Here is a 124,711-nt window from a genome sequence, read left to right on the forward strand (position 1 = left end):
AACCTCCCCTAAACACACTTATGGAAAAAGAAAATTATAGTTGTAACTGCAGCTACAGACCCATATGAGATGCTTTTGACCACCAAATACAACTGAATTCCAGGGCCTTTTCTGGAATGTATTTTAAGTCTATAAGCTTTTAATCAAAGTTATGAAGAAATATATCTCTCCAGGCTCTCCTGTCCCAAATTGTAAACCCAGCTCCAGACTTAATTCTGGTACAGTCTGTACTGTCAGAGATGCACAATCTCAGACTAGCCACAAATACTCCCCACAAAAATTATGGCTCTGTTTCCACAAAGTGTCTTATCAAGAGGAAAAGACAAGAATACAACAAAATATTAAACCAGCTCATACTTTACCTTTTCTTTAAGGTCCTGAGATGGTATTGCCATTATGGTCACCAAAACTTTCATTAGCTGCAAGCTAATTTCTCTGCAGTCTTCCTGGCACACTTCAATCAATGCTTGTACACAAGAAAGCAGCTGCTCCATATAAAAGACCTGTTTATTAATAAAAGCACATATTTATTAAGTTTTCTAGAAAATACAAGGTTTTCTTTAAAGGAGAGATATGGGAAATGACAGTAATAAAATCTGAGCACTGTATAATCCCTTACATTGGTAACATATTGGTAATTTTTTGTTAGTTCTTCTAATTACCTATATCCTACTTTTTATAGAATACAATATAATCTTCCTCCCACACTGTTTGTGTTTACCTTGTCCTGTTAACAAATTAAATGACCCTGCTCTTAATCACACAATGGTTCCAGTGGTGAATGGTGAATAAAAACATCAAAGCATTTTGGAGTGCTTACTAAATAGTACTTTCTCTGTCTGAAGTGCAATTTGTTAATTAATAACATATTTGCTGCAACTCTTTGAAATATTATTCCATGTTTGACTGTTTTGGATGAACAATGACAGCTAAATACATAAACCAAAAAAACCTGAGCCTTTGCTTTTATCTCAGCCAATTTATCTCATTTGATGCCATATAATTCATGTTATCTTGATCCAACTGATACCAGTTCAAGTCAATACTGTTGTTAGCTAGTTTGCCATGACTTCTATGATAAAGTGCATCAGATATCCATGAAGCTGTCAGGGAACAGAAGGGCCATTGTTACAAATTTACTCCCCAAAAATAAATCAAGTCTAGGAATAGGTTAACCATAAGTGTTATTAATCTCATGGACATGGTCAATCCTTAGCTAAACAGTGTCTGTGCAGCATTTGCTGGCTAAAATAGAGAGAGATTGTTTTCCAAGACTAAAGGCTGGAACAATTCTGCCAAACTTTCAGCTGCAGATGGATCTGACTCCTGGAGCCAATGCCAAATGGAAGTGGTAAGCTTAAACCTCACAGCAATTTTGCAGCTATACCTCAGGGAATTGTCATTTGAACAATCAGGTTATAGTCCTTCCACTTATATGAGCTCCTAATCATCACAGGCTTCATGGAGATTAAGGTTAATTCCTGCATCACTGGTACATATTCCATTAGGGAAGAAACCTAATGAGGGAAGAACTTGAAATGTATTTCTTACATTGGCTCAAAAAGACAATTAGGCCAGATTCAGTCTGCACACATGAATAACTGTTTAAGGGAAGCCTACACCTGACATGAAGTCAGAGTTCCTCAAGGCACAGCACTGGCCCTTTTTTGGTCATCTTAACAGCAAAGGTCTAACAAACTTCTGGTGGAATGAAAGACACGATTTAATTTGTGGGGAAACTACAGGGATTCCTCTTGTGCATCTCTAACAGATCTATTTCTACATTTGAACAGGGGAAGGAAAAAAAATCCTGCAGGTTAAAAAATATCCATTCTGTGTTTAAGAGAATCTCTTCTCTCCTTATATAGCAATGGATGGATATTCTTCAAATGCTAAAATAAAAATGGTCTTTGGGTTCAGCTATTACCTAAGAATACACTTGGAAGTAAATTTCTAATTGATAAAGGTCTTCCTTCTAGACTTTCACTTAAAGAGAAGTAAGCAAGCCCAAAAGTTTACAAAACATGCTCCTAAATATACACATAAAGTACTGGTACCTGCCTTTTAAAATGAAAAAGAAGAATGCAAAACAAAAATCAGATAACATTAAGAGGGCATCTTGAGAAACTTAAAATGCCAATTACAATAGACTATAAAAATTTTTCAGTAATTTTTACTGATGAGGATTGAAATGCATGATCTTGTCTGGATTGTGAACACAAGGAATTTCAAAACATGGGTTAAACTCTGCCTCAGGACCAGCCAGGGTAGTCCTTTGTTAGTACAACACTTAATAAACAGCTGCTTCTCTCCCTGCCTTGCCTCTTCATTTTCTTCCATTATATGAAGTCTTCTACAGCAGTTCTCAAACCTGGACCTACATGTGCTGAGGGGCTGGACTGTTGGTAAGTTTTTGAAAGCAGCAGATTTGCCCAGGTGAGCACAACACGGCCCAGGAAGAATGGGAAGGTCCTGTTTTGTCTCAGACACATGTCCACAACTACAGCCTCAGACAGGTGTGCAAAGGAGGGATAGGAAAGGGAGCGTTTAGGGAGAATAAGTGAAAAAGCAGTTTGGTCAAAGCCTGTATCCTGCTGTGTGTTCTGCAGCTTTCCTCACCTCCTCAGACCGCTGACAGACTCCAGCCTGTGACAGTGTGTTGCCAAGCTGGGCCACATGAGGCTGTAGGATTTCTTTTGGGCTACCTCGAATCACTGCAGCCAGAACCATCACACAGGATGCTTTGGGGGTCTGCTCAAAGGCTGGGGTGATCAATTTCAAAGACACCTTAGGGCTGACAAACGTTCCAATCAATTCTGCCGCTTTCACACTCTGAAAAAAGAACAGGAATAACTTGAGGATTTCCCTGAAAACACAAAGACCGTTCAACATATCATGGCCTTTTTCTTTTTATGATTCCAGCTGTTATTTTAAATGCTTCAGCAGTTGCCTTGTAGGCCTTTTCCACTCACTCAGTAATGATTATATGCATGAAGAAATTTTCTTGACATGTTCAGTAGGCACATAATAAGGCATTGCAAGCAGCCTTCCCCACATCAGACAAACTTCCATGAGAAAGCAGTGCCCAGAAACAAAGTGTACAACTTCCCTGTAATAAAGTTTCCAATTTAGAGTAACCAGATGTTGCACATTTAGTGGTTTAGCACTTTGTCCCTCAAATGCTGTTGTGAGGCTTGCCCTTAATACATCACTCCCTGTTTATTAAAAGCTGTAGCTCTAAAAACCTGAAGGAGGAATTTTTTGTTATTGTACTGTACCTTGAAGCTGACATTACAGATCCAGGTAAGTGTGGAAGCAATGCCATGGGGGAACTGCCCACTGCTTTCCATCTTACCACTTTAACTGAAAGGCTTAAATTACTGTGTATTCCCTGTGACAGGGACACCCTTTGCTCCCATTCCTGCAGACGTATCAGGATGTTGTATTCCACATGAAATACACCACACCAGGGCTGACTGCCTGACTGATGCCCAATGGTTACAATCATGTGCATGAATAAAGGAACAATCAACTACTGCAGCACTACCTGTGCAACAGGAACACTTTTTCCTATCCCATGGATTTAATGGTTGCCTCACTTCCCCAAAGATGAAAGCTTATCTCCCTTTCTCTATCATTTATAGTCTAGTGATTTAGCTATGAATTTTTTTTGCACCTAATTAATACTTGAATCATGCTAGTCTCAGGCTCTTCTCTAGGTTCCTGCATCCAGCAAGCAGAACACATTCTTCACATTTCCATTACATTCACATTCCATTTACAATGGAATTTGTAACTTGTAAGAGTAAGTTAAGTAGATATGTTTGTGTTATACATATGTTCTCTTCCTTGTGTAGAAACAGGAACAGAAGATTTTATCTCAAAATTGTAAAAGCATTTGTACCACCTGTCCTTCTTTTGCTAAATTTATCTCATGTCTTCAACTGCATCTGTTTTACTGGTTTGTTGATCAAAGTGTTGAAAGAATCTACTGTTAGTAAAAATCTAATTATTCCTCACAACCCTCCCACCCTGCATTTTCCAAGCATTACGTCAAGGATTCAAACACTGAATATGGGTATCACATGGAATAAACATCCCTCAATATATGGTTGGATTATGGAGCAGGGGGAGGTAAGTGAAATTAACTTGAAAGGGCATGACCTGCACATTTTTTTACATTGAATTTGTTGCCCCAAGGATTTTACACTTTAATCCACTGCTTATAATTTTCAGAGAGATTATTATCAATGCTTCATGGGCTTGGCATATAAACTAAACTGTATTTGAGTAACTCTACTATTGGTCCTCATACCAATAATAGAGGAATACATTTATTTTAACAGATCAGTGAAGTATAATGTGCACATGTTTTTAACATCCATATAAACCTGAGCCTGACCCTTCAGTCATGGCTAATTTCCAGTGACCTAAGGTAAAGCAAACCTTCAGAAGACAGACTGAAGACTATAAGGTCTTTATTCAGTGTACAACAGCTACTTTAACAGATCAAACTTACATTTTTAACCACTTCACTTTCTTCATCTGAGCACGCTTGGTACAAAGTCCTCAGCAGTAGCTCCATGTGCTGGGTGATGTGATCCTCTGCATGCAGCAATAACGTGTACAGCAGCTGGGAGGCTTTGACCCTTGTGCTTTCAACCCAGTCTGTCAGATCATGACAGAGACCTGGCAGGATTTTGGAGAGGTTTCTCGACACAAGTTCCCGACAACCCAGTCCTGGTCGAGTCTCTAGAAGAAACAAAAACAACCCAAAAAGAAATATCAAAGGAGAAGCCAATGCATAACAATCCTCAGAAAAGTTTAAAAGCTGCAAGGTAAGAGCTCTGGTTGTCTGCTTCAGCACAGAACAAAATATTCCAAATGCTGCTGAGAAATTTACCTGTGCAAGTGGCATCTCTTTAATATATACTGCATGCAGAATTAAAACTCCACACAGCTCTTTCAATTTCTGTATTTATTACTGGATGGTGATTTAGATTTCATATTTTAAAATGTTTACAGAAGGAGAAGAGAAAGAGAATTGAAATGAATGTGCGTCTTTACCCACTTTGGAAAACACAGCTTAATAATTCATTTTCATTTTGATAGAAACACAAATCCCATGAAAAATAAACTGAAACACACAGAGATAAACAGAAGAAAGACTTTTGCATGCAAATGCTGAGTCAAATATAATTTGGATGAGGAAAGAAAGTAGAAGGCACAAATAGTAGAGAAGACATGAGCTGCAGTAAAACAGACAATGTCAATTGTGCCCTCTAAAGGAAAAGGTTAAAAGTGTATCTGGCAGATACACAAACTGAAGGCAGAAAGGGCACAGAACTGTGGCTTGTACAGACACTGTGTAGTAGATCAGGCCAACAAACTGATTGTGTTTTAAAAATCACAGCTATTATCTCCTTTCTAATGCTTTTCCAGGAAAAGCAGCTTACTGAAGTGTCTCTTCAGTGTCTCAAAAATTGAATAATACATTTAAAATTATGATAAAAGAGTTGGGGGGATATATTTTTCTTTTCTTAAAATTGAATTGAATTTGTAACTACTTGTGGAAAGGGAGTTTTTGTGGTTATCTTCTGATTTCATACAGAACCCAAAAGTTGCAAATATATATTCCCTCTTTCAACAAAGGATGCAGATTTCTGGAGAACTAATAAACTTACCTTTCCCAACAAATGCCTACTGTACTGTCTCTGTAATCATCAAATTTACCTGTTAGTTAATTTATAAATCACTGAGATTCAGAAGAGCAACTTGACCAATATCACAAACATCTAACAAACATCCTGTTCTGGGCTTTACAGATAAAGCTGTGACAGCCCTTTCCGAAAAGTAGCAATAAGCTTTTTCGGGGATTTTTTTTCCTACAGTCTCCTTTTTTTTTTCTTAACACTGTATATGTTTATACGAACAAAATCTGAAAAGTTGTTCTTTGACAAGCACGATTTCATAATTGCCACTCACAATGCTCACATGCTGTTTTAAAAAAGAGACATCATTCATTATGAGGTGAGGTGTCAAAATACACCAAATATGTGAGTGCATTTTTTATTTCTGATACAGAGCTCTCCTGTAAATGCTCAGGAAGAAAATGACTGAGCTGTCTCAGGATATTTTCCTGCACTGGCCTGTGTAACTACAAATGCTAAAAGGAAAACTGACTAAAGTAAATGGTCTGAGAATAAAAGGCTTAGAAATACCTATGAAATACCTAACTAGGGAAAAAATAAAATTCAGGCATCAGGACATGAATTGCTGTTTCTTTTGTCAATGGAGGAAACATTTTGGATTATGAAAGCTGACAATGAGTAGCAAAAGGTCAAATAAAGAAATCAACTTGAGACAGCAAATACAGACTGGCATCCTATTCCACCCGAGGCAGAATTTTGTTTGAAGAATTTGGACCATTCTTTATCAGCAATTCCTTCATTTCAGATGTTCAAATGCAGGCATTTATCCCTGTAGCTACTCCTGTCAAAGACTTCCCTGCTATAAACTGTCTGCACCTGTATCCTGAGGCAATGAGTGCTGGGGCTCAGTGAGAGCTGTGCATTGCCTGGATGACACCAGGGCTCCCCCTGGTCCCCTGTGACCTGCAGGATCTGTCACTGGGAGATCAAAGCAGGGGCTCCTGTGGCAGGTCCATTAGTCTGACAGCTGGACAAAGCTACTTAAGTAAAGACTCACAGTTGGAAAAAAAATATTCCAGTACACTAAAGTCACAAGAAATGGCAACAAGGTACTAAAATACACCATTATCATATTAAAAAAAAACGACCAGTACAAACCCCTCTCACAAAAAACCCAAATGAACCAAATGCTCGAGGACAGCAAACAGAAAGGACACATATAATAACAATCATCCATCCACAGTCTGTGGTAGGATACCACAAAAGGTATATTAGTGTCTCTGATAAAGTTTTTTATCTGTATAATTAAACAGCCAATTATTCTTTCCTCTGATTTTTCTTCCATTTGTCATATCAAGCCTGACTATTAATAAGACAGACAACTCAGAAGTGAAGATAAACAGCAAGAAATGACACCTAAAAGTCACCATTAACTTGGGACTCAAGTCAAAAATTATCAGTCCATTTCTTTAAAATATTCTTTAGCTACATGTGGACATATATAAAAATACACACATACATGTCACATTCAAGCCTTGACTGCATCATTCTACCAAGAAAAATGCATGAAAATTCCATTTAATGTGGGGCTGGAAAGCTGCCCAAATTCATGAAGCATATTTATTGTGCTAAGAAGATTATCTGGGAGATCACATATCATTTATTTATGAAGTAATTGGTAGATGTCACTTTCTAAAAAGCCCCACCAAAACAACTTACACACACAAACCCCAACACACACCTAGACAAAACTGACCAAGGAAACCCCATCAGCTGTACAAATAGTAATCACTGTTCCAAGGACACTGAAATTAAACCTTTTATGACTTCCTTTATATCAAGTTCATGGCAAAATAAGTGACTGGAGCTCAGACACTCAACTTCATCAGTTGATGTCTGTTAAAAGGTTCTCTGACTGCCAGGAGAAGAAATGTTTCTGCCATGACTAGTGGAAGTGAAAGCGTTCCTCAGCATTTCCAAACCCCTGAGGTAAAATTATATATAAAATAAGGAGGAAAGAAGAAAGGTTGGGAAGGATGACAGATCAACTTGCCTGCCTTCAAAGCTAAACAGTTCTGTCAAACCAGTCACCATTATGAAGAGCTTCCCCTTTCATTCAAGCATTACTGAGTAAAACAACTTTAAACAAAAAAAAGAAGTGTAATTTCAAAGAAGAAAGAACTCCGGAACCCACTGTCATGGAAAGGATTTTGCTGCTGGGTATTCTGTGATGTGATTGTCATGTAGGCACAAGTCAAGCATGAACCTGTTCTTTCACACCAAAAGAGTTTTTGTTCAGTTAAATATGAGTATAGAAATCAATAAATGAGCCAGTTAAACTCTCTCTTCCCCCAACTCCCATATGCATATTTTTAAACATTAACTTTGTGAACCCAAGACAGGAAACAAGCTTCAAGCTACTGCAAACACAATGTTTGAAAGCCACCTATAAATCATATGGTATTAAAAAGTAAACTACCCATTCTGCATATCTTGGGTATAATAAAGGAAATTACTCAGTTCCCACATTCTTCATGTACACTGGCAGATTTTAGGTAGCATCCCAGTGTCTCACTGAGAAGTCTGAAATAATTTAATTGTAAATTTTTCTTCCACACCAATTATGTGGATCATTAATGCTGTGACCTGCACTCATTATTCAAGGGCTTAGCTCATGGGTTCTTCCCTCCTGCCTTCCTTTCCAGTCATTTCTGTGCCCGCTGTGCACTGGCTAATGTAGAACTTACTGCTGTTTCTGCACCACTGCTTTAATTTTTTTTCAGCATAGGCAGCCTCATTTACTTTCTTCAAAATGAATTACTGGATTACCAAAAAAAACCCACAAAACCCAGAAAACCCAGAAACAAATAAACAAAAAATTTAAGGTTACTGAACAATCACTTTTTAAAATTTAATTTTAATAGAAATAATTTAAATAATTTTATATATATTTTATACGTGCTACCTCTCCACATTAATATTACATACTGTAATGAATATTACACATCCTGCTCTGCTGTCAGTACTGCACTGCAGCTCTTGGAGATTATTCACAAAGCAAAAACCACTTTCACTGCAACACTTACCTCCTTTGGGATAATGAGATGGTGAAACACTAAAATCCATCTTATCCTTCAAATCGTCCTCATTCTCTTTCTCCCATTGCAAGCCTATCTTTTCCCAGTAGGTCCAAGCCAGTTCCCTAGATATAAAATAAGAGTTTTATACCACCATGCCCTCAGATAAAAACACTTTAAAATGAAACTTCTGGAAAAGCTGACTACTTGAATTCAGCTGGAAGGATGGGAAACATTCCTGCCATTTCACCTGGGTACACTGAGAGTTTATACTTCTTTTGTACTCAATGGACAGAGGCCTCTCCTCCCAAGGGATAATTCTGTCTCTGTCCACCCCTGTCTTTGTCTCTCTCACGCTTAATTGAATGTAGCATAAAAGGACAGTATAACAAAAGTTACTGAAGATAATGCTAACATTTTCAGTCTAAGAAAAAACAAACAAACAAACAAACAAACAGAAGCAGGGGTTTCTAGACATCTGTGAACTTAGGAACATTTTTTTCCATCTATTTAAGAGAGGGGGTTGAAGACAAAATGTTCCACTTACGTATTTTCAGGAATTTCATCAGTAAAGCTGCCAAGTAACAGAGGGATCAGTTTGTGAAAATATGAGTATCTGTCTCGTAGGTGCAACAACCATTCTCCAATGACAGTTGTCACAGCGTGTCGTACCTACAAGGAGACAAAAAAAAAACTATTTTAAAGGTGTCAGGAAAACAACAGAAAAATATTAAAAACAATATTTGCTTTCTGTATATAAGACATGGTGAAGCACGTCAATACTCTCAGAAGAAATTACAAGAACCCAGCATTTCCTCACTTGCAGGAAGCATCTCAAGGAACACACAAGGAATCCCACTCTCATCTTTCACTCTGGCTTAGTCAGTCTTAGACTGTTTGATGCACAAAAGCACAGCTCTGAGAGAAAGACAAGATACAGACCTAACTCAGAAAACTAAATTCTCATGGCTAATTCCTTCCTGAGAACGTAGGAAATGTACATTTCTCTGGAATTTGTAGCTTTTCAAGCATAGCTCCAGAAGAAAAATTTCTCTGTTCACTACAAAGGAAAGATTAATTTTAAAATTACTGGTCAGTTGTATCTTATAAAGGGACCCATACCATCTTTGTTAAGCATCTGAAAAGGCCAGAGAATCAAGGCCCAGAGAGATGTGACAGTGAATTTAAGACAGAATTGAAGGCACCCATTAGAACAAAAAGGCACCTATGGTGCTATTTTTTGGATTTAGTGCAAGAACAATGCTGATGACACACTGATGTTTACTTGTTGCTAAGCAGAGTTTACCCTAAGTCAAGGACTTTTGGGTGTCTCAAGCTCTGCTAGTGAGGAGCTGCACAAACAGCTGAGGGAGCAATGCCAGCACAGGTGACACGAGCTGGGAGGGAGCAAAAGGGGCTGTGTGGGCCTTCATTTCCACCTGGGATTAAACCATGACAGACATATTTACAGACCTCAGCTGAAAATGGGGGAAGCAGGGAGAGAACCACCAAGAGACCCACCCCGTGGGGATGAGTTTTAAACAGATTTAAAATAAATGTCAAGAAAGAAAAAGGACAAAAAGCACACCTTGGGAATCTCATCAAATAATCTCTGGGCCAGATGAGACAGGACATCATCCACGGACTTTCCATTCCCAAACTGTATCACTGCCCCAGTGGCCTGAATCACATCGACACGGACTCTGTAGTGTTGGTGGGAGATTGTCTGCATTAGGGGTTTTATCAGAGACTCTGACTGCATATGGAAGTGCTCTGTTGGGGCAGAAAGACAGAAACACCAACCGTGTGAGTTGCCACAGTGGGCAGGATCCCTGTCTGTGGTAGAGGGCTGGAACTAGATGATCTTTATGGTCCCTCCAATCCCAAAGCACTCTCTGGTTCTGTGTAGCACGGATATCCATGACACCAAACAGCTGTTGGGGCCAGCAGTGCAAGATGATTTTGGATGGATTTGCAGGGGGGCTTAATGCTGTTCAGTAATTCTATTTCTCTCTCTTTGTGGGTGACAGATCTGGAGCAACACGATTTTGTCCCACTATGAAGAGCAGCCTGACTAATGTTGCTGTGTTTATGTAGCAGGCAGCTTTAACTTTATACAGTATCGGAGCTGTTCACTGCCCACATACCCTCCCCTAGCCCCTCCTCCTGCTACTACCCACATATAACAGCTCAGCCCACACTCCTGCCATGGCTCTTCTCCAGCAGATCCTCCAAACCGTGCAGAGCACCCCTGTGAGGGTGTGTGCCCTCTCATCTCTGCGCCGCCCGCATCCCTGTTCCCTCCTAGCGCCCCTTCCTCAGCCCCATCACACACCCAGCGCTGCCCTGGGATGTCCCCATCCCCAGCCCCACCTGGCATGGCCCGGGCACAGGCCGCGGCACAGCGGCAGCTCTCCCGCCGGACCTCGGCATAGTGGTCCAGGAGCGTGGCCTGGAGCAGGCGGGCGATGTCGCCGAGGTATGGGGCCATGGAGGCGCCGCAGCGCTGCACCAGGAGGCTCAGCAGCTGCACCAGGCCCAGCCGCAGCTCCTCGCTGGGCTCGGCGCCCTGCGGCGGGCACAGCCGCTGCGCCAGCGCCGGCAGGAGCACGGGCAGCGCCTCGCAGGGCTTCTGGCCGTGGCCGAGCCCGTGGCGGAGCAGCTCCAGGGCCAGCTCCCGGCACCGCTCCGCCGCGTCCCCGGCCAGGCACCGCGACAGCGGCCGCAGCAGCCGCGCCGCGAACACCTCCTGCAGCACCGCGCCCGGCAGCGCCCGGCCCTGCAGCTGCGCGCGGATGTCCTCCAGCGCCCGCAGCCGCGCCGCCCGGCCGCACTCGGGCTGCTGGAGGAGGCTCAGGGGCCGCGCCAGCGCCTGCGACAGCTCGGCCGCCTCGGCCGCCGCATCCCCGGCCACGGCCCCGGCCGCATCCCCAGCCGCCGCCATGATCCGGCACCGCGCGGGGCCGCGTCGCCAGGGACGCGAGGGGCGTTTGCGACGGCGGGAGCGCTTTACGGCCGTGCCGGCGGTGCGCGGGGACAGCGCAGAGAGAGAGAGAGAGAGCGAGAGAGAGAGAGGGACAGGGACAGGGATAGGGATAGGGATAGGGATAGGGATAGGGATAGGGATGGGGACAGGGATGGGGACAGGTAACGGGGACAGGGAACGGGATAGGGACAGGGATGGGGACAGGTAACGGGGACAGGGAACGGGATCGGGACAGGGACAGGGATAGGGATGGGGACAGGTGACGGGGACAGGGAACGGGATAGGGACGGGGACAGGGATAGGGATAAGGATAGGGATAGGGATAGGGATAGGGATAGAGACGGGACAGAGACAGGGACAGGGAGAGCGAGCAGAATAGGAACAGGGCTAGGGAGCAGAGCCGGAACAGGAAGAGGGACACGGACGGGGACAGGGACAGGGATAGGGACAGGAACGGGACAGCGCAGAGAGCGGGAGAGGGACGGGGCAGGGACAGGGACAGAGACAGGGACAGGCACAGGGAGGGGAACAGAGGCAGGGACAGTGAGTGGGACAGCGACAGGGAACGGGTCAGAGACAGGAAAAGAGACAGGGACAGAGAGAGGGACAGGGACAGAGCGAGGGCACAAGGGACGGTGCTAGTTCAGGTGACAGCGGCCTCGCTGCCCTGCGGGCGGTCTCCGGACACACACTGGGGCTCGGGTCGGTACCGGCAGGAGGGACCCGCGGCCGGGCCGGGCCGGGAACGAGCGGAGCGAACCCGGGAGAGGCCGCGGGGGCTGCGGGGGCCGAGGGGAACGGGACAGCGCCGGGGACTCCGTGCCCGGCCACTGCCACATGTGTCACCTCCCCCTGTGCATTTCTGCGGGGATCACACTGCACGGGCAGGAAGGCGTCAGGTTCTAACAGCGCTGTAAACCTGCTAGAGTTCATTTGTATTAGCTAATGTGTATATACACTGTGTTTATGTTGTACCTATGTGTGCTTTACACAATGCCATGTTTTGTGTTCTTCTCTGATGACTGCAAGGAACAGACATCAAACTAAAAGGATTCTCAGCGTCCTTTTCTTGAGTGATCACACCGAATCTAAAGTGCAATAAAGTATACAACTAATTCAAATAAATTCTTTTAAAATAGCCCTGTGTTTCCCAGCAGAGTTTATTCCCTTGCTGTGCTTCTCCTAGCTTGACTAGGAGATCATTTGGAGTCCTGTTTCACCCTTTATTCTGTGGAAACCATGAATGTGAAGTCCCTGGCAACAGAAGGAAAACAAGCGTGCATTGGGCTATTCCTGACAGCCAGTGCCGGCCCATGGCTGAATCCAGCTGTGACCACACTCCTCATGGCCCTGCACAGAGGTGCTGCTGGCTGTGATGGCTTTGCCCTGAACACCCACGGGCAGAGCCGGTGAGCGGCCCTTCCCAGCCCTTCCCAGCCCTTCCTGGGCTGTGGGTGCTCTGCAGGGCCGGCAGGGCTGTGGCACAGACGGTGCTGAAGGTGCTCTGCCTGCCTTGGCTCAGCAGCGTGTCCTGCAGGGCCAGCTCATCACCCACCACGGGCAGTTCCATGGCCAGCTGTGCTCTGTGCCCCAGCCATCCCTCCTGGCCGGGCCGTGTGTCACCGCCGGGCTGTTACTGTCCCTCACGGCCAGGCCCATCCTCCATGGTCCGGCCACTTCACTCATCCGGCCTGTCCTCCGTGGCCAGGCCTGTTCCTGACGGCCAGGCCACTGTCCACTGTGGCCAACAGGCTCGTCTTCCTTGGCTGGCGTGTCCTCGGGCTGGGGGCGCGGAGCAGCCGGCCCGGGTCCAGCCATCATCCCCTGCGGGTCCGTGCGGGGCAGAGAGGGCAGAGCGGGACCGTGCGGGGCAGAGAGGGCAGAGCGGGACCGTGCGGGGCAGAGAGGGCAGAGCGGGGCAGAGAGGGCAGAGCGGGACCGTGAGGGGCAGAGAGGGCAGAGCGGGACCGTGCGGGGCAGAGAGGGCAGAGCGGGGCAGAGAGGGCAGAGCGGGACCGTGAGGGGCAGAGAGGGCAGAGAGGGGCAGAGAGGGCAGAGAGGGGCAGAGCGGGACAGTGCGGGGCAGAGAGGGGCAGAGCGGGTCGGAACGGAGCGCTCGGTGCCCGTCGGTTCGGTTCGGAGGGAAGCGGTGGGTACCCCTCGGCTCGGAGCGGTCCGGGCTCGGTTCGGGGCAGTCCCGGCCCGGTTCGGAGCGGTCCCCGCTCGGTTCGGAGCGGTCCGGGCCCGGTTCGGAGCGGTCCGGGCCCGGTTCGGAGCGGTCCCCGCTCGGCTCGGAGCGGTCCGGGCCCGGTTCGGAGCGGTCCGGGCCCGGTTCGGAGCGGTCCCCGCTCGGTTCGGAGCGGTCCGGGCCCGGTTCGGAGCGGTCCGGGCCCGGTTCGGAGCGGTCCGGGCCCGGTTCGGAGCAGTCCCCGCTCGGTTCGGGGCAGTCCCGGCCCGGTTCGGGGCAGTCCCGGCCCGGTTCGGAGCGGTCCCCGCTCGGCTCGGAGCGGTCCGGGCCCGGTTCGGAGCGGTCCCCGCTCGGCTCGGAGCGGTCCGGGCCGCCTCTCGGCGGAGGCGGCGGTGGAGGCCGCGCCCGCCGGTGAGTGACGGCGGCGGCACTTCCTGCGGGCGAGCGGCGGCGGCGGGGCCGGAGCCTTTGTGCCGGGCGGGAGGAGGGTCCCCGGCGCCCCGCGGCCCCGGGCGGGCAGCGGCGGAGGCGGCGGGGCTGCAGTGCGGATCGCGGCGGGGGAGCCGCTCCCGCCTCCAGCGCCGGCGAGGACACACAGGAGGCGCCGCCGCTCCGCCGGCTCCGGCCACCAGGTATTTATTTATTTACCGGCCCCGGGCCCGGCCGGGCGCGGAGCCGTGCGGGGGGACAGGGACAGGGGCACGGACAGGGACACGGACAGGGACAGCGACACGGGCACGGGCAGGGACACGGGCAGGGACAGGGAGAGCGGCTGCAGATCCGCCCGGCCGGGCCCGGGGCACTCGGAGCCTCCCGGGCCTGCCCCTCACAGCCCCTCACGGCCCCGGCAGGCACAGATCGGGCAGAGGCCGGGGCTGGGGCCGGGCCAGAGCTGCCCTGGCGGTTTTGGGCTCCGAACAGAGCGGTCATAACCTCGCTGGGGGAAATAAAGAGCGTTTGGGGTTGTTCTCCCCCCCCAGGTCATCAAACTTCCCTTTGGGGAGCTCAGTTCCCTTCGGGGGCTCTGCCCGCTCCTCCCCAGCTCCCCTGGGGCCGCGAAGGGTCCCTGGCCGGGAAAGGGAGAGATGCTAAAATTGCCCGAAAATGTCTGTAGCAAAAAGCTGGGCTCCTGGTGACAGGAGCGAGTCCCCACGGGGAGAGCAAAGCAAGGCTTTATGCCCTCATTTAACAGTGTCTTTGAAACTCCTTGCCTCGTAGGGTCAGTTTCACCGGTTCGTTGATTTGTTTCCAAAGATTGATCACTATCCAGGAGTTAAAACCCTCTTTGTGTACTTGGTGGGATGTTGATGATACAGAGATGACACAGTTCAGCATTTCCACGTACAACCCCAGAACATCAAAACGTTCAAATTCAGTAGGTCCTCAATAGGCAACATTAAAATGTCTTTGCTCTTCAGATCTCTCTGACAAAAGATTTGGGAACTGTCTCATCTCTTTCTTGCACCATTTTCTTACCTAGGTCTTGTTTTCTGTTTACAAGCCTGAAGATGGCTGCTGCTGCTTCCTGCAATGTGGAGGAAGATGAGAGCCTGAAGGGATGTGAGCTCTATGTTCAGAAACACAACATCCAACAGATTTTAAAAGAATGCATTGTAAACCTCTGTATAGCAAAGCCAGACCGACCCATGAAGTTCCTCAGAGAACACTTTGAAAAATTAGAAAAGGTCAGTGATTTTCAGGTGACTTTACATTTTCCATTTATAAAATGAAAAAAAGATTGTTTAAAGATTTCAAATGTTTTGGTACATTTTTTTTTCTTTCATATTTAAAATGATCGCGCAGCTGTGAAAATGTGAACTGTTAAGAGAAAAAAGCCCCAACTCTTCATTTGTGAGTGTCTACTGTAACATTGGCTATAGATTAGATTGTTTCATGCATAACACCAAAATTATAATATCTCATCAAACTGCACTTGTTAAAAATGACCCAGATTGGTTGTGAGGCATGGCATCCTGAACTTTCATCTCTTGCAAGAACCTGCCTGCGGTTGCAAAAGATATTGTTTGTTCCAGAGTCAGGTGGTGGGGTTTTCCCTTTCCCCTAAAACTGACCAAAATCAGGGAACCAGCAAGTTCTCAAACAGTTTGCTATTTAATTCCACTGCTCTCTCCTGTCTGCAGTGCCTATCTCAGGATCCTCTGACAGGGGATGCATTAAGAGAGACCTCACTTACTGTGACTGTCTTCAAAAGCAGTGTAGAGTGGGGCAAACATTTTAGAACATTCCCAGACAAATTCTGTCTGAATCATATGGGTGTCTTTGCAGGAAGAGCACCTTGTGTGAGCAAGTGTTGTTGAAGGCTTGAGAGATAAGGTTTAGTAGTTTCTTCCTTCAGAGGGAATAGTACATAAGGCTGATGTATCACCAGTGATGTAAACCATTTAATACATCTCACTCTCTGCTTTTCAGATACATTTTTCTATAAGTGAGTATATGCCAAATTTGTGTAGTTTTTAAAAAAATGCAAACACTGCATTTTGGTGGCAGCCTGGGACGTCAGAGAGAGGTAGAAAGTACAAGATGGTTTTTAATTGTATTTGGCTGTTATGAAAAAGAAACAGTCTCTAAATTCTGTGTATTCTAAACTTCTGACAGCCAAGACCCATTTTGAGAGAACTAAAATTATTTGATTTCCTTTACTATGTTGTGAATTGTTATCTGTCATAACATGCGGAATTTTGGACTTCTTGAAAAGAAGGATAAACACCATTCTTGGAAAAAAACCCCAAACAATAAAATATGCTGTGGTATTATGGGATATGCTCCATTGCTAGAGGGATTTTTGAGGAGTTGTACTGGGGGAGTTTGGCTTTGTTAACAGCAAAGCACACACGTTAACACAGCACACAGACCTGAGACAGGAGGGCAGCTCCCACCCTCTTCTTTCATGTGATCTCCTGTTATTTCCCAAAGAATAGCAGGAGATACCAGAGTTCTGTAGGACATCAATCAGGATGCCAGCTCAGGAGCTGATGGATATCACTTGTCTCAAAATGGAAGATGATTTAGAAACATCAAGGCATCAACTGCAGGGAATATTGTGCTTGCTGTGGGAGGACACAATCTTGGCACTGCCTCTCTAGAGCAGCCTGGGGGCCCAGCCTGCTGAGCCTGGAGGCTTTAGGCTGCTTCTGGAGGTTTCCAGCACTGCAATTCTTGTTCCTACAGCACTTTGACTCCCTTGTTGCCCAACCATCTCCAAGGACTTCCTTGGGGTGAATTGCACTGTGAAGGATTTTGTGCTGTAGAATAATATTTTGACATAGTTGGTTGCATGAGAACAATTGAAGGAAGACTTCTAAAGATGGAGAAATATTTCAATAAGTTTTATCCTGTTTTTTTTTTTATATACTTGTCATATACAGTTAGTTTGAAGAATCCTAATGGAATTGTGAATTTAGCAATTGTTCATTAGATTTTTGTAGATGTGCAATACTGACATGACACATTTGCTATTAGCTCCTTTAATTTTGGTCCTGTGTAGAGAGAGGAGTGAAAATCTTTAGGTTTAAGCATGATTTTCTAAACAAAGTAATGCGTTTTTCCATCTAAATGTGGTATTTTGGGCTTATTTTCCAAACTCATTAAGATAAACAACACGTTCCACTAAAGAGAGCAGTAGAAGAACAGTTTATCTGTCAAAAAAACCTGTGGGAAGTTTAGAGATAAAGTGTAGGATATTTTTCAAGTGGTTAAAAAATGAGCTTGTGGAAAACAAGTAGAGCTTGATCCACGTCAATGTACTGGAGCTACCTTGGAATTGAACAAAAAAAAAAGAAGAGTGTGTTTAATTTTGCTAATTCTTAACTCCATCTCATGAAATCAACTCATAAGAGCAAGATTTATTAGGGTATGCAAGATCAGAGTGGATCATAAATGCTTTTCACCTTCTGATGACATCAGATTTGGGTCCATTGCCTTCAGTCTGCTGGAAAATGAAAATGGATCGAGGACTAACCCCTGACCCCTCCACACTCATTGGCCCCAAGTGTCATTTTTAGGTCTAACATGTCCAGGAGCAGGTTTGTTTTGGCAGGAGTTGGTGGGAGAGCAGAGCCAGGGAATGAGGTGATGCCCGAGGGGTGTGGACTGTCCTGGGCTGAGTGTTCACCTCTGGGGCTGGGCCACTTCATTCACAGCATGGACATGGCCTGGGAGGGCTCTAAGGGGAGAACATGAATAAATACTTATGGATAAAGTGCTGGAGACTGAGGTTTGATGGTTGGTTCTGAAGGAGTGCCAATGTTAGAACACCCCCCCCCCCCCCCCGTGCCTTTCTAACTGCAGCTTATTTGTGTCCATTACAATGTCAAACCCCATAACTCTGAAAATAATAGTGGGAAAACTTTAATACATATTTTTCTGTTCACTTAATACTGGCAGGACCTGCCTAAGTTGCCAGTAATTGCTGGGAATCAGCCTATGTTTCTATATTCTGAAGTTTGCAAGTCACTTTTATATGCTGTGACCTATAGACTTCAAGATGACATCTACTCTGATCACATTAACAGTTACTTTGTAAAAATCTGTAACATGCCCTTGAGCTCAGAAAATAGTTGAAAACAGTTTAGATACTTTAGATTTTAAAACCCGTGATATTTCCTTTGAACAATTTATTTTACGTTTCCCTGTGACTGTGTAGACTTGGTGGATGGAGTGAGGAAAATCTTTCCCTTAGGGATTGTAATTGGGCATTTTGGAGTGAGGGAATAGATATTAGCTAAGAAACTGTTGCTTTAACAGCTGTAATTGAGTCCTGTTTACTTGAGGATTAAAGGAGGCATAGCAGAAAAAAAACCAGAGAACCCATATTTTGTCTCTGGTTCTTACTTTATGTGAAAAAGTTAATTACTGAGAAATTACTGGCAAAGCTTTGTATTTTTAGCCAAACCGAGACTGCAAAAATTTCATAGTGTCAGGCTGTTTAGTGCCACGATTGTGTGATCAAAGGTGGAGTTGCCTTGCCAGGCTGAGCTCAACTGTTCCGCAGCAAAGAATTAGAATAAAGAGTAGAAGTAATGGAGAAAAGGGCACAAAAGAAGAGGAGGCAGTAGGAAAGTGCAGGATGTGTTTGCTGTGGGGTGTTTGGGAGCAGGGCAGTGCTGGCTGGGCTGGGCTGGGCTGGGCTGGGCTGGGCTGGGCTGGGCTGTGCAGGCTGGGCTGTGCAGGCTGGACTGAGCTGAGCTGGGCTGAGCTGGGCTGGGCTGGGCTGAGCTGGGCTGGGCTGAGCTGAGCTGGGCTGGGCTGAGCTCGGCTGGGCTGGGTTGGGCTGGGCTGGGCTGGGCTGAGATGAGCTGAGCTGGGCTGGGCTGGGCTGAGCTGAGCTGGGCTGGGCTGAGCTCGGCTGGGCTGGGCTGGGCTGGGCTGGGCTGAGATGAGCTGGGCTGGGCTGGGCTGGGCTGGGCTGGGCTGGGCTGGGCTGGGCTGAGATGAGCTGGGCTGGGCTGGGCTGGGCTGAGATGAGCTGGGCTGGGCTGAGATGAGCTGGGCTGGGCTGGGCTGGCACCCTCTGCCCCTGATCTCTCTGCAGGCCCCTCTGCTGCCCTCGGCACACGCAGGAAATACCACTTTGCTCTAATAAAATTACTGCCAGCGGATAGGCAGTGTTCCTGTGCATGCAGGATGTCTCACAGTACCACGGGAAAGAGAATTTTGGGGCAGTTTGGGGCAGTTTGGAGCTGGAGAACCCGCAATCCAGCGAGGTTGCCCCGCGCGGCCCCACCTGGCGGCAGCGGGCGGAACTGCACACGGCGCGGCCCTGCCCCGGGCCGGCGGTGAAGGAAGAAAGGTTTATTATAAACCACAAACGCGTCCTCCGTTAGCAAAATACACTTTATTTACTTACCACAGAAAGTTTCAGAGCCAAGGGTACTCGAGCATCACAATCTGAGCACCAGGCTCTTCTTCTTCCAGTATTCTCTTCCAGTATTTGTATTTTATCATGGAAAGGAGTCCTTCAATCAATAATTTCCACCAGAACCTGTCTAAACCCATGAAATTCGTTCTTAAAAGTACGGGTTATTATTATGCAAGGTATAACTCACTGCTTTCAGATAAGCTGGGGAGAGATTATGGGTTTGAAACAAAATCACACAGAGAAAAAATATAGAAAAAATGCATGAACTAAGCAGTTTCATAAAGCCTGATAATAATATTATTCAAAATTTGCAAAGCAGTTGGGTGGTATCTCCTTGGTAGTCAGAAATGTTGGTAAAACATTCAGGAACACACCTGAGATGCTGGTGGAAGCACAGCAGTGGGAGCAGCAGGGTGGCCTGGCTGTGTGACTGCACTTCTGAGCAGGCTTGGGCAGCCTCTGCTCCTGCCTCTCCTGGTATCAGCACTGGGAAGAGCTGCAGGAAAAACAGCTCAGGTGGGACCTCTGTGGTTGCCAGAGGCTGCCCCAGGCAGTGTTGTGAGAGGTGACAGTTTTCTTGGAAGAGGTAAAGGAAAAGGAGGTGAATTTTTAAAACCCCCTCAGGCAAACTTTCCTACATGCAGGAGGCTTAGGGAAGGGTGGAGGGTGAAGGGAATAAGAGCAGAAAGAGGAAAAAAAGCTTTTTCCCGAAGAAATAAAATTAGTTATAAGCAAACTCATGTTCTTATGAGCTTGTGTGGAACATATTAAAGCTGAGCTCCCTGTTTACTTTGTGTGTCCACGAGTGTGAGTAGCTTCCCCAGTCTCAAAGCCAAAACCTAACAAAAACAGAATGCAGTGATGGAACACGGAGGGAATTCTGCCTGGGAGATGTCTTTGTTTCACATCTTAAGCTCCCCTGTTTTACATTCACTGGGTTACTTAATCCACTTTTATGTGGGCTTGTCTCCTGTTACACAAGCTATGTGTGCATACATTGTTATTTGGCTGGATTTTAAGAATTTTAAGGAGTGTTGGCTACGATTCTCTTTGATTATATAAGCTTTTAAGTCTCAAAAATAGGGTCTGTGTTTTGTAACATAACCTCTCACTTTGCTGTGAGGTGTATGTAGGAAAGTAGGGAAGAGGTGGTGATGGGTTGAGATGCTGAAGACACTGGTGGTGGGGAAGACAAGGAGTGTGAACAAGTGGCAGGAGGTAAAACAATGGCAGTAAAGGGTCTGAGGAAGGTCAGCCATGCAGTTGGAGTGTCATCAGAGTAGGTGGATTTTTGGCAGGAGAATTCTGCCTAGACTGGAATTTGGAAACGAGCTGAGATGCAGAGAGGCAACAGAAGATGATGCAGAAATAGTAATCCAAGTGGAGGATAACTGTGGAGTGGGTAAATACCTTGGTAGGATAGTTGGGAGGACATGTTAAAAATATTTCTTAGAGGTGCTGTAGAAGAAAAGGTAGCATGTACCAGGGGGAAGGCAGCAGAACAATAATTTGGATTGTGTGAATAACAAGGCAGAATGATCATAAAGATTGTCTGCCCTGGCAAAGATAAGACTGGAGAGAACATTGAGATCTCCCAGATTTTTCCTGCTTTTAGTGATGGCATCAGTCAGTCCTGTGCTTCCAGCAAAGCAAAGTGCTTTGCTTTTATTGGTTGTTATAAATCATCAGCCCCAAGGAGTGGTGAGGGGTGTTAGGAACTCTCCTGGATTGAGAGCATCTCTTCTGGGTCAATTCCAGTGCAAAGAGAGATTAGTTACCTGTGCACTAACCTTCCTGCACATTTTCTGTGAATAATCCAGGTCTGTCAGTCAGAAAAGTTTATGAATGTGCTTGAGGAAAAAAATAATCATTTAGAGTGTACTTGGTGGTGTTGTTTTTGAATGCAATGTATACATTGTAGGGAGCAGAGCAGAGGTACTGAGCTTTGATATCAAATGTCTGCCATGCTGTTAGAAGTCTTCTTGGGGTGTTATTGGAAGGCTGCACAGTGATTTGGGGCCTCCTTAGGTTCTTTCCTTCCTTCAGCTCATCTGAGTTTTCAGGTAGTGACAAAGCCTGAAAGGGGAGACTGGGAGAGGAAGGGAATTTCTGTTTAGAAATGCTCCAACTGATACAGAAGAAAGCTTCTGGGTGAGGAAGTGTGTGTGCTCTTAAGCAGTGGTCTGAAAGGAAGGGTAAACCTAAAAACTGTCTCAGCGTTGTGGCTGCTTCACTTGCAGTGCTTAAACTCATTAAAAATTCATGGCAACATTACATGGGGAAGATGCTGAGGACAATATGCTAAATTCCTGTGGTTTATACCTCAGCCTCTTGTAGTTGAAAGTGGACATTCAAGAGATAAGTTGGTTCCTGCAGTTGTATTTATTTTTTCTTCTTTCCATTTGAGGCAATGATCAAAGGCAGTTACACTGTTTCAGTTGTGTTTTCCATGTGTTTTCTCATTTGAAGGTGGACATAATTGGGCAATATGATTATGAATTATCAGTGCTGTCCAAAGAGAGAGAGAGAGATATCACTGGTTGTCATGACAACAAAAGATGATGAGGTGTTTACTTGAAACAGAGTTCTGCACAAGGATTCATATCAAGCCGCATCTGAAGATCGGTGTTTGGAGAACTCATCTTGAGACAGTTCACTCCTCCTTTCAAACATCTGCTGCATTTGTGCAGTTTTACCCCAGGATATATGGAAGACATCTCTCTGAGAGCTCAGCCCAGGACAGAACAAATGCTTTTATTTCCAAAAGGCACGCTCTAGTTCAGGAATGGGGATCCTTCCCAGACTGCAAGAGCGGCGTATGGAGCAGCCAGCCAGTCAACTGCCTGCTGTTTATATAAAAGGAGTTTGTAGTGAAGAGACTTCCTTTTAAAATGAATCACACAGTAACTCACTTTTATAATCCTTTAATATCTTTTTGGCTTCTAAGAGTATTTGAGTTTAAGAGCATGCTTTGTAGTATTAATTTTATCTCACTGAGCTTTCTTGTGTGTATAAATCTGTGCTGGGGCAGGGGAGATATTATTTATTAATTCCTTGGAAGTGGCTTTTATGCAATGTGTACTGAAGAGAGAAGAGTGTATTTTATATTCAAATGTGGCAAACTACTACTCTTCTCTGAGTAAATATGCTGTGTATAAAAAAATTGTGTAAGTGCTGCACACCATTAGTTACCCAACCTCCCTCTTGTTGTACTTGCCTTGTAGTTAAATTTTAACTGCTATTCTTCAGAAAGGTCTTTACTACCTTTCAGTTAAGCCCATGAAGAAGTTGCATTTCATTGTGTTCATTTAATATAATCAGAGACCATTAACACTGTCAGAGATGGGCAGTCAGTAATGTTATTTGAAATTCTTCAGTCATAGGTTTATTTTTAAACACTAGATATTAAATATAATTGTAATGTAGAGCACACATTTGTATTTGAGATATTTTGCTTGACTGTAGTTAAGGAAGAAGTTGATGAGAATGCTGAAATAGAATTTGCAGTTCTTACACTAGAGGAAAATTTAGCTGAGTCATTTTTTACATATCTAGAGCTATTTGTATGTAAAATTAAAGAGTTTCCAGAGGATTTAAGACATCTGAAATTCTGTATTTTTGATTACAGCACTGCAGTCAACTGTATTGTGGCCAGGGAATTTTGGGGTTGTAAGCCAAATTTAAACCCCAACTGATCTCAGAAAGAACTTGGCACTTTTTGAGGCAGGTCAAGATCTTGAAAAGTCAGATCTTTAGCCAGCCCTCTACATTATATATCTGAACTTGTCCCCTAAATATTTCAGTAATGCCTTCTTCAAAACAAGAATTTGTGACTTGTTACTTTGAGTCATGCAGCACGGGAAATACTGTTCAGTTATTTATTTCAAGTAGCAGTAGTGCATCAAAGACTGGTGTCAGAGGTTAATGAGAAGGGCAGTGTCAGTGACAGTGCAGGAATTCACTGGAATAAGACCAGAAAAGACAGGTGGCATGACTGGATTTGATGTAAACATCAATGGCAAAATGTATATTAATCATCCATTTTTCTTGCAAGCTTGAAAGCTGTGAGCTTGTGCCAGTTTTCTGTAGTGTCCTTTTCTGGTGCTATACCTGATGAGCTGTGGATAAATCACTTCCTCTGGCAGTGAGACCAGCTGGTGATGCTGGTGATCTGCCACTCGTGCTGGTGCTCCCAGATGCTCCCTCCTCCACTCACTCCTGTCCTGGCTCTGAATGGAAACCCTCACTGGAAATTTCCTGTAGGACACAGGCCAGGTTCTGGCATCCCTGTTGGAGCAGTGTTGGTTTATGGGCTGTGCAGGGAGCTCAGTGTTGCTGTGTTTTCTTCTGAGTAGCCTGCAGTGCTGCTGAGCTGGATTGTCTGAAAAATACTGGGGTTGTTCAGGGAGTTATGGGCTGTGTGCACATCCCTCCAAATGACACTGGGGCCACCAGTCTGTGGGGTTTGCCTGCACAGAGGAGATGACAGCAGATGAAACATTGGTGCCAGCTTGCCTCCTTCCAGTGCCTGTGTCCCTCCTGTTCATGCCCTCTGGTTTCCTGTACCAGGGAACAGAACATATGGTCCACCCCAGCTCCAGTTCCCTCCTGCATTTGGCAGGATTGGTGAAGACTGGGATGAGCCAGCCCTGAAGGCTCTGGGGAAGCAGCAGGGGCAGGGTGTTGTGGCTGAGCAGTGCCAGGGGGTGAGAAGGAGGGCTGCGTCTGAGGAGAGGCCCCTGTTCCTTTGACTGACAGACATGGATGATGCAAAGGGAATTCTACTCCTTTCTGCTTTCCCTCGAATTCCAGGAAACCGAGGGAGAGAACATGGGGCTCTGGGAAAATACCGTAATTACAGGTAATCTGGTTTGTCTCTATCCTTTGGAAGTCAAATTCAGTGTGTGAATTGACAGTCTTGCAACTTTGACCTCCTTTCTTGGAGGTTTTCTGTACTGTTTTCTACTCTTGTTACTTTCTCTTCAGGGATTCCCCTTCCTATTTTATTCTCTGTTCCACAAGCATGAAATTTGGAGAATAAGCTCCCTATTGGCCAGCTGGTGCTAGGCCAGCCATCATCTTTCACAGTCCTCTAGAGCATACCTTGGATCTTATTTGCTTGGAAGGAGTCCCATTGATTATAAATCAGTTGTATGGCAGAAATTCTGGAGTAGGGAGCATCTTTTTTGTTTGTGGTGATAGTAAACTTGCAAAGCAGAGCAAGATGAAGAAACCTATCTAATATATCAATGTGTGACTTCTGACAATTTGTCTGTACAAGAGACAGCAACATGTACAAGCCAACTGAGCAAATAACAGCTGTGATGTTGGAGAGTGAGGAAAAGAGGCTTGTTTTGCTTTCTGAACCAGGAGTAGCTGCAAAGATACGCCTGAGTTTTGTATACATTGGTTGCCATGATGTGTAAGAAAGAGCTGAACAGGTTAAATGCCTGCACACACACTGCAGTCAATGCTATTCTCATTAAATTTGTAATTTTCTTTCAGCAGCACAAGTTGACACTCACTCAAACACAGAAGTGAAAGGGCTGCTGATAGTCCTAAAAGAAGGGTGAATTGACTATATCCATGGGTAAGAGATGTTTTATTGCCTCTTTTTGCCCTGCAGGAAGAATGCAAGCAGATCCTGGCTCGGCAGAAATCCAGCTCCCAGTCGGATTCTCACGACGACGAGATTTCCCCTCCGCCGCCCAACCCGGTGGTGAAGGCGCGGCGCAGGAGAGGAGGGGTCAGTGCAGAGGTGTACACTGAGGAAGATGCTGTTTCCTACGTCAGAAAGGTAACCTGGGACCTTCTCTCTGCCTCTGAGGTGTACAGGACAATCGAGGGGCTCATGTTTTGTCCCTAATTTGGGCTCCTGGGCCGGCCTGGAGGATGGTGGCCTCATGCTGGCATGAGCAGGGTCTGACCATCTCCACACCCAAGTTCTTTTGCTGTCTCCCTGACTGAGGACTTTCCCCATCAATGGGATTTCAGCATTCCCTGTTCCTTCCTTTTTGAGATGTGCTGCTCATCTGTTTTCCTGTCTAACAGGGTCAGTAACTCAGCCATTTTCTTCATAGTCACTGACTTCAGCATCTTCTGAGTTTGATCAGGACCTCACATTATTGGAAGACAGTTTTTCTATTTCTGCATTTCCTGTTTGTTTTGGTTTTTGTTTCCAAAAGTCGGTTCTGTTTCAAGTTTTCTTTAATCTAAGTAATTTAGGTTTCCTAAACCACTCAGGCACATACTTCCCATGTTGATTAGGTACCACTTAACCCATTGAATTATGGAAGTCTGTTGACCATACTTGGGTGATTTTGTATGACCATTGTCTTTGAAGAAATGCCAATCCCAAATAAGGTAATTTCTTCACTAGGAGCTCTAATTTGGGCTTCTCTCTTTTAAACTGCCTTTTTCACAAAAAATATCTAGCTATGTTCTATCTTTGATATGTCTTAATTACTCTGCTTTTTTTTTTTTTTTTTTTTTTTTTTTTGACACTGGCTAAAGCTGTCAAAGATTATAAAAAGAGAGACATTACAATAGCATATGTCATGTTTGTTTAAGGAGCCAGGCTGAAAATGTATTTCATAAGGTTGACAGATGCTACTAATGTGTTTTTGTGCACGCCTGGAGTAGCTTTAACTCAAAGAGCTTTTTCTTTATGGGAATACATTTTGTCAGTCACTGTTTTTTGGCAGAATGCTTTTTGCCTTTGCAGTCAGATGTGCTTTTGTCATCTGTTTATGATACAAGTTCACTGGCTGCTCTGGGGATTTCTGTCCCAAGAAAAAAAGAATTAGGAGAGCCATTTATCCTAAAAACAAGTGTGTAAGAGTATTCTTGCGGCAGTTAAACAATGTTTGCAAGTGTGTGGTAAATTTTAACAACACTGTGGTCAAGCTATTAATGAATGCCCTGCACTGTTAAAAAACTCATATAATACTTCAAAAGTCATTTTAAAACACTTTTCTTTCTGTGCATTTTGCAATATCCCCCTAAAATCTTCTGTCAAGAGATCCCATTTGTTTCTGCTTATTATGGGTTCCATCTGACTCTTCTGAAAATCAAAGGAAACATCCCTTCCCACCCCCCTGAGTAATTCTTTTATGCTCATAATGGAACCTGAAGTAAACTTTGTTTTCTTCATTTCTCAACAGTGATGTCAGTGAGTCCTGACAGTAGCATGAGTAGGCAAGAACCAGAAGCAGCAATACAGATCATATTCTGGCCCTGTTATGATTTTAATTTCCTAGGAATTGACTGATCTTAAATAATAATAATTTAGGGGATAGTTTCTTGTACGGCTACAGATGCTGGAAGGAATACAGAACTAGCACTGGGTGGATTTGTGTCAGTGCTTTGTCTTCTGCCATGAACAAATGAATCCCATGGTGAATCCCATGAATGCGTGTTTGTGACAGACTTCTAGAATACAGAAATAAAAGGAGACCCTGAAAGGACAATTTATGGAACAAATTTAAAAGAGTGAAAAGCAAGGCAGAGGTTGTGTTAGACTATTGCAAACAGATGGAATTTTAGATAGTAGTCAGGAAGAACCACTGGCTTGAATTCAGGTGTTGGAGAAAAACACATCTGGGTCATAAGCCAGTTTGAAGGATCCCTTGAAGGGGTGAGCTATAGCATGAGTAGTGCTGGAGGCAGTGAAATGAGTTATGTCCCTGGAGAGTAAATCAAAAGATATTTGACTCTGTGATTTGTGCAAGCACAGGGCATGGCTTCATCCTGGGGAAGATCTCTGAGGAGGGTTAGTTCATCTTGGAACTAGAGAGAGCAATATTTGTCAACACATCAGACATAGCACAGTTAACAGCTAACAGAACAGGAATCTTGCTCTAAAGAGGGTTATCAGCTTGAGGAGAACATTCAGTGATTATTTGGAAGAGTGATGTAAGAAATGGCCAAGGGATTCTTACCAGCATTTGGTTTTGGTCAGATGCCTGGTTCCACCTAGAGAATCTCTCCTGCGTCTTGTGTGTCCCTGCCCCAAGAAACCCACAAAGCCTTGTGGCTTTCACAAATTTACCCTTAGAAGGGCTAGTCAGTGCTATTTCATAATCAGACAGAAAGGCTGGAGTTGAATGTCTCAGTGATCTGATTATTGACCGTTTTGGCTCATCAGCAGTAAACTGAGCAGCTCTGTATTCTTAATAGAGCAAGGGTTCAGGCCTGCAATTCAACCCAGTACTCCTCTGATAGGGTAAAAACCAAGAATAAGATACTGGCTGAATTTAACACTGAGAAATTTAAACTTTTTGGTCAATTAGGTTAGGCTTCACTCTGATAAAAACATGCAGTTTGTACATGTATACTTCTCTAGACTTAATTTGAGTAATCTGATGACTGTAGCAGTCAATACAAGAGAGGTCTGAAGCCACTTTAACTTTAGATCTTCACAGTGCAGCGTTTCCCTGTGAAATAAATCTTTGTGATTCCTTGTGGGAATTGATTCTACATCAGTTTTACCCTTTGAGTCACACTTCTTTTGGTTGGATGGGTAGTTCCTTGCCTTTCCAGCATGAGGGAAGGAAAGTGCCTGCACATCAACACAGGTAGTAACTTAACACAGACAGATACACTATTTCTACCAGATACACTATTTCTATCATAAGAAAATGTGAGAGGTAAATGCCCCTTATCAGTCCTTTATTGTGCAGTAATTGAGACTCACAAGCAGATTTTGATTTTCAGATTGGAATAAGGTTTATTTAACACTTAAAACTTCTGCAATGCTTGATTCTGTCCTGTTACAATTAAACTATTAAGGAAAATCACATTATCAAAGCCAATAAATATCTTTGACAGGTCATAATTTTGTTACAAATTTCTTGTGTCTCTCCTAATCTTGGAGTCTCTGACTGGTGGAAGAAGATACTTGGCAAATAGAGAGAGGTACATTATCTACTGAGAACTTACCTAAATGGTTGCCAAAATGGAAAGCTTAGCTTTCCAGTGGAAATACTCCTGAATTTCAACTTTTATTTTGTGCAAATTCATGCACAACAGAACTTTTGACATCTCTCCAGTTAACAAATAAAGACCTCTTAATTTTCAAATGGAAATTCTTCTTGTTTGCCATGAAGCCAAGGCCCAGGATTTTGACTCTAGTGGGTCTGTCAGGAGCTTGGCTCCTTATACCACAGCCAGTACTGACAAATATGATATAATCAGCACATTTTTACCTTTTTTTTTCTAGAGAAATCTTGTTGTTTCCACAGTTAAAAAAGTAGATTGCTACTGATATTGATTGGAGTAAAGAGGAATATAAAATACATTTTCCTCAGTCCAAGAGATTTGAAAGGAGACTACACAGCTGCCAGTACCTCCTAATTATTGTATTTTATGGATATCCTTCTCCCCAGTCATTCCTGATTTTATATTTCCTTTCTGAGTGTCATTTTGAGAACAAAAATTCTTATCCTCACACGATCAAAACTGTAATTTATTACTTTCTTTGTGACTTTATATTATAGCCTAACCCTGTCTCAGTGCCTAAAATGAAATTACATCCATTTTCTTGAATAGTGGAATTTTCTGCAGATTTCACAATTTGTGAAGAAATACCATCAGGGGTGTAATTACCTTTCATTCTTTTCTCTACAGGTTATTCCGAAGGACTATAAAACTATGACTGCTCTGGCTAAGGCCATCTCCAAGAACGTGCTGTTTGCTCATCTTGATGACAATGAACGGAGGTATGAGGGGCTTTATGGCTCAAGGGAATCCATAGCTTGGTGTGAGGACAAGAAATTAGATTAAATTTCATCTCAGGGTTCAGAACTGCTCTCACTGATGAATCTGAGTCACACTAGATGCTCATGGTGTTATGACAGAGGGTAAAATCACCAGGTTAAAAAGGACAAGAACAGGTTAGAGTGTATTCAGACTTATTTAATGTTCTCAGAACAGATGGGCCTGATAAACTTTTTTCTAGATTACTTAATTACCTAAAGCAATCTCAGAAGCATTTGTCTTTGCTTTTGAAACTCAGGGAAGGCAGGTCAAGTGCTGAATGAGTGGGAAAGAAAAAGCATAATGTCTGTAAAGAGATAAAAGGGAATGACAGGTAAATTGTTTTGTTCTTGGAAAAACTGGAACAAACAAATTATGTATAAGCACCTGAAGGAGACCAAGGAGTTCAGCAACAGCCAATGTGACTTTTAAAGACTCAAAAATTACTTTCCAGAACTAATGGCAAGTTTACAGCTGGGGGAGGCTCAAAAGAGGCCAAACAACTCAACTTCTGGTAATGATTTTGACATTAATGTTTATGATGGTTTCATAAAAATAAAACCAAAACAAATCAGGGAAGTGTGTCTTTAATGAAACCAGTGTGGAGTCTGTGCAAACCTGATGGAATTATACCTGATAGCAGGTATCACTGGTCCATCATTCCAATGGAAAGGTGCATTGAGGGGGTTGTTCTGCTTTTCACCATTATTGTCATTTATAGCCTCAGTGGGACAGGCTGAGAGTGTTGAAATTTTAGCTGACATGAAGATGGGTAGGCTGCTTAAACACTGGGAGACAAGGGCAGCATTCAGAATTATGCTGACAGGTTGAAGGAATATTCTTGTTCTAGTAAAAGCAGGATGGATTGATACTGAGCCAAGTGCAGACAAATATTCTTTAGGCAGCAAGAACACCTTTATGAGTATCAGACAGTTTTGCAGTTTTGGTAGTTCCTTGAAAAATTGTGTGGAACTTATTTGGACTCATGATCTGAATAATAGTCACTAATGTCAAGGCTTTTTTTTTTTTTTTTTTGAAAATACTAATGTTTTACTGGGGTAACTAAACAGAACATGCAAGATGTCCCAGTGCTGGAAAGATTTCAGCTGGAACACAGTGTCCAGTTTGGGCACTGCAATTCAAGGAAAAACAGTTGGAGGAAATTCATAGAGGAGTGGTGGGAATGATCACAGACCTGGATACCATCACTTCTGAGGGAAAAATGGGACTGCTTGGCCTGCAGAATAAAAGCTGGGGCAGAGGGATGCAATAATAGCTTGTAGTTGCATGTGAATAATGCCATATGAGTGACAAACTGCTCTGTGGGCCAGAGAGTAAAGAACAACAAATTTTAAGTGGGAGAGAATCCAGTCAGATCCAAGAAGAGATCTCTGATTGCTTGGGTGGGTTGTGGGATCTCCACCACTTGAGGCCATCAAGGGCAGATTGGGCTGTGGTCTGCAGGGATGACAAGCATCAGTCCTGCCTTGCAGCAGATAAGGCTCAGTGAGGTCAGGAGCTCCTCATCAACCCTCCTTTTCTGTGCTTCCATGGTCAGAAAAGACAAAAACTTTCTCCACACTGATGGTTTTAGTTCTGGCAGAACATCAGCAGCACAATCCTTCAGTGGGGCTACTCAAATGCTTGCAGTCAAAGCACATTCCAAGAGTGCAAATTTTGCTCCCTCTTGCAGATGTTTACACAGTTTAATTGCTTTGCAGTCTTAATGATATCGTGTTAACATGCAGATTTCTGGAGTAATTAGAAGAGGATGAACTTTGCACATTTCTTCTAGCTTTTTCACCCACAGAGGAGAATCCTTGTACAGAACTGCTGTAAATCCTGATTATATTGTCAACATGCTGATGTGACAGGCACTGAAAGGATTTGTTTTAGGGCTGGAAAAAGGGGCATTTCAGTAATATGCTATCAAAATAGGAGAGAGACAAAATCTGAAGGACAAGTGTTTTTTCTTGCCCTGTGCTGGTTGCACATCATGATCATGGATTCTCCTGTCTGTTCCCTGTGTCCCATTTTCCTCTGCCCTGTCATGGATGTGTGTTAGGAGTGAAGAGAGCAGCGCAGGCTCCCATGGGTGTGCTGCACGCGCAGTGTGGGCTCTCTGCTTTTGCAAACTATGGCTTGGCCAGGTGCATTCTGCCTCTGCTGTCAAAAGATTCAGGAGCTCCTGGGTTATGCACTGGAGCATGGTCAGGTACAGACCTTTTCCCTGCTCAGGGATATGTCCAGAGGCCTCATTGCAGTCTCATGATGAGCACAGCAGGCTATTGCTGACATCAGGAAAAAGAAAAGGAGCTTGCAGAAGGATGTATATTCTACTCTGCAGACAGGATTGAAATGAAGGAATAAATTGACATGGTGCTCTTACCCTTGTCTGGTTGCATTTGTCAAGTGTGGAGAAGTCAGCAAGTCAGAGCATACCATTGCCATCACTTCCAGTCTGCATCTCCTTAATGTAAATATGCAGTTCAGTAAAGTAAGTGGTGAATTGCTTCATTTGGGCTCTTGGAATGGGAAAGCTAGATAAGGTTATTCCATTTTCTGTGCTGCAGTTGATGGTGTTTATTGGCTTGTGTTTTTTTTCCTCAGTACTTTCTCCACTGAAGATATTATCAGTGTTTTATCTAATTTCACGTTTGACCAAAATGTAGGAGGTGTTCAGGTGGGGGAAGGATGGACTGGCAATTTCTCATTTACAATGGATGACTCTTACATTTTTTCTTTCTTCAAAAAGATATTTGTGTTAGCCTGCTCTGACTTGTGTTGCACTTGCTGCTTGGCAGCTGTGAAACTTAAACCCTTATTTATAAAGGCAGAGTGTATCATATCATCTCTGTATCAGATACTCCATATGAAGGCTTGGTTGCATGGGAAATCACACTGAAGTTAAGGTAAACAAGTATCTTTTTGCACTGGTGTTGGAAATACTTTTCTTCAAGTCTTATTTTAGATCACATCTTTCCCTGTGCCATGCTTCAAACAGGGCTGACATCCATGTCCAACACACGCACATAACTTTACTCTGCTGTAAAATGATACTGGAGAGTGCAATAAAGGGGAAATGCAGCAATACCAAAAGCAGCAGAGCCAGTTATCAGCAACTTTTGCCAAAATGTTCAAGAGTTGCTAACATTGCAAATAACAGTGCAGCTCTGTGAAGTGATGTGCCAGTCCAGTGTTTTTTCATGGGTTAAACTCAGGAGTAAGGTCCTGGTTCTCTCAAAGCCAGTGGCAAAATGCCCATTACCTGAAGTGGGAACGTGGTTTTAGCTGTGAGGAGCTGCTGTTCTTATTTGAATAACCAGGAATGCATGGTCTGTCTTGAGGGGAATCTCCTTGCTGATCTCACCCCTTCTGGTTCTAATGTGATCTCAAGATTCAGGCCCCTTGTGAAGATGATTTAGAGTTGGCATCAACTTCCCCCCTTCCTTTGGTCAGTGCTGCCTGGGAGTTCTGCTTGTGGGCCAGGCTGGTGAGGCCAATGTGGTGCTGCTGCCCCTCTGCTGCTCTGGCTCTGCAGCACTGAAGGATTTCTGTCTATGCACAGATAGAATTACACCCATAACTTGGCAGGGCTCTGTTTCCTCTCCCACTCCTGGACATCCAATGGATTAACGTCCTCTAAGGCCTCCTAGTTGTGAAATGGTGTATAAAGTCAAAACTGGTGACAAGGGGCCAGTCTGACTGACCTTTTCCTAACCCCTTCTGATTAATCTCTTCTAACCCAGCAGTGTAGCTGTGAAGATTTCTCGTTGTTCATCACGTAATGCTGGGATACAAGCACACCCACTTGGCTCTGCCGTGGTGTTGAATAATAAAGGGGAATCAAGAGGAAGAAATTATTCATTTTTCTTCTGTGGATAAAAATAAAAAGTAACTTTTCATCATTTCATTGACAGGATGTTGTGTCTCTGCTGGGCAGGGGCAGGCACTGAGAGGGGGGCAGTGGGGAAGTTCAGAGGTGAACTGCTGTGGGAATGGAGGTTGGACCCAAAGCTGATGATTGCCAAGGAGGAGAAAGAAATATAACAGAAATAACCAGTAGGGGAGAGAGCAGGGCTGAGAGTAGCAGGAGTGTTACTCCTGCTTCCAGGATGTCACCAGTGCCAGTCTGCTCTGCTGAGTCATGAGCCACATCTGTAAGTCCCTGTGCAGAAGCTCGGTGGCCTCCTGACCACATAAAAAAGTGGAAAGGTTAAATGTTCACCATATCTGTGTGTAAATGCTGTGTCTAACTTGCTCATCAAGGGGTAAAGAGAGTAGATCAATGTTTAGCTAATGTAATTTTTGGAAGCATTTATTACTAATGTACAGGCAGCTGTAAGGCTTGAAACAGCTTTCAGAATACTTTTGTGTATTTTATTACTTGCATTATTAATAAATTGGTTTCTTTGACCAGTATAATGGTGAGAAACAAGCTTTGAAAGCAAGAGGCACAAAATGGTATTTAATGTTTTTACTAAAATGTTGCTCTGTTTATTTCAGCAATACACAGTGTTGCATTTACTCTTGTGTGCTCCCTGCATGGCAAAGGTGGGAGGATAAAGAACATTTTTTAAAATATCTGTGCTTATTGTGACCAAGATGTAAAGATGAACATTGGCACTTTGCAGACCAGGTTCCTCCACCTACTTACCATTTTTGTTCTCACCTCTCCCAAATTGCTCCATGTCTTGCTTGTTTCTTTAAATTTTTCACAGCAATGGGGTATTTTTGAGTCCTATTTAGGATGTGGCCACTGTAATCAGAGGTTCCTTTCCTGCAGAAGTGCTACTTTGGCCATGAATCTTCACCACGTATTTATGCTATTGATCGCCCCTCCCCTAATATTCTTAGCTGTTGTATCTTTACTGTAAGCATATCTATTTTCTCAGACTATTTCTTCAATTTGTAATCTTTTTACTTTCTAAAGTTTTTTGAAGTGCTTGCAGCTCCTTTGCAGCAAGATATTGTTTTCAAGTTCAGAAAATTCAGACCCCTTTTCATCTGGGTCAGTAATGACTTGGGGTTTCTTTCAACACAGGCATAACTTATCATTAGAAAAGTGGCTTTCTATGGCTAACAAGTGAGTTTTAGTTGTTGTCCTGTTGATCTCACATTGAAATCTTCTTGAAACTTCTGGTGATTAGTGAATTTCAAGGATATTATTATTGCCATAAGCTTTATTCACTTCTGCATAATACCATGTTTTATTAAAGCATTGGCTGCAGGCCAGCTGGAAAGCCTCATATATGTGCAAGAAACCTAAGACGGCTCCATTCAGGAGCAAGATATTTTAGAAACAGGATGCCACAGCTATGACATATTCATTACACATCCTGTGTTTTCCTTGCATTTGTAACTTAACTCTTTTGTTAAAAAACAAACACAGACTTAGCTTCTGCCTGTGCTTCATACATGCCTACAGTGTGCAGAACAGTGCAAGAAAAATTCCACCTTAGCTAGAAAACTCAGGGTATGGTTTCACCATTGATTTAAGCTGAATTCTGTGCTGGTACCAAAGGATGAAGTACCAGTGAGTGCCAAACCTTGGCTGCATGTTGCTTTCATGGCCAGGTGAGCCAGGGCAGCTCTCTGAAAAGTGATCCTCCCCTGCAGGGTTATTTTCAGTCAGAGCATGTCCTTCCTCCCACCCTGTGCCTGCTGCTTTGGCAAGGGGAAGGAAGGAGTGGGCTGGCAGGATCTCCCCTTATGGCAGCAGCAGGGGCCCAAATCAGACTAAATGGTTGCCAAACTGCACCTTAATTTCCCTTACTGGTCAGTGGACACGGCCAGAGGATGGAAATAGATGTGTGGATACCCCTGTAATCAGCCTTGCCAAGAATGCCCAGGATCTCGAGCCAAACCACTGGGAAGATGAGAGATGAAAAGAAAGAAAAAGAGATGAGAGAGAAATTGCACAGCAAGGCATGGCAGTGGGGGCTGAAAGGCTTTGTTGTTTCATAATGTGCCTTCCTTGAGTTACATTAGGATTTTTTTGGTGACCAGAGTTGGACGGATCCTTCACCCTCCTTTTTGGGGATAGCAGGAGGAGAGGAGATGCAGAGTGATCCCGGTGTTGTGCAGATGCTCCCAAGAGGGTTGTAAAGGCGTGAATGCCCCAGCTGTGCTGGAGCTTCAGGAGATTTTCAGCAGACAGTGGTGACTTGGGGGCAGAGGAGGTGTGAATATGCAAGATTTATTATGTATATGTAACGGGTTTGCTACTGAAGAAACTGGTGCAAAACCTCACTGTGTGGGAGGTTTTTTCCTGATCACCAGTTGTATTGGATGATTAGCCTGTCCTGTGAATTCCAGTTGCAAACAACCAAAAAGAGGAAACTCAGATTTGCCAAGGCACGCTAAACAAAGCTTTTCTTCTTTGGGTAACACCAAGCTATTTTCCAGGTAAACTGCCTGGCAATCCATTCTTTCTTTATGCTTTTTGTGCCTTGTTTATGGCCTTGATTCCTCACGGTGTTTAAAAGTGTGTTGTTTAACTGTGAGTTGTTCCATTGACTTGCTGTGGATGTCAAAGGAACTATTCATGTATTTAAATGGAAGCACATTCAATCTTGCTGAACCGGAGCTTGCCAATGAGGAATAATAGTTAAACTAGAAAAAGTTACGGGTTTTGGAGACAAGAATCATCTGGCAGCAGGGATGGAAATGAAACCAGGTAGAGTTGCCCAGCCGTTTGGAAAATAAATGATCCAATTCTCCGTTGAAGGATTAGCTGTGAATTTAGCACTGACTTTATTTTCCAGTACATCCATCTCATTTGTCCAAGAATTATTGTCTTTAATTACCATTGTGGTCCCTGCAGGCAGCAGCCTTTAAATTAGCCATGCAAAGTTGTGCTCTCAGCAGTCATCAGGAGATTGTATCTGCTTTGGTGTCAATCCCCTTACAACAGGCTGACAGCATCAGCAGACTGTCCTTTTTGTGATGTCAGGATTTGGCCTGGTAGGTAAAACTAAAAGCACACGCATTTGGTATTTATGGATATTTTTATCTCGAGGAACAAATACTGTCAGTTCGTAGCTTTTTAGGGGTTGTGATTCACCCTCAGTGTTTTGTGAGACAGTTTATATTCTTCATCACAAATACTGGCGACGCCATGCCTAATGGGGGTTATTTTTAATTCTGCATAAAGCATTGGTTTACATATGGGCAGTATGTCACCCATTCTGAAAAACAGAGTTAAAGCAGAGAAGTTATTTGCATAAATCCTTTTTAGATCTAGAAAAAATAGCCCGAGGCAAATAGTATTCGTGCGTGCTCGTGAAACAATCTTGAGTCTAAACTTATCTCTCTCTATATAAAACAGAAAAATTATGACTACTGCTGAATTTAACAGGCCTTGTAAAATTTTTCTACCCCAGCAGTACATACGACCGTGCCTTTGTGCACTTCTTTACACAACAATTAGCTGGCAGTGGCTCTGCAAATACATTGCTCAATGCTGAGGCTTTCCAGAATGAAACACAAAGGTTGAATAAAAGAACGTCCACTCTTCCCAGCGAGTCTTTGTCTTCTCCATCGGAGCAGCTGGAAGCAGTAATTTGTCTTTTGTGCTGGGACGAACAAGGGTTTATTTCAACCAAAGCTCTTTAAAATGCTGCTTCCTTCCTTCCAGCCCCCCCCTTGAAGGGTTGTAGGTAACCTGTCAACAGTTTCTGCTGCTCTCGGAGTCTCCAGGAGGTGACTGATCCTGCAGCCTTTGACAGCCTGGTGTCCTCAAGTGGGTGTGACCGGTGCTGGAGGATCAACTGTGACTCGGTTGCTTCCTTAGGCATTTAGAGGAGGATGTTCAAAGAGCTTAAAGGAACTGGATATTCCCACTGATTGATATATAGTGGGAAGTGAATGTTTAACTCCCATACGGTTCTCTTGAAAATCCCCACCTTGCATTCTGGATGGTTAGAGCTGTGCATTTCCATGATGAGGTGGCATCTGCTTAGTAACACACCGTGTTTGGAAAGGAAGAAACTGCCCTTCAAACAAACAAACAAACAAACAAAAAGTCGTATAATACTACAAGATTTAGTGGTGGGATTTTTCTTCTGTATAAAAAGAGAGAATTCAACTCAACAACCAGATGAAATCTCTCTGTCATTCCGGTGCACTTAATGGGAATACCAAGTGAAAGTTATTTGACTGTTAGGCTGCTAACTCTCTTTTAATGAAAAAAAAAACTAACCCTGACAAACCCAAACAATGATTTAGTTCTTGTTCTACAAGTTCCTTACTAAAGACTTTGACCTGCAGTACATTGCGTCTTGTGAGGTAACAGCTGGTCTATCATTGTCTTCGGAAAAAAGTAACAGTTGCTAAGATTTCGAGAAACAAAGATGGTCTTTGAATCAACTGGAACAGCTGTAAGAGACTGACACACCATGCACTGTCAGCTGCTAAATTCAGATATTCAGACTGCCCGAAATGGGATACTTTAACCCTTTGACACCACCAAATTCCTTTTCTCTCTCTTTTTCTTTTCTTAAAAAAAAGGCAGAAAAAGAAATTGGGTTTTCAAGTTGCTTTTTGCTTTCAGAAATTAAAAAGCAAAAGAAAATCCCCCAAACTATCACTTTCTTTGTTGGGATTTTGTCTTTTTTTGTATTTATTCAAATTCTGATTTACAAATCATCCAAAGACATGCTTGTTGACAGCTGAAATTTGCATTAGAAAAGTATAATGTGCTTCTCTGTGTGGTGCATTAAAATGAAAATATAATAGTGCATATCCAAAACCAGCATCAGATGCTATTTTAAGGCACTCAGCATCTTCCCAGTTTTGTATGTGGAGACTGTATTTAATTAATTGAAGGTGAATTTATCATATGTGGGAGGGAAAGGTAAGCGATAGCAACAATCCTTTTAAAAGACACATGTTAGATCCATGTGAGATCCAAAAGCTGGTGGCTGAAGTTTGGGCACCTTCAGACTGGAAAAGTTTAGTTTTTCTTTTTAGAGCAATCAGGGAACTGATCCATAATTTAAATTAGCTTGGGATGTGGCAGATTTTTCCATTGCTTGAAACCTTCAGATCAAACTTGGCTCTCTGCTCTTGCTGGTCCTCACAGAACATTCTCAAGTGCTCCAGAATATTGTGAGGGTTTTTTTTTTCAAAGATGGCAAAATGTGATGCAGCAGCCATCTCTTGTTAACAAAACACTTGTATGACTTTGGTCCTCCAAGCTCTTACAACTTGGAGCCTGACGGATTTTTGGGTGTCTGGAACAGGCACATACTGGGACTCTTGCTGGGCTATTGTTTCAGTTCACTTTCAAAGGATGGGGTTTTATTTGGGAGCCTCTGAGATTTTGTAGCTGGGTTAGATGATGTCAGGGGAGCAGTGCACAGCATGGCTCCTCCTGCTGCTGATGGAGAGGGTGGAGCCCCCAGTGAGGTACCCAGAGCTGCCCTGGTGAGGAGCTCTGCTGCCCAGGCCAGTGCTCAACCCTGAACACAAGTGTCTCAGCACTGAACGCTCTGTTTTCTTGCCCAAACTGCCATACTGGTTCAAGCTTCTTCCCAAGCCATTTTCTTCAGTATTTCCCAGCTTGGCTTCTTAGAAAAACTCTTTTCCTGATCACATCTAACCTATTTCCATGTGTCCTGGACTCCTAAGTCCTGATCCTGCACCATCTAAATAGCTAAAAGATGGGCAGTTATTATCACTGTTTGCAGGACCAAGCTTAGTTTACTGTTTCTTGGTATAATCATGTGAAAAAAGTAGATTTGTACCATGACCCCAGAGGATTTGAAAGTTCTTTGTTCATGTGAGTGAATGTCCTAGAAAAAAGGCTGAGACATGAATCCAATAATTTTTCAGATGTGATAATTGAGGTGAGCAGAATAAACCGCTCAATCTGGAGTTTTAATTCCAACCAATAGGAAAATACTTTTCTGTCCTGGTAGTCTGTTATATATTTACAGTTACTACAAGGTCCACATAAAGGTCCAGCTCCTGACATCCCTCTCTGCATTTGCAGTGAAAGACCAAGTCTGCTGTCATTAAGCCAAATTCCAGCTCTGTTTTCCACATCTTTGTATTTTTCATGTCTGATAGTCTGAGAGATCTATTTGTCATGAAAGTCAGGGAGAAACAAGAGAAACAAAACAACATATTTACATTTATTCTGAATTTATTTTCTTCTTATATTATTCATTGTTGGAAAGATTTTTAAGGAGACTTTGCTGCTACCTTTGAATTGCTTGCTCTTCCGTAACAGGGGCACATCATTATTGTAGGAGGTGAATGGGAATTACTTTTCAGTATCCAGAAATAGACTTTGGCCTTTTGACATTCTAATAATTCCCAGAACAGCCAACTGAACCTTCACCATGATAGACTGGATTTGCTATATTAAAATATTGTAGCAGTGCCCTGATTTCAAGTCCTGACAGTTTAATCACTGCAGTTGACCCATGTTCCTCCTACAGCTGCTTTCTGCAATGTGGTTACAACATCCATGCAGATTTTCCTTTGCTTTTAGAAACTTGGTTTAAAATAGTGAAAATCTGTGTTCCATCCAAGTTTACCTACTGTTCTTGAATGGTATGAAATGTGTCATATTTCTTCTCTTATTTATTAAATCCTGTGCTTTGACTAGAACTTATTTCCAAGAACATTAAATTATTGTTCTATTATTAGAGCACGAGGTTTGATTCCTTGACAGGTTGACAAGAGCTCTGGAACACTTTGCAGGAGCAGCCCTTCCTAATCAAAACTGTCCTCAGCAGCATCACTCAATTTACCCTGGTACCAAAATACAGCTGGAATGAAGCTGCTGAGTTGCTCCAGCAGCGTGTTGTGGAATCTGGGACTTAATGCAGCCCTTTTCTCAGCCACCCCACCCTCTGACACTGACAGTCACATTTGGAGCAGCAGCTCCCAACACCCTGCAGTGCCTGATCCCTGTCCTGATTGAGCTGTTCATACATTCCAACATCTATCAGGTTTCTTGGATGTCATATACCATATTAATATAGACTCATGCTCTTGTGTCTCCTGCCATGAGATTGCATTTTGACTACAAAGACAATAAACCCACTGATTTGGTGCACCTTGGCATCTTCCTTGTATTACAGGGTTTGTTTTTCTTTTCACAGCCTTCTGAGTGCTATCATTTTTACTGTGCTCTTTGGCTCCTTGGCTTCCCTCCTCTTCTGGTTTAGGATATTAACCAAGCACTCAAGATCACATTAACATGCTCAGTTCTTCTCTTTTTAATTACCTGGGCTATGTGTCATTATGTCAGAAGATGCAGATTTCTTTTGCAGCAATTTGCTGTGGAAACAGTCACCTTACAAATACAGTTATTGTGTCTGTGAACTATGTGCTTTTAGAATAGTTTCATTTTCAAAGGATGCTTTTCATGGAAAACAAGGTGAAATTATGTGGGAACAATGGAGATTCTTCAAACAATTCTCACAGGTAGTTCCTTTCTTCCTTCCAAGACTTGGTGTTAGAAGCACCAGATTAGAGCACCAGAGATAGAGGGGGGAAAAGAGAAAATACAGAGTGAAGTTGTACCCAGACTCCAGAACCTTTCATGTTCTGAAAGCCCACGGGTGAGCTGATGAACAATTCATGTGAAGGTTACATAGAGCTCATTTCTGGTGGGTTTCTCCACGTTTCTTGTTTATCTGTTTTATTTGTTTGGTTGCTTTGTCTCAGCGCCGTAGTGACACCCTCTGGCAATGGCAGGATAGTCTCATTGCCATCAGGGAGCTCTTCAGCAGCAACCAGTGAGCAACCTGATAGGAAAGGCATTGCTGTGCCCTGTCCTTCCTTCCCTCAGAGCTGGTTTGGCTCAAGATTAAAATTCACACATGTGAAGTTAAAGTTAGAGTTGTACATGATGGCAAATTGATACAAAATTCAAGTACCGTGTAATAAATAGTGTTGGACATTTTGTTCTGGTCAGTTGGACTTTTCTTCTGGTGAGCAGCTTGAAAAGTTTCCCTTTGTACTTAAATTAATTTTTTTACACTAACTCTAAAGAACACTCCTCTCTTCTGGAGCATAGGCTCTTAGCAAAGCCTTACCAATGCCCTGGCTGTGGTGTGGCTCTCACCAGAACTCAGAAGACTCACTGATCCCTTCCCCTGGGAAATAACACAGATTTTTAAAGATGGAAAAGCTACTGGGAGTTGTCTGCCCATTGTTAATTTTGTACATTGCATTGGTAATGCTTTTATTTGTGCTGTCTTACATGGTAGGTCACAAAATGCAAAATTCCCTCAGCTGACATTTTTCCAGGCAGTAAAAAGAAAAACCAGTGAGCTGTTGAGGCAGCTGGAGCAGCAAAGTGGGGCAGATGAGGCTTGGAGAAAGGCATTAAGGTGCCTAAGTTCTATTGAAATTAAAATGTTGGAAAATACTTTTTTTTTTTTTTTTTTTTTTTTTTTTGTCATGTCTTGGAGTGTGTCTCATTTTGATAAGCAACCTTGTGCATGTCTGCAGAGCAAGGTGGTAATAAATACAGAACTATGAGTTGGGGCAAAGCAACTACCAGGCTGTGCCAGGACCCTCACTGGGCCCCTCAGGAACCTGAATTAGCCCAGATACAGAAGTTTGTGCTGCTGGGCTCAAGCAAAATTAAAGACTAATTAGGGAAATGTCTGTGGATAAACAAGGAGGGGAGGTTCTGAGATGAAAACCTTTTTTGCTCTGTCCCACAAAGACTTGTATGGACCTGCTTGGGATGAGCCTTGTCCAGTCCCATGGCAGCATCTGAGCTGTCCTGGACTGATTCTGGGGACTCTGGATTGGGACACAGGGACTGCTCAGCATCCTGGTGAAATGAAGGTTTGGCTCAGCTTCTGAGAGCAGCCGTGGTTGTCTCTGCCACCTGGGGTCACTGTGATCAAGGTTATTAAAAAGGAGAAGTATGAAGTAACAAAGAAAAGAGAAGCAGTAAAAAGCATACTTCCTAACCCCTGAAGGCTAAAATTGAGATTACCACAAGCATACAAATTAGTTGAAATTTTTATTGTGTGTGAGAAAACGAAGCCCTGTACTTCAGTGTGTAAATAAGTCTGCTTTAGCAGGTCAGGGATGTGTATAAAGCAAGACATGGACTGTCACGAGAAAAGTGTTGCCTCTTGTACACTTTTCTTGTTGCATTTTGTCTCAGCTCTTCTACCTGTTGGCTCCTACAGTGTGTTACAACTGACTTTGAAGGTCCTTGTAGCTGGGTAGTTTTGTGGCTGGGAAATATTCTTCTTGATGCTGATCTGGTTTAATCCTGGAACCGCTTCAAAATCTCGGTGGCTGTTCCTGTTATTTACACATGTGAGATTATAGGGGAGTCTAATAGATATTTTAAATCTGCACCCATCTTACAGAATTTCTTAAGATGCTATTAATGAAACCTTTGTCTCAGCTAACCCCCCATGATGTATTATGTACCAGTAGTACTTCTTAAAAGCACTTTGGCCAAATTTTCAAGCTGGCTAGGCTTAAAGCTGTCAAAATATGTATTTATGTTAAAACTCCGCCAAATGCTGTGTGGATGTAAATCTTTCTGTGGAGGTGCTGCCTTGTGAGAGAGGAAGAAGGGCTGTTTGTGCACTGGCAAAAGAGGAAAATCCAGATGATGCAAATGCAACTTCCAAGCCCATTTCTTGTCAGAGCAGCAGTGCAGTGTGTGAGCTGCTCAAATCTGGGCATCTCTGGTGCTCTCTGAGCTGTCCTAACAAGCTGCAAAGTTGCTGCCTTGTGCTCTGGAAGTCTAAGCTGAAGCAGTAAGACATAGAAACCCTTTTTACACTCTCTTCTGTTCACAAATCCCTTTATAAAGGCCTTTGGGTACCCAGGGAACAGACTTGTACTGCTGTACCTGCAGTGGGTGGCCACCATGGGAGCTGAAGGAGTTGATGCACATCTGTGGACTGCACCTTTTTTGTCCTCTTAGCTCAATATTGTGGAACTTCTAGACAATGGGACCGTACAAGACGTTGCATGGAATTTAGTCTGTTCTTCAGTAGGAAAAAAATCAGTGAATCAGTTCTTTTAACCCTTTTTTGTCCTTACTAAATGAAAAGTGTATCATAGAATCACAGAATGGTTTAGATTGGAAGGGGCCTTAAATACCTTTTCATTCCAACCCCCCTTCCATGGGCAGGGACACCTTCCTCTATCCCAGATTGCTCAAAGCTCCATCCAACCTGGCCTTGGACACTTCCAGGGATGGGGCAGCCACAGCTGCTCTGGGAAACCTGTGCCAGTACCTCAAAACCCTCAAAGAAAAGAATTCCTGTATAATTTCCTTATAATGTGTGTAATTTTCTTAATGCTTTTGTTGACATATCTGTGCATTTGATTAGATAAGAAATACTTCAGTTGCAGGTATAGCTGAAGGACAACAGGGTGGAAAAAACAGTAGTAGTGTTCATAGTAGTGTTCCTTCACTTTACAAGTGGAAAACATCCATTCCTCGCAATACTGGAGGGTTGTATAGTCAGAACTGCCTTACTCCTGTGCCTTTTCAAATGAACTTTGCATCACTGGCATCACCTCTAAATAAAACTACTTAGCATTTTTTGTAGTTACATGAAATTCAAAGCATCTCTCAGAAGCACATTTTAGTCCTATTATAATCAGTGTTCTTTGGCGTAATTAATTATGTATCCCATCACGAGGCCAGAATCAGCACATTATGTTTTCATCTCTTGTAGTGAGATGGCTCCTCGTACAGGCGATCATGCTGCTGTACACATAATTAGCACTATATGAAGAATATAAATTAACATGTTAGTTTTGGTGGGAATGTTGATGAGCTTGGAAAGGCGTCATTAATACGCTCAGTAGTGCCAAATAATACTTCTGATTTTAGCTTCCTTTGCTTTTCCTTTCAACTAGTAAAGCTAAAAATACAGCACAGCTGCTTTCCCTTTACACATGTGGAAATGTGTGGAATGTGAAGTGGGGAAGAGAATTGCAGCCCTTTGGGTGAGAAAGCGCGAGGTTCAGTGCTGAGGCACCAGGCCGTGTCTGGTCAGGGAGCAGGGCAAAAGGAGGGCTGGGGGCACCACTGTGGCTGCAGGAAAGGGTGGTCTGCTCCTCCTGGGGCAGCATCACAGCAGGGTGGGCTCTGTCACTGCCCCGTTGGGTTCCAGATAAATTGCTGACTCCAGATAGATCCTTTCTCTAAGGCCTGAGCAGGTTTAAGCACTGTAGAACTTGAGCAGTCCCTCAGATGTACAAGGTCAGCCCACATTTAATGCTGCTGATGGGTCAGATAGAAGACTGAGGCAGAAGCAGAAGATCCTTATGGATGTGAATCAACACTTATCAATGACATCTAACTGTGTCAGCTCTCAGGGCAGAGGAGAATCCAGCTGTAGGCTCTGATCTGCAGCTTGATAGAAACTCTATGCACCAAAACAGTAAAAACGATGAATGACAGCGAAAAGCAAACCATGAAAAGCTTTGTGAAGTATATTTATTTTAATATTAGTTGGCTCTTAAAAGGTGCTCTTTGTCTGTTGTGCTCTGGGCTTTTTATTAAGAAGGATAAGCAACCATTATCTGTGTTGAACACTTTTTGGATATCCTTTGCTATTGTGGCTGATGAATAAAATTACAAAGTGAGTATCTGATCCCGAAAGTTGATCTCTGCAAACAAGCTTTTATAAACTGGAGGAGCTCCGTGGACGTCAGTGGGAGCTGCTACAGGAAGGAGGATTAATTGGCATTAAATTGGCGGCCAAAGTAAAGGAGCTGTCGACTGGGAGCAAAATAACAGAAAATATTGGTAGGAGAGAATTAAACTGTGCTATTGGATAGCCCTTTTGTGAAGTCAAATGAGAAAATTGATAATTAGTTTTTACAAATTCTGGGAGTTGTTTAAACTTGGCTGCCTTTCATAGTTACTAGAAGTTAGACTACATCTACTAGGCTAAAGTCAAGTAGATTTCTAATGTGATTGAATTAATCTTTTCCCATTACTGGAGGCTTCTTTTTCCTTTCCTTATTTTTATTGATTTAAAATGCAAGAGTATAATATTGCATCAATGCAACCTTGCATAGATTGCAAGTGTATGACTTTAAACCCAGAAATTTTCCTAACAGATATTTTTGAAAATTTCCATCTTTCCTTTTAGTTTTCTTGGTCTTTTTTAGTTCATTGCTCCCAGACTCAGCCTCTTGGTAGTGACCCAGCTTTCCAGTCACAGAGGCATGAAAAATCAGCATAATTAAAAATCATGTATTAAAGCAACTTTATAACAGTTTTCTATTCTGAAATGCAAATGAGAGATAAGAGAAGACTCACCCGTGTTTGCTCTGTGTGTTTCTTGAAAAAAAATCCATCTACTGCACTTGGAGATGTGCTGGTAGGATATTGCAGCTATTTTTATTGAAAATTCAGGGTTTAACTCAGACAACATTTAGTTACTGACTTACAATGCTGATTATAATTTCTGGTCAACTTTTATTCTCTTACTATCTCTATTCCCATGGAATTCACAGTGGTTCCACTCCTCCTTTTTCTCTTAAATCCATTGGGTTTACATTGTGGTAATTTTCCACTTTTCTTCTGCTCCCGGCCCTCGGCGTGCTGCCTCACAGATCTCTTCCACTTTGCAATTTCTGATTTATTTCTGGCATCTGTTCAACTTCAGAAAAAAAAAAATTCTAGCCCATGAGTCTTGAAAGGAAATATAAATTCCATTTTTATCAACATTCGTCAATTAAAATCCGATACTGCAAAGCCTGTTTATAAATAGCTTGACTATTCCAAATTTATGTTGATAATACCTTGCACCATTCATGCCATATATATAACACTTTCATATGGCAGATGAGGAGAGGTGTTTCTGTGAGACTATATAAATTTACAAGTGCAGAAATAAAATCCATTGACTACACCCCAGTGTCACACTTGCTGTGTGTACGTTCACACTCACAGGCTTGTGCATCTAAGTTGCTTTGAAAGATGAACTTGTATGTGATTATCTGGTAAGATATAAAACTGAAGCCTGAAATCCAATCTCTTGAGTTTTGATTCAGGGCCAGATTATGGAAAATGATTTGAGTTCCGATTCAGGAAAAATCCCCTGGATATGTTTTCCTGGCAATATGTTTGAGAACAGCTGATCTTTTCACATTTTTTCCATTTGGGTTAGAAATCTTAAGAGAGTAACCGAGATTGCCACTGAAATACTGATGTTTGCGGCTCACTGCAAGGAAAGTGCAGCCCATATACGTGGAGCCATAATTCTGGCATTTTTCTCTGGTGTGTTTCAAAGCTCTAGATGATAGATAATGACATTAAGGAGAGTGAGTTGAAGTTAATTGCAAAGCATTGCTTATTAGGTTTGAAAGAGATATAATCACAGGGCATTCTAATTCCTTAAGACACTGATTAATATAACAGCTACAGAGAAAAAACTGGCAGGGAATATGTTTCTAGGGAGTTTGCAGGATTGCTGGTTTATGCATTTTCTTTTACAGCCTACACAGTTGGAGATAATTCAGAATCTTACTGTTTAAGAGTAAGCCAAGTATCTAAAATCTTGTGACCATATTTAGGGATGGATGAAATGTTTTTGTTAAAATAGCTCACACTCCCTCACACATGCCCGAATTTCTGTCCGGCCTTCGGGCCGGTGAAAGGAAGAAACAGGAGACCTCAGAGACTTCCTTTGCCTTTCTTGTGATCCATCAGCTGGGTGTTAATGATCTCACACTGCTTATTCCAGTACCCAAACATCTGCCTTCCCTCTGGGCTTGGTTGAATCACTCAGTGCCTTTACCAGTTGCTGTGTTCATCTGCGGCTCTGTTTTGGTTTAATCATCCCATTAGTTGAAGCTGAAGAAACACTTTGTGGCAAGTGGCACTGGTTTGTTCTGAATTTTCAGCCACATTGTGTTGTCTCCCAGCAAGGGTAGAAGAGTAGGGGGAAAATTCAGAAGTTGTGGGAGTGATAGCATTATTTGGGGATGACACTTTTTTTTCTTGCTGTCCCACTGGTACTGATCTTTTCCAATCATCCCCTGTCTATCTAGCATGTTTGTCTGGATAAAGGCTGTCTGTGTCTGTGGTGGAAATGTGCAAAATATGGAGAGGACTAGAGCAGTGTAAAAATAACGTTTATTAGCAGACATTAAAGGCTGAAGGAGGATGTTTGGGGGAACAGCAAGAAAGGCAGTCTCAAGCTACATCTTTAACAATGAAATTCCTTCAGCAGACTCAGACAATCTGTTCCCAGTCTGTACCAGGACACAGAGCATTACCCATGGCTGTGCCAAGAGCCTGAACTCCACACATCTCCTGAGAGTCCCTAACTCTGCTCAGCACACGCACTGAGACAGTTCCTCTGGCTCTGGAATCTAGAGGATGCCTGAAAAAACTCCAAAAGAAGGCAGATTTAGGCAGGCAGTACAGGAGGTGGGTTCTGAAAGCCACCAGTGGCAGAATTGGGAGATTGTTTTTGGAGAAGGAGATGTCTCATTCCTGACCCCGTCACCTCCCGTGCGAGCCAGGGGGAGAGCACTGGTGCCAATGCAATAGGCATGCTCAGCAGATGGCCAAGGCTCTGGTTTATATCCAGTCATACTAAAGGTTGTTTATAAAGGCAAGACGTTATTGTTTTGAGTGTTTGGCACTGCCTCTCATCTTTTAAAAAGTTGAGAGGAACAAATCTGATGAGGTTCCCAGCTATTTTGTCTCGGTTACAGGAATCAGTGTGTTTTCTCTGACAGTGATCCTGCACTTGTTTTACTCTTCGTTGCCCTGCTAGGAAACATCTTTTTGCTTCTCCTCGGAAATACAATCTGAAAGGGTTGAGTCACTGGCTTCAGCCATCTGATAACTGTCTGAGAACCCGGTCATATGATCCCTCATATAACCTAAATGAAGATGTTTTTGTTTTCTCCTGTTTATTGGGCTACAGTTGTTGGAAAGCTGCTGCACACTACTTCTCCCATGGCAAGAGAGCATTTCACTTCCAGCCTAAATGTTTATATGTGTTTTTTCATGGCCTCATTGCCCATCAGTTAAAATAATTTCTTTTCAACTCTGTTGTTCAGCCTAACCCTTGCCTTTCATCCCTATGTACTTATAAATTAAAATTATGTCTGTTCTTTACTTATTTTACTGCAGTAAATGATTAATTCTCTTTTCTTCTTTTATAAAAGATAGACTCTTCATTACCCTTATCATACCAGATTCTTCATTATCCTTATCACTCCAGAATACCTTTTTCTGCATCTTTTTTGAATCAAATGCATCCTGTTTCTGTCTTTTTTTTTGCACGTGGTTGATGAGAATTGTGCCCAGTATTGAAGTGAGATAATTTACAGAAGTGCTTTTTACAATATCATTTACACTTCCTTGCTCACTAGAATGTGTCCCAGTTTGTACTGATGTAGGGTGGGTTTGCCTTCTTCCCAGCCAAGAGTAGAAAGAGTGGCTTGCAGTTACCCAGTGGTTTAATGAATTCAGATTGAAATAGAAATTGTTGCTGTAACTCCAACATGCATGGCCTTTCATGTTAGATTAGTGAATTTCATTCCAGCTTCATTACTTCAGTCATCAAAAGCATCCTCTGTGCAATCCATCTGAACACAGCATCTCCACCTGTCAGGACTGACTGGGCCTTGAAATATCCTTAATAAAATGACCTCTGGGTTTGTTCTTCCACTTCCAATATCAACTGTTGTTAATCTACCTTAAATTATTGCCTTAAAACACATTATGGATCTTCTTCCTAATCAACTTTCCCATTTTAACCAGCAGCTTGCCTCTTAGCACTGAGATTGATTTATTTTCTGTAGAATATCAGTTGTCAAATAAAGGGAGAAAGCAGATATTCCAGTGTGCCTCATTTTCCAATTGCCTCTCTGACTTTCATTATTCCTGACTTAAAAACTTATTTTCAAACCTTGCATGACCAAGGTTGGACTACAGCTGCCCAGGTTACCTTGAGATGGCATCAACCTACAGACATCAAAGATGCTGAACAAAGTGCCTTTTAATGCAGTCTTTTCTGAGTTGATTAAAAAAAGGTCAGACATAAAAAAAAGGTGCTGCAGTCCTGATTTTGCATCAGGAAAAATATACCTTCCTGAGCCTTTCACGATGAGAATTTCAGATTGTGGGATGTCTGACAAATTTAGCTTTCGACTGCATGAAAATTAACAACTAGGCTGTCTCCCCCTCAAAATCTGAGCATTTTTTTAGAAATCTCTATTTCTAATTAAAACAAATGAAACTGAAAGGAGTTTATGCTTTTCCATTTTTGCCCCCAGCAGGTCACTGAGTCACTACTTCTCTTAAAATCTCTTCCAAAACTTTCCTCGTTATTTCCTCATAATTTTTGCATGCTGTGAAATAATTACCATATAAAATGTTTTGGCATATAAATGATTTCACCATATAAAATATATATGGTATTATATTAAGAATTCATAGTTGGATCTTCACAGTAGCTTTTAGAACTCAATTTTTAAGGGAATTTTTTGGCACCACTTCAAAGAGAAAGTGACAGTAAATGTAAATGTTCTGAACATTGTAATTGTTATCACCATTCACTGAAAACCCCTTTTAGAACATCCTCAGAGTGGTAAATAGTTTGCAAGAAACAATATCTCCCTGTTCTGGACATAGATTCTGCTCAAAGGAGACAGCAGTCCTTTTGCTGAACATTTCAAGGTTGTGCTTAACTAATTGAGCCTATTTTGGCATCGTATTTTTCCTGAACAGGACTATTCTGAAATTATCGGTTCTTCTGAAAACCCATAAATGTGGATTTTTGGCTTCTAATTTTAAAAATCTTGGCTATAAGTTTTATATAGTGATTCTGTCTGTCGAGAGAACACTTAGCTCGAGATCTCATCTGGATTTAGAAGACAGAGTACAAAGGCATTTTCTCTTTTGCTTGTCAGTTTATTATTTTTCATGTTCCAATTTTGCTATAGTTGAAAATGGCTTTTCCTTTCTTTGCAAGCTAAGAAATAAATCCTTCTTAAGAGTGTAGCTGTTCTGCCATTCCTTAAATTACTAAGAACATTCATAAAAATCAGTGAAATGCAAAGTTTTCATATTAATGAGAGTTCAGAGGCTTCTAAAATATTCAGGGCAATAATATTTCAGGGATTATGTTGGAGTACTGTCTGCAGAGGTCGGCTGTGATATGATCACTGAAACCTGTGGCTGTGCTGTAGCCTTAGGAAACCTGTGTGAAAATAAACCACATGGCTTTGATGGACCAAAGCAGCCAGCAGGAAATAAGGGCAGAACCATCCACTCACTGCTGAGCACTGATGGCATGAGAGAGGCCATTAAAACAAATGATATAAATGAGCCTGAGCTGGCTATAAGACCTGCAAGGTGATTAATGCCTGTGGTGACAAGTTGGAGGCATAGGAGGAGATTAAAGATTAAGTTAAAGGTAAGAGTGCTAACAGGCCTTTTCCTGCCCAGTGCTTCTAATTGCTCTTCCTTCCTGCAAATCCAGTGCCCAGTGCTGCCTGCACAGCACCACATTCCTCCCTGAGACTTGTCAGGCTGGCAGATAAATGAAATATTTCTTTTCAAACACTTTCTTCTGACTTTTCTTCCTTTTTTTTTTTTTTTTTTTTTTTTCCCTCCTTTACTTCCTTTTTTCTATATTCTTTTTACCCAGCTCTGTCATCCCTTCAGAAGTCTTGTGCAAGCTGTTGCTGTTGTCTTTGGGCAGTGTCCAGTATTGGGAATTTAGGTGTAGGTTGGTCCAGACCAGCCTCCAGCTGCCCAAACTGGTGCAGTGGGCAGAGAAGAGGCCACCAGGCAGCCTGGGCAAGGACTGCAGATTTCTCTCACTTGGCTTCCCAAAACAATTGTTCAAAGAACAAGAAAAACCCCAAGTATCAAAAAGCCCGATCCCCTGACCCGCTGAGGCTCAGTGGTAGTGTGTCTACTGCCTTATTTGCAGGAGGTTTTAACACTTGACCTGAAAAGTCAACAAAAGAATCACCATCTCCCATCTTAATAAATTAAGTTCTATCTTCTCTAATCACTTCCTACAAACACACAAAGTCATCTGTTTCCCTTTGGCTTAGATCTTGTATAATGTTTGGAGGAAGAAGGTCTACTTTTGTCAGCACCCCTGTTAAATTTATTTGCTTTTCTAGTTCAAGGAAAAAGCCTATAACTCTGAAAGTCATCCAATGCTCTCATTTATTTATTTTGCTCAGTTTGATTGATACATCTTTGTTCTGAGCTTATACAAAATTGACCACAACTCCAGTAAAATGCCTCTTGTTAAAGCACTTGCAGAATATCCACGTGTTCCCCTCCTGTGCTTGTCCTGTGTGGGAAGAAACTTGACCTTAGGTGGAGGTACACTGAATTCAGAAGTGCTCCCTCAGAAATCTTTCTGCCTGATAACTCCAGAGCTTGATAATTATTCAGCCTGCTTTGCTGCATGTAACTCTGCTTCTTGAGTGACAAGCAAGGGTTCTCAAGCTAAGATGGAAATAGGGCAGCAGGTTTGACTTCCCTTTGTGACTGAGAAAGCTTTCACCTGGCTCAGTGGGCAGAGGAATCTCTTGGAGAAGCAGAAATGTCACCCTAAGATATCACCACTGCAAACATGCACTAATGCCACTTAGCACTGTTTCATAATTAGTCATTGGTTCTCTCTGGCATAATTAGGAAAACAAATTGTAAAAGATGAAGTTGATGATTGTTTGTGTAAATATCTGTAGATATTCTTGTGTCTATGAATGTATATATACATTCACATATACATATATATTTATTTATTTAATGTTTCATGGGCCACCAAGATTTATTGTCCTTTGTAGTAAATATTGACCTTGGATTTATCTCAGTCAATGTTTACCTCTTAAGCCAATAAATCTTGAGGTTCACCTTAACAGAAGTCAATATCTGCTTAGTGTTCAGCTCCATCATTAATATAAATATTTTAGTGACCTTTGCATGTATTAGTCTATTTATTAAAGTCAACTTAGTGTTACCAATCCTATAGCACATCAGTAGTTTATTTTTTAGTCGCTTATTCTTGCAAGATTTTTATAATAACCTCTGATACTCCTGTTGAGGGGTTGCAGAGGGTGTTTTTTGAGGAGAATCTCAGGAATGTGAGTGCAAGTTGCTGTTTCCAGTGGGGAGGGATGTGGCCCATGGCAGCCATGTATATCTGTGTGGTTCATCACGTATTTACCTACTACCAGGGTCTAAGCACTGCTTTGATTGCTGCTTCTTCCCTGGGAGTTTTTTCAAGACATTCTTTGTATGAGCAAATCTTTCTGAGATCAAGTGTTTGCTTTTCTGTATCTGTCACTGAGTTTAGGGTTAACAGGGACCTTTAGACCACCTAGTCTGACCTTTTTATCTCCTGCCATCTTTATCTCCTCCGTTTAAGAAGCGCTTTTTGCTGCCTTCCACCTCCCCTCTCTTTCGACCCTCACCGAGTGAAATTTCTCTGCAGTGTCCTTATTAAAGCTTTCCTTTTGAATTGCATTTGATTTGGTGTGATAACATCTCAGTCTAGATGCACACTGAAGTGTCCCAGAGGAGTGCTGCTCTCTGGATCTCTCTGGGTTGTCATCCCTCAGCACATGCAGGCATTGCCCCTTTGTGCCTGGGTATTGAGGCAGGAACATTCCATATAAATGTCACCACGAGCCATTCAGGTATGGCTGGGGTCCCTCCTGATGTCCTCCCCCTAACATTGAGGTTCAAAGTGGACTCTAAATGCTTATGACCTCTTCCCACCTCCTCTGGCCACAGGAACAGGTAAAGAAGGCTATGATTTGGTCCATGAGTTGTGAAGTCCTCTCTTTAAAATAAAGCAGTCTGAAGGCTCCAGGGCAGTTACAGTTCAGGCACCAAGATTTTCCTTGTTATTATTATTACTGCACCACAAGGCACACATATAATACTCATGACTACAAACCACTTCACCAGCACAGATAAGAGAGGTGTTCATCCCAGGACATTCTCACTCCAAATCCCTGATTCTACACCCCCTTTTCATTAAATTACTCCTTTTATTCCAACTTAGAGTGCTGACTGTTCACATGGATAAAAGCTTGCAGGGTTAAACCCTTTGTGAGCCTATAGAAAATGGTCTGTGCATGTGGAGAGGTTTCTATTATTCGTTATGAAGGTGCTGCTGCAGTAAATGGTTTAAAAACATTGTGCTATGGAGAATTCTGATCCCTGTCACATGAAACAGCATAAATGTCAGACCAGGGATTTATATGAATATTCCTTGAAGAGAAGCAAAGACAAGGAATTAGTTGTTCTCTTGTCCTATTTATTCCCTTTAATTGGATTTATTTTTAAGTGGGCTTTAGTATAGAAATTTCTGCTTCATTTCTTTATTGTATTTTGGAATTTCATATCAACAGAGATAAAGCCTGCTTGCCCTACATAAAAAAAAAATCTATTTAAACCAGTGGAGGTATGTTCCTTAAACAGCAAAATCTAATTTTTTAAAAAACTATTTTTTAAACCTAACCTAAGTCAGTTCTCAGCTTACAGACAGAGTATTTTAAGGTGCTGGTGTTGGAGCAGTTCACAGCAGCAAACACAGCCAGGATTGAAGATTCAGAGCAATTATAGCTGCTGATACATCAAGTCTTCCAGAGGGATGTGTGTGCTACAGGCCACAGTGTAGCCTGTAATAGAGCAAGTACAGCACTTGGCTGGTTTTTGGTGCATGCCTCCAAGTCAGACTGAGGAGCTGCTCACTGTTGTCAACCTTTGATTCATAGAGTTGTGTAAAGGGGCAAAAAATTCCTTTCTGTCATGCCAGAGGCCAAATTAAACAGAAATCTGTAAACTGGGAGGGTTATTTAGTTGGGAGGAAGCAACACGAGTGGTGTGATAATGTGCTCCTGCAGGTTTGTGGGGTTTTTTTGCAATTTGTTTCAGGGCTGGATTTATCCTGGTTTATTTAATGCCATAAAATATAATTCTTTCTGCTGAGAAATTGCTTCAAAAATTAAAAAAAAAAAATACAGCATGAAAGCAAACATGGAATTAGAAGAGCCAAGAAAAGGTGTTTGAAGGTTTGGACTAAGAGTGACCAAAAAGGTCTGGGTTAATACTGACCCACCAGCCTGCCCAGCAAATTCTTCATGTCCCCTTTCAACCAGGCATTTAAAAAATGCACTGCAGATATGCAGGAAAGCTATACTGCTTTTCCCCCTCTCCCATCCCAGCTATGCTAATGAAAGCCCAGCATAGCTGAGATTTCCAGATCTGCTATCACCGTGGAGAGATAAAGGTAGGCTCGTGCACGTTACATGGCAGAATTGAGCACTGGGCACTTGTGATTTTTGTAATGTTTGTGGCAGAATGCGGAAGGAAGAGGTGAGTGCAGAGTCTGCTGGGCAGGTTTAAAAACACACTGAACTGTTGGGGAACGGGTGCTGGGAGGTTGGAAGGAGCAGGTGTTGCTGCCAGGGATATTGCTGGGACTCTTCAAGATGTCTTTGATGTACATTGCAGTGGTTAGTGAAAGAAAATTAATAAGAAAGATGGAATGAAGCAATGTAACGGCGCCTGAATTTATTTCCATAGGTATGAAGAAAGTGTGCCCTTAGGTCTGTGTTTGTGCATCTACAGATTTAAGCTTTTCATGCTTAAAAAGCTCCTTTTCCTTCGGAGCCCTGGAAACACAGACCACTTAAGAAAACATGCATGTTTTGTCTGATCTAATCAATCTCTATTTTCTCCTTCTTTGAATTATAGTGGAGCTGTAAAAAATGAAACTGCTTAATTGCGATAGTTCACTAAGAACTCCTACAAAAGAAGTATTTGTTGTCTGGGGAAATTTTATCTCCACTTCGTTTTATTGTAGAAGATTCTATCTCAGAAATGCTGTGAATCAGAGATGAAGGGGAGTAATGATGAACTTAAGGGAAACATAAGGAAAATGTGTGGGTGTATGAGTTTGCACATGTCTGTAAGCTATAATAGATATGCAAATAGAAAAGCAAGTGCTTGTGGACATGTGGTTTTGCGTTAGATGTGAATTTTATTCATCAGCTCCTTAACACTAGATTTACACACTTTTAAAAAACCATTCTGACTCATTCCAGAGAACCTTTATCAGCTATTTTATAATGATTTCATTTACCGATCCAATTATAAACTAAATTGAATCCTATCCGCTAACACAGGTTAAAGTGGTTTTATTCTAGGCAGCTGTTTGATATCTGCAGGTGTGGGAGCACACAACAGGGGTGGAAATTAATTAAGCAAGAAGTGGGAGCTGGCTGCAGCCGTGTGCTCTGAGCTTGTCAGCCCGGGGAGACGCGTGTCAAACACTCTGTGATTGCTGCACTGCCCGTTCCTGACTCGCAGCAGGCACTGCTCAGGCACTGGGAGCTGGCACTCTGCAGAGCTTGGCTTTGCTCTCTCCCTGCTCCCCAGCTATTCCATGGCCCCATGCATTGATATGATCAGAATTACCCAAGGAATTTCCTGAAGTACTAAATTATTGCACTGAGCAAACTCCCCCTCACTGCACTTACATTGAGCATCTTTCTTTGCGCTGTGTTATTCTTCAACATCTTAAACATCCTTAACATCCTTGCAGTATTCTGATTTTTATGTTAATGGCAGTGACCACCAGGTGTGGAAGTGTGAAGATTTTAGCCTGATACTTAATGGTTCTTATCTATTTTTGTGCTGATACAGTTGCCAGGCAGAGGTGCTGCCTTGTGGCACTCAAGGTGCACAAGCTATAGTCATAAAAATAGTGTGTAGGAGCAGTGAGTATATGATTTGAAGGAACAATTATAATTATCAAATGCAATTTAATTTTCCTACATTTATAGAAAACTGTTAAAAGTGATTCCTTCACAGCATGGAGAAAAAAAAAATAAATAGATTAAAATCATGTTCATGTTCAAGTTCCACAACCACAACAGTTTGTGTGTAACCATGCTCTGAATAGGAAAATTGGGTGAATTATTAGAATAAAACTTTCTCTGGCAACAATTTTCTAATCATAGTGATGCAAGAAAATGTAGATATATTTTTATATATATATAACTTCATTTTCATGAAAGAATGTCCTCAGTATTAAAGGCAAAACAAAAAAAAGCTATTACTATTGTGGGGGAAGATGTTCCTCTTCACTGCAGATTGTGAACTGTAAGGTAATGTGCATAGTATGGTTTTGTTGATAGTTATGTATGTACATGTGAAATACAATTTGTTACAGTTTCTTATTGAAAATAATGTCCTATATCCCTACACAGGGATATATGTTCTGTGTACCTGTGTTGAAGGACATCTCCACCATCATCTCCTCTAAGAGGTCACATAATAGTGCAATTCCAATTGCAGCCCTCTGGCAGCTCTTGAAATCTCTGTTATATTTTCAGCTGTAGATATCTTCAGCTGTAGGAACCACGAGATTGGGCCACAGTGTTCATCACCTCTCTCAGTGCCACTTGCCAAGGGCTCCCTCAGCTGTTTCACCTGGTTCCTGAAGTAAGGATGAGGAGTGCACAGTGACTCTCCAGCTTCATTGGGATAGTCCAGAAGAGGGAGCTTGAAATTAAAGAGTGAAGGGATTTAAAAGTACCATAAGGAAATAAATTGTTCAAATATGGGGACTTTGTTGTGGTTGCCCTTTATCACTGGTGGAATTTGCTTCATATTAGCAACAACAGAGCCTTGTTTTGGGGATGATGATTATTTTGGTGGTGGTGTGTTTCAGTCCAACCAGCAGCGAATTTCTTTCAGTTACTAAGTTAAAACCCTTATTCCTTCAAGTATTAAGTTTAAATACTTATGTTTTCAGCATGATACCCTCCATTGCTTTTCCGGAATTTTGAGAAAGTAATTAATTGTGGGGAAAATGAAAAATCATAAACCTGTGTGAGACTTAAAGGGCCATTCTTGTGTTTAGTCAGTTCAAATACACCCATCTCATTTCAGTGACACCAGGCATGAATTTGGCCCACATGGTCTGAAGTTCATGGTCTGTTGTGCTGAGCCTGTCCCTGGGTCGCTTCTATGATGCCCATTCATACAAATAACACCTCTGATTTTGTTACAGTGCCCTTTTCTGCTTCAAATGATTCATTTGGGGACTTCTCAAGGTAGAAGTTTCAGCAGAGTGTGCTTGCAGCAATGCTGTGGTTTTTACAGTGTATAATCTCCATAAATGTCTCTATCTTTGCATGAGATCCAGCACCTGCAGGCTAAGGAAAGCACTGTCCTGTACCTACTAAACCAGAAAGAAGCTGTGCAGTTTAGTATTTGTGTTTCTCTATACCTGTGTATATATATTTGTACATTTTATCAACTAGAAAGTGTATTTTATTGACCCAAGCGCCTCTGGACTTTTCTTTTCGCTTGTTTGTTTTTCTTTTGGCATTTACATTTGTCCCTCATCTTGAATCCTAGCTCCAAGATGAAAATCTTGAGAATGCTCACACACAGAAAACAAGGGAACAAATGTGATTATGTTCAACTGAAATAGCATTTCCAACAATGCCTTCTTTTGATTTTAGCTTTTCACTCAGAAATGTAATTTTGAAGTAATTTTATTGTGAAAAGTAGCTCCTCTGAAGTTATCACAGTGGGACAATTAGACAGTTTCAAAACTTTTGAAACATTTTAAATGGGAAACGACATCAGCCATTTTCAACGGGAATATTCCATTTCAGCAAAATGTTTTTTTTTTCCTGAGGAAAATTGTGTTACCCAGTTCCTACCCAAGGCCCGCTGGTACACATGGAGTTTGTTGGTGAGCAGTGGTGTTAGTGATGGGGAGCTGGGACCAGCCTCTCTGCAATTATTCACACACAAGGGCAGATATCCCTCCACCAGTGCACAGAGAGAATATTTTCCGTGCATTCTGCATGGGATTTGCTCCAGCTGGCCTCTGACTCAGGCTCCCCTCCTGCCTCCCCCGTGTCTGCGGCCGGGCTGGGCCCTCCCCATCCCTTCCACCGGGAGCAGCTCCTCATCCCTCCCCCTGGGGCAGCTCCTCATCCCTTCCCTTTGGGGCAGCTCCTCATCCTTTCCCTGGGGCAGCTCCCCATCCCTTTCCTTTGGGGCAGCTCCTCATCCCTCCCCTGGGGCAGCTCCTCATCCCTCCCCCTGGAGCAGCTCCTCATCCCTCCCCCTGGGGCAGCTCCTCATCCCTCCCCCTGGAGCAGCTCCTCATCCCTCCCCCCCTGGAGCAGCTCCTCATCCCTCCCTCTGGGGCAGCTCCTCATCCCTTCCCTGGGGCAGCTCCTCATCCCTCCCTCTGGGGCAGCTCCTCATCCCTTCCCTGGGGCAGCTCCTCATCCCTCCCTCTGGGGCAGCTCCTCATCCCTTCCCTGGGGCAGCTCCTCATCCCTGCCCTGGGGCAGCTCCCCATCCCTCTCATCGGGAGCAGCCCCGTGCCAAGCCCTGCGCTCCCGGCAGGTGGACGGGGCTCGCAGACATCCCTGCTCCCAGCTCCTGCTCCAAGCCAAAGCTGCACAGAGCTGGCTGCTCTCACCCACAGCCCTGCCCAGCCTGGAAACAATCCCCTTCCCTGGGCCCCTCTGCAGGCTCTGACCACCCTCATCGGGATTATTTTTTTTTTCCCCTCTCGATCAGGTGGTAATTCCCTCTGTTTCCAGTCGTGCCTGTTGTCTCAACAGCAGTGAGAGCTCCCTGATCCTGTTTTCAGAAGAGACCAAACACAGTTCCCCCCTTTCTCTTCATCTGCTCTATGCTCCAGGCTGGACCATTTTGATGGGCACTGTGGGCTTGCTCCAGTATATCAATGTCTTTCTGGTATGAGGGAGCCCAAAACTTACTCCAGGCTGTCCAGGAGGGGCTGAACAGAGGGAGATAATCAACTCCTTCAATCTGCTGGCTGCAGTCCTGGAGATACAGCCCAGCCTGCAGTTATTCTTGAACATTGAAACCTATGGAATTGGTCTGCTGTGGAAGACTCTGGGGAGCTGGGGCTGCTCCAAGGGGTGTCCTGTGCCTGAGCCTGGCTTTGGGCTGGGGCTGAACATCCACACTGTGCAATGTTCCTCCTCTGCCTCCCAGCACCCAGTGCCTGCCCTGCCACGGGGCTTCCTGGGCAAGTGGTGACAGACCTGGAACAGGGGCTAGCTGAAGGAACTGTGGCTCTTCCCTCAGCTTTGGGAAGGGTTAAGGTGGAGGGGAGAGCAAGAAGTGGACCTGAGTTATATTTCCACCAAGCCCTGCCTGTGGGACAAGTGTGGTACAAGCCAGGCTTGGCAGTGTGGCTTCAATGAAGTGATGCTTCTGAGGGAGGGGTGAGAGGGAAAAAAATCCAAAGCAGGGTTTGGCATTGGGTCCTGTCCTTGAGCCACATTGTTTGTTCCCTTTTTTACCTCTTATTGCAGTAGTCTCTGCACCTCTTATGGCAGACAACTTTCCATATGAAGATCCCTGCAGAAACTCTCTCTGGAAGCTGCTGTTAACCTGTGGAAGATGATGTGACCCATTGGCATGTACAGATGTACAGAGCCTGTAAAATGAATTGATGCTCTGCCCATAAAGCTGTACTCTGTTCATTGGGTGTAATAATTAATGAACCTATAAAGGGACTTCATAAAACAGTAAAAATGGAAATACTTCACAGAAATGAAAGATGATAAATTTTTGGGGTTTTTTTCTGTTTCATGTGTCTGTTAGTTATGTGGACCTGTGACTTAATAAATGTTATGGAATTAGACATGGACTTTAGTGTTAACCTTCTATTCACAATGTCCTCTCATGTCCAATTTATATGATCATTATGGTAAAATCAATGCATGTCTTAATTGTAATAATAACGAATCATCAGCCATTATGATGAAATAATTAAATATTCTAAATTGTTAATAACTTTGGATGCCACAATAATTAATTTGTTGCTGCCCTAACAGGGAAAGAAATTAACAGAAGCAGATGGCTAATGTTTTTGTTAAGGCTCAGTACTGACTCTCTCTTAGGCATATGCCTGCCACACCACATATTTGATTACAGCAATTGTAACCTCGGGGCTGGTAATTTTAAATACCTCCAAAAAAGATTTTTTTCTTTTACCTGGTTGCAATGCTTTTATTCTCAGTAGTCAGTAAATCATAATAATGGTTCCTGGTGGTTCCAGTATTGTACGTTAGCAAGGACTTGCAGCATTCCTAGGAACAAGGAGTATGGATTGGAGTCTTGTACTTACACATAGCAGAAACCCTTGCAATTTATTCAGTGGTAAAGTACTCTGTTTATTCCCTCACTATACAGATGTTTATTGAAGCCAGTCTGGTTTAAATTTTATGCTCTTCATCCTTGCAGAGCAGGAGGACCTGTTGTTAGAACAGTTGCTAGAAAGATGTTGTCTTTTCAGGAAATGAATCAGAAGAAAATCTCAGAAGTACATAAGAAAACCCCAAACACCCCCCCTCCTTCTCCCCCATCCCTGATAGAACCCAAAGCTACAGCTAAAGGGAGGTGGAGTTACTATCAACTCTGTTTACTAAACTTTAAAGGTATGTAAGTGGGAAAGGTTTAAAATACTTGAATCTTGCTGCTAGGGCAGCCTCATTCCGAGAAAATGTTGCGTGTCTTTTGTTGAATTATGCCAGAACTACTCCATATCTTTTAAAGCTGTCCTCAACAACACAGGGCTGGCTTTGTTTTGCCAGAGAGATAGCAAAAGAGGGAAAAACTGCATAGCACAAACATTGAAGGCTTTCTGAGGCTGCCTGCACAATGAAATTGTTCTGATTGAACTCTTGACAAATTATAACCTGCAGGTACAGTGAGGATTTTCCATTTTTGCCTAACACGTATACATTTTGTCTCTTCCATTTTTCCTTCCCTGCAATGCATTCAGCACAGCAAGGGCTGGAAAGAAATCTGATTGTGAAACTGATAAATTGTCTTACATAGTTTCCCTATTTTGGCCATTGCCATGGTCTGGTTCTGAAAGTGCTTGGAATTCTCTTTCTCTCGTTTTGTTTTAACAAGCTTCTTCTCAGTTGTCTATTGCCAGTGCTATATTACCCACAGTGCACATCATTTTTTTTTTTCTATCTCTTATTCTACGTTGACTCCAAGAGGCCTCGGTGTAAAAGCAGATGAGATGATTTATTTTTATCACTCACTTTTTCTCGTGAGAAAGAGAACCCCTTGGCCCTGCCTTCTCCACTGGCTTCCTCTTAGCACAGGCATTTGCTTCTTGGCAAATGGGGTCCATAAAATGCTACTGAATTAAACCAGCAAAGTGTTTCATTATATTTATTCTGCAATCACTGTGATAGAGCCTTTTCTGGTCTAAATAGCTGCAGTCTCATTGGTCTGAGTGCAGTTTGCCTTCTTGGCTTCAGAAGGGAATTGGCTCAACCTGGCCAGGTGGCCAGGAGTCATCAGAGATGCCAGAGAGCAGAGGATCAGCCCCTGTGATTCCAGATCTGATTGCAGTTGTTTGCAATTCCATGTACACTCATGGAAGACACTTTATGTGTTAAAACTTGCTGCAAGCCTTTGATATGTTTGACCTTTTAAAAAAAAAGTCTTCTAAATTTTGATATTCCCTAAGCAGACAGCTGGTATTTTTTGATTGAATAGATAGAGATTTCATGTCTGAACGCATTTCTTGGTTTCACTTTGCTGGGTTAGTTCACTGCTCCCTGTATGTTCTCTGCTGCTCACAATCTTTTCTTGTGATTTGTTTTTGAGTGACACTAGCAAAAGGTTGCAAATGTGCAGAAATACCCCTGGAAATTCTTAGTGGTGTCCTGCTAGTGTCCCCCTTTGGATCTAAACATGGATATTTGGGTACATACAATCCCACCTGCAACTACACTTCCAAGCCAAAAAATTGCTCCTGTTATCTTCTGATTGGAACCAATGCTTGGCTCCCAAGAGCAACCAGATATAGATCCTCTGGGAGGAGGTGGGGAAGGTTTCAAAAACATTGCAAAGCCTGTCAAAATCTTTGGCTTTGGAGAGGGTGAAAAAGGGCTCTCCAAGTGCTGATGCTGAGCCTGGGACACGCTGGGTGCAGTGCAGCTCTTGGTTGTGAAACAACAGCTTCAGAACTGGTGCCCTATTTTCTTCATCCGTCACCTGAATAAGTCATCTGGAAAGAGGGCAAATGATACATGGTCAAGAAAATTAAGAAATCCCTCTGAGCAGTTCTCATTTACAGCACAATCATAAAAATCCTGGCAAAAAATCAAACCATTTCCATATCAGTTGAGCACACAGCATTGCGAGCACGGTCGGTGTCAACAGTGCAGGGGCAGGAGACAGAGGCTGCTGTGTTCTTGGTGCTGCAGCTCAGACAGAAGATGAAATCATGGTAGCTCAACGTTTGAAGACTTAACTACTGGTTTTCTGGCTTTCTGTTTGTGCTAGAATTAAACTTGCTTGTGCTTGGGGAAAAAAAATGTGGTTGTTAGGAATGTGTTTGCATGTGTTTGGCCCTAATTATTTAAAAAACCCTTCAAACACTAGAAATACACCTACTTTTGCAGAGCTGTAGTTACAGTCTCCGCTTGGTTGCAGCACTGTGTTTGTAAGGGCTGTTTTTTGCTGTAATGGCCAGAGAATGATTTTGGATGTCTTATAAACAAGTGCGTGGTACAGGGAAAAACAACAGACCATATTTTTGGCCTTGGCTGTATTGTTTATGCCTTTAGCAAGCACCACTTACTCAACTTATTCAGTATTTAAAGCTTGTTTTCTCTACATAGTACAGGCCCAGGAACACATGGCTTGAACTGAATATGCCAGCATTAGACCTTTATTAGGGGGATGGAAAATAGGTCTGGTGTTTTGCAGTTCCAGATTTTGGCTTGGTTCAGGAACGAATACTTCAAAATTTTGAAGTATTTTGGTATATTGAGCCTTGTGACATTTTTGCGTTTATTTCAGGCACTGAAGATAGAGGGAATAAAAATTTCCAAACTCATTCTACACTTAGTCTGAACTGAATCAAAAGGCAGATTTCCTGTAGGGATCTTAAGCATTTGGTACTTTAGGAGGTGATAATTTCCAGAAGGTTGGTTTTCTTTGGTGCCATTCTAAAAGGCCCAGTTCTTGGCTGCCTTGTAGGCTGAGACACTTTGAGGCTGCCTGCTGATCCATATCATTGGAGATCTGAGGATGTTTAATGAATCTCAAATTGAGCATCCAAAAGCAGAAACACTTCAACTCATTAATCACTGTGAGAGATCTTGGCCTGACCATATCAATTAAGAGCAGTAATTCTCCAGCAGAAAAGGAACATGGTGGTGTGTTTTCACTGACAGTTGTGATATTATTTGTTGCTTACATTTATATCAAAGACATGCCCTGGTTTCACTTTGGAACTTTGGAGCTGCAAATCAACATCACCATAACTTTGGGTGCCTTGTGTGTCTATGTGCTCATATGTAATTCAGAATTATTTTTGATGATATGTCTTTCAAAGATCTCTTTAAAAATCCAAGTTTTGGTCTAATAAGATTAAGACTTCACTGAAATAAGATTAAGATTTCACCCTATCATATATGGGGTACATATTTACACTGCTGTTCTCCTACACAGCAGTTTTGGGGTACATCTGCTGTTGCTGCTAATAGACTTTGGGTTCATTACAATGGCAGCTGAAAGTTTTAGTCTGTGAGTTTTAAAAAGGGTTGTTTTGTTCTTTTTTATGATAAAACTGAGGTGATGTAGAAATAAAATGTGGAACATTTTGGAGGAGGGTGCAGCGCTATACATAATTTATTGGGCACTGTTTGTACAGTCAATTGTTAAGTTATAAATAAAATAGAGGATTAAAACAAGGATGAAAGGGTGAAACTGTGGGTAGTTATTTCCTCTGTATTTCTATTTTTAAAAAAAGGAAAAGTTTCCAAGTTTGCTCAAACAGCACATTTTGGTTTGGTTATTGATATTCACCGTGTTGTACCTATTTTTGGATGTATCACATTGAAGACTTTCTGCCTCACAGAGAGCTTTTTCCTCAGCAAATGCTCTGCAGGCTGCAGAACTGTTCTCAGAGCTCAGTGAGGAGCCCTGGCACAGCCAAGGTGAAACCAGAGGGAGGCAAACGAGCTCTGTCACTGAATTCCCAGTCCCAGAGCTGCTGAGGAACAACTGGACTTCCCTCATGGACATGAGGTCCCTTGGTGGCTGTTCCAGTTCGGCACCACCAGTGTGGCACTTTCCCCATCCCCTGGAACCTCAGCTCCCAGTTCCAGCTGGGGCACAGGGACCAGCTCCAGAGATCTGTCTGTACCAGGCAGATGGTTTCTGCCAGCAGAGAAATCCCTTGAAGTGGAGAAATGCTGAACCTATGTAAGATCAGAAAAATGAGCTTAGTGGATTTAGGAGTAAGGGCCAGAGACTTTTCAAAATAATTTGTTGTAGGTCTTTGCATTGGGGCTCAGAATGAGGTGGGGAAGAGGTTTCTCTTGGATGCCGCGGAGCAGGCTTTGTATCCATGGTGGAGGTGTTTCCTGAATGTCAGTAGGAATAGCAGGAGTAGGCCTGATGAAAACAACTGGAGTAAAATATATCATTTTGTTATATATAGGCCATGGGCTGAGCATCCCTTGCAGGTGCTGCGGGAGGTGCCTGGTTTGAAATCTCCCAGTTCTCCTACAAGTGGTGCTGACGCAGAGCTGTGATCCTGAGCAAAAATATTCAGACTGATGAAGAGGAAAGACATGAGCAATTTGAACTTAGGAGTGAAACATTTCCTAGAACTGAGCCTGAATAAAGTCTGGAACAGCTGAACAGGAAATAAGCTAATAATGGGATTTTACAATATGCATTTCCCATATAAGGCATTGAAATGTAACATAGGTTTCATGGATTTGGTGGCTGATCGTCTGCCTATTTTGATGAAGATTTTAGGTTGTTTCTAACCTGTTTGTGTAGCTGTGTGTGTGAGGTCCTTTCTCCACTCCAGACTGAAGTCTTTCATCTCAGCACTGTCATCAGTGGTCCCTGGATGGACCATTGGAGGCCAGACCAGGGAAGAGAGCAGTTAACAATCCCCTCTTGCTGCCTTTTGTTTTTTGTTGGGGAGCTATTTCCTTTAGCCCTTGAGGCTGATGCATAGGAAGGGGAAGAAAGGTGGGGAGTGCCCGTCTCGATGTGGTTCATGCTTCTGAAAATAAGTTCCCCAAAATCTGATGTGGGGAAAGGAAGCCCTGGCTCCACAGAGCCTGCTGTCTCCCTCAATAAACAAAGGACTGACTTTGGGCACGTTGCCCGAAGTGTTGGTGCAGGGTGTGTTCCCATCCCCACTGCTCTGCCTGGCCTTTTAAGGCGATGTGACAGCGAGCTGGAGACGTGGAAAGGTGTGTAATTCAGCTGTGATTAATGAGCACCAGGCTCTTCTGCAGCTCCCCTCTTTCTGTAGCATCGCTTGGATTCCCTCCTCGCAAGTAACTCGACGAGATTTTCAGAGTTTGGCCTCTTCTGCACTGTGAGTGCAATCTCCTGCCAGCTCTTATGCTACATTAATTTAGAGCCAACTACCTTTCCAAATGTGCTCTGTTACTGTGGAACAGGTTTTGCTTGTAAATGCAAGGCCAGATGTTCAGAAGAGGAGAGCTCCCGTTTGGGCATCTGGCAGTCACTGCTGGGCCACAAACCCATCACAGCTGAAAATCTGAAGTCTCTCTGTTTAGACAACACAGGACTCAGGCTGGCCAGTTTGTGCACTGCTGTTAGAGGAGCCTTTCGCCATACAATTCAGGAGTTCTTTCAAAACAGCATACACCAAGTCATGGTCTCAGTTTTAAACCACAGCTTGTGCCTAACAAGTTATTTTGATTTCTTGCCGAGCAGGGGTTCACTTTCCAGTTACAGCTAATGTTTTCCTTTCCTTTTTCTGCAAAGTCTGTTAACAAAAGCTAAATAAACAATGAAGGTAGGTCTATTGGCTAGATAAGGAATAGGTCTGATTTGTTAATAAGTGTTTCTTTTTTTTTTTCCAGTGACATATTTGATGCCATGTTCCCTGTCACACACATCGCAGGAGAAACAGTCATACAACAGGGTAATTCTTCCTGTCATTTTTCCTCCTGAGTGTTTGCTAGGGCCCTGTAATTCACATTTCTCCATTTGAGATTTCACTCTCTTTGCTTAGTGGGAAGAATAACCATATTCCAAAGGCCTCCAAGTGTGCAGCTATATGATAAGTCCATGGATGCAGGTCTCTTGCTGCACATGCAGACAACCCCACTCTGGTGGATCTCTGGGGTTTCAAAGGACTACAGTCAATGTAGATAAACAGCACTTAAAATGTTCATTCAGAATTAAACAGAATTAACAGAATTAAAATGTTCATTCCTTAACTGAAGATAGTCAGGAAGTAAACCCCAGCTCAGGATGCATAAGGGTGGCACAGGCAAGCTGAGAGTAATTAGAGATGGAAAATATTTTTATGGTTGTTGGGAATATTCAACACCTCATTGTGCTGTATCAGAGTTATCACACTTGGCAACTTACCTGCATGCCTGCAGCACGTTGTGGAGGACTTCATTACCCTCAGGCTATATTAAAACCTCTTGAGTGTTTACCCTGAATGAAGTATTGAATCAATCAAAAGAGATAAATTAATGCAATTGAAAGGCATTAATAGCAGGAAATCATAGTGATACTTTGATTTATGAAGGCAAATAAGCGAGGATGTTTCAGAAAATTAATCTCTCTGTAAGTAATCTGGTGTACAAACCTGTGCAAATATGTACAGGATTAAATTCAGGGCAGGAAGTTATTGGATAGCTTGGCAGACCTTCAGGAAACAATCACCTTTTGTATTTTGCTTCCAGGTGATGAGGGAGACAACTTCTATGTGATTGACCAAGGCGAGGTGGATGTAAGTATGCTCTTGCAGTATAATATTTATTTTGAAGCCACAGAATAAAAGTGTGTGCATTGGCAGAGAGCTTGAGCCATGTGCTGTGGGTCTGTCTCCTTTCTTCTTGAACTAGTTTTCACGGGATTGGTTTCATTACTTTGTTTTTGTTGCATTATTTGTTCATAATTTTCAATTTGGCATGTGTTACATCCTAGCTTATTTGTCCATTCCAAGCAGGAAAACGGTATCAAAACCAAGCAAATGACATTATCTTCAGAGCCCTAACCACACCTGGAGGTGTGCAGCCTTTGGCAGAGCAGGCCACCATGCTGGAATGCACCTGAGGGTTCAGATCAACCATAAAGAAAATATTTTCTTTAATCAGTTAGCTTAGCTCATATGTTGTTTGTTTTTGTTTTGTTTGGGTTTTCTTTTTCCATAAATTGAGATACAGCCTCAGGCAGTGAGTTTCATCTTAGAAACCTTAATTTGCTTTCAAAATTAGGTCCAAATATAAGAACAATGCAGCATATTAATAAAGCAAGGATTATTATAAGTGTAAAGTGATCTGTTAGACCACAAAATGTTTACAGGAGTATGCAGTGGTTAAATCAGCAAGTCTTTGAAAAGAAGCTTCTTTCTGAACCTGCCTTCCAAATCATAAACTGCTCATCTCCTGTCATTCCTCTCCCATATGAAACTCACCCTTTTGCAGTTTAGCTGCAATTCCTACACACATCTTATGTACCCACAGTCCTTGGGTAGGACAGACTTGCTCATTAGCAGCTTTGCTCTTCAGATGCCCACATGAGCTTGGTTTGGCATATTTAAAGAAGAAGGTGATTTATTTTAAATCCAGGCAGGAGGCACAGAGTTATTTTAGTGAAAGTTATTTTCTTTTAGCGGTGTGTTTGTGTCAGGAGACCATCTAATTGGTATTGTTGGGAATTGGGAAACCTCACATGCTGCCTCTGCCTCTGGAAGTTGCTCCTCAGGAAATCCGTCTGACTCACTGTTCCTATCAGACAGCCCTCTCCACAGCAAACACTGCCACATCCACAGGGCCAGAAAATAAAAGGGCAATATTTATAGAACAGTGTTAAAATTTAGTTTTAAAATAATTGGCTTGGGACCGATAGGGAGCTAAATGAGTTCGCTGGCTTTGAATCAGACCCGCAAGCACGCAAATGCACATGTTGAAGTTATAGATTAATCCTCTTTAAAAATAATTTGTCCTCTCTCAACACCTTTAAGAAAGCTTTCTTCAGTGTTCAGCTCAGGGATAGTGAGGGGCTGAATGACATCAGAAAACAGTTTGCAAACTCCTTGCAATTAATTGCAAAAGAGTTAACATTTTGTAGGCACATATTGCTCTTAAAAAAACAGTGACAAAATAGAGTTTCATTGAGCAGCGTGCAACTTTGATTTCATGAGCATTATCACTCCCTACGCCCCTCAAGTCAGCCTATAGCTGCTAGGACAGATTAAAATGGACAGATCCATCACCATGTCACCCTGACACCAGAGACATGCACAGACATCACCTGTGGGACAAATACTTCCCAACAAGAGTTAAAAATGTACCTGGACTGTGTTTGTCCAGAGACCAGCACAGCTTCTGACCATCCGTGTCTGGCCAAACTCTCCTGTGACCAGCTCTCACACTGCCCCACTCAGCACTCCCCAAGGTGCCTCCTGATGCACCTTTCCACTGCTCTCCCCATCTGCTCAGCTGGGTTCTTTCTCTTCCCTAAGCTTTTCCTTAAATTTCAGCCCAAACACCCCCTGAATTCCAGCGCAAGATGCTGTGCAAGGCATGGGGCGTTTGCTCCTGCAGGAGCTGCATGCTGGCATTTCCCTGCATTAACTGGGAAGCTGCAGGGAGGTGATCCCAGCTTTCCCCTTGCAGCAAAGCCTGTACCAGGGCACCAGTGCAGGGTGAGTTTCTCCTTTGTAAGGCAGCACCTCCAGAGCCCCTGGGCATGCACCATCACCCCGTATGTGGTGCTCCCCACAAGAATTCTGCCACTTTCTGGGCAGAATGGCTGGAATCCTTGCTGTCTGAGGAAACCCCAGGCCTCTAGTAAGCGAGCTGCTGTTCATTTAAGCCTTGCCAGATACTTCTTTGGCATGCTTCCATGCTTCTCCAAGAAAAAATAAAGTGACTTGGAGTGGAGACAATTGACCCCGAGACTTGGAGCCTCGAGCCATTTTCTGCCTGGTTCAGCTGGTGTTGGCACGTGCACAGAGGCTCTAACCCCTGGACAGGGTCTCTGTGCCATTCTCTGATCTGCTTGGGAGTGGCAGGAATACCAGGAGTGGTGGATTCAAGGAGCAGTTTACTCTGGGGTCATCATCACTGATAAGCACCCAGATTTTTCCATACACAGACCAAAAGGAGGTCACAAGTGTCATCATAAAATCCCTGCCCATGGAAGAGTCATGACAAAACCAAAAAAAATAAACCCAATAAAATCTATCAACCAAGCAACCAAAACCAAACAGAAACCACCAACAAAGTGAGAATAACAACATCAGTGTGTGGTGTTTTGAGCTTTAAAAAGCTGCAGCATGTAAAAGTAATTTTTATTCGAGTTTTGGCTCAGACACTCCAAAGACTAAGTAAGAACTTTCTAAAATTTTCCCTTACAAAATAATCTGAGTCAAATTAGAAGCACCATAAAATATATATATATTTAATATAACAGCACTTCGTTCTCAAGTCTTACATTTTCTTAGAGTATAAACAAGCCCTGTTAGCACAGAATAAAATATCTGTACATTTTCTTCTGTGGGCCAAGGGAAGGGCACAAATTTTCATATGTAAAAGAAGGATTTTAGAATGAGGAAGAGGTAGGTCTTGGAAAACATGGGGCTTTCCTCTCCAGGTACACTTTGACCAAAGCTGTCTTTGTTGTATTACTAGTCACAGTCTTCCTCCTTAGCATATCAGGGTTGAGGGGAATTTTCTCTCATGGCCTGTCCCTGCACTTGGGTCCAGTGCACACGAGGTAGATGATGGCACAAACTTTGAAGTCTTAGAGGTCACTCATCGACTGGAAGCTTTTCTTGCTCAGACAAATGTGAGCTTGAGCCAAAACGGAGCTGGCAGGACTTAAATTATAGTTTCCAGTAAAGATGTTGAAAGTACCTGCTAAAATATGACTTGCAAAAATCTCTAATCCATATTTCTAAGTATAAAGTGACTTCCTGTTTGTTATTTTGATCTCATAACCTCACATTTTTTACTTTAAAAAGCACCGCCGACTGCCCTTTTCAAACAGATGTATTTTTTTTTTAGACCCAGGAACTTCCTATTCTATTTAATGTCACAGCAACTTTCTCTACAGGCATTCTCAGATTTTCTTCTTGTAAGACAACAGCAGCCAAGCTGTAGTATGGTGAAAATCAAAATGAAAACTTTTCAGTGTTTTTTTCTTAAATTTCTGTATTGACTGTATAAATCTCTATGGGAACCTATACATGAATGTTGGGGACAATAGATAAAATTATCTCTTGATTGTAGGTCAAATCTTCCTGAAGCCCTTATTTCTATATACAAACTGTCTAATTTGTGTATACAAAGATGAAAATTACACAGTGTTTTATGTGAGAATACTGTTGGATTTTAAAACTATTTATATTTAATGGTCAGATTCCATAGATTGCTTCTAGTTTAAATTCTTCCATCATCAATGATTTTTCTGAAATTAAAAGGTTGCCTTTTGAAATTTGAAGCAGAACATTTTAAAGTTTGGAGTTTTTCAACTTGAACTTTTAAGGATTCTTGAGGCAGTCTCCAAGTTCATTTGTTCAAATTCAAACTTACAAATAAAACACTGTCTTTGAGAAAACCAGCCACATAAAAATATCCTTCATGTCTTAGGCTTGTTCATTTTCCCAAGAATAAATGCTCATCTTCATTTTTGGATAACATCTATTAAGGCTTGACAAGACACAAAGCACAAGTTATTACAAACAGATACAAGAGAGGGGATTTAAGACACAAGAATTGCCATGCCTGGAATAAATTAGATTGTCCACACAGATCACAAAGTGGCAGCACAAACAACAGCAACAACAACAAAAAACAAGAAACAAACAAACCCAAAAAACCCCCCAAAAACCGAAACCAAAATCATACAAAAACCCCCAAAACCCCCTCCCCAGAAACCCACCAACCCCCCCTCCAAAAAAAATCCAAAACCAACCAACCAAAACAAAAACAAAAAAAAACCCCAAACAAACCAAACCAAACCAAACCAAACCAAACCAAACCAAACCAAACCAAACCAAAACAAAACACAAAAAAATAAACCTAGAAGTTAACTTGAAATCAGCAATACAAAATTAAAGAAGGATAAATTCACTCCAGTGAAGCTCAGAGATAGGTGTTCCTATCCTGCCTTCAAGGTAAAATGCTCGTGGTGAGGTTCCTTTCTGCATCTCCAGAAGAAGAACGTGAAGATGAGGGAGGCCCAGATTCATTCCTGTGACTCTGCAACTTCTTTCACAGTTAGTGCCCAAGGATATCACAGCCCATTTGCCTCCTAAAAAGATAATGAAATGAACCAAAATTTGTGATTCTGAAGCCCCTAGAAATTGCAGTGTTCATATTAGATAAACAAACAATGAAAATCTAAAGTACTTTTGCTCTGTGGAACGCAGATGGTCCTGATGACTTGGTCATATTTGGGCATCTGCACTTCTACTTTTCCTCTTCAGCTGCATGAAAGAAGGTTCCAGCTATTATGGATCTGGGACTGGCAGGTCAAGTGACAATTAGGAATAATTCATTTATGTACTCACCACTTTGGTGAGAGTTCACAAATGCCTAAAACTGGCACAGCCAAAACCTCAGCCCAGCATTTTTTTAGGATAAATAGGGAGATCATCTGAGCTGCTGCCATATAAAATCGACTTTCATAAGCTGTTCTGAGCCTAAAATAGCTTTGCTTCCCACACCTTACAAACAGAACTTCTTTCCTTTCCACTTCTTTTTAAAAAATCTATTTTAAAGGGATTTATAGTGGAGCTGAACTCTGTTAAAGGCCAGGATGGCTTTGTAGTGTGCCATCAATGCACTTTAACTTCATCACCAACACAGAAGCTGAGTGTTGACTTAGGCCTTTGCAGAGAATGAAGTCCAATGGTTTTGCTTCTAGAAAACAACTTATTCTCAAACTGTTTTCTTTTTCAGAGACTGATATTCGAAATGACATTTTACTGGGGGAGTGAGTGCTGGGCCCAAAGACTGTCAGATCAGTGATTTGGTGTCACCTCAGAGCACTTTAAACCTGACACCCTTAGGGTGGAGGAATGACCAGTTGCATAAACTGTTTAGGGAGAGATGTCAAACATGTTTTGTACAGTCTTGTCAAGTAAGATAGCAAAACGAAAGGAGTCTTGGAGCAGTTCAGTAGTAGCCTCTCTAAATAACAACTGTGCTACATTAAATGTCCATCCTTCACTTGCTCAGCCTTGAGTTTTACCAGCATAATTCCCCTCTCTGGGTTGCAGTCACATCCTGCACACTGCTTTAACAAGAAATGTCACCATGTTGCTTAAAAAATATGTGTTGGAATAAGTTTATTTTCCTGCTTATAATTCAGACCCTTCTGCAGTAACAAAATCTGTGTTCAGCAGAAGAGCATGTACTCTACACATACACATGTATTTTTGGTGTGCTGAAAAAGAGTCAAGGGTACCATGTCAGCTACGTTCAGGATGTGATCCAAAACCCATTGCAGTTCAGATTTTACCCACCATCCCTGAGACTTTTTATTGAGGACACATGGATTACTGTAGTGTGACAAACCCCATCAATCCATCCAGTGAAATTCCTGCAGAAGGAGGGTATCCCTGCAGTCAAATATGCATCTGGGCAATTTTTGCAATGAGCTAATAGAGTTTAGAAATGTTCATTCATTCTCACTATGTCGCAAGCCTTTCAGAATCCTCATTTTATTCATCCATTTCTCCTGCCTGTCTCATAAAAAAAAAAAAAAAAAGAAGCCACAGAATTACCCGCTCGTTTCACCAGGAAACTGCTTGGGTTTGCCTGGCTTTTTTAAAACTTTTTTTTTTCTTTCATTTTTTCATCATGAGGAGAATCAAAAGTATATTCAATGTTCTGTGAGATTTTCTTTCTGTGGTGAGTGTGAAAGTTTGAAAGGGAAGGCTGTTGCTGTTCTCTTGTGTGATATTCTCCTGAGTGACATTCATCCTGTCATGGTGATGAAATGAAGTTTTAGCTTTTGTGGCTTCAGCTTTTTCTTGGCAGTCTTTAACCACCTGCCTGTTTGGGATTATTTTTACTCTTTATTTTTAAGCTCCTTAATCCTCAGATGTTCCAGGAGAACCAGGAGCCACCGCATTGCCTGGAGTTCAGCTGCTCCTTTTCAGCTGATACCCAAGAGGTTTCTTGGTCAGCTGAACTGCTTCGTGGCCTCATTCATCTCCTACTGAACCAGCATTTCACTGACATCAGTAGGAGCTGGAGCAAACCTTAACTGAACATGGTGAAGATGAATTGGGATTGATTCCAGCTGTATTTTCATCATAAAACGAAGATGGAATTAAAATTAATACTGACAGGTTGTTGAGTTTTGATCCCAGTTCATTTATTTTGGTCACCATCTTTTCTCATGCCCAGCTTGAGCGCAGCTCTAATTCATGCATTTTTAAAAAACTGCTAGTTTATTACTCAGCAATTGGTGTCAGGTTATGGTCTTTGCCTCTGCAATACTTTTCTGCTTAAGATGAGAACACCTACCTCTTTTTTCATATAATTTTTCTTCACAGAATTTCCAAGCCAATGGAATACTGGTTGATTTCTGCTGTTACTGGTCTGTAGCAGGTTGGGCTATATTCTGCACTGAGTAAATGCCCCCAGCCTTTCCTGCCCTCCAAACTCACAGGCACAGTGACAGAATAGCAATGGTTTATTATGTGGTTTATAGCAAGCTGCAGAATGCACAGTCCACAGCAGCCTTTGCATGCACTCTTATGGCTCATAAGCAGCATTGTTCATCAATAAATAGTGAGGAAAAAGCTACCCAGCAGAAAACACCTGCACGAGTCCCCTTTCTCCAGGGAAAACGCCACATAGCACTCAAGTGCAGGAATTTTTCTCAAATTAAACATCATCCAGGAAAAATATGGCAATAGTGGTATCAATCCATACCATGTTCCAAGAGGATATAGTACCTAAATAAGATGTGAGTCAAACTCTGCTTCCTGAGTTCTCTAGAGCTGATGTTCAAGGGTAATTCTGCTTAGAGCTTCTCAAGTCCAAAGCCCTTAGTAATCTTCACTAAGGGATAAGATCTATATAGTTACATTTAAATGGGTTTTGGAGGCACAAAGCTTAGGGAAGGAAAAAAAAAAGTTCCTTTTCAAAAGATATTTCCTTGTTTTGACTGTTTTTCATTTCATGGCCATGGCACATTTCAGTAATCCTCATTACACATATCAACAAACCTCGTTCCTTTCAAGTCTGACAGTGTTAATAAAAAGCCAAAGTTGTGACAGTTCTGCTTGTTGACTGCCTGAGCCTTGAACACAAGAGGGAAAACATGATGCCAGCTAACCATGGGAGCTGAAAACCCAGAGAGTAAATAAAGTCATTGTACTGAAGCAAGACAACTTGAAATTCTGTCCACAGAGCAGGTTGTTCCCCTCTTTGGGGACCAACCGTCGGAAGTGTCACGCTCTTGTTTTCCTTCTGTGTCCCCAACACTGACAATTAGAAAGGAAACTGCTAACAGCCTTTTAGGTAGTTGGCAGTTAGGAGACAACTCCAACTAAGTTCCCAAACTGCTTTTTTCTTCTTTTGCCTTGTGTTGTGGTAGGTTTATGTCAACGGGGAGTGGGTGACCAGCATTGGAGAAGGAGGCAGCTTCGGGGAGCTGGCGCTGATCTATGGAACCCCCCGGGCTGCCACTGTCAAGGCCAAGACAGACCTGAAGCTCTGGGGCATTGACAGAGACAGCTACAGACGCATCCTGATGGTGAGTTTGTGGGCAAGGGCTTCCCTGTGGGGTTGGTGTTTTTCACTTTCTTCTGCAGTTCTGTGTTCAGAGCACTCTGGTGCTTCCGCGTGAAAGTGAGCGGACACGACAAAACCACTGAGCGACTGAATGAAGTGAACTGAAAGAAAAGGGGACAGGATTCAGCAGAAAGGCTGAGTCAGAAATGCAATTGAGAAACATTATGCATAACTGTTCTGTGAATGAAAACCTCAGGAGGCCTCTGTTACCCACCAAATGCAAATCCTCTCCTTATCGTGAGCCTGGAAATATCTCTCAGCAGCACCCCTTGCCTGTGAAGTCTTTGTCTGATCTTGTATTACATTCCTTAAGGCAGGTGATAGAAAGTAAATCCAGCTCCACTAAAATAATAAAAAGTCTTGCTTGGACTGTGCCCTCCATCTTTGCTAGGCAGCACCCAGGCACACATACCACGGGGTTGTAGCTGCTAATGATTCATTGGTCTGCCCCTTTCAAACTCCCCCAGCCCTGCAGCAGAGCTCTGCAGACCTTTGTGGCACCTGGGGCGTGTGCTAGCTTATGGATTTGCTGTTGGTTCTTCAGTGCTGAGTTTATAATGGAAACTCTGACAGATAATTAACTTCAGCAAAGTCATAACTTTTTTATGAGTTTGTTTCCAATGTCCATGTGCATATCTTCCTTCTCCATAAAATATTCCTTTCTTTTTGATAATTAACAGGCATTACTCTATGCAAAGCTTATTTCTCAATAGGACTTGTCTCTAAAAGCAGCATTGTTCCATTCTGATCTGAAGGAAATGACACTGTGCTCTCAGACTAACAATTTTGAGATCATCTGTATTTCCAGTGGGTGTTATAGAAAACAGAAAAACCAGCAAGAGAACTGAGTAGATTTTCCCCTTAAATGATTAATTCTTAAGCAGCAGTGTAAAAGTGATCTTTGTGTGATGACTGTTGGGTGTCTATATGAGCACTGCTGGTGTTCACTCCCTATTTCATGGGCTCAGTTCAGAGTCACATAAACAAACATCACACTGGCATTTGGGAGAGTACAGCTGATAGAAATTTATTCTCTCCCAAAATACTCAGCCTAATGGCTCCAGGACAAAAGAGAGGAATAATTATGAAAAGTGTTTTGTCTTCCCTCTCGTGGGTAAGCAGGATGAATAGTGTTGAAAGGTTCCCAGTACAGGCAGGCAGAGGTAGTCCTAAAACACAGAGCAGAATTTCTAAAGAGATGTAAGAGGCACACCCAATGATTTGTTCCTTGCCCTAAAAGGATGCAGTGGAGGGGGGTATGGGATGACTGGTGTGATGAACCTGCAAACTACAAGAAAGAATCCAAAATTCAAAAGTGAAGGAATGTAGGAAGGAAACAAATGTCAGGACAAGGCACATATTCCTTGGCTTTTAAGAAGTGCTTTCTGCAGCTGCCTGTAAGCTTGTGGAAAGAAATTGAAGGGACGGGTTCACAGGCTTTGCAGCCTGGAGGTGATTTCAGTGTTGATGGAACTAGAGGCACCTAAAATCAACCAGCCCTGTGAGCTGTCAGGTTTGGTCATGTGTCCATTATCATCTGATAGCACACTTCAGAAATGAATATTTGATGCAGAGACAGGACTTTGGTAAAAGGATTTAAAGTCTCAAGTGGAGAAGACTGTGTTTTTAATACTAGTTTTGGTTGTACATACATTATGGTTGTACTTCTGTTTGATTCCAGTGTAGTGCTAAGTGTTTCTCAAATTAATTTACATGTTCTCTGGACCAGTGCCTGCTGTGCCTTACCTAGCAAGCTCAGTTTCTGCAGTTGATGAGACCTTTTGATTGGCATGGATATATTTCTCTCCCTCTCTTGCTTCTTGTGGGTTTTTTTCACAGTTCAGGCCACTAAAAATTGGTGGTCTATTGCACTGTGTTAGATACCCAGACAGCATTACTGTAGTATTCCCAGTACTCAGATAGGAAATATTTCATGGTAAATTATTTGCTGCAGGTATAGAAAATGTCCAATTTTAAATGCAGCCCATGGTGAATGCAATTTACCCATCCACACTGAATGAATCCTGTCATCTTCCCATTTATTTGTAAGTGCAGGGTGGATAATTTCATTGCTGTAGGTGAAATGAGACACCTGTCTTTGTGCAGTCGTGTGAGGGCAGGTTACAGTGGCTCTCTGCACATTTCCCCAAGCCTAAGAATTAATTACATCATGTTTCAGTGGCTGCATTTCATTCTTGAAGCTGACTCCAGCATTATGGGGCTGCTTTTGCTGTGCTCAGTTCAAGTGCAGTAGCAGCTGCCTCTCAACTCCCAGAAACGTGGTTTCCTCCCAGTGAGCCTCTAACTGGGTATTTTGAATGTAGAAACGCTTCTGCCTTTCAATAAGGAGTAGTAATGCTTAGGAAATACCTAATTTAAGATGGTTTCAAAACTTGGGAGCAGCCAGGTTTCTCTGTTCTTATTTTCTGGTTGTAAATCCTTTTGTCCAAGGAATAAATGACCTTTTTCTCCCAAAGATTTTTGCTGTAGTCAGATACAGCCCTTCCATAACCCCAGATAGTTATTTCTCTTGTCTGCATTCCTTCCCTGCCATGACCAGCCCCGTGTTTTCTCAGTCAAGTGTTGAAATTTTATTTGAGTTGTAAATATTTATTTGCAAATCATGCCTTCAGATCCACACTTGCCTTTTAGATTTTATCCTGCCATGAGACACTTGACTCTCCACCTCATTTCTCCTTGCAGGTGCTATTTTGGTCCATTTAATAATTTCTTGGTTTTATTTCTGCTTAGTGCCATTTTCCCCACTTAAGTGTCTCATTGATCCTGACTGGTTTATGGTATGAATAAAATGTATCTCAGGAGGTTTGGAGTTTGGGGTTTCCTTTTTATGGATGGACAAAGGCTGATGCAGAAAGTTCCTGCTGGCTTTTAGTTACAGTTGTCATCCATTTATTATTTAGCCTGTCCTGGAGGAGGTTTGTTGAAACAGACACATTTCTTTATATTTCATTTTCTCAGCTTAGGTACCCTGATGGCTTGAAGGTCACATTCAAGTTTGTTTTAGCAGCTGTGATGATTGTTAATGTTGGGATAGGTCTTTTTGTCAGAATGTGCAGTGAAATTGCTTGGCTTTCACTGCAGTCCTTGACAAAGTTTTAACCCCCTGAAATTCATTGTATTAGGTGGGGTACGAAAAACCTCTTCAATGGGTTCCCTCTGTGGTACACTCACAAATTATCTGTCCATCTGTGTGTTCCATTTATTTCATAGAATCATCTCTGCTGGGTTACATACTTTTCACTCTGCTGCAAATTCTTTTATGTATATGTTCTCTGTGTGTGTGTGCACATGGGCACAGACACACACACTTGTGTATATATTCAAAATTTATTTACTTACATTCTTCTGAGAGAGAGCAAAGGGGTTTTTTCTGCCATAGGCTTCTCATGGAATTCAGTTTCTGCCCTCTTCTTTGCAATTTGGATTCAAGAGCATCATGGAATGGAGAGCATCCCAGGGTAGTACAATATTTGTATTCTAAATATAGCAAATACCACAAATACCAGAGAAGCAAATGTCTGTATCCCAACATCAGGTTGATCCCCTAGACAATTCAGTTCCCAGACTGAGAAAATCTGAAGTACTAATTTCTTGCAATTTATTCTTTGGGAGGCCTTGATCCAGGATAATTTTACTTCCCTTTAGTTTCCATGGCCCAAGATACCTGGCTCTGAGAGTGGAGCTGTGTGGGATTCAATACATTTGGCCTATCTGGCAAACTGCTCACAGAAAGTGAATTATGGCATTGGTTTGTAAGTCGTGACAAATCAAGGATAGTCAGTTCCTAATGTTACACTTCATTTTATTTATGCAATTTTGGGTTTCTTCTACCAGCTTTTTACAGCTTTGAACCCAAGAACAAATTCTTTAACAAGCAGGGGTTTTTTCAGCTGAGATAAAATAAAGTCAGGAGGATTTTGGGTTGCCATAAAATGTAGGTTGTGTGGTGGCCAAAGCATAAAGCAACTCCAAAGGCTACAATCCACCTGACATCTGTGGCACAGAGCACCAGGACCGTGTGGGCTGCCTGGTGTCCATGGCCAGAATGCACAGGGACTCTTTCTTTCATGCTCCAGCAGGAATGTACACCCAAAGCATCATTCAGGAACAGCTTAATCAGGGATTAAATGGGGCTGTGCAGTCCTGAAGTCCATTATGGTACCTCCTGCCAGGATAACCCTTCTTTTGAAACTTGAGTCATGCTTTGCCTCTCAGTAGACATTTGTTTGGCTTCTTACTGAAGGTGGGGATTTCTAGGAAGGACTCAATCAGCTCCACCTGGAAAAATGAATTGGAAGCAAGACACAAAGAGTGCTGGAGGGACAAAGAAAGATTGGACTGGTGGAATGAGAGGAAAAAATGGAAGAAAACAGGGAAAGGTCGGTTGGAAATGAGATGAAACAGATGCTGAGTAGGAACTCAACAGGACCTGTTACAATCTCTGGGGCATTTGTTCTCCCCAGCCTCTGTATTGCCCAAGCTAAGCCTAGGGCTTGCAACATTAAATGGTCATAAAAATGGCTTTGAGGCCTTTTCTGTGTGGATTTGATCTTGTTTCTCCTTGGGACTGTCTCAGGGAGGAGCACTGCAGCTTAGAATATTAATGAGGCTTTGTAGTTAATGGGAGCCACTGCCTTTAAGGAGATGAGCTTGTGCCTGACAGCTCAGAACCAGGGAGAAAGTGAACAAAGGAGAGGAGGGAGAGGGAGAAGCAGCGACTATTGAAATAAGATATTAATAGGTTAGAAAAAAGCAGAATTAATAAAGACTTTTAAAACATGCCATCAAGTACCCTGCCAGTGCAGAATTATTCATGTACATTTACTATTGTTTTTATCTGACTTAAGCTGCAAGATTTCTACCCCTTCCCTTGGGAAACTTTTCTGCGAGAGAATAATTCCTTCAATGGAAAACTTTTCTGGTATTGATCTTAAATTAGATTTTCTTAATTTTTTCCCATTACTTTGAGTTATGTCAAGTTATGCTGTACTGAATTGCCCTCTCTTTCTGTCATATATCTGTAGATAATTATCACCGTCTACTTAAAACCCTTGCCACAGTGCATGCTAGCTATGAGGATGACATACCTTATGTCCCAGCACTGAGCTAACAAATACAGACTGGATTTGTTTTGCTCCTTCCTTATCAGCTCTCCCTGAGTGTTTTAGCATTTCTTCAAGCTCTGTTGGATTTGGGAGCACATTTCTGGAGAAGAGGTACCGAGACAGAATGTAGCACACCAGGCGCCGTCACATCTGAGCCACGGAGATGGAGCCTCTAAACTTCATTCCTGGATGATATCTTTGCCTGTGCAGACCAAAATAGCCTTGGCTGTGTTTTGTTGCAGTCTGATGCAGGTCTCACCTCCTGTCTGTGAATCTCTTTCAGCTTTACAACTTGCAGGTCTTCTGCATGTCAAACATCTCTGCTTTGGAATTTTAATTTATTCTTATTAGTTGTATTTTCCAAATGGATGCTATTCTATTATTTTCTAATCCCATTTCTAACGTCTCAAGATCCTTTCTTGTTATTTTCTTGCTCTGATGAACTTTCAGCATCTCCTAGTCTGTAAATGTTGGTACTGTCTTAATTGCTGCTGCTTTTAGAAGATCCATGAAAATATTGCATGGGAAAGGCTCAGTACCTGTGCCAGGGAATGCACAGGTTGGCACTTCTGTAGAAGGTACCTGTAGGGTAGGAGAGGAGATTGTGATGCTGTTCATACTCCTGGCCTCAGCAATTTGGGTAAAACAACTAAACAAATTTAAAAAGAATATCAGAAGTGACATTATGTCTGGGTGGGGATGAGAGGAATATCAGGCTGGCCAAAGAAGGTGTGAAGGAACTAGATGATCTTTAAGGTCCCTTCCAACCCCGGCCACTCTATGATCCTATGATTCTATTTCTCTCTCTGTTTCATGGGAGAAAAGATGGTTAATAACAGTGGAAATAAACACAGAGTTCCTTGGCTGTAATTCCACTGCTGGGTTGTTTTTAGCTTGAACTACAGTACTGATCTCTCCAAATCCTTTCCCTCACTCTGCTCGTGAGAGCTGGAGAAGGAAAACACACTCGAGTTAAAACAATGTGTATAAAGGTGAGTCAGGCTTCTCCTATTACCTGGAATTGAATTTGGGACCTGGTTGTGCCAACCTGGATCCAGTCTGAGATGCTCTGAAAAAGCAGAGAAAGCTCCTGTGCCTGCCTGGGTGAAGCTCTGCTATTGGGTGGCTCCTGCCACCCCAGAGGCTGCTGTTTGTCTTCTCCAGGAGAGAGGGAGGGAAGGAGGGATGGAGCCATCCTGCAGGATGAGTCAGGAGCCATAAGCTGGGTCACCTTGGGTTTCAGTGCAACAGCAGCCCTAAGCCCCAGTTGCACTAGTTTCACTAGTTCTTCCCTGGGCCCATGTTCTCCCTCACCCCTGTGGGATCATTCTGAGACAGAGGATATTTAAGTCAGTGTACCTATGCATTAAGAGAGGTTCTAGATCCTATGACAATACAAACAATTGTAACAGCACATTCAATTAATTATTTCCACTTCAGTTTTGCTTTTGCACTGGTCTTCACTGTAGATTCCATATGCCTGCCCTGGCTTAGTTTAGCCAAGGCATAACACACTCGTGTTCCTGTAGGAAGTGCTGGGCTCTTCCTCTCTGGGCCAGGTGGGATGGCTGCAATTCCCACCTTCCTGGGTCTTGTCTGCATCTCTAAATACTCAAAGCCATGGTCAGGCATCACTTATGGCTGCTGATTACTGCTTCTTAAAATTCATCTGTGTCCACAAGTCATTTAAAAAGCATTTTCCACATCTGTCCCTGGGTGTCCCAGCCCATCAAACTAAACCACCAATCTGCTTTTCCACAGCTGTCAATTTTGCTGCTCTCGCTTCCACTCGATTGCAGGGAGGAAAGCAACAACTGTGCAGTGTCCAGTTTTCCATTCTTTGTCTCCCAGCGAGCTGTCAGAAGCTGGCGTGGTTTGCAGAGCCTCCTGTGTTTGAAGTTCTCTACTTTTTTTTTTTTTAATTTTTTTTTTTTTTCTTTCTGGCACTTCAAATGCTGCCGGGGCCCCCCGAGGTTGAGAACCAAGTCAGTCAGACAGAGGGGTCAGACGAGGGTTAGCGATGCTATCGCTGAGCACAACTGTCATCACCAGCCCCGAGTCACGGCCGGGGTGCGCAGGGGGAGCTGCTGCTGCTGCTGAGCCACAGCTACCTGGGGGGAGTGGCAGCTCCACATGGTGCTGGGGCTCTTTGGGAGCAGGGGTGACCCCAGGACAAGGGTACAAACGGGAGCTGTCCCAGAGGAGAGCACTCTCAGCTCCAGCTGGTGCTTTGGTTTGAGCCGAAGCCTGTTGATGCTGCTGGAAGGATTCATGGTGCTTTGGGAGTGGTTGCAGGAGGAGGGGTATTATTTAATTCTTAGTTATATCACTGCCCTTGGATACACCAGCCATTCCCATTTTCACACCCAAAACACTTCTCAATGCCTTCATACCATAGGGGCAAAGTGTTTCTTCTCCTTTTCCCTTCTCTATCCCCACTTTCCCAGCACTCACAGGTGGTCACTCAGAGGAGGAGGAATAGAGAAGTAGCTTTTTCTATGGCAGACAGTGACATTTGGTTCCATCCTTTCTGCCCGGTCTGTGAATAGATGGCATCTTTGTTTTCCTTGTCCTGAGAAGATCAATGTATTATCCTTGTGTTGTGCCTTGTAGATTTGAGTAGGAGGCACCAGGCAGCCTTTGACATCCCCAGGTGAAATGACACCCCCAGGTGTCACCAGCATGGGACAAACTGCACAGGACCAAGGCAGGTCCTGGAGTTCCTCTTTGGTACCTGGGAAGAATTTCTTTATGAGTCTTTTGTGTCACTGCAGAAGGAATTCAGGATACAGTTGTTGTTTTCATATTGGTAAAATTTCATCATAATTATTCCTACATGAATCACCTTCAAAAGCACTTGCTGGAACAGCAACTTGTGGTTTCTGTCTTGCTGATCAAACACTGTAAAAGGAGAAGGTGTCTTAGAAATTTATCACACAACAAAATCTTAGTAAAGTGGGAATGACTGTGCTGCTGTCTGTGCATACTTTGATGGATTGTCTGCCCCCAAATGCTTAAATCTTGTTGAAATAATAGTATGAATGGGTTGCTCAGCATAACAATAGATACAACACCGTACAGAATATTAACCAGATTCACAGATAAACATTTGGCATTAAAGAGTTTTTAACCTAGAAGTATGGGACCTACGAGGGGGACATTTTAAGTTTTATCCTACTTTGTAATTGCAAAGAGCCTCATTGGCAGGAAGATATATATTGAATTAGCTGAACAGTTAATTGATGAAGTTCAGGCTTTAAAATGAATGCCTGTAAATGGATACAATTCATCTGCAGTGTCCAGTAACACCAATGAAATCAGTGAAATTACAGCAGGATTGAATCTGAGTCCTTCTGTCTTTGCTTATCAGCAATACAACTTGCCCAGACATTTTATGGGGAAGCGTTTGCCTGAGGCTGTTTACACTGGCTATGCTTAAGATTTGGAAGGGGAGAAAAAAAAAAAAAAGAGCAGCTGTAGGAAGAAATCACAAAAATACTTTGTGTAATGTTCTGCCTCCTTTTTCTCTCTCCTGTAATAACAGGGCAGCACTCTGAGGAAGCGGAAGATGTATGAAGAATTCCTGAGCAAGGTCTCCATTTTGGGTCAGTTGCCCTTTGGATCTTGGCTGTTGGTTCCTCTCTTGCTCGTGTTGGCAGGATGAATTTTGATCTTTGATGAAAGCAGTGGTGCTCAGACTGAAGGTCTCACATTGTTGTTTCTGAAGGAATGAAAGTGTAAAGGGCCCTTTTTGTTTTTTCTCACTCTTTCCTGCGTGCTGTCCCTGTGTTTGGAGCATGCATTAAAGGTGGAGCAGGCACACACTGGTACTTTCAGTAGCTGCTGCTGAGTAAAGATCATGTGGGTAGAGCAGAAAGCAGTGCAGAGATATGAATTTGTCATAAAGTCCAGTTACATCCTCCCAGGGAACAGGTGAGAAGCTTTTTCCTGCAGGAATACAGTGTGTGTGTGCACTAAACAAACCAACCTTACAAATCAAACTGGGCTGATCTTTTTTCTTCTGTGCATTTTACAGCCCCTGTCTCACATTCTTAAAACATCTGTTTAGCTTCTTGTCCTTGGATTTTGTTTCCCTTTGATTAATGTGATAGCCACGAAATTTGGACATGTTCTTGATGGCCTTCAGTAGGAAAAACAACAAACCCATAATGCCTGACCAATCAATCACCATTAGGAGAACAAAAGCCTCTAATAAGGAGGACAGTGTTAGACAGTACAATGAGTTGTTGATTCTGTAGGAGAAACATCATGTTTTTGCTGGGGCTGTTTGGAAAAAAACAGTTCAGGATTTTTTTTTCTGTATAATTAAGCTATTTATATTTCTACTTAATTTTTTCTGGGGTTTTTTTGCTGTTGTTTATAACATTTACCTTCCATTCAAGCTGAGGTACCTGAAATATGAGTGTCTCAGTGAGATTATACTTGAACTTCTGAGAGGTGCTATCCATGAGATTTTCAATTACATTTGTATGCTTGAAGTAAGCCCAAGTGTGTTGCTCACTTATTAATGAAGTTTTCATCATTTAAAATCCTTCTTTTATGCTTAATTTAAATCTTCCTAAATTGAGAGCACAAATTATACTAAATTACAATGAGTATTTAAAGAAAAAAAAAGAATCTGTGCACCTGCACTAATGAGGAGCAATTACAACAATGAGACATCTCAAAACAATTTCGGAGTAGAAAGGTTGTTCAGAGATGTGCTTCCTTAAACATGCGGTTTGCAATGTAATTAGAGCCTAATTTGTAGTGTGGCTTTTGAATCTCAGTTAAAAAAAAAGAAGGACTTCAGGATTTGAACCTTTTTTAAGTACAGAAAAGCAGTGAACAAAATAACACATCATTGCAGGAACATGGAAATTTAGGTGAAATGTGTAAGGATCTCTTTGACAGTTCTAAAAAGTAGGTAACACCTGTGAAGTAGAATGATATTTTAGAAACCTCAAAATGGCACTGAAAAGTCAAATTCACTTCATCCCTTAATGTGGTCAGAACACAGTGATTTCCTGGTGGAAAACCTCTACCTGCTTCTTATGTTTCTTCTTTTCAAGGCCTGTCTAGTGTCTGTAATTAAATATAATTGCAAGAGTCACATTTTTTTTAAATCTAAGGATTTTTTTAGATTATCAGTAATTTTTTTATAGTGTATCAAACAAGATATGAAAGAAGTAATTATTTTAAATTTTTCTTGTGGAGTTTAATTAAATACAAAGTCGTGAATTGATATGTACAATGTACACATTGCAAAAAAAATTGCATGTGATCTAATTTATCTGATAATTCAACTCTGCAACTAAAACTTGTAGAATATTCTATATAATGCTCCGTTTGCAAGAATTATTAACCAATGTGTTTGTAGTGGCACAGTTCCCTTAGACAAAAGAGAGACAATTCGTGACTGGAGCTAGAATTAGCTTTGAATTTTTCATAAAACCAACTGAAGAAGAAGTTTCAAGAGGCTCTTTCTTTTCATTGTTAATTACTGAGTTCTTAAAAAAAAAAAAAAAAGAAAAAGTCTTCTCTAGTCTGTATGAAAGAGTTTTATGCTTATTTTTAGTCAAACAGAGCAGTTTTTGAATGTTGCATTGACAATATGGGCTTGGTCTTTGACGTTCATTCTTCTGCAGCAAAGGTCACAAATACATCAGGAAAGTGCTTTAGGTGGGGAAAATGTTAGAAACAATTAATTTCCCAAACAGCAGCAAGAAAGTGGCATAAAAACGTGAAGATGTGTCAGTCAACTCATAACTTACCTTTGGTGCTTTGAGTACTTTGGTCTGGTTTTGCTCCCAGACTCAGTGTGTCCCTCTGAGCTCAGCCAAAAGGCATTTTAACTTTAAGGAACTTCCTTTCACCCTCACACAATCCTTCTAAGCAATATTTTGAACAAAATGGGGAAACCAGAGTCTGATGGAATGGCACACATCTAATCCAGGTGTCAGAAACCACATCTTGACTTACATTAGTTCAATAATTCATAGTAAGTAGGAATCAGCAGAGCTCTGGGACGTGAATTTCAGCCCAGCTTTTTGAGGCAGTGAAGGTTAAATCATCGTATTATCTGTTCCTTTTAATAACTTTTAAACCTGTAATTTTTCAGTCAAATCTTAACAAGGTACAAAAGTTCAAGTACAATTCACTGTCTTGAATTCTCATGCAAGTGGGTGTTGGAGAGAGACACTGGTGGCACCTCCTCTCTGAGGGCAGCACAGGTGGAATCCATCCCTTGGCAAAGGCAGAGGAGGGCACTGGCACACTGAGCTGCCCTGGATGTGCCCTGTGCAGGCTGTCCCTTGCCATGGAGGGGATTTGAGGCAGGTGCAGGTGGATGATGAGGACCCTCTGTTAATCCTAAAAGAGACCCGTCCTTTTTAATAATGGAATTTTTATGGAAGCTTTATAACTTTTCTCCCTTACATGGGGGAATGAAAATGAAAACACTTTGCAGGCCATCTTGCTGGCAAATGAAGAAGAGGTGCCATTTCAAGCATCCATAAACCTGGGTGCCTTTGGCCTCCTGCTGCTCGTGCCACCAGGGTCTGGCCATTGGCTCTGGTATCTCACCCATCCTTGAGATGGACACTGAGCCTGCAGCCCGCCAGGAACTGGGAGCAGCTCTGATGACAACACTGTGGGACTCATCCTGACACCTGGTGTGGGATGTGGTAAGGGAATCTCGGGTGCTCCCACATCTCCAGGCAGCTGCTCCAGGCCGTGGCAGTGCGGATCAGATCGCAGGCACAGGGAACCGGAGCCAACCTTTCCTGTGCAGCTTTTGAGATTGTTATCTGGGTGATTACTGATGGCTAAGACACAGTGAATAAATACATTCATGTTTCCCAACTGGAGGTTCGTGCAAAAGTGCCTGGATGAAAGAAATGTTTCTTTTATAACAGAACCAGGCACGGCAGAGCTGTCAGTTTAGATATGAATCTTCAGCCAAAGTTGGAGTGTTTTTTTTATAATATAGCTTTATGATCTTCAATATTTTAGAGTCCCTGGACAAATGGGAGCGGCTGACAGTGGCTGATGCACTGGAACCTGTCCAGTTTGAAGATGGAGAAAAAATTGTTGTGCAGGGAGAGCCCGGTGACGACTTCTTCATTATTACAGAGGTAAGATTGGCAATCTGATAAACTCTGTCATTTCCTGGTAAAGATCAAGGCTGTGTATTAAAGACATTTGGGTCCAGTTCAATCTCTTACTTCAGCATAAATCTGACTTCACTTAAACCAGAAGACCTACTCAAAATTCAAATGAATTCAGAGACCAGTTCCATGGAATTGCCTTAAGTGGGACAATCTTTTTTCTGGTAAACTGAAAATGCAGAGTAATTTTGAGGTGTGTCTGATGTCTTTACTGTTTGGAGGTTTGTTTTCTGTGGGAAATTTTTCTAGTTCCAAATTTCCAATACTTCAGCAGGGCTGGTCAGCCACTGAGTGCATTGATCATTGTTCCCAAAGGGACTTACAGGAGATATCACAAATGGACATCTGTAAACTGGAGCAGGGAACCTGATCAGAAAATGGATAATTTGCTCTTTGTTTTGCCTTAAACTCAGTCCAAATGGCTGAGCCATCTTCTTGTTTACTCTGACACAGGCAGACAGATCTGTCAGGCAGCTGAAAATGCTGACATCTTTTTGGGAGATTATCTGACACTTCAGTTCCACTGTCTCACTTCTGCAAGCAGATGCTGATGGTGTTTTTTCCCCCCATCTCTGACATAAATATTTGGATCCTTGGTATCTCATACGAGAACCAAGGCCCTGTGATATAACAAGCTATAAAGAGGTATTAGAGAGACTCAGATTGAATAACAAGAGAGCATTAGGATATGGTTGTCTATGGATTGTGAGTGTTCCTATGCAAATATATAGACCAGAATTAGCCAGCACATGGCTGTGGTGACAGTCCCAATGCATACACCAGGCCAGGTATTGCATGACCAGCAATGAGTTCCACTGCTGGTGCAGGAACTGGGAGGGAATTGGAGAAGGTGGTCAGAGGGGTGTAAGGAACTGGTCATTGTGTGGCCTTGGGATCCAGTTGGATGTACACAGAATGCATCCCAGGCTTTGTTTGCTCTTTATCTGTGGATTTTTGGACAGGTGCCACTATGCAAAGCAGCCAGAATTTGGTTCATAATCAATTTCCAACACTGAAAATCCCATCATTTTTTCCCCTCTTGAGTGTTGGAAATATGTGTTTTATTTATGAACATGGTTTTTCTTCAATGCTCACAAAATTGTCAGTGCAAGTAACTGCACCTGTCTATCATACAGGGAGACAGTTCAGGAACTTTAAATATGTGACAAGCAGTGTCCCTTCAAAATAATAGTGTCAGAATAAAAGAGACTAGATATTACATAGGGAATCTTTTTTATTAAGAAGATGCTTAGTATACAAGAAAAAATTAGGAAATAGGAGTTTTTTCAGAAATATGGAATTTCTATTGCTTTTAGTGTTAGTGAGTGTGCTGTTATTCCTTGCAGCAGCAGACTAGGAAAATCTAATTTTCTTAGCCATTGAATCCCATGTGGAAAATTGGCAGCTTGCTTAAAGTTACCAAGGGCCTTTATTTTCCCCCTCTTGCTGAAACAGCTGTTAAGACTTGAATGGGTAGAAAAGCATTAACACTGCATTCTGTAAAAAGTATCTGCTCACCTCACCCTTCTACTGCAAATCTGACTTAGTTTCTCACTTTGGAAATTGCCTATTTTTTTTACTTTGAAGAATGAACATCCAGTTTCAACTATTTCTTTTGCTGCAGCAGTATTTCTGCCTGCTCACACATAGTTTAAGCTTCATATTTTAAACGTTATTTTTACAGGAGTTTACATCTTTGATTTTAAGCTTTTCTGTGGGAAAAATTGCTTTAAATCACCAGGAACACATTATTCTACAACCTGGTTGAAAGTAGTTTTGGCTGGTTTGTTGTCACAATATGTTGAAAAGCCATTAGCTTCTTTCATATGCTTTTTGATGTTTGTGGTCTTCTAATCCAAACCACTAGAAATGCAGCCAAGTTGTTTGGCTGCTGTATATGCAGAAAACCATTTCATATATCACTGAAATGCAGCCTCCTTTGGAGCACAGCATGTCCAGCACTACAAAGCTCACTTGGCCACATGATTTTTGGACAAGGTACTCATTTACCTTTTTATTTACTCATTTTATACTTGATGCAGCCCAGAAAGTCAGTTGTGTCCTGGGCTGCTTCAAAAGCAGCGTGGCAGCGAGTCAAGGGAGGTGATGCTGCTCCTGCCCTCTGCTCTCTGTGTGCAGCTCTGGGGTCCCCTCCCCAGGGGAGGCCACGGAGATGAGCACAGGGATGGAACCCCTTTCCTGAAGGAAAGGCAGGGAGAATTGGGATTGCTCATCCTGGAGAAGAGAAGGCTCCAAGGTAACCTCACTGTGGCCTTCCAACACCTGAAGGGAGCCTGCAGGAAAGATGGAGAGTCTGGAGTGACAGGACAGGGGAATGGCTCCCGAAAGAAGAGAGTAGGTTTAGATTAGATATCAGGAAGAAATTCTCCCCAGTGAGGGAGGTGAGGCCCTGGCACAGGGTGCCAGAGAAGCTGTGGCTGCCCCATCCCTGGAGGTGTTCAAGGCCAAGTTGGATGGGGCTTGGAGCACCCTGGGATAGTGGAAGGTGTCCCCGCCCCTGGCAGAAGGTGGAACAGGATGATCTTTTTAAGATCCCTTCCAACCCAAACCATTCTATGATTTATCATAAACCATGATCATTCATATCATGCCTCAGACAAATCAGTTATCCATTTATAAAGCTTTGATGCATCCCAGATACTGATTCCAAGTGGAATCTTGTGACTCTGAGCATAAAAGCTTCTCTAAGGCACCCAGGACTCACAGGTGGATTTAAAATTGTTGAACTTCATAAATGAATCATTCATTTCTGGTTAGCCTGCCCTGCTGCCTTGCTCTGTGCCATCCCTTTGGGACATTGTAAGGACATTGATCCTGCCCAAGGACACAGCCTGTGAGTGGATTGGCACCTTCAGAATTTGCAGACTGAAGGGAAACAACTGAAACCTTTTGAAAGGGAGACTGATAGCTCCAATGATGATCAGAACAGCAATTCCTGCTTTAAACCAGGAATATCATCCTAGTTAGTATGGGTAAGTCTAATTAATCTCCCCCTTCTATCAAGCAGACACATTCACCTTTTCCCTGTATTTTTTACTATAACCTTTTTGTCAAGGCTTTCTGTCCACCTTCTCCCCTCCAGTGTTGCAGAGTTTGTTTGGGGTGCAGGTTATTTGAGGTGCAGGCTATGTGCATGGAAATGCTACAGTGCCTCTTGGAAAGTGAGGCTGCAGCAGGAGCTCAGCCAAATTATTAGAATAACAGAAAATATGCACAGGGAAGAATCACAGGAAACCAGAGCTTTTTAAGTTCACTGCTCACAAAGCTGTTTATGGTTCATTTTTTGCTAAAAAGTCTAATGAAAAAAGTGTATACTCTGAGATTCCAGGACAGCTACAGTTTTTCTGCCATCCTAAATCTTCACAGGCACCAGTAAGATGTTTACGTGCAGTAGTTTGAGTTCTTTTCTGTTTAAATATCAAGCAGCTTTCAACAAGATTTAGTTTTAATATTTAAAGGCTGTGGGATTTTTTTTTCCAGAGATAGAATTATTGTAATGTTCATACCATATTCCTTAATGTGAAGATAGGATCAGAAGAGAATGTCTGCTTACAAAAGCAAAGTAACAGCTTCTGTGAGATTGATTTATTGCACTTGAAACTGGTTATTAAAAAAAAAAAATGAAAAAAGAAGCAGCCCTGCACTTTCTGTATTTTCAGATATTTCCAGGTCTTACTTTCCCACTATGGTTTTCACACAACAAACTCGGGCTTTCCCAGACCAGACAGATGTGGAATGTATCTGTTGGATTCCAAGGTCATGGAATTATCCCATATGAGATTCCTGGCACAGAGGTGAAAAACTTTAAGCACCATGAAACAATTGTTGCCATAAAGAATTATATTTTGGCAAGTGTAAATCATAACAGATGTACGGTTTCTAACAAATAAATTTGCAGTTGTGTCGTGCCCTGCCACACTGTGTACCCAACAGTGGGGAGGATTTATTCATCTGACTTCAGATAACGCAAATATTTTTAGCCAGCATTTTAAAGTGGTGGATGCAAAGGCATGTGAGCTTTGTGGAGTTAAAAGTCCCTTTAAATGAAATGCCAGTTGAACAGGGCCTGGTTTTATTCCCAACTTGTGCTTTGCCACTGGCTCCAGCTCAAACAATAGTTCAAACCAATGTAGTAGTGCTCTGAAACTGGAGAGAAAAGAGGTTTTTGCTGTTGTCTAGGTTACTGAGAAAGGTAGCGACAATAGTATTAAAAATAGCGGGTATGATCATGTACCACTCTCTTCCCAGCCTGGCTGGGTGGCACAGCACCTCCAAGTCTGTAAGGCAGCTGCCCAAAACACCCCATGGGACCTGCTGGGGTTTCCCCCTCCCCTGTCAGACCCCTGGCATGGCCTGTCAGGAGCCAGCGCCGTGCCCAGAGCACCCACCCTGTCACAGGACTCACCCACTCTGCTCAGAGACTCTTCTGAAGCTCAGCTGCACACTCAGAGCTCGCTGAGCTGCTGCCATATGGCCCTAATACTCATAAAGTTTGACATGGTCTGAGAAAAATGTGTGCTCAGACACAACCGTGCGCAGGTGGAGGAGGAGAGGACGGCAAAAGGTTTCTCACGGGGCCACACTGAACCCGAGGAGCACAGCTTGTGGCTGCCCTTTAAATGTGCTCCTGTCATCTGCTCCCAGGACAGGTTGGTTTAAGTGGTGCAGAAAGCATAGAAATAAATCTGCATGAGAAGTAAAACGTTTCAAATTAATAGCTGGTCGAGCTGCCCAGCAATCGCATGCAGCAGCCTAAAAATAGAAGACCTAAAAATAGAAGATAATTCACAGGAGACAATTCAAGGAGAAATGGACCCATGGTATCAAGGAGTTTGGCATTAGATTTTTGTTTTTAGCCTTAAAACCCAGTATATTTAATTGCAGATTTCTAGTAAGTTACAGGGGGTGCTCCTCTGCAACTCCTTTGTGAAAAGCACTTATAAGAATCTGGAGATTTGTATTCTTATTGTCCTGCTGGTTAGAGAGGGGGCATGGACAGGCCATCTGATTTTCAGTCTCACCTGTTCAGTGTGTGGGCAGAACATTGCCCTCCCTGATTCTCCGTCAGTGGGAACAATCCTAATGACACTTCTTAAAGGTGAGGAAAAGCTTAATGGGAAAAGGCATAAAAATCTCTCACTACTGAAACCAGGCAATGGGAATAGCAAAATTCAAGTAAGAGAAAGAAGAGAAATAAGACAAAAAACAAATAAGAGAAAAAAATCCCCACTGATAGTGCAGAAGGCCTTTCAGAATTAATGCATAAAGCTGCCTTATTGAAAGAAATGAGTGAAATTAATTTGTAATGATTATTTTTCCAGCACTATCCTTGGTTGATCACGTTGGGAACAGCCCCAGTAATCCTGGGGGGGTGGGGGGGTTGGGGTGGGGCTCCTCCTTCCGTGTTGCTGTTGACATTTCAAGTCAGGGCCACAACCTGGCTCCCGTCTGGACAGGATCCGCTGTGAGTTCTTGATGAGAGTGTACTTGAGATAGTGTCCTGTAGGTGAAATCAGTGTTTCCAGCCCCGCTGACACTCTTGGCACGCTCTGGAGCGTCTCTGCACAGATGCAGTTCAAAGCCTGTAGGTGGAATAGTGTTTGTAAACTCTTCCAGCCATGGTAACCTGCCCCTGCCTCGGAAGGGCACCTGGTCCTGCACAGAATTGGACCTTTCTGTAGTAAAAACTCGACTTGAGTCTTAAATTACACAAGGATCATATGAAGATTTATGATTTAAAAGCTCCTTAAGAAGGAAAAGAAAAAAAAAAAAAGAAAAAAGAAAAATAATAGCCCAATTGTTTCCTGCCCTAAATCGTTGCTCTTTGACATTCTAACCTAGGAGAGACCCCTTTGGCACCTACCCCTGCGACAGGCAGGAGAACTACAAAGTAAACTCCTTCCGTAGGGATAATGAAGTCACTGCCTTAGGCACACTCTGCTATCACACCTGATAATCTCTTTAAAACACAGTGCGATTAATTATTAATTAGGAAGATGAATGTTGTCTAGAAAAGGAGTTTCAAAGGCTACAAATCTGAACTGCTTAGTGTTACCAGGATTTTGTTGATACCGAAAATGTTTGTCAAAGGCAGTCTGCAGCGACTCCTAATGTACCCAATAAACAAAATATCCTGAATAAACAGAGCCAGCAGGCACCAGGGCTCTGTACTCTGCTTATTTTTAACTGCACAGACATTGTTTCCCACAGAGCTCTTACAGGAAGGGAACGTTCGATTTTCTTGATATCACCCAGTTGTGCTGGAGCAGCAGCATTTTCATTGGCCCTGCTGCAGAGTTCCTCTGTTCAGGATCCATCTTTAATGGCCAGCTGACGTCAAGATGGAAAGTTGGGTGTGGGACTGGGTCCCATCCTGAGTAGGGATGGAGGTGAAGTGTTTTGCTGAGTCAAGGAGACTAAAATGTCAGCTCAGTCCAGCTCTTGTTAAACTCAATTTAACTTCCATGGGCAGTGGGTCAGGCTGCATATCCATGGGATGATGTTTCATAGGAAGCAAATAGCTGCTCCCTTTCTTCTTCCCACCAGCTGTGGAGGACCTGTCAGTGACTGCAGCTTTTGGCCTTTCCTTCCAACTGTTTCTCCAGCCCCACCAATAACCACTGCAGTGCAGACACCTCTGGTGAATTCTGCAAAACCTGAAACCTCAGAAGTGATATACAAGGGAGAATTTTCCTGACAATTTTGTGAAATTTCAGATTAGCCACTATTTCTAGTCTATTTTAGAGCTTCGCAGATCTCGTTCCTCATTTGTGGCAGAAACCAGGACAACTGTATGTAAATTCCGTGAGTTGCTATGAACCCAGAGAGTGGAGAATAATATATAATAGTTTAAAAATGTACAGTTGAGAAATTACTGTCAAACCCAGTCATGACTCAATCTTGAGTCCACTACCAGAATGAAGTCCTCTTGCTTCACCCTTCTGCAAGGCCATTAATGTCAGATAGCTTTTATACTGGGAAAAGGAGTATTTTTGAAAAATAGGTCTGATAGAAAGGAAAACAGTGTAAAAGCAATGTAAACAGCCAATAGTTTGTGAGGGAAAAGAGTTTTCACCTGGATTTGGCCCTCCATATAATATGAGAGAAATAATTTTATAATTAAATAATTGTAAGAGTTTTAATAACTCTGGTCTGTAATACATGTGAACTTTTAACCAGCTCATTCCTTCTTACCTACATGAACATCTCATGAAGGTCACAGGGTTTTTATCCTCACTACACCCTCAGATGAGGTGTGTGAAGCAACCTCCGTGTTGCATGGTGTGATCTGAAGCACAGGGCATAAGAATTGGGATCGTTCTTCATTCCTGAAAAAACAATTGGTGGGAATTAGGCATGTTGAAGGTCTAGACCTTCATGATTTTGCTTAGGAAAGGTCTAAGGCAGAGAAATAATGGGAGCCTATGGCCAGCACCCCATCATTAATGGACCATCCTTATTCCTTTAGGTTAAATGTTACCACCCAAAAATGATGGGTGTTATTTTATACTGCAGGTTATGTGGAAGTCACTTGCACTTTGTATCGGCAGGAATGTGTTGATTTCTTCTCTTGTTTTTGTAGAAAGGTCTCTTTCATAAATCAAAGGTTGGCAAATAATAAAAATCCAAGATTATTTACTGGCTAAAGGAGTACTTGCAGTGTCTTTGGCTACATAGTTCAAAGGATTTGTCTTCTTTTGGAAAGTAGCCCTAGAACTGCTGATCCTTAGCTCTAACATGAAAGCTGTCCCAGGAATGATGCTATCAGTAGTCCCTGAGGGCTGAAATGGCAGCTGAGGAGTGATGTGCTGGTGGTCTTCCAGGACACTGGGAATGAGGACATTGCTTATGTCAGCACCATGATGCACACACAGGACCTGCTGTGTTACTCTGTCTTTGGGATATTGATAAACCTAGGTCTTGAAGCACAATTCCCAGGAGGATGTAGTGCAGCCACACTTTTCCCAAAGGCTTAAAAGTAGTTTTCTCAGTCTCTTTTTGCACATGCTCTACCCAACATAAAAAAATAAAAAATGTATGAATGTTTCCCCGGTTCACTTTTGACATGACAAGTTGTGTAGGAGTCTCCAGTCTCATTCAGCTGTAATTCAAAACATCTGATTTGTAAACCCATAAAATTGACGTTTATGCTGGAATGACTGACACACCCTGGCCCTGTACCACTATGGGATATGTGGAAATCAGGGAAATCATTCAGTGTGCAGAGAAGTATACCCCAAAGTTAGTAATTAGCAGTTTCATTCTTAATACATGCATGCCCCATTTGAATTTGCATAAAAATCAGAGTGCAAGATTTTCTCTGTTCAAAGCAGCCTGTGATTTATTCCTGAGCTAATACCAACTTTAGGGTATGCTTGGTGGTCTTCAATGTCTTCCTACCAGGGCAGTCTGCAAAAGTATTGGAGGTTCACAGGGAAGGAAAAGCCTCTCATTGGGAGTAAGGAGAGCAGCACAGGCTGTTTGCCCCTCAAGGTGTTCAGGATCCCCATAAGCTCCTTTGGCACTGGAGCCTGAGCTCACAAGCCCTGATTCAAAGCACTTAGTCAGGGTGAATAAGAACTTTTTGGCCCTAGGCATGTTAAATATGAACTGACATTAAAGATATCTGCTGTGTCAGAAGCTGGGAGCTCTGTCTTGAGGAAAGCTTCTCTGTCTTCAAACAAAAACACTGCAGTGTAAACAAGACCTGAAATGTGGTGATGCTCAACCTAGAGGAATAGAAATGGAGAACTTCCCAATCCCTGCTGGAGCTCATCCTTTCTCTGGATCATGTTAAAGCTGTCCCTTAGTGGAATAGCTTTTGTCCCTCCTCTGCAAAGATATCGAGTTGAGTGCAGATTTGCTGCCCTTAGGGCTCCTTCATTAGCTGTGCAGTGTGGATTTTCTGGAACATGCAGGACCCTTCTCAGTGTGCTGCTCCAGGATGAGGCAATTTTGAGTTTGTGAGGTTTTTTTTCTTCTGAATTTCAGAATTTGGTCCTTTGAACACACAAGATTCACCAACTGAAAGGACTCAAAGAGAGTTTTCCATGGAGAATTTTCCTGATCTCTGTAATAATCTCTCTTCTTTCCTTCCTCCAGTTTACTCCAAGTTTTATTTCTTGCTCAGAAGCTGCTGCCCTTGCTGGCCACAGCTGCTCTCCCAGCCCTGGTCACAGCATTAGTTATGAGACTTTAATGACAATGTCTGCCTCAGCCTTTTGCTTGGTCTGGTTACTTCAGCATCTACAGAATGTTTTCACAAAGAAGCAGATGGTGGTAGGAGTAATTGGGCCGTAAAACAGCATTAACAGCTAAAAACGATTTTCTCCAGAAAAGATTCTGCGGGCAGGGTGAGGGAGGTTCAGCACTGTTTTTGTGTTTTCTCTCCCATACATTCACCCCTGCCCTGGCTGTAGGTGGTAGCTCTCTGCTTCCAGGAGATGAGCCCTGTCAGGTCAGTCACAAATATGAACAGTTGATGAATAACCCATTATAAAGTCACTTTTATGTTGACTCAGTGGACGTTTCCTGGCTTCAGAGAGAGTCAAGATAATGGCTAGCTTTGTAGAAAGAAAGAATCTCTAAAATGCAACATTTTTTTCCCTTTGTGACTTTTATTGCTTTGTACACTGACAAGTCTGAGGGAGGAAAACAGGGCCTTGTTGCCAATAATCCACAGCGCTTGGCACAGACGGTCTTTAAAATCTGGCACTGGGATGAATATTAATTCAGTTGTTTTCCCACAGAAGCTACTGATTAGTCAAGGCTAAGTATCCCTGAGATGATTCATTAAAACCAACATCTGGGCCCACCTTTAGTGAGCAGCTCTGCTTCTTGTCACCCCTGCAACAGGTGACTGAATGTGTAATGGAAGGAGCAACCAAAATCCCAGGACGGAGTAAAGATAAAAATGCAGAGGAGCCCCAAAGGCTGTGGTGCAATGGCTTCCCAGCCTTCTGGGCATGGAGCCAGGACAACTAGCCAAGGAGGATCACACCCCAGGCAAGGGGTTCCTCCCATGGCTTAGAGCTCTGTCCTTATTCCTCTGTCACCATCCTCTTGCTCCCAGTCTTCCCAGTCCCAGTTGGCAACTGGTGGTTTGAAGAAGTCTGGCACTGCTGTGGCACTGGGGCTGTGGTGTCCCTCTGTCTGATGATGGGGGATGATGATGACAATGATGATGAAGTCATGAGTTCCCCAATATGTGGATATGCCTCTACTGGACACCTGCGTGATCCAGGCTGACGGTAACTCTGCTGCTGTGGCTCAAGGGCAACAATTCAAAGTCAATATAGACTATAAAACATAAAGTTTTGCTCCTGTAAAGTCTTTCAACAGGAAAAGCTTGACAAAATAAAAAATCCCATTTTTTTTCTTCTTTGTGCAAAACCCATTTTATTTCACCTGAGTATTGCAGGGGTCTCCATGCACAAAGCAAATTGCAGTTGGTACAATTTCTTTTGGCTTTTCACTGTGTTTACTGGTCTCTCTCTGTCTGAATCTTGACTTCTTCCATTTAATAACAGCATTTCATTTACTTCAAGAGGAATACATAGGTGCAGCACAGGTTTAGTGCAGGCTGTGTCAAAGAAACACTGAAGGGAAAGATTGTCTGAGGTACTGCAACAGGAGGATGAACAAAACGACTGAAAAGGTCTTCCCGTGTCAGACATCTATGATTTTAAATACTGAACGATCAAGACAAAGGCATTTCCTGGTGATTAATGATGGGCTGGGTGTAGTCATGTCTGGGCCTTAACCCTGGCCTCCTGTATATCCCTAGGAAATGCCCTATGGCTTAGTTCTTTCTGCTGTTTTAAGCTGCACTTGGCTTATGATTGATTGTCGTCTTTAAAAGTACCTTAATGTTTGTGGCTATTTTGGTGACTGCTCTAGACAGCTTTGTTCCTCTCTCCTGGGTCTGGGTGTTATTTCTAAACCCATAGTCCTAAACTAATATAAACATGTCTGAATAGCAAGGAGCTGGGAGTTTAGGCATATGCAGGGCAGCTTGATGCAGGTGTGATATAAAACACACAGCAACCTGCAGGTTGTTTGATATCAGTTTTGGCTGTAGAGATGATGTCCAGGACCTCTGCCAGCTGGGCACTGACAGGTGCTTTCCATCTCTGCTAAAATTTGATGTGCTGTTGAGAATGATGACCAAAAAGATGAATGTTATATTGACAATGTAGTGATGAACACTGACAGTGTAAAAGTACTTTTGGCAGCATTGCTCTCTCAAGAAGACTGGGTGGGTATCAGGGTGCAGAGCTTGTTACTCTGACATTGCCTTTAGAGCTCCTTTGACCTTGCATTATTAATACTAACCCCATTCCCAACGGGCTGGCTTCCCAAAAGTCCCATGAAATCAGTTCAACTCCAGATGTACTGAGTCACAACCAAATTAAAAAGCTGGATGTGTAAAATGTTGCATATTTGTCCTCAAAACCTCTCAGCAGCTTATTACCTTGGGCATTGCCTTGTGCTGTATTCATAGTGAATTCTAATGGATGCAGAAAAGAACTGACTTGCTTGAGATAAGCAAAGCAAACAGGCACCACTTTTCCAGTCAGTGCAAACGTGGGGCTGCTCTGGCAGCCACTTCCCACCATCACAACTGGCTCATCAGGAGGCATAGCCAAGAAGGGAGAGCTTTCCAAACTGGACCAAGTTTGCTTGAGGTTTCACATCAGACAACTGAACTGATTTGTATGACCCTTTTCTGAAGTGGAGGGTGAAGCATTGGCTGACAGATCTCCCAGATTCACCAGGCAATCACTATTTCATAGAATCATAGAATGGTTTGGCTTGGAAGGGACCTTAAATATCAACTAGTTCCAACTCCTAGGAATTTCCAGGAAATTTGTAGCATTGTGAGCTTTTGGCTCTCCTTAAATTAAGTTAATGATTTGGAGATGCTCTAGGAAGCAGATGTGATTAAATAAGATGCAACGTTATATGATTGTAGCTGTTATAGTGTAAGAACATGGCCCAGACCATGTTTGTAGACAGGTGAATTTTATTAGCTATACCTGGGAAAATAGGCAATCTGGAGACAGACATGTGCCCGAGAGCTCTCCTCCTTTTTCTAGCTCTGCTTGTTGATCTAATAAAACATATTACTTCCACAAACCTCGTCTTGCCTGCAATTAAATGAAATCCTCCCAGAATCATACTGTGTGACAGATCTTTTAATTCATTTCAGACCTGCTGCAGCTCCATCCAGTCGCTGTGCTCTGCTGTGGGAGCAGCAGCGTTTTGTGCCACTGCACAGCCCCTTCCTCCTCCTTTTGTAGTAACTGTGCAAAGATTTAATAGCAACACATCAATGAGAGTTTGCGTGGCTGTGGAGTGAGGGGAAACTTATCTTTTGAACGTGTGAATTATGGAGTGTGTGGGTTAACAAAGTGAGAAAGAGCAAAGGTATGTTCAGAGCTGCCATTGATGGAATTAATGGCAATCACAGATGATCAGCCTGACCTTTCCATCTCTAATTCCATACACTGCACTGCCCTTTGTGCTGGGTGCTGAAGAGGAAAATAAAATAGGCTAGAAAAACTTTCTAAGCTCAAAACTAGGATAAAAATGTTGCATTTCGAGGCCATGGGGAAAAAATGTCACCTGGGCTATTTTAGAAAAAGCAGTAAGTAAAAAAAAAAAAGGAATAAAACTGGAAATATAAAGTAGTAACTTCCTGATTATGAAAATTGAGGTTATTTTCTTATAATTTTAATAACATTTTCTTTTTAATAATTATCCTTTATCCCAGATGGAGCCTCACTATATTTTTTATTGATGGCTATGTCTTTAAAAAGGGTGGTAAGACCAACAAAATCGAACAATCAATATTACTGACTTTTAAACTAAAAAGTTATTAAAACAATGCAGGGTTTCCCATCCCACCCCCTGCCCCTGGTGAAGCCCATCATGCACTGTCTGTCCCACCCAGGGGTAACACAGGCTACCACATTTTGCCTTGTGCTGCCTGGGAGTGATCCCATCTGATCCACTGAGCTGGAATAGAGGAAAAAAATACAGGATTTCAGTTTTTAGCACCATGAATCATACTTGCCCTTTGCAGCCAGGCTCTTTAGGCCAACTGCTGGCTATAGGATTCATACTTAAATATAAAAAACAGGGGTCCTGAAGCAATTAGTGCTTGTAAGTACCTTCAGGATAAGTCTTGGGAATCCCAGTGTTGATCCAGATGGGCCACACTCTAGAATGTCTCCCTCATCTATCTGTAGGGTCTGAGAGTTTAAAAGCAAAACATCTATCAAAATCTCATTACTTTGGAGACGATGGGAACTCATGGATTATAAACCTTTATTTTTTTTATATCTTAAATCATGGTGCCATATCTAAGGCATAAATTTTTGCAAAACAAACTGCTGAAGCATTTTGAAGGAGTTGAATAAACACTCCCAGCAGTGCTCCGGAGCAGTGCCAGAGGGAGCAGAGTGTGGGGTGAGGATGGCAGAGAGGTGCTGATGGCACAGTGCTTTGGGAACTCCTACTCCTGTTGTTTTTGCAACAGGATGCTCGTATTTACTCAGAGGAGAGGAGAGAAGGTTAATGCTATCAGTTTCTGGGAATACAGGCACTCCCCAGTGACTGAAAGAGAATATTCCTGGATCCCCCAAAGACCGTCATTTCACTCCCAAGTGTCTGCTAGCAGAAAGACATGCCTGTCTGCCTTCAGTTTAATATCATCACAAAGGGCTGATTTATTAAATGGTGTCAACCTTCTCAACAGCCTTCGAGCTCGTGCTCTGTAGGGTTTGCTTGGTGGTGTAGGAGGCTGAAATGGGTATCAGTGTACAAGGCAGTATTTTAAGTTGAGCAGCACTAAGCAGCCTGATCCTGCAAATCTAGGATCATGCATCTTGTTTCAGAGACTCGTCTTGCCAAGTTTTATGTGTCATTTAAGGAGAAGTCTTTCCCATAGAGAGAAAATGCATTTGGGAGTGAGAATTATGAGCCCCTGAACCCTTGTTAGATAATACCAAAACCTCCTGGGACCGGGCCCAGAGGATTTATTCAGTCCTATCATTTGGGAGAGGTGAGGGCTCCTAAAAAACAAGAAGGACAGAAAAATCAAAAACTCTATCAGAAGGATGTGACAAGTAAAATAAAATTAAAAACAGCCACAAAACTTGGGATGAGGACAAGGGTAGGAGTCAAAACAGAATTCATGACAACTTTATCAGATATATAGGTAATGAAGGACTGCATCTGTAGTATTTCATTCTGTATTACTTTATTCTGTAATACTTTATTTTGTTCTTTATTATTTTATTTCTGTTTTATTTTTGCCCCATTTTGCCTACTGTTTGCCTACAGTTGGACTCCTCCTCTACTACAGTCAGAACAGTGCTGATTCCAGAGATAAGACACACAAAGTGAAGGTGATAGAGACAGCCAATTATGAAAACATCTTTGTTTCCCGGGGTGGACAGCCTTCCCGTGAAGGTCACTCTGACAATGTTCCAGGAAGTACTTGTGGAGCTGGTGGCTGGTGCACCGAGGGGCCAAGCAGTGTAATCAGAGCTGACATCTGGGTGCTCTCTGTCAGGGCTTCAGGAAACTTGTTTTGCTCTGAGATAGACCTGCTCTCACTGGGCCACGGGAAAAGCCTATGTGACTGTTAAAACAAGAGTGGAAAAAATATGGATCTGGAATATGCATTGCTTTATCCTGCCAAGGCAAGTGTTTATTGTGGAGGCCAGACACATCTGTCCTTCTCCAGCAGATATGGTGTTTCTTGGATTAAAAAGGCTGACTGTAGTGGAACAGTGGAAGAAATTGCTTCAGAAGGCTGACTTATTGGAGTCCTATATCACATGGACCCTGTCAGAAAAATATTAGCCACAATAAAAGCTGACACTCGGGGAGATGAAAGCAATATTGCTTGATATTGTGATTACCTTTATAGCAATGTGCTGAAGGTGAGCAGTGAAGAATTGAGTCCTTTCTTCATTTGACCTGGGTGGTCACTGTGATTACTTCGGGGACTTTTTTTTGTTTTATGTAATAAAACATCTGTAATAAAAGATTTTTTTAAAAAAATTAGTTTTGGGAAAGGAACTGGTGACATGGATTTCAGGTAGCTATTTGGGTCAAGGGGTTCAGTTTTTGCCAGGCTCCAGATGGAGATGAGAGGAGGACAGGGGCTGGAAGCGACTCCGAAGCTGAATTCATCTACACTGTACAGGCAATGAGAACAGCATCAATTTACTGAGCTGCACCTGATCCAAAGGTGCAAAAAAAAAACCTGATCCAAAGTTTGGCAAGAGAGGGATCGATGTAGGCATTATTCCCTGTGTGGGGTATTTCTGGGAATGCTGCTTGTGAATGTGGGTCTGTTCTGAAAGCTGCAGCAAGTGTGAAAAACAACGCTCATCACACCATCTCTGCATTTTCATGCCCTTGCAGATTTACTGGAAGATCTTGGAAAACTGCAGTGTTGGTGAAACAATTTAGTTATATCAAGGAGAAGGATTTTTTTCTGGAAACTTGACAGAAGAAATAAAATTTACCTACTGGAGGTGTATAAGTTTCTTTTGTTAGAAGGAGACTGCAGGATATTTGCAGCCAGTGAATATTCACTGAATACTCTGCATTAGAGTGAGGTTTATTTTTTTCAGTTAAAATCAAAATATGCTAACATTTGGCCTTTCCCTATGCTTTTGGTTTGGACTCAGAAGATATTCCCATATGTTACTGTAATTTTTTTCCAGAAAACCAGATACCTTCTCTGTTCCTCTACAAAAGCTTTATGCCACAATAATTTAAGATTTCCTCCAGGTCAGAATATTTCTGCATGTAAAACCTCTTTGAAGGTTTAAATAGATTGTAAGTGAGTTTTGACATGTATTAGCACGTGTCAAGTACAGCAGTTATTAAGGGTAGTGGAGACAAGGCACATTCCATCTCTCCAGAGACTGACTCGCAGGTGTCCAGATCACTACAGGCCATGAATGGGCAGCACCCCTAAAAAAAATCCCCCTTTGTTACAACAAGCATTGGAAACTTCTTTTGCCACCCATTTCAGCAATAGGTCAGGTGAGGAATAAGCTCTGTTTGCTCTTACAAAATTGTGCCCCAAGATTATTTCTGGGAAAATTGCTTTTTTATTTCTTTCATTGTAAATCTTTTCTGTGTCTCCCTCTCCAAGGTTCTGCATCCACACAGAACATATTTGAAAGTTATATTAAAGCATACATTTACATTAAAGCATGATGTGCATTAGTTAAATAGGAGTTCCTGAGTTCTGTCCTGTTCCTGTCCTTTTTATGAACTGAATATGCCTGTGTCCAAACAATTCATAACAGACAAATTGTTTGATGGACTTTTTTAAAAATCATTTTATTCCTTTCATTCATATATCAGGAAAGAGTGTGATATGCAAAAGGAAATACTCAGGCCTGGGTACCTTTTAAATCAGAAAAGGTTTGAGCAAAGCCAGCTGACTCCTTGCCCTTCTCTTCCCAGGGCACAGCCTCTGTCCTGCAGCGCAGGTCCGACAACGAGGAGTATGTTGAAGTAGGAAGACTTGGTCCATCAGATTATTTTGGTAAGAAAATTCAGCTGGTTCAGAAAGACAGGCATGTCTGGGTCAAGTACTTATTGTCTTAATTAGTGTTCCACTCTTACATGCGAGGGGTTATGCACAGGTCAGCTGCTGCTCTCAGCGATGCTCAGAGATTTCAGGGAAGCTGAACCCATTCCTTGGTTTACACCAGTGCATCTGACAGGAGACAGATCCAGAATCAGCAAAACAGTCTGAAAGCATTTTGTTTTCAAAGGCATTTTACACACATGCATTATGCATGTGTAATGCATTTGTACTGTCAACAGAATTATGTAAAGTGTCTATCAAGAGATATATAAAGGGATGTGTTCTACAAGCAGAGCAATGGGATGGTGGAATATGCACCCTCTGAAAGAGAGGAGGGTGTGTTGTCGCAAAAGGACACAAAATAAAGGTGCTTGACTCCAGTCAGGGGGCAGTAGAAATCAGAAGGTTTATTTACAATTCATCTAGCCCTTTTATAACACGCTGTGCTAAAGGCACGTTATTGGTCCATAGGACTGACACCTCTCCCATTGGCTCAGGAACAGAAATAGCAAACAACTCCTGTTGTTATGGGAAAGGAATATTATTTACACAAGGTTGTTCTGGGAAAAAGAAAACTGTTGAAAAGTTTGCCTTGGGAAGAGCTCAGCAATTCTCAGAAAATACCGGGTGCACAGCATGTGACTGTGTTTCTGTTTCCAGGTGAGATAGCCTTGCTGCTCAACAGGCCCCGGGCAGCCACCGTGGTGGCACGTGGACCCCTCAAGTGTGTGAAGCTGGACCGGCCCCGCTTCGAGCGAGTGCTCGGCCCCTGCTCCGAGATCCTCAAGAGAAACATCCAGAGATACAACAGCTTCATTTCGCTCACCGTCTAAATGATTCCTCTGGAAAGCTGCCTTCATGTGACCCTGTGCACTTAAGATTTGCTCTGCGCAGCTCCATAGCTTTATGAAGATAAAAAAAAGAAGCGTGCATTTTATGTGTATTTTTTTCTGTTTATGTCACCTAGTGGGTGTCAGCTCAAATCTCATGTATCATGGAAGTGGATGGATAACTGTTTGGGTAAGACTAGCTTTGGGGAAGATTGGGGCTCTTTTGGGCTCTTGGCTTGCAGACAAGATTTTTACCTATTGTTGGTTCTTATTGCTTAAAACTGTGGGTTCAACTGTTTAAAACATATGAACTTCTGTTTTCTTTATTATCTTTAAAGCTGGTTTTATTCACCTTTTGTCAAGGTTCTTTGATCAAGTGATGTGAAAGGCTTCCCTGCCCATGGCAGGGAGTTGGAAGTTGATGGCCTTTCAGGTCCCTTCCAACCCAAACCAGTCTGTGATTCCATGATATCTCTCTGCCTGTCACTTCTCAAAGATTTTTCACTTGTTACAGACTGGGGGGGTTCTGAAATCCCACAGAATGTGTGGCAGTCTCATTGATGAGATATAATTTAAGGGGGAAGATTGGAGGAAGGTTTTGATCATTCCAGCAAGCCAGGGAAAAATAAAGCTTTTGAGTGATTTTGTTTTGTGGTTTAGATATAGGGGCCATATTCCTCCATGTCAAAAACCTTTTGGGGTCTGCTTTGTAGGATATGCTCAGACAAACAGCCTGCTCCAATCTTGTGGGTGAAGACGTCAAGGGACAAGGTTTTGTGAGAATTCAAATGGAGCCTTTAGGACCTAAGTTATTTGTCCTCAGCTTTTTTTAAATGAGGGTTTACATTAGAGTCCTTAGAAGTCCAATGGGGGCTTCTTTGCTGAATTAAGTTGGCTTCAAAACTCAGCAGAATGTCCTCAGCCACTTCTTTGAACATTACATGAAATGCTGAAGAAATGGTGCCAGGTGCACTTCAGGGACAAATACAGCAGCTTGTTTTTAATAAGGTCCACTTAATTAAATTCAAATGCCTTTCTTCTAGTATATGACTAAATTTTAGAATTTTTTAAAATTTTCTGAAAGCCAAATAAGTGCTTCAAAATGCTGCTTCTCCTCTAAAAGACAGGTATTGCGTAACAAAGAGCACTAGGATCCTGGAGCCCAGGTCCCTCACAGCCTTGCTGGCAGTCATTGCTGCCCTGCCTAGATATGAATGGAGCTTTTTGCAGATCTCTCAAGGCTGGGGATCTGCACAGCCCTCAAGGATGGGATCATTTGGATTATGATTTGCAAAGCTTTACCTTTGCAGGTAAACTTGTCATTGCCAGCAGCAGCACAGCACTGCCTGCCCTTCAGCTGGGCCAAAACTCCATTTCTTCTTTACAATAACATTCTTCTGAGTAAATACAAACTTTCTGTACCTTTGACATGCCAAAGGTTAAGCAGTGAAACATGGCACCAGTCTCCCTTTTGAAACTAGAGGCGTAGCTGAACTTGGCTAAATGGCTAAAATGAGTCCTACTGACACACAATTGCTTTCTTCTTTGGAATTAACAAATACTAATTGGACCTGTTCCTGTTGACTCCCACCAAGGGCTCATATTCCAGTAGCTGCCCACAGTGGTTCTCACAGAGCTAAAAAGCTTCCCAGCTTCACGCTCTTCTCATCACTTAAAGGTGCTTAATTTATTTTAGCATAATTTCAGTGGTCCTGTTGGTGTATATTCGTTGCTGCTATTTACTATGATTATGTTATGCTTCATGCACGTGTTATTAAATATGACCATTCACAGTTTCCAACCTTGCAGTTTTTATCACGTACATTTATATAGGCAGACCCCCATTCTATATTGATAGGTCAATGTATATGCATTTGGTTATTTGCTGCACTGTTTTTGTATTTTCTTGTGCAATTTTTAAAGGAAATATTTTTTAAATGTTACCAGTCACTCAAGTATGTTCTTTTACCTGTTGCATTTCTGTTGTGTTGGTAAAAAAATTGTGAGTGTTTCGCATAATATGCAGGACACATCTCTTGTCAAATACCAAGTGTTAGCCTCACTGTTTAGAAGTTACTCGAGCACACAGACACACTGCAGATTCTTTGCTTTAAACCTTTACAGCTCATGGAAAATACATTTGAATTATGGTTCTGTTATAAGCAATCTCAAGAGAAATGTAACTGTCTAACACCAGGATTCTTGTGCTTTAAGTGGAACAAAATGATATTCAGTGACATTTTGAAGATAATTGTAATATTTGCAGTGGATGATGGGACAGGATTATGGTATGAATAAAATTCTTCTACGTTATAAGTGGCCATTGTGGGTTTATTGCTAATGGAAGTCTGTGTGAGTAGATGTCATGTTCCAGTTAAAATCTGCATATCATCAAGACTTTGAGCTCTACTGAAAATAATCAGATGCAAAGGGACAAAAAATAGACCAAGATTCCCAGTGCTATATATAGTAATGGAAACCAAACTGGTTTTGTGGAGGATTAGCATGAAGGAAAAAAAAAAGTCATTTGTTTAAATGTAACCATATATGTCTATATAAAGAAACAGGGGTCCAAGGTGTCCCTGGGACCTTCCTGTTGTTGTCCAGGTGCCAGCTGTGGAACCCTCAGGACTGATGCTGAGCCTGTTGTACAGCCAGGGGGTACACCTGGGGAGAAATAAGCTCTTTCCTTCTCAAATACCAGTGCTGCTCCTTTTCCACCAGTATCACAGGCAAAGCCCATGGTCCCAACCACACCAGGGATCTGTCCCAGTCGTTCCTCTCAACTTTTGGCCACATATGGATTTTGAGAAGAGTGGCTGCCCTGGGACTGAAGCACAGCCCTGTTTTTGGCACCAGGGATGTACTGTGCTGCTGCCATGGCTTGTGTTCATGCCATGGGCTGGCCAGGAACTACACTGAGGACAAACTTCTCAGAGAAGTAGAGTCTCCAGAAGAACCACCTGTACCTCACGCATCAAGGTGCAGGCATGGGTTGAAAGACTGGAGAGTGTAACTTCTGGGTGACGAGGTGTTCTGTGTCCTGTTAGTGTCAGCCCACCTACCAGAGCTCTGGGTGGCCACTTCAGTAGGTGTGTTATGGTCCAAGTTTGGCTCCAGAGCTGGAGCTGTCACCCCAGAGCAGAGGGCAGGGCCAGTGGCTCACTCCTTGCAGCTTGTCTGTGGTGCCTGCACAGAAATCTTGGGCGGCTCCCGACATCCAAGGGCTGTCCAGCTTTCCTTTTTGGAGTGTGTTATTTTTCCCCCCTTTGCTATGATTCAGGAGGGAAGGACTGGTCTTTCCAGAGAATTACTCACATTATGCAGTAATCAGAAGTGACCACTCTCTCTGAGGTCCTTCCAGAAGGATGTTACCAGCCCACGCTCCCCAGAAAAGAGTATCTCACCACTCCTCATTGTCATTCCTTTTTCGGTTGGTTTTAATTGTGTCACAGCCATTTCAGGACTCCTGAGACAAAAGAAAATACCTTTTTTTTTAATAGAAACTAATTGCACCTCAGGTTTTTACAAGGCCATGTGGCTGACCAGGCTTTGGTGTGTGTATCACATTACTTCAGCTGGCTCAGGATTCTCACTGCTTTGTGGCACTAAAGTGGTGCTAAAATGGTGCAGAAATCATTGAGTCACATGAACCCTCTGAATCCCTCCTTGATCATCAAGCAAACATGGCCTGACACCATCTTACCTGTTCAGGTGCTGGTGGGGAACAAGAGCTGTTGGAGAACCAAGTAACCCCAGCTGGTTATTGGCTGCTGGGATGTTTTTCTTGCTGTCAGTGGTCTTCAGAAATGGAGTCACCATGAAAAGGGTGACATTTTTTCTGTTGTGAAAGTTGCACAAGGTGTGTGCATCCCATTCAGTTTTAAGTCTTAAATGGTGCATAAATCCTTTCACTGTTTGTTCTTTATGCCCATTTCTGCAGGGCGAAGAGGATATTATCCTGTATGGCACCAACACCATGATGACCTCCTCAAAGGGTAGGTGACTGAGAACCAACCAGCTTAAAGTCTCACAGCTGATATTCCAAAGACCAGTTCACTACATAGAGACCAAATTATCCCCTCTTACATTGCCAGGCATATTTTTTTTAAACTTATTTCCAATGATTTGGCAACTCTGACTGGAGTTTAAAGTGCACACGACTGCTCAGAAACTCATAAGAGCATTTCCAGCCAGAGTCACTTCTGTAGGTCCCTCTTCCCTCTTGAGAAAGAGAGCATATTTGGACATGAGCAGATGTGTAGCCTTGAAAATCTGATGTTACGGGAATACATTGGCTTGGATGCTCCTCCTCCTCCAGGGATTTCTCTGTGGGTCTTTGCTGCTCCACAGAGTTGTATCTGGGATGCAGCACTCTCACAACAAGCTGGCCTTTTCTCTCAAAACACTGCCTGGCCGAAGGAGCTGGCATCTGCAGCCATCTGGTATTTTTCTGAAAGCTGAGGATGTTTTTTGTGCTTGATCGGGCTCCAATACCAGAGTGATTCTTCTGAAGTCTAAAAATCTGGATTGAGTTTTTAGAAAAGAGGCTGCACTTTGCCTGGGCAAGGAAAGCAAAGCATGAGCGTCTCATTGGGCTGTTCTGACTCCTATCTCAGATGTACAAGGGTAACTTTTCCCTCCTGAATGTTTCAGTCCCTCCCCAGCTGTGCTTTAATTCTTGTTTTCAAGTCACTCTCTGCACAAGTATCACAGAGAGCCTCCGCAGCCCAGACCAGCTGCAGCATACTTCTCATGCTCTTGTGCATCAGCAATTTGAAGTGTGCAAGGTTCCCTTTAAAAAGTCATGAGATCTTATGGAGGAAAAAAATAATCATTTTAACCAAGAAGACTGCTCCTATTCCAGTATAAACTGCCTCCAAACGCGGAACAGTGGCGTGCCATGTTGCTGCATGGGCCAGCAGTGCTGAATGAATTGGCAGATGCTGTTCTGCTGTGTGAACTCTGGGAGCTGGGCTGTGAGAACACTGCTCCTCTGCTCACAGCTTTGGTTCAAAGCTGAGAGAGCTGTTTTGCCAAAAAAAGTGCCCCCTACCCAAGCCCCAGTGGGATAAATGGAGCCTTGTGCTGCCAAGACTCACTGGGTGCATTCACCTTACCCTCGGTGGGTGCTGACAGCCTCCACTCTTCCCAGAGCTGGCAGTTGGAAACAGGATGTATAGACTGATGATGAGGTAGGGAATTTCTCACCACTGCCTGCTGTTACTGGCGCTCTGGATGTTCATACTGCTGGCTCCAGGGAAATCAAGCCTTTCTGGGAAGTGGCTACTCCCTATCCTCTTCATACAGAAAATGTATTGTTATTATTTGAAAGCACTTTTGTATTGCCCTTAGACTACAAGCATGGCGATTGTTCCATTAGAAGACATCATGGTGCATAGCAGTGAAATACGACGTACAGTACCATGCAGTATGTATTTTCCAGATAAACTGGGAAAACAGTGAAATGGATCTGCAAAGTGGGGGTACAATAGCTGCTTTGCATTCCTCCACATGTGTGGAATTCATGTGCACTACAGAGTGACTCTGTTTCGTTCCCATGTGCTTACGATGATCGGATGATCCGTTGTATTTTCTATCCGGTTTCATTTTCTCCGTTGTGTTTGTGGGCCAAGCACAAAGTCTCAGTGGCTTCAGATTGAACGTGGCAATGAATTAGTGCTGGCTAAACCCTCCCACCATTTATTACTGTGGCAGAGAGAGGGAAGAGACTCAGCAGCTGAAAAACACAAGAGGTTGTTTCTCCTCATCAACCAGGGGCAGCTCCAGCCGCTTGCCAGAAAAAGGAGTTGGCTGGGCTTGCAGACTTTGGGTTGTTTGATTGAGACTTCCCAGCCCCAAGGTGCATCTCCTCCACAGCCCACCCTGCCATGGGAGTGCAGAGCAGGGAGATGTGTCACTGTTCACAGTTTAACTTGTGTAAGGGTGAAATTGCTGCTGGAAGGGAATCTGCATCTCTCAGCGCCAGCTCCTGCAGGGATGGAAAAGCCCTGTCTTGGCCCTGCCTGGAGGAAGGAGTTGTGCCCCTGTGCATGGTTCATATGGCTCTTGGCAAGAAGGAAGGTGTCTGAGAAGGCAGCAGAGCTGCTCCCCAGCCTGGAAAGCCTGTAAGTCACTGCTAACAGCCACCACAAGCACCATGAGCTCTGCTCCATGGGCCAAATTCCCATGAGATGATAGGATGGTTCATATCCTTGACACATATCCAGTAAAGCATCACACCCTCTCCCATTGCCTTGCTTGTCTGGCTCTTAGCCCAGGATCTAGCTTTTAAAGAATAACATGACCAGCAAGGAGGGCTTTTTAAACCTTGGGTTTTCAGGGAGCAGGAGAAGGTACCAAAATGGGCAGAGGAACATGAGAACCAGCCCAACAAAGGCGCCCTTGTGCGGGCGGGGAGATGCAGCAGAACCTGTGTCCGGATGAAAGCTACCCTATCAAAATAGCCATAAACAAACCCGCCTCCTCTGCTACAGAAAAGCTGTTGTGCCAGGAGCATATTAAATTGTATATGCTTTTTCTCAAGGCAAAAGAATTGCAGCAGTGATGGCAGCTGTGTGTGCTGGAGCCGAGCCACCGTATTCAACTCGTGAAGGCCTTGCTGAGGACGGGGTGGGGGAAGGACTGTGGATGAATGTATTATTCAGAGAGACCCACACTGGAATGATCTACTGGCACTGGGGATGTGTGAAAGGGGACAAAAGTGACTGCCTTGACCAAAGGCCAATGTGTTTGCTAATGGTAGCACAGGTGATGGGCCAGGTCCCCTGCCAGACTGGGAGCCACAGGCCTGCCAGTGTAGCTGTTTATGGGGGGACACAAGGTGTGTTTTGCCTTCCCCAGGTTTCCCTGGGGAGGTTCCAGGTCTCAATGTGCAGAAGCAGAGCTGGGCTGCAGCCACTGCTCAAGCCTAGATGGAGGAGCAGGTTGCAGGCAGGAGGTGTCCACCCTTCCCAGTGCAAGGGGGCAGGAGGTGGGATTTAAACCAGTGGTGAGCAGGGAACCACAGGCAACCCCATCCACCACCTGGCTGGTCCCAGATGTGGTGGGTAAATAGGAAATAAAGTGGCCTCATACCCACAGGGTGACTTGTTTCAGCCCCCTTTTCTCACAGCAGGGCTGTTCCCTGCCTGCCTCCTGCCTGTGTCCTGAAGAGACAGGATGCAGAGAGCTCAGAACTCACCCATGCTGCAGCTATCGCCCTGTATGAGGCCACCTCTGTGTGAGCATTCCCACACCAGGAACAAGGGCTTGGAGAGATCCTCCAACCTCTGAATGTTGGTGAAAGCCACAGAATGGGATTTCATCACTATTCACATCATCTCTGCCATATGTTAGCTGAGCATCCCAGACAAACCTGTTGCTTGGTTGGTTGGAGGAAGATCTCTGCTGCCCAGACTTTGCCCTTCACTCACTGGGCTATTAGAGGTCCAAGCCTGGACCTGACAGCCCAGAGGAGACACACCTGTCCCATGGATGCCCACATCACCCAGTGACCTTCTGTGAAGTATGGTGAGTATCTAAAATCCACCCTGAGCTGCAACACCCCTGTGAACAAAGGTTGGGAGTAAAGAATATGGGATGCTTTCCTTATTAACTCAGGAGCATGCTAGGTAAAGGCACCTCCTGTAGATCTCCTTAGGAGGGAGTGAAATAAAACAGAATAAATTCAGAAAGGATGACTTCTGTGCAGACACCGTGCAGGTGCTTCATCAAAGATCAGTTTATCCCCAGGCGATATAGTTCAAAAGCTGCAGCAAGGAAATGGGATAGAAGAGTCTGACACTCATCTCAGCTTAAATTCAGTCACTGCAGCTGTCCTGTTCTCTAAGGCAGAAGGGGAAATTTATGGCTCTCCTGCAATGCGAGCAATGCTGTGAGCACCCACAAGGTAAATGCCCTTTTGTGCCTGAATCCCTTCCCTATCTGAAGTCACTGCATAGACAGGGCTAACATGATTCAGTGAAAGAAAACCCATTTCAGTTGCTTTTTAAGCAGATTACAGCAGATTAGCTGACTAATCTATATGGAATCCTCTCTAACAATTTCAAAGTGTAAACAAATCCAGCCACTATTGCATTGCACAGTAAATATTTACTGTGGATTATATGAAGATTAACTTCAAATGATATTTCCAACAATGGTTTTATTTTGTGACTTGCTACCTTTAGTAATGTAAAACCTTCAGAAAGAAATATGCCTCCCACAAAGTGTGAATTTAAGGCCTGTCAGCTGTACTATAGCATTTACCAGAGCATGTACACAAGCAGAAGCTGAAAACAGTATTGATGACAGATGAAGGAAGGGAATAATAAAAGTTACTGGTGCCAAATAAAAATGTCTGAGCTTCTCATAACATGGAAGTGATGTCCTCCCTAGAAGATGTGACTTGGTGTTAGTAGCTGACACCTCACTGCTACTCACAGTTGGTTTTCCAGCTGCAGAAAAGAGCTGAGCAAGGTTTGCAAGCAAAGGGGGTTTGAGGAATATTGTTTGGCATCCTGAGACATCACCCTCCTTGGGTGGTCAGTGTGGGTGGACCTGGCCCTGGTGGCTGCTGAGAAAGGAGGCAGCCTTTGTGATGAAGCTGTTCCTCTTCCTGATAATCTGGGGTTCTCATTGTATCTCCCTCATTGCATCTGTAGCCAGGTGGAGAAGCCTCAGAGCCACCAGACCAACGCTGCAGAGCTGCTGCTCACCCAGTGAGGTTCCTACAGTCACAGAGATTCCTGGTGTGAAGGACGCGGCTGCCCAGAGCACCTTTTCCTTCCAAAAAAACCCGGGCCAGAGGCCACTGCTGAAGAACCACAGGCCAAAGCCAAGGCAGAGCCGTGTTTGGCAGCACATCATGCTCTGAGCAGGGTGCTCCAGGGGCAGCCAGCACCAGCCCCTGTGGGGCTGTGCCCGGGGCCATTCGGGCTCACTGGCTCAGGTCCTGCTGCTCCCTGCACAGCACTTGGTTGGGACATGGGGAATGTTGTGTCTACCAGGCCACTGAAGGAATGCTCAGTTTACAAGACAATAGCTTTTTAGGAAGCCAGAAGAAGTTAAACAGCCTTCCCAGATGGAAGATTGTCCCTTTCCACCCTTTGTATAATTAGGGCAGCTTCATACTCCTGTAAAGAGATGATCTGTTTAATATAAGAGTTTTCCAAAGTCTTAGCAAATGAGTATCTGAGAACTGGCTTCTGATGTGGTTTATGTTCTTTTTGATAGATTTAGGTTATGAGAATGTTGGTTACAGAGGCAGTGAGTGATTCATACTGAAACCATCCGGGTGCTGTCTGATCCATGCTGTCCACCCGAAGGTAAAGGGAGACTGCAGCCTGTGCTGTGTTAATGCGTGCAGTTTGAGCTGTTCAATGTTAGTTATAATTGCAGAAAAATTACTGCAGCAGAGAAGAAAAAAGGTTTGTGTTTTGCAGAGAGGTAATCCTTCCCAGAGCAACATTTCCATAGCGAGCTGGGGTCTGACAGCGATGCCTCAGGACCTCAAAGTGCTGTGCTCCCTGTAAGGAGTTGTACTGGCACCTCAGGAAAAGCAGGTCTCCCTGGAGACTCTCTGGCTGCTGCTTGTCAAGCACAAAGCAACACAGACCGGAGCTGATTGCTCTGTGCTACTGCCCACCTTGGAGTGGTCTTGGAAAACATCATTTCCCCCTGGCTGTGGGTTTGTCTCAGCAGTACTTGCAGGATCAAGCCCTCGAGCAGATGGGGGAAAGAAGCAGAGGGGGAAATAGCATTCTCCTTTACGTTTATTTCCCACAATCAAGCATTTGTAAATCCTGTCTGAAGAACATCAAAGCAAGTGAAGGGGCAGAGGGTGGGCTCTCAAAAACCTCCAAGGGGAGCTACCCTGCAGCCCAAATGTGCTCCCTGGAGCCCATGTTCCATCATGGACCCTCTTTGCCTGGCTGGGGCTGGGCCTTGCTGCTGCCTAGGCTGCCAGCTGAAAAACCACTCGAGAATCTCAGTGCCCCAATAGGAGACTGGGCCCTGAGTGTGGAAAATGGGATGGAAAAGTCAGGGGGTGCCCTGTTGGGCAGTAATGAAGTGGTCACTGCCATCCAGCTGCCCTGTAGCCCATGTCTTTGCAGCCTCCTGTCACAGAGGCATGAACGGTGAGAATCAAGGATACTCCTCATCAAAATTCATGGATTCCCATTGCACTTGCGTAACTTCTCCAGGACTTGTGTGAGAGCAGGGCGAGGCCACAAGCCAAGAGATTTGCAGCATCACATACCTTTGTTGCCACGTAATAAGCAGAAGACTTGAGGATACTAGTTTTGTTTGCAGGCTTTCCCCCTCTATCGCTCATGTTTCAGCTGTGTATAAATCCAGAAGAAAAGTTTGCATCATATTTATATCCGATTTGTAGATGAATTATGGGGGTTCCTTGACCATTTACTCTCCATATTGTTAAGATAAATTCAGAGTCCCTGGAGCAGTGGCTTGTGGAGGCATCAGGAAAGGGCTGGCAACGGGGTAGGAGTCTGTGAGCCCTTTGGGTGATGCTGGACACCCACTAGGGCTGTGCTGGACAGCCTGGAGGGGCTCCATAAGGGGCTCTGTGTCTCTCCTAGTCTCACCTGTGTTTTCATAGAATCATGGGCACACAATGATCACTGAGTCCAGCTCCTGACCCCACACAAAACAACCCAACCAAAAATTCCACCCTGTGCCTGGGAGCATTCTCCAAACACTTCAATTGTGTCAGGCTTGGTGCTGTGACCACTTCCCTGGGGGGGCCTGTCCCAGTGTTCAACCACCCTCTGCCTGAAGAACCTTTTCCTCATTTCCACCCCAAACCCCCGTGACACTTTTGTGCCACTTTGCAGTGTTTTGGTGGCCGTGTGCCTCGGGGGTTGGTTCACACACCCCAGCCCACTGCAGATGTTTCCCACTCCCCTTGGGAAGGAAGAAGAGCTGCAGCACAAGGCGAGACAGGTGTGTGTGTGCTCCAGCATCCCCGTTCCATGGCAGGCTGGTGGCCTTGGCTGAAGGATAACCAGCACGGCCGGGGGAACGCTGGCCAAGGAGCAGCGCCGGCAGCTCCTGCCCGAGATAAGGCAGCGAGCTTTCAGGATTTATTGCCTTTATCCCCACGTACTGCCAGCCTGAATGTTTCAATTATCTTCTCCTGCGGTGGCATTTCCCTAACAAGCAGCGTTATTTTGTTGCTGCTGTTTCAGCCCGGACAGACGGGGCCTTGTTTTCCAAACATGACACACATGCATTGAAAAGCGAGCCCGCCGTGGCAAAGCATATTTGGTCTGCCTTGGTGGTTTGAAAGGTTATTATCTGACCTCCACTCATCACCTCAGCCCCATAAATCTAATGAAGGGGCCATTCTGAGCCCTTTAGAAATGCATCCTGTTTCCTCTGCAGTAGACTCATAATTTCATTGCTGACCCTACCCAGTAATTCATTCACTCTGAGTTTCTTAGAAGTCAATCCACGCCCCAGCTTGACTCTCTTGAAGCAAATTCAGCCTTGGGGCAACTTCACCCATAGCTGGGATTAATGTTAGCACCAACTTTAGCCCATGGATCCTCCTGTTTGGTTGAGGCAGCATCTCAAATTGCATATTGGCATCAGATGGTTGTTTTTGAGATATCACATAGCTCCAAGTCCTTCCCTCTGATGCTGCATGTGCTGATAACGAGCTGTGTTAGCTAATCCCCCATCAGGATTCATAATGTCAGGAGAAAAACCTGGTAGAAAAAATGTTCATCACAGTTTGTTCTGCAGCACAAAAGGTCGTTCTGGCTGAATAGCTTGTCAGAAAATTTCCATTTGGTGTGAAAGTTTTTCAGGGGAAATTGAGAGCTTCTTCTCTGTGACAATCAGAATATTTCAGTTTTCAATAGCCACCAACTGTCCCCTGCACCAAAGTGTAAGGTGAGGTGCCAGCACAAAACACCACTTTCTCCAAAATTGCTCATGGAAAGTGTTTCCAGCAGCTCTTCCTGTGACCCTAAGCTATCTATTACCTGCTGAAACCCCTCCAGACAGTCTCTAGACCAGCATAGCACCCTCATGTCTCCAGCTCCCACAGGCAGCACACAGATTTCCATAGGGCACAGCCAGAGTGGTGTTAACCGGGGGAGGATTATCTGTATCTGGATTCCACACAGCAAATGTACAAAATTAGATTGTTAAGGAGAAGAAAAGCAGAAATATAAACTGATGAGAGCTTGCCTTATGTTGCTGCCAAATATGATCCTTTTGCATTAGGAGATTAACCTAAAAAAGTTCTGGCCTCTGCTTTTTAATCCATTCTACATCCCACCCATCATTACAGGCGAGGCTGTTGGCAGACCTGGAGCTGTGTCTGAAGCAATGGGACTAGTGAATGTCCTCAGAAGGGGATGTGTGTCATGTGGGGTCCTGGAAAAACTCTATCACCTTTCCACTGAGCAGGGTGTGATGGAGACAGGGTGCTGGGATGAGAGTGGATGGATCTGAGCTCTGACTTCAGCCCAGGCAGCAGGTGTGGAAGGAAAAATAGTACAAGGCAGGAGGCTGCTGCACTGCCGTGCCCAGAAAGAAATGTTTGCTGTGCTTCAGCCTGAGCAAAGCCACAGGCTGCCCATCAGCCAGGATGTGTGGGAGCATCCCAGTGGAGTCCCAGGAGAGACCTGTCTGTCCACCGTGCAACACCCTCCCTGAACTCAGCCTTGAAACAGCCTCTGGCAGCCACAATGCTTTGTTTGACCAACAGAAAAACACTCGCAACCTCAGTTCCCAGGAGGGCATGATTAAAGGAATGTCTTTTGGCCAAGGGGTAGAAATGGATCAAACCTGCACATTTGCCAGGTTTGCTGGGTGCTGGGCAGGTGAGGGGAGGGAGGGCTCTCTGCGAAACAGGGTTTGCCTGGAGCTGCTGCTAAACTCATTTTTTAACGCAGCATTTTCCATTATTTCCTATCCGCTTGATACGCCACCAAAATAGATCCAGTTCTCCCCTGTTTTAGCCTCTGCTAAAACCCTCAGACCACATCTTCTCCTATAACAAAAAGTATGTGGAATTGGCTAAAAGAGAAACATTCCTGTTCTCACAAAACTTAAAAAAAAAAAAAAAAATCCACTTCTTTCCTAAAGAAAAAAAAAATAGCACTTATAAGACTTTATAAAACTGCTTCTGTCCAGAAGGCTCCTGCGTCAGCTCAGCTTCGTCCCTTTAACCATTGCTGTTCCAAACCTCGCTGTGAATTATTAATCATCCCAAAATAGCTGCTGAGGAAAGAGGCAAAAAGGGAAGGCTCGATAACAGCAGTGCGGATGGCAAAATTTATTTTGATCTTACTGAAAGTCTTTAAGGAAATCTTTAAGAGGTCGGGGCGGGATGAGGCAGTGATGAAGCTGGAGGGATGCCGGCAGGCAGGAGCCCATGGCCGGCTGGGGGGAATGTGGGATGCCTTTGCAGACTCGGGGGAGTAACCCTGAAAGGGAGAAGGAGAGAGAGAGAGGGGAATCCGAGCGGCGAGCTGAACTTGCAAATGTTTCTGGCATGAAATCATGAGGGCAAATGCAGAGCTACCCGCCCACCAGCACATGTGTGGAGCTGCCACTATATGGGGACAGTCCTATATATATGTTTATAAGGAAGGGAGAGAATGGAGAGGGGCTGTAATGAGCTCCTCACCCAAGGGAGAAGGCTCCGGCTGCCACTGCCCAATCCCAGGGCTCTGCAATGGCCGAGGCTAAAGGGCATCAAGGCTCTCGGCATGAAAGCTGGGTAAAAGCACTGTTTTATAGCAATGCAGTGACTCCGGGAAGGTGCCCAGTCTCTGTGGCTGGGGACTGTGTGTGGGCACTTTATGTCCAGCCTGGGGTGTCCCTGTCCCTGCAGTGCAGGTGTTTGTGCCCAATTCAGGGGTGTCCCTGTCCCTGCAGTGCAGGTGTTTGTGCCCAGTTCAGGGGTGTCCCTGTCCCTGCAGGGCTGGCGGGAGCAGAGCTGAACAGACTCCGTGCCTTGGTTGTAGGGGAGTGTTGGGAAAACCACACCCAAGTGGAGCTGCCGGAGAGAGAAGGACATTTTGTTGTGAAGGGGGTTTTTCTTCTTCTCAGATTTATTTTTTTCCAAGCTGCATTTCTTTGCGAGGCTTTGTGGACAGTGTGGGCAGAGCCATGTGGAAGGAATTTGAAGGGAGAAGCCAGTTCAGGGTCACGGCCCGATAGGCGAATATAAACCAAACAGTTGTGGATGGTAGGAAGCAGCTCCCCAGGGCTGACACAGCGCTGTGCACGTGTGGGATGGCACCAGCTCTCAGGGGTGCAGAGAGCAGCACGGGCAGGCTGTGGCCATCCCAGGGCCAGGAACACTGAGGGATGCCTGGGTAGCCAAAACAAGGGCCACAGAGTGAGAACAACCTGCACAGGGTGTCAAGGCAGACACACGTAACGAGGAGTCCCTTTGGAGCACAGGCCTGAGGACAAGCACCTGAGGGAGCTGGAGAAAAGGAGACTCAGCGGGGACCTTCTCCCTCTATACAACTCCTTGAAAGGAGGGTGTGGCCAGGAGAATCAGTCTTTTCTCCAGCAAGCAGTAGGACAAGAGGAAATGGCCTCAAGCTCTGCCAGGGGAGGTTTAGATTGGATATTAGGATACATTTCTTCACCAAAAGGGTTGTTAAGCATTAGAACAGCCTGCCCAGGGCAGTGGTGGAGTCACTGTCCCTGGGGGGATTTAAAAGGCCTGTAGGTGTGGCCCCTGGGGACACCATCTAGCTGAGACCTTTGCAGTGCTGTGTTAATAGACTTGATGATCTTAATGATCTTAAAGGTATTTTCCAACCTTAACGACTCTATGATTCGAACAAGCCTGAGTGAGCTGATTTGGTCTTGGCCCTTAAGCTGTGGAGAGAGTTCTTGGGCAGCTTTCCAGGGGGGGCAAGGGCAATCCAGGAGAGAGCAGCTGAGTGAACATGGACTGAGGACAGACAACATCCACACCAGAAGCCTTGCAAGGAAAAGCAGTTGTTTGCTCTGTTGCCTTCACATACTGTTGAAGACTACCACTAAGGGGTCTGATGCCCCATCAGATTATTATGGCTTTAGTAAATGAAACCTGGGAGTCTGGATTGCTCTTCTCCTGCTCTGTGTAATGACCTTAGTGCCATTTCAGAGTCACCTCTCCTCTGGCACCTGCTTCTTTCCAATTCCTGCACAGCAAAGTTAGAAAATAACCATCAGCAGGAAGAAAGGCTGTGCTGCAAGAAATTGTAGCTTAGTTTAGTAAGGCTTTTGGCTCCTTTGTGCATGGCCAGATTTTGTTCTCACACAGTTTTAATCTTAGGGATGCTCCAGACACAAATTCTTACTTGCTTCTTACTCTTTTATTGACAATTTGGCAATGTTCTTTCACCTCTGAGGAGCCTCTCACCAGATACACGTGGGATCAGTCAGACCACTAGGACTGCAGAGTTACAGTTTTCATGAGACTTAGGCATGAGGCAATTTTAAAACTGGCTTGAAAGGTAATTTGGAAGAGAAGGAAATGTCTTCCCTGTGGAAGCTGGTCAGGTTGGCAGTGCTGCAATTTGAATTTCCCTTGCAAGGGAAGCACAAGCACTGCTGGGGACTGAATCATCCATGTGCAGTAGGTGACATTTCCTCTGTTTTGAGGGACCCTCACACATCTCTTCAGGCCTCCTAGCCCAAGCAGGGGGTATTTATAAGGGAACTTTTTCTGGCATAAGTACACTAGAAATTGGACTGAGCCCACGAAGTTCATTGTGGATCAGAGCTGCATTTCGGAGCAGTGATGTCGAGGTTACAGACTCCATTGTTGGTTCCCAGTCTCTTGAGCCATCTGGCTCCTTATCAGTATTTTATTTTTCTCAACTGCTTCAAATGTAGAGGCCCTGCTCTGGTGTGATGGCATTTTGAATTAAATCGACAGCCAATTTCGATTACGCAACCATGAAATGGAACAAAAGTCCCTCCCAGGAAAAGGTGTCTGACGACACTTATGGAGTAGGTGGTTCAGAGCCTTCAGGGGAAATTCCAGATGGATAGGAAAGTAGCAGTGATACAGCAAACCTTTATAAGGGCGAGAGGAGCTGTGGTTATGAGATCAGATGGATGGCCTGGGGAAAGTCAAAGATGTGTGGAAAACCAGTGGGCAGCTCAAAGTGCGATGCCGAGATAAGCATGAGATGGGAAGGGTGTGGTAAGACAAGCTCCAAAGGACTAAATGCTTGCCAGGAAAAGAAGCAGGTCCATCTTAATGACGTTGAGAGAACACTCCATGCCCTGGGTTAGTCATGCTAAGTGGTGAATCTGGGCTGTGTTTGACCCTCCTGCTCCATCCCTCAGGAAGCCAGAATTGAGCAAGACCACACATCACACTGCACACCTCCGGAGGGAAGTGATTAAGCCATGAATAAGAGATCCACCAGCTGTTGTGCTTTGTGTGTGTGCACACACCATGGAACTACTGCAAAAAGCTAAACGTAGGGCCAAGAGAGCCTGGGACCAAAGGTGAGACCTCCATGAAGGACCATGACAACAACTGCACGACTAAAAGCATGAGCAATGAAACAGACACCATGCTGGCATGGATGTTTGAATTTGGCATCTTAATTTTAAACAAAGGAGGAGAGAAGTGTATTTTTCAAACCTTTCTCATTAAGTAATGCCCCAAACTTCCATTTCAGTGGAAGTTAAACACACACATCTTTGGTGTCCTTGGAAATTTCAACCTAACTTTAGTGTCAGCTCTACAGAGACAGCTCTACAAAGGCAGGTCAGGGTTTTTGTAGAAGTCTGTGATAGCTGGCTTCAGATTCAGCCCTGCCATGTTTCTGAACAGCTTTTATGTCTGGCCACAACATAGTTTAAAATCATTGACAATTACAACAGAAGACTAATCCCCAAAGACTCCTACCACTGGCTTCTGTAAAAACAGGCTTTTACACTAAGGGCACATATTTTCCCCAGTGGCTTTGGGCTTGGACTTGCTATCTGCACTGAGAGTAGAAGCTGAGCAGGCCTGAGCTGGCCTTTTTCATTTCCACAGCAGCCACTACAAGCATCTAGAGTTGAAATGGTGGCATCCTCACCCAGCAGTGCCCATGGCACTGCACCCCAGACTCCAAATGTGCACTGGCTGGAGGAGTATCTGACCACTCTGGGGCTGTTGGAGTGGTGCTGGCTGGCTGCAGCTTTCATTCTCTCTGGCATCCACAGAAACTGAAACAAGACAGGAAAGACACAGCAAAAGATGGAGAAAATAGAGACATAGAGGGAATCTGGAAACCACAAACTGGGGAAAGGATGGGCAGGAACAAGGAAAAAATACAGTGAGAGGAAGAAAGGAAAGGAAAGGAAAGGAAAGGAAAGGAAAGGAAAGGAAAGGAAAGGAAAGGAAAGGAAAGGAAAGGAAAGGAAAGGAAAGGAAAGGAAAGGAAAGGAAAGGAAAGGAAAGGAAAGGAAAGGAAAGGAAAGGAAAGGAAAGGAAAGGAAAGGAAAGGAAAGGAAAGGAAAGGAAAGGAAAGGAAAGGAAAGGAAAGGAAAGGAAAGGAAAGGAAAGGAAAGGAAAGGAAAGGAAAGGAAAGGAAAGGAAAGGAAAGGAAAGGAAAGGAAAGGAAAGGAAAGGAAAGGAAAGGAAAGGAAAGGAAAGGAAAGGAAAGGAAAGGAAAGGAAAGGAAAGGAAAGGAAAGGAAAGGAAAGGAAAGGAAAGGAAAGGAAAGGAAAGGAAAGGAAAGGAAAGGAAAGGAAAGAAAGGAAGGAAAGAAAGAAAGAAAGAAAGAAAGAAAGAAAGAAAGAAAGAAAGAAAGAAAGAAAGAAAGAAAGAAAGAAAGAAAAAGTCACAGTGAAAGAAGGGCAGCAGTAACCCCTGCAATAGAAACAGAAGCAGTTTGAGGTTTGTATGCATTGTGGCTGGGCTCTTGCCCGTGGTATTTAACTTCACAAACTAACCCAGCCATTATGCACCGAGGGATCGCTAATGCAGCAGATGCAGCCAGACATACGTAGGAGTGTGTTAATATAAGGCCTGATGTAAAAAACACCTGCTAGTTTGGCAGGGTGTCTCAGGAAAGATACTTGTGGCTCGTGTGAGGGTGCAGTATTTACAAGGGTATCTGCTGCTTTCCCATCACATCATGTGCAATTCCCATTTGCCTTACTGGGAGTTTTGCACAGTGACAGTGTAAGAGACTCCAGGCTGAAGCTGGATGGAGCTGGTCCCATTTACAATAGAAGGGAAGCTGATGTCTTAAATGTTCTTTTTTTTTTTTTTTTTTCATCCAAAATATTTAGGACATGGAGAGGAATTCTCTCTCTACAATACCTAGGCTCCAGGGCTGCCTTGTTTACAAAGGCTTAAGCTTTTATAAGTCTGAAGGAATTGCACTGATGCCAATGCAAGGAGAAGAGGCACTTTTGGAGGATTATAACAATGTGGCTGCATTATCTTCACCCCTGATGCTGCCGAAGTGGATGTGTGCCATTATTGACCCTAGGATGAGATTCTCTTACAAACCAAAGATGGGGCTGGTACCAGGCAATCAGGCAGCAGTACAGGGCCTGGCTGCTTCCAGGAGCATCCCAGGGATGGAGGGCTCTGGCTCACATGCAGAGAACAGACAGCTGCAGTGGTTTAAGATGTTCCCCACAGCTGTCTGTCCCAGCTCTCGGTGGGAGGCTGCCTGTGAGCAGGGCTGACGGAATGGGAGGGATGCCTGTGCCTCAGCTGTCCCAGCTCAGGGCCCAGGGGATGCACAGAGAGCACAGATGGAGAACTGGAGTGGCTGCAGCGTGGGCACCTCCAACACAAACTGGGGAGGCACCTCTGGCACAGATGCAAAGTATGATGAAGGCAATACCACAACTGTCCCACAAAAACTAATTATAGCTCATTTGCTCAGACCCTCAGCAAACAGGTTTATTCTCTGCTTCCTCACTGTTCCATGAGATTTCTTCCCCAGGGTTTGCTCACTTTTGCCTCTCTCCTTGCCCAGCTGTCCTTACTGGAGCTCTGTCATCTCCCACCTCTCCAGAATGTGCAAACACAGGGAAGCCCTGGCACAGGTAGCCACGCTGTGGGAGCTGGTGCTGGACAGCCAGAACCACAGCCAGCCCCAGCAGTGAGCCCAGACACAAAGCAAGGATGCAGAGAAAGCTGCTCTTTTATGTCCTGTCTCTTGCCTTACTTCTTGGCATTTTAAACCTTTTCCGCTCACCTTTCTCTTTCCAGGTTTTGCTTCCAGCCCCAAATAACTGCAGCAACACAACCCACTGCCTCGTGTTTCATTCTCAGTCTTGCAGTCGCCACTTTATTTTGCCTTTTCCCAGTTTCATGAAAGAACGCAGTCGCATGAATAACAGGATTATTTATCATCCTCTCCCTCCCCTTCCAGGATGACTTGCTGTTTATGGAAAGCACTCGAGTGCAGGAGAGATCGTGCTACAGTTAAATAGACAATGCTTAAAGGGCCATTGCCTGCTCTCTGCTTTAATGCTGGACTCCTCACTGACTTCCAAGAAAGAAGGAGCTCTGTATCCCAATTGATGGGAAT

General features: G+C 43.3%; 2 protein-coding genes across 3 annotated transcripts in view; one reads left to right on the forward strand and one right to left on the reverse strand.

Annotated features, from left to right (window-relative positions):
- The window catches only part of DNAAF5 (dynein axonemal assembly factor 5), a gene marked incomplete at its 5' end in the record, with an annotated part of 18,150 nt that extends 6,478 nt beyond the window's left edge, over window positions 1–11,672 (reverse strand). The window contains 7 exons of the mRNA XM_083872293.1: window positions 363–503; window positions 2,620–2,832; window positions 4,520–4,752; window positions 8,738–8,853; window positions 9,276–9,400; window positions 10,317–10,501; window positions 11,102–11,672. Coding sequence (XP_083728419.1) covers window positions 363–503; window positions 2,620–2,832; window positions 4,520–4,752; window positions 8,738–8,853; window positions 9,276–9,400; window positions 10,317–10,501; window positions 11,102–11,672 — 1,584 coding nt within the window. The remainder of the gene's footprint in view (window positions 1–362; window positions 504–2,619; window positions 2,833–4,519; window positions 4,753–8,737; window positions 8,854–9,275; window positions 9,401–10,316; window positions 10,502–11,101) is intronic.
- Window positions 11,673–14,463: 2,791 nt separating this feature from the next.
- On the forward strand, window positions 14,464–107,477 carry PRKAR1B (protein kinase cAMP-dependent type I regulatory subunit beta). Of its 2 annotated transcripts, none has more exons than XM_083872425.1 (11): window positions 14,464–14,534; window positions 15,383–15,587; window positions 25,407–25,577; window positions 29,408–29,499; window positions 66,473–66,534; window positions 67,310–67,356; window positions 75,192–75,350; window positions 84,059–84,119; window positions 87,529–87,650; window positions 104,205–104,286; window positions 104,992–107,477. In XM_083872425.1, the coding sequence occupies exons 2-11, from the start codon at window positions 15,411–15,413 to the stop codon at window positions 105,162–105,164; spliced, it is 1,146 nt and encodes a 381-aa protein (XP_083728551.1). In that variant the 5' UTR covers window positions 14,464–14,534; window positions 15,383–15,410; the 3' UTR covers window positions 105,165–107,477. The 2 variants fall into 2 exon arrangements, with proteins under 2 accessions (XP_083728551.1, XP_083728552.1); XM_083872426.1 differs by lacking the exon at window positions 14,464–14,534 and adding an exon at window positions 15,258–15,277.
- The last annotated feature ends 17,234 nt before the right edge of the window (window positions 107,478–124,711 follow it).

The sequence above is a fragment of the Zosterops lateralis genome (genome assembly GCF_965231275.1).
Source record: "Zosterops lateralis genome assembly, chromosome: 15".
Classification (NCBI taxonomy): Eukaryota; Metazoa; Chordata; class Aves; order Passeriformes; family Zosteropidae; genus Zosterops; species Zosterops lateralis.

Bases quoted from the DNA above. Each gene is read 5' to 3' on its own strand.
- PRKAR1B (XM_083872425.1), top strand. From the start codon at position 15,411: ATGGCTGCTGCTGCTTCCTGCAATGTGGAGGAAGATGAGAGCCTGAAG. The intron at 67,357-75,191 runs GTAAGTATGCTC...GTGTTGTGGTAG, and splicing joins TTGACCAAGGCGAGGTGGAT to GTTTATGTCAACGGGGAGTG. The intron at 104,287-104,991 runs GTAAGAAAATTC...TTCTGTTTCCAG, and splicing joins TGGTCCATCAGATTATTTTG to GTGAGATAGCCTTGCTGCTC.